This window comes from Conger conger, chromosome 18 (assembly GCF_963514075.1).
Source record: "Conger conger chromosome 18, fConCon1.1, whole genome shotgun sequence".
In the NCBI taxonomy this organism is placed as follows: Eukaryota; Metazoa; Chordata; class Actinopteri; order Anguilliformes; family Congridae; genus Conger; species Conger conger.
In genome coordinates, this window is record NC_083777.1 from 7,746,309 (window position 1) to 7,888,506 (window position 142,198).

The window sequence follows — 142,198 nt, forward strand, 5'->3', positions numbered from 1 at the left end:
TATTGCTAGATTTTGTCAGTATAACCATACAACATAAATTCAACATCAGCGTGTCACATGGTAGCACTGATAGTGTACATGTGGTAACACTTTATTTTAAAGCCTGTTTATTACCTAGCATTTACTCGGTAAGTACACAGCTACTTGTGTAATTATTAGGCAACTACTTGGATTTCAGAGGTAAGTACAATGAAACAAAGTCAGTTAATACCATATGTACTATAAGTACTATGTAAATACATTTACAACCTGTTTCATAGTACTTACCTCTGAAATCAAAATAGTTACCTAATACATACCTGGTATTTACCCAGTAAATGAAAGTGTTACCGTACATGTGTACAGAATATATTTTGATCCCTTTGAGCGTCTATAAGCTCTGTCAGAGTTAACAATTAACATCTAACATTTCACTGTGGAATATTGAAACATCCAGACCAGATTCACAGACTAGTGTCACTTCCAAGAAGCGATGGGGAGAAGTCTGCGGTCCCGAGAAACTGCTGATCATCGGCTCATTGAGGGAGAGCAGGGTGGGTAGGCTAATGGCTAGAATGGCCTCTCATTGAGGGAGAGCAGGGTGGATAGGCTAATGGACCGAATGTCCTCACATTGAAGGACAGCAGGGTGGCTAGGCTAATATCCTGCACTCACTGAGGCAGGGCAGATTGGCTTGGCTAACAGTCTGACCACCAAATTTCCCACAAATACTGGACAATTTGAGAATGCATTGAATACATCCTTAAGACCTGGGGCAGAATTGTTATGAACAATCAAAAGTGTACATAGACCTCTACACCTCTATGCAGGGTGTACATTTTTGGTTAAGTTTAATTTCATACTGTGTGTGAATTGATCATGAATGGAGTGAGCGTCTGTCAGGGCATCGCTTTATAGTCGGCATATCTCTTTGTTCCTGACAGGATTCTTCTCACGAGTCTGAAGAAAAGTACAGCTCATTCTGCACTATATGAGTGTGTGTGTATGTGTGTGTCTGTGTGAGAGAGTGAGAGAGAAAATGAGAGATCAATCCAATTTCAAGTCAGTGATGATTTATTGGTCACAGTATTGCCAGAGCAATGACTTTATAGAATATTAAATATAAATGAATATGACTGTATTGAACTGCTATGTTATGTGTGGGGTGTTCAGATACCTTCTGTTCTATATGTAGATATTATGTACGCACACACAGTGAGCACTTTATTAGGTAGACCCGTACACCATGCAGTTGAGGGGTTCAGCTGTTTTTCAGACCAAATGTCAGAATGGGACCTAAATGTGTGTCAGAAATGTGATCTAAGTGGCTTTGACAGTGGAATGATTATCGGTGCCAGAAAGGGTGATATATGTATCTCAGAAGCTGCTGATCTCCTGGGATTTTCATGCACAACAATATCTAGAGTTTGCAGAGAATGGTGCAAAAAAACAAGAAACATCCAGTGAGCTTTTTTTTTTTGCGGGCAAAAACACATTGTTAATGAGGGAGGTCAAAGAAGAATGGCCAGACAGGTCAAAGCTGACAGGAAGGTGGCAGCAATGCAAATAACCACACATTACAACAGTTGTATGCAGAAGAGCATCTCAGAATACACAACGTGTAAAACTCCTAAGTGGATAGGCTACAGCAGCAGAAGACTAATAAGTAAAAAAAAACTTGTTTTGCCCCAATTTTTGGCTGAGATTCTCATCTGCAAAGGAATTCTTTGAAAGAAGCAGATAAATCTTAAAGATTTATTTTATAGCTTTTTTTTTTTGAAGGAACAGCCTCATATTTCAGCGTTGTACTTTGCACCGCGCATGTAAAAGATGAATATGCCCTCGTGTTCTGAGTGATGGGTGGACCACAAGAATCAATAGACAATGAGCGGGGTCAGCCATGTTCGTCAGTCATCCCAGTGGTCAAAATACGCACAATAACCCGCCCTGTAATTTCAGCCAGTCGTGATAAATATCCTCAGGCATTTCCCCTTGAATTCTGGGATGTTTTCCCATCTTCTCACATTAAATTTGAGCCTGTGCTGGTTCCTCAGACTCATAAATAGTGTTTCTTCACATTTCAGCGGGTTCCCAGACAGAAGGGAAACGTGACGCCAGGTGTGTTATGAAAGGAGAGCTGATGGAATGAGGTGTTTCTGCGGGGGCACAGTCATGAGACAGTCTATTATACAACAGGTTCTGTTCAATGGTTTACAAACCGCCAGGTACGTCACTCCCGGGTGGAATATGTATGCAACTAACATTTTGTGGGTAGCAAGCACTCCAAGTCAGGGTTCATCCACTGAAAGGAATGAGCTTAACTTTACTTCAACTTAAAATTTACTCGGAAAAAGTGTTAAAAGTGTTTAAGTGTTAAAAAAAAGTGTAAAAATTTGCACAGGACTTTTTTGAGTAAATTTTACATGCTTATCTTATGTGTAAACCTTAACATTCTCTGAGCCAATAAGGAAACTTTACTTAATTATTTTCTGTTTAGTTGGACCACAAACTAGAACACATTACTTCATGGTTGAAGACTAAAATCAAAATACAAAAAATAAAAAAAAATACACATTACAAAGGAATCAAAAACAGAAAAACAAAACATGGCGCAAAACCACTCACTGAAACTATAGAACACAGTCACAGCAGGACTTAAAAAGACACCTTCAGTTTTTCTTTTCAAAAGTCTCCTTTTTTTTTAACTGCAGAAACTTCCACCCTTTTATTCCTTTTCTGCAGTTGAACACAATGACCAATCAATTAATCAATTAATCGGCTACACCTGTAGGAGCCAGCCCCGTGCATGCAGGGGGAAGGAGCAGTATGTCGTGAGCAATACGTATACAATAGAATTACGTAAAGCCAATTTATTTTTTGAAAAACCATTTTAAAATACTCAATATAAGTATTTTTTACATCATCTGATGTGGGCTCACATTCTATCCTTTCTAATTACAGTTTGGGATGTGCATCTGATTTCTTTGACTCGATGCTGCTTCACACATGCTGTTTTAAGATTGAGAAAGATGTTTTCAATAAGCACAATGCAGGGGGAGTTATATCCTCACATAACAAACTCCTCCATGGTGCTAATTCACACTCAGCTGAACAGCTATCTACGCAAAGGCTATTGCTAAACACAATGCACTGCTGTAACACATGAAACTGTTAGGCGTAAATAAATATTTATTTCTTCTCACTCTTGCTGTGCCGTGCAGCACTTTGAGAAAGTGGGCAGTGCTAACTCTGGAACAGCGGCATCAGTATTACGGATCAAATGCACTTATTGATTTTAAGACAGATAGCCCTCAACAAAATAAGAAGTGACTCATTAAATGGAGGGTCACATACAACATGTCAGTAAAATCAGGGAAATAACATTTTCCTGTATAAGTGACCAAAAATGGTCTTAGATTTACAGGGCCAAATAATATTTTTTTCAAGTGTGCCTGGAACTTGCGTTCTTCAATTCTGGCGGTAGGATGTATTTTACATAAACTCTACAGAACCTTGATTTATGCGCAGGACATCAGCCAGCTTTGTCACGTTAACCTTGTGTTTACCCCCATTCTAGATGTCAGCCCCTGTCATCAGAGACGCCTAGAGGGTGTTTTTGCACATCATATTAATTAACCTTCTCAAGCGCTGCCCTGGGGCCTGACCTCATGACTGGCACAGAGTGAGTTTCCCCCCTCTGCTGACTACCAATGCGCTTAAACTGACAACCAGCCCACAGCAGCTGTCCAGTCAGATGCTCCGAGAACCAGCCTGGCCACTCTGCCGGTCGATTGGCTTATATCAGCATCGGGCTGGACTAGATTATTACTTCGGCAAAAGTGATAAGATGTATGCCCTCAATCATATTAGTCAGTAGACATGCTGTGAATTTCTAATACCCAATGATTGAAGCAGGCGGTATACTCCCAGCAAACTAGAACATGCATAAGCATGTGTTTAACAATGGGAGTTCTTCCGATCTTGTCATTTAAAAATAAATCAACAAAGGGTGATACATTATTATGTATTGGTGTTATGAACATCACGGGGGGTGGAGAGCTTGACAAAAGAGCACAAGTTGGATTCCTTCTCCAGGAGCTGGTTCAATAATCGCCTGACTGCACGGCTATGCTTCTTAGACTGGGGGTCACCACACTTTACTGGCAGACACCCCCTCCAGAACTGGGGGCGAGGAGGCTACTGAAATGAAAAACCTACCAATTTAAAAGAAACATACACATTGTATTGGATTCAACCCCTCAAAAGTGACAGACTTTGAAAGGAACCCAACACGGAGGCTAAAAGGCATGTGAAAAACATGGCCTTTTAGAGAACATATACCTGTTTGCGTATTAAAATGAATGCTGTAGAATTCTGTAAGATATTTTTTAACATTTCTGCAAATGAAGACGAAGCAGAAGATTTAGGGTGGATTTTGCTGAAATATTGAACGCAGCGTATTCTAGGACATGCATCTCTGAATGAGGTGTTTGCTGTTTACACAAAGACGCCGTCACACCTGTGGACTGAACCTTGCTGGGACGTCCACAAAGAGCAAATAGACAGACTCAGACTCCATAGTAGGTAGAAACTAGCATCACTGCTAATGTTCCACACCTTTCCTTACCCACGGTTGAGCACGGCATGGCTTTCACAGGTGGGAACAGAAGAACAAAGCTGAACAGAGGCAGTGAATTCTGAGGTACTGCTCCTTCGTGGAAACTGTCTCGAGAAAGATGCATCTCTGCAGATGAATCCAGAGTCAATGTTTGTTCCTCTTGTAAAAAAAAATGAGTTCCTTTTTACCTGATGGATTGCTTTGCTCTGGAGTAGTATCTGGTGTTGATAAATTAAGGGTGATCATTATGCACTCTTCTGAGAAATGCTTCCAGCAATTTCTACTGGAGACAGCACAGCACATTTGGAAACTGTTTGGATCAGAAGAGCATTTCTCTAAAATTACTTCGATTTTTTTTTTTTTGTGTGGGGGTTTTTTCTTTTTTTTTTTCAATTTAAAAGGATGCTGCCTGTAATTTATCAGTACAAGATTGTCAATGCAAAATGAAATGGCTTAATCTTGCTTCTTTTTCCAATGCAGACTGATTTACTTTTTCTTTCTCTGTAAATTGTTTGATAGAGAAGAAAATGCTCTTTTGCATATAGCCAAACCATATTTCCCACTGAAAAATGTAAAATGTGTGTGCATGTGTATGTGCGCATCATTGTGTCTGTTTGTCTTAAATATGTATTTATATACTGTACATTCATATAGTATACTGCTGCTTTTTCAGCTCAGTTTTTTTTACTTGCCACTCATGTGGGCTCTCTGTCCTTTACAGACTCACAGGGACATCATTTCCACTCCTGAAGTGGGAGCGGAGACGTTTCACAAACACGCTGCTCAGTGTGGAACAGTGCAGGTCAGCACAGCAGTCAGCCAGCTTTCCCCAAGAGAGGGGAGATTCTGCCCCCAGAACACATCCATGGGCCTCATCCCATCAGTTTTCCCCCAGAGAGGGGAGATTCTGCCAGCAGAGCACATCTATGTTCCTCTTCCAATCAGCTTTCCCCAAGAGAGAGGACACTCTGCCATAGCGCATCCATGGGCCTCATCCTACCAGCTTTCCCCAAGAGAGCGGAGATTCTACATTATTGGCATTTGGCAGACGCTCTTATCCAGAGCGACGTACAGTTGATTAGACTTAGCAGGAGACAATCCTTGCTCCAGGGCCCAACGGCTGTGTGGATCTTATTGTGGCTACACCGGGATTAGAACCACCGACCTTGCGTGTCCCAGTCATTCACCTTAACCACTACACTACAGGCGCCCCCATAGCACATAAATGGGCCTCATCCAACCAGCTTTCCCCAAGAGAGAGGAGATTCTGCCCCCAGAGCGCATCCATGGGCCTCATCCAATCAGCTTTCCCCAAGAAAGGTGAGATTCTGCACCCAGCCAGGGCACCAGGGATTAACATTTCCCCAGAAGTTTGCAACGTCCAGTGGTAACAAGAGGTATTGCAGCATATTAAGCCTTTGGTGCCAAAAATACAATTTTCCCATTGATGTCCATTCAAAACCACGACTATACCCTGACAAATTAATGCTATTTTGGACGGTATGTTTACATTCAAAAACATTTCTTCACACTGAACTCAATTTGTTTTCTGAGCCGCACAGAAGAAGATTTTAGGTTTTTGTTTAGGTACCCAGTGCGCATGCTAGGCAGCCAAGGTGCCAAAAATAGCAGCAGTGTGCATGCTCTGGTGCCAAAACGCCCCACAGCCAAACATGGCAGTCTCTATGAATTCTATTCCCACAAAGGGAGATTCTGCCCCCAGCACACACTCATGGGCGTCGTCCAATCATCTTTCTCTGAGAGACGGGAGATTCTGCCCCCAGCATACACCCATGGGCGTTATCCAATCAGCTTTCTCTGAAAGAGGGGAGATTCTGCCCCCAGCACACACCCATGGGTGTCATCCAATCAGCTTTCTCTGAGAGAGGGGATATTCTGCCCCCAGCACACACCCATGAGCATCATCCAATCATCTTTCTCTGAGAGAGGGGATATTCTGCCCCCAGCACACACCTATGAGCTTCATCCACCCTGGAGAAGAGCTGTTATCACAGCTACACACATGACCCCTGACCTGTGGAGGAAGTCCTGCATTCTCCCTCAGAGTACACTGCATGCGTGATCCTGATCCCAGAGGCGCGCAGTCCGGTATCTTCCACACCATCAATACATTTTAATTAAGGTTGTAATTAAACCCAGAAACGCTCCAGTGGAGATAGAACATCCCCCTAGACTCTAGGAACAGGAATACCCGCTCCCCCCTGGATTCTTGATGACAAGAGCTACTTGCAACGAACCGTCCATTTTGAGAGATGATTTTTTTACACATTAAAATCATAAGGCATACGAGCTGTCTCATAATACTTAAGACCACAATGTGAAATTAAATTGCAAACCATTCAAATCCTTAAGAAAAGCACTGACACAAAAGTGCCATCTACTGGCAGAAATTCCAAAGTGGCCTTGGAGTAGAAAATAAATTAAATTATAAATAGAATAGCACCTTATCAGGACAATCTACTCTGATGAGAATCAAACTTATGAACCGTAAAATATTGCATATTACTCTGATAGGGTAGATGTGATCCCTATTAGACCAACATCAACTCTGTTAGAGGTGAATAAACACTGACATTATTGCAGTGTATGTGTGTATCCAATGCTGCATATTCACCTCATGTGAAGTAATGTATTTAATGCATGCATTCATATGAAGTGGAAGCTGTCGTAGCACAACATAGAGATTATACTCATAGGATATGTGATATTCACAAATCAAGCCAGTGGCTGTATGAAAACAGATTGCATCTACCTATTTATTCCTGATGAGATGTGCAGATGCTGTTGGACTGTTTGCACACTGGCTCCTCCTGGGGGAGGCAAAATTAAAATGCACAAAGCCAATTAAACAGCCGCTATTCACAGCGCCTGAAAATGCCATTAAACGGGCTATAAAGCCTGTCTCTTTGTGATTAATAAGCAATATGTAAGTACCTTAAGTAGCTTAAGCAGGCATTCCACCTTAACTTTGGCATGCAAAAAAAGGAACACGAGAAGGTAGTTTGATCTCAATTTTCAATCCTGTCCAAATGAAATATACCTTTGAAACACCATTCAGTCAAAACATTATGACCACTCACAGATGAAGCGAATAACGATTCACTATCTTCTAACAATGGCGCATGTCAAGGTCTGTGGTATATTAGATGATAGGCGAAAAGTTGGCTCCCGTAGATGTGTTGGATGTGGGAGAAATGGGCGTAAAGACCTGAGCGACATTGACAAGGGCCAAATAGTTATATTACATTACATTACATTACATTATTGGCATTTGGCAGACGCTCTTATCCAGAGCGACGTACAGTTGATTAGATTAAGCAGGAGACAATCCTCCCCTGGAGCAATGCAGGGTTAACGGCTGTGCGGATCTTATTGTGGCTACACTGGGATTAGAACCACTGATCTTGTGTGTCCCAGTTACCTTAACCACTACGCTACAGGCCGCCCCATTATGGCCCGACAGGGTCGGAGCATCGCCAAAATGACATGGCTTGTAGGGTGATCCTTCTCAGGAGTGGTGACTACCTACCGACAGTGATCTGAGGAGGGACAGGGTTTGGGTGTCCACTGCTCATTGATGCATGAGAGCAACAAAGGCTATCCTGTCTGGTCTGAAGGACAGAATTTGTGCTGGAACAACAAGTCCGATCCATGGCAGCTCAACCTCGCAACTTATAGGACTTACAAGGATCTGCTGTTAACATCTTGGTGCCAGATAGCTGAGATGTGCTGTAGCTGAGATGTGCTGTAGCTGAGATGTGCTGTAGTTGTAGCGTTGGTGTAGTTGTAGATGTGCTGTAGTTGAGATGTGCTGTAGTTGTGGTGTTGCTGTAGTTGTAGCGTTGGTGTAGTTGTAGATGTGCTGTAGTTGAGATGTGCTGTAGTTGTGGTGTTTCTGTAGTTGTAGTGTTGGTGTAGTTGTAGATGTGCTGTAGTTGAGATGTGCTGTAGTTGTGGTGTTGCTGTAGTTGTAGCATTGGTGTAGTTGTAGATGTGCTGTAGTTCAGACGTGCTGTAGTTGTAGCGTTGGTGTAGTTGTAGATGTGCTGTAGTTCAGATGTGCTGTAGTTGTAGATGTGCTGTAGTTCAGTTGTGCTGTAGTTGTAGTGTTGCTGTAGTTGATGTGCTGTTCTTGTATCATTGCTGTAGGTCAGATGTGCTGTAGTTGTAGTGTTGCTGTTGTTGTAGCATTGCTGTAGTTGATGTGCTGTTCTTGTATCATTGCTGTAGGTGAGATGTAGATGTAGGTGAGATGTGCTGTAGTTGTAGTGTTGCTGCAGTTGTAGCTGTGCTGTACTTGTAGCAGTGCTGTAGTTGTACTCTGTGGTGTCAGTGTGGAAAAACACTGCGGTTTAATGTCCCTGCTCTTCACACGTCTGCATTCCCTGCGCTCTTTCTGCCTCGCACAGCGGCCTGCATCCGGCTCAGTGACATCATGCCGCTCCACCCACACATTCCAAACACGGGTCTCTGATCCTGCATGCTGCCACTTCCCCCGCTGTCCGGACGTAGAGCAGCGGAAAGGACAAATCTGAATCCGAGAGCCACAGGAAGCAAATGTGTTGTTCTGCTCATAAAATAACTACTTCTATTCAGGAACATACCCTTCCACATACTCACTGACAGTGCTTTATTGCAGCGCAATTTAATGTTTAACTTACACCAGTGTAATAGTTATGGGCACCAAGGCAATTACTATGTAATAACACATTGCATATGCAGGAACAGAATGTGCTTTGTGTTATTACACCGCTTATAAAAATAACCTTCCGTAACAATTGTTCCTTTGAATTTTACCACTATTCAATCAATCCAGACTTCACTTAAACTGTGCAAACCACACCCCAAACCAAACTAAAACCACAAATTAGCACTGACCTTTCAGCTTGTGTAATAAATATAACACTGTAACAAATGTAAACTGTGAATGGCAATTATGTAATGCTTACATATTTATTGTGGTTTAAAATAAGCTGTCTGTTAAATATTTGTGCCTAATAAAGTTTAACACTTAATTAGGCAAGTTCCCCATTTACTGCCAATGTTCTCATTTAAATAGTTCTTCACCAAGGGTTTTTATGTCCTTTAAAACTAGCCATTGTACAAAGTCTCATGAATCATAACTGTCTACTGAGAACAACTGTTGTTGAAGGACAAATTAAATGCTTTTTACCCTTAAACCAAACTGCTACGTTTAATTTTAAAATGTAAACATGACAAGGTTAGTGATAGAAACCTGGGTACACTGTATAGTTATGCCCCCATTAATAGTTAAATTATTTAGAAGGTTTACAAATACCTGCCAAACCACACACAGCAGCAATATAATCTATTCATATCACTTCTGTCTCACAGGCAAACATCCAAACACCTGGCATCTCATTCCACAGCATGCCATTCCTGACCGTCTGACAAATCCAACTCCAACACACACACACACACACACACACACACACACACATTATATACACACACACATGCGCGCACACACAAACACATTATGCACACAAACCAAAACGCAACACAATCTCAGCAGATAATTAAAGTGAACACAGTAAAAATGACAGTCATTCACTTTAAGCGCCCCTAGCAGCTGTCATAGCAACTCTTTTTTGTTTCTTCTCGTTTCAATACCAATATTTTTTTGTAAATGAAGTTCCAACTAAACTCCTCTTCACCCAGCCAGGATCCCAAAACCAGCTGCTGAATATTTGTATAAAGTAAAAAAGGTTTAGAGCTAATTACTTTTTTTAATAAAAAGCTGCGTTGCAGTACACATTAATTTCTCTCCATTCATTCATTTTGCACAAGTGGCTTTAAATTCATGTCACATGAAAAGCTATGTGTAGTCATGGCACAGGCTGGATTGCTTGCTGTATTAAATAGTCTCTGGAAGCTTCTGATATTGACTCTGGGCACCATCAATCACGCAATACTTATTATCCCCAAGTAACCCCTCAGAAAAAAATACGATTGGACGGCCGTTTACGATAACGAGTATATTTGATGTCTGATACACTGGAAAGTACAAATAAATTGTGGATATATTTTACAACGTACCTAAATCATTCATAAAGTCTGACACACACATGCCGGAAGACTTGACTTTCACTTTGGGTCTTTATTTCAAAAGTCACTTCTCCAAACCACAATCAGAATGGCATTAAAGCAAAAACTAAAGCCTTGCGTGTACTACAGAAGCATTTGGTAAAATCTGTAATCAAAGTCAGCTATGAAGCCTACGTGTTCCGGTTTGAGGTAATTACAAAAATTAAATGTAACTTTAAGGTTTTGTTTTTCCAGAACATTCTGTGCAACTTGTAAAATACACATCTGTGTCACTGTAACCTCAGATTAAGTGACTTTACGTGTCACTGAGTCACTAATTAGGGCTTCTTCCAACTGTTTATTCTGCTAAAACTCTGATTTACTGCACGTTCAAACAGCGCTTTTATTTTAATCGTTTTTTCGAAGAATTGAGTGTAATTCTACAGTTCTTTTAGACTGAGCTATATGATCAAGACAAGCTATATGATCCTGTTCCACAGATAGAACAAAAAGAGAATAAAATATATATAATATATAGGACTGAGGTGACATTGAACAGCAATGGTTAGTGCACCATACACTAAGTATATATCTCTACATAATGTTTAAACTGTCACGCTGGTCATTTGCACATTAAAGTCTGAAAATGAAGCAGATCTGGGCCAATATTCAAAAAGCATCTCATTGTAAGATTACTGATCTAGGATCAGGTTTCCATGTCCACATACTAAGACCTAAAAGGCGAAACTGCAAAACTGATCCTAGATCAGCAGTAAAACTATGAGACCTTTGATGGAATACAGGTCCTGATCTGAAAAGGAGTAGGCACTGGGTGATGTCAGAGGTCGCGCTGGGGTCAGAGGTCGCGCTGGGCTCAGAGGTCGCTCTCGCCATACAGGGCGGTGGAGAAGGAGGTGTAGTCCAGGGCACCCTCTACCGCGTCTGGCCCGGTGTACGGGGGCATCCTGGAGATGCAGTACTCAGCCTGCTCTGCAGGAAGCTCCCTCTGCAGCTCCTCTACCAGGATATATGGCTGTAAGGGAGAGAAGCACCCATCAGTAGGCCTCTGTGAGCCCCAATGCTAACTCACTAAGCACATATCAGTAGGCCTCTGTTAGCCCCAATGCTAACTCACTAAGCACATATCAGCAGGTCTCTGTTAGCCCCAATGCTAACTCACTAAGCACATATCAGCAGGGCTCCATTAGCCCCAATGCTAACTCACTAAGCACATATCAGCAGGCCTCTGTTAGCCCCAATGCTAACTCACTAAGTACATATCAGTAGGCCTCTGTGAGCCCCAATGCTAACTCACTTAGCACATATGAGAAGGCCTCTGTTAGCCCCAATTCTAAATCACTAACTACATATCAGCAGGCCCCTGTTAGCCTCACACCCAAGTACCAAGCACCCGTTTCCATTCTGCAGCGAGCACTGCAACTCATAACACACATAGCATGCGCTACAGAACCTCAGATTAGCGCAGAACAGCGCCCCCCCGGCTGCACCACCCACCTTATCAGTCGCCAGGATCCTGAAGGAGGCCACCACCTGCTCGGCGGTGTCCGTGTCGGCGGTCTCGCGGGTCATGAAGTCGATGAAGGACTGGAACGACACCACGCCGGTGCCGCTGGCGTCCACCAGCAGCATGATGCGTGCAAACTCCGCCTCGCCCTGGAGCGCGGAACACCCCGAAACACCAGGGGAAAAATAAACAGGAATAGCGTTATCAACCATTGAGCACCATTCTTCCAGAGCTCTTGGTTATTCCTTTCTTTAATCGGTTAAGTTTATCAGGAACATGTTTTTTTTTTTTTTATATACATCCGCACCAAAATAGCTAAGGAGTGTAGGATAAGCTAAGGATATGCTATTATCTGTTGGTTTTGAATGGAAAACCCATTATGACTATCACGTTAGCAGTAAAACGCTTTTTATCTTTGTCAATTCAACATTCTGCTGAACAGAAAGCTACTTTACATTGCTGCACTGAACAAAATATCAGCCCTGAATCTATAAACGACATGTTATGCTCATTTATGTGTGAAGGTGTCAGCAAGCACGCATAAGGTCTGGATGGTAATTGGACTTATCTGGGCAGCGTCTTAATACAGTCTTCATACCGGCTGACAGATGGACACATGGTAAGAGAGAAGAGTGCTATATTCTCTGTGAATGCAGAAACCAGCCCTGTGTGAATCCTGCCAGCTCTGCCAGATTATAATTAATGTTGCTTTAGTCTTTTATGTGCTGTGTAGGTTCTCCATCTGCATGAGATAACCCATTTTCACACTCAAAAGACTATCTCCATTGTCAGCGTTGAAAAAAAAATTCCAAGTCTTGCGTCTTCTTGCCTTGATCTCGATTTTGTGTGAAATTTTGCTAAATTTAATTCATGTCTGTGTCCTACCAAATCGTAACCCATGGAGATGAGGCAGGCCCTGAAGTCGTCCGCCTCCATCGCTCCATTCTTCTTCTGCACAGTGGAGGGAGGGGGGAGAGCGGGCGGGTCGACGGCCAGGGGGAGAGAGAGGGGCGAGGAGGAGAGGATGTCCAGAGTTGGAGCGGTCATTGTGTTTTGGACATTCAGAGTCACATCAGAAATCAGGCAGACACTCGATCACACACACGCAAACACGCACACAGGCGAAACGTGATGTGAGGCCAAGAAACAACCGCACGTCGACCACACTAGCGCTGCGGAACACTGTACCCGGTCGAAGTGGTTGAAGGAGGACCGGAACTCGTTCATTTGCTCCTGGCTGATGCCCTTGGCGTCGCGCGTCAGAATCTGGGTCTCGATCTCGTTGATGGTTCTGGCGATGGTGGTGAGGAGCAGCTCCCAGCCCACGCGGATGTGCTGTGGGGGTTGAGGGAGGCCACAGAGGGGTCAACACTACTACAAATAAACACGGTACAAACACCCCCAGGAAAGGTGCAAAACCCCTTGTCATTTAATGACAAGGAGCCACATTGATAAAGTGGTTTTGAGATCCAATAGGTCCTCTTCACACTTGTACTTGTGTTTGATCTGCACTTCGTCGTATGTCGCTCTGCATAAGAGCGTCTGCTAAATGCCTTGTAATGTAATGTAATGAGATAGTAATGAAAGCATGTTACACTTTGGAGCTTGGGTTAATTCCCTTCATGCCACAATTGGCTGATTAGATAATTGCATTAATAAGTAGGTGTAATAAAGCAAAACTGTCCCTAATAAAGTGCTTGTGAGTGTATACTGTAGTATTTCTTACCTCCATGGTGTAGTTGGTGTACTTGTACATAGTATTTCTTACCTCCATGGTGTAGTTGGTGTGTTGGACATAGTATTTCTTACCTCCATGGTGTAGTTGGTGTGCTTGTATATAGTATTTCTCACCTCCATGGTGTAGTTGGTGTGCTTGTATATAGTATTTCTTACCTCCGTGGTGTAGTTGGTGTGCTTGTATATAGTATTTCTTACCTCCATGGTGTAGTTGGTGTGCTTGTTGTCGAAGATGAGCGACTCCTGGATGAGCTGGTGGTCTCCCTCCAGGGTGTCGATGTTGGGCTTGTAGTTGACGATGACGTGCTCCAGCTGCTTCAGCTGCGTCATCTGGTCCTCCAGGGTCTCGCTCACCTCCATGGTGGAATGGCCGATTTCCTGCGAACACAACCGAAGAGCTGCCTCAGTTCCTGGAATGGGGGATGGGAAGCTATGGACAACAATACCCAAAGTCGTCTTACGTGAATGTCAGGAAGAACACTTGCAGTAACAGTCTTTCAGTGTTAATCAGGTTTGCACTCTGTAAAATGCTCTCAAATTAACACATTTCTTGTTTGCATAAAATGTAATGAAAACATGGCTCAATATTGTGAGTGATCATAATTTAAAGGACATTTAATGCGATTGATGAGCCACCGTGTGGGCTGAAAGCAAAGCTAAGAAAGATGTCTGTGGAGTGTTGTTCAGACTAAAATGCACGGTGAAAGAGCAGCTGTGGACAGGCTCATCCCTGAGGCAGCAGCGTGCAGGGCAGGTTCACCTCCATGCGGGTCTGGATCCAGGGCCCGATCAGGTTGGCCTGGGCAGCGAACTGCCTCCTGAGCCGTTCGTGAGACTGCTGCAGGGCCAGCTCCTCCTGCAGGGAGCTGTCTCTCTGAGGAACCAGCTGCTTCACCTGGGGACAGTGCACCTGGGTCACTGCTGTACACACACCTGATCTGTACGTACAGCAATATCACACACACACACACATACTCTGCTCCTGCAGGGAGCTGTCTCTCTGAGGAACCAGCTGCTTCACCTGGGGACAGTGCACCTGGGTCACTGCTGTACACACACCTGACCTGTACAAACAGCAATATCCCACACACACACACACCTCACCTGTACATACAGCAATATCACACACACACACCTCACCTGTACATACAAGAATATCACACACACACACCTCACCTGTACATACATCAATATCACACACACACACTCACACACACACACACATACACACACACACACAGACACACCTCACCTGTACATACAGCAATATCACACACACACACACACACACTCTCTCTCTCTCTCTGTAGGATATGAAAGGGCACCTGGTCCCACTTGGCGCTGAGCTGGTCAGTGCTGATGGTGCTGTAAGGGTTGTTCAGGTCGGGGCTGATGCCGTAGCTCTGGGCGATTTTCTGCACCTCGGCCTGGATGCCCAGGATGGCCTGCCTCTCGCTGTCTGCTTCAGGCAGGGTGGCTTTGAACTGCTCGTGGGCTAAGACCAGGCTCTGCATCAACAGAGGGATGATATTACTGCACACATAAATAAATACACACACACCTACACACACACTTAAACACACGCACTCGCACACCCAAACACACAAGGACACACACCCACACACACCCACATACACACACATAAACACACACAAGCACACGCACACACACACTCAAACACACAAGGACAAACACCCACATACACACACATTCACACACATGCGGACACACATACACATAAACACGCACATGCACCCACACACACTTGCACACACACACATGCACAAGCACACACACACACACACACACATACACAGGCGCACACCCAAACACACAAGGATACTCACACACATAAACACGCACACACGCGGACACACACCCACACTCACACATAAACACACACACACACAAACATAGCCATTCTGATGACTGCACGTCCCCATGCACTCAGTAGCACGCACAGGTGCATCTGCTGCTGTGTGTGCACATGAAGGCTGTGCAATGAATTATAGGATGTAACAGATGTGCTCTTCAGGGGACCCCAGCTGGATCCAGTGCAGTTGAAAGCAGCAGACCCAGGGGACTGAGCCTAGGGAAGAGAGCATCTACCTGGACCTCCTCCACCGTGTGCACGATGAACATGTCCTGCAGATCCTCCATGGCGCCCTCCATCCAGTTATTAAAGGGCGCCGCCCTCTTGGCGAACTCCAGGAACAGCTGATCAATGGTCTCCAGGAGCTTCTCAGTCCTCTGGAAGCCAGGGAAAGACTGACTGGCTCAGTATCCATATCTCACAGAGATTGTGTTTATTATTATCCCTGAGTTACGGTCAAAATATAATACTTTCCAAAAAACATAATAAATACACATTTGGGTTGTTAGGGGATTGGTTTTGGGTGACACTGGGAGTAGGTTTGGGGTGGGTTGTTGGGTTTGGGGTGGGTTGGGAACCTCATCCCTCCTGGTCTCTCCTACCTCCAGGGCGTCCCTCCTCTTCTGCGTGAGCGTTCCCAGCTGGTCCCACAGGTCGCAGATCTTCTGGCACCTCTCGTTCACCGTCGCGGCATCATGGAAGTCCAGCTCGCTGCACAGAGAGGGGTGATTATGGAGAGACGCCCATTGGCTGCCATCCGCCATTTCATCTCAGAGAAGAGGCTTTTTTACTGGCAAGGCAAGTCAGTGCAATTTATGGGCCTGTTTCTGACACTCGGACTCCAGCCACAAAAATCCTCTGTGTGCCGCACAGCGAATATTTCTGACACCCTCCCTCCAAGTTTCAGCCGGAAGACTTATACTAAAGATTACAGATGAGTCATTCAATCCCCCTTAAACCAGTAACCAGGCCAAACATATCCCTGAACAACATCAAAAACTTTATTACACCTCATATTTTTAAGTTATTGGAGGGACTCGTTCTGTAAATGAGCTGCACTGGCCTGAGCAGGAGACACATGAGCATCGGCAGAATGCCATTGGTCATTAGCGAGCCAATCAAATCCTCTGCAATGGTTCCATGGCAACAAGAGCAAATCAAGAACAACTGTAAAGTTCCCTAATTGGGCCCTGCTATATAATCATTGTAGATGAAATATGATTATAATAACATCTTTCCATGCTTCTGAGGTCTCATATTTAAGGACCACCATGGTGTAAAATACTGTGCATACCCAATACAATGTTCAACTGACTTTGACATAAACTATTCTCAGTCGGCAGAGAGGATGAGACCGGCTATCTTAAGGTGATGACGAGGGAGATTAATCCCATTCCCAAAGTTTTATCTTCTCCAGAAGAACACTATCAAATCACATGCACATTACATGCAGGCCACCTGCCCCCTCATGTTACATGTATGTGATATGTGTTTCTGCTCACTGAAGGCCACACGCATAGCGAGTGAGGGAGGTGTGCGTCTAAATAAAATAAACCACACCTCCCTTTCCCAACCACCGCTGCTTTAAATCAGCCAGACGTCCCTGTTAGGGACTGATGGATGGCCAGAAGACAGACGGACAGACAACATGTCTCCAGAACATAACTGAGTCCAGATGACATGAACACTGAATCACTGGGAGACCGTCATATTCAGCTGCGACATTTTCACAATGTTATGACAGGAATGTTGTACTAATTTTACAGCTCTGAGTGTTTTTATTGTTCTGTTAAACCTTCTGTAGTCTGACTGTGCATACCTACAGTACATTGCTGGATACTGGGTTGTTTTTAAAACTAATGAAGGTCTCCACATTCTTATAGGGCATTACTGTGGTCTCTCTCTTGCACTAGTGCTATGCTACTTACTGTACTGTATGACTGCATGGAAACATTCAAGTACACATGGGCACACAGGACCTTACTGTTGTAACCACATCAAGAGCTAATATTAGCACCCCAGGGCATCTCTTTTGAAAAAGATATCATTGGAGTGCCCCTAAATCACCACTCCCATTTTGTACCGCAGAATTATCATTTAACATGTACCTCTTCAAATTTTTTTTTTTGTCTTATTATGGTCTTATCGTAAGTAGTATGAGAGTCATATGGTTTATTGCCCCGCATGTATTGTTCATGAGTAGGATGTCTCATTTTAATGACTAATACAAACAATAAATGAGGAAACGAAAGTAGATACACTCAAGCAGAGTTCTGACACAGCCAGCAGCCCGGTAATGAATGATTCTGGCCTTCACAGATGGCTGCCTCATGCCCGTTTGAAACTAACGGTGCTGGCCTCCACAGACAGCAGTGTCACAGACACACGGAGGAGAGTAATGGAGGATTAGGGGTGACAAGGAGCCGGACGGGCGTTTAATCCGAAGGTGACAGGGGCAGCAGTTTGACGCGGAGGGCTTTTGAGTGAGAGATGGGCCGGCCGTCCCTAGCCGAGGCCCCTCTGGAAATAGACAGACGGAGAGGAGGAGGGAGCAGGGGAAGCGGGATCAGGCTCCAGGCCCTCTGGCGTGGCTGTGGGCTGGAGAGCACGCTCTGAGGCGGGGTATATTTAGAGCTCTGACACACGGCCCGGCTCTCAGTTTACTCACACAATCGCACCGTCTCTGCCCACCTGCGCGGGGCCGGGGGGGTTACACTGACAATCATGACCAGACAGAACCGCCAGGACCCTGCCCTTTTCACCTTTCAGCATTCAGCTCATTTTTAAAAAGGGGGAAACATTAGTATGATATAAAAACAAATATGCTAAAAACATACATGTACAAATACAGAAACGGTTGAGTAAGAGTACTATTTTTGTTTCAAAATAATAACATACCGTATGTCTGCAATAGTTGCAAACTAAACAACACGGACCAGGTCCAAATTACACACTCATGTACAATTATCCACATTCTCCTATATAAGTCTGTATTGTTGTTGATAAGGCTTTCAATAGTATATGCATATGCAGTTGCCTATTGTTAGATGCAGAAAGCACCCTCACTTTACGAGTTCTATTATTAGACTTGTTCTCCCAAGCTAATCATCTAAAACTCCACATAAATGGATCCATGTGGCACAATTGGCCTCATCACAGGGAAATCGAATATATGCGTTTTGCTCAAATCTATTTTCCTCTTAATAAATAAGTCAATAGGAATGGTCTCTCATGAATCTCTGACCATGAGGGAAGGTAACAGGTTTTGAACACCAGGCATATTTTTACCCTTAACAGCAGGGCAGTTAATCTAAGACTGGCACCATCCAGAGCCGCAGCAGTCTGTGATGGTCCCAGGAGCCCCATTAACATTCTCAGTGTCTTCCCTTAAAAACCCTCTGAAAGATGCATTTTCATACGCTCGCACTTCACAGTGAGTAACCTTTGTCTACGATTGCTCCGTTATCGCTGGTGCTCAGCCTTTTACTTTTGCGTTTTATTGCCTTTTCATTGTTCCCCGTGTTCTGTTCGGTACTGTATTTATGCCTTTACAACGTGTATTCCATTCTGGCTGGGATTCAAGCAACATTTCTTTTCATCTTCCGAGCTTTTAAAAGTAAGCTTGTGTTGAATTACAAGTCAAACTTAAGGACGGATGTTGATTGAACACGGGCCGTTATCTTTTAGCGTGCTTTATGTTGTTCTCGGCGGATCGTACTTGAGCTCCTGGGCGATGGCGGCGATCTGCTCCACTCTGTCCTGGTGGGCGGCCAGGTCGCTCTCGAAGGCCTCGTGCTTCCTCAGGAGGGCTCGCACCTCGAACAGTGAGGCCGACTCAAAGTCCTTCAGAGACAGGAGCTCGTCCTTGCCTGGGTCACGTGCACACAAACACCACTGGAGCCTGTTAGCATCACGTGCACACAAACACCACTGGAGCCTGTTAGCATCACGTGCACACAAACACCACTGGAGCCTGTTAGCATCACGTGCACACAAACACCACTGGAGCCTGTTAGCATCACGTGCACACAAACACCACTGGAGCCTGTTAGCATCACGTGCACACAAACACCACTGGAGCCTGTTAGCATCACGTGCACACAAACACCACTGGAGCCTGTTAGCATCACGTGCACACAAACACCACTGGAGCCTGTTAGCATCACGTGGACACAAACACCACTGGAACCTGCTAGCATCATGTGCACACAAACACCACTGGAACCTGCTAGCATCACGTGCACACAAACACTACTGGAACCTGTTAGCATCATGTGCACACAAACACTACTGGAACCTCTTTGGTTTGGTCAGTTCTGCCTTGAGTTAATGGTTTCAAAGTGCATTGTATCAATGATATCAAATGACTGCTTATGAATGGGTATTATAACTGCTTTCCATTGTTCTCTTTCATCTCCTGTCCCAGGTTATAGAGTAATTCACCACAGGCTTAGATCACAGTGGAGCCATAGCAGGAGTTTTAGGGTTAAAATTCACAGTGGAGGCTCACTACGGTAAAGACACACATAGAAGACTCAGGTAGAGTTTTATAGCAATGTTTGTGGTTTATCCACAGAGGACACTCGCCAAAGGAAACACTTGGGAAACTCTGGGGAGTTTGAGTTTTTGAATTGGTAGGGAGTTTGAGAATTTTATATCAGTAGGGAGATTCAGACATTTGAATCAGTAGGGAGTTGGAGGCTTTTGAGTCAGTTGGGAGTTTGAGACTTTTGGATCTGTAGGGAGTTTAAGGTTTTAGAATCAGTAGGGAGTTTAAGGCTTTTGAATCACTAGAGGGTTTATGGAATTTCAATCAGTAGGAAGTTTGAGGTTTTAGAATCACTTGGGAGTTCATGGAATTTGAATCAGTAGAGAGTTTAAGGCTTGTGAATGAGTAGGGAGTTTGAGGCATGAGCGTTTGGGGCTCACCTGCAGTCCAGGTCTCGTGGGCGGAGGCTTTCTGGCGGAACTTCTCGGCCAGATGGTCCAGACGCTGCAGCCTCCGGATCTCAGTGAGGAGCCACTCCTCGTAGCCCTTCTCAGCCTGTTCCAGACCCTTCCAGGCGCTCGCAATATCCTGACAACAACAGCAGCAGTCAGCAGTCAGGCGTGACCAGCTGAACCCTGCGTCAGGGCCCACCACACAGCAGGTAAACACACCACACAAAAATGCTATTAATATGTCAATCACAGCAGGCAGTTTAGACCTGTTTTTTGCTAAATAAGACAAAATGTAGTGTGACAGTTTGTCTGAATTCAAGATTAGCCAATTGGCTAAGAAAGCTTCACTTGTCAAGCAAACGGAAACTTATAAAAGCTAATATCTGCTACTTAAGAGAAAATTATAAGACTTCACTTGTTAAGACAGACTTTTTTGCAGTGTCAATATTATGTTTTTTGAGTGTTTCATTTTTATTACTGTACACTGCTAAAAATTGTATCCCTCACCATTTACCATCTCCATGTACTCACTAGCCAAATGCTGCTACAATTTTCAAATCTTGGAAGAGCAGAAATGAAAGTGACAGACAGGTCATAGGCTGACGGAATGACCCCGTCACAGCGACGTTAGAGGCTGAGATACTCACCGACACCATCTTCCCCTCGGAGGGCATGAAGTTGGGCCTGTTGCTGATGCGCAGCTTGGTCTGCAGGGTGTTGAAGTTGATCTCCAGCTGGCACTTCTCCTGCACCTTAGGCGGCTTGTGCTGCCGGCGGTAATCGCGGAAGTCCTCTAGCTTCTGCTGCATCTCGGAGATGGTCTTCTCCGGAGCGCGGTTCTCCAGCCACGGGGTGGTGCGCCGGATCCACTCCAGTAACTACGGTCGTTTACACAGGCTTTATGCAACCTAAGCAGTCATGGACCTAAGACTAAACATCTCCCAGTTTCTCAAAAGCACTATATTAATTACAAATGTATCTCAGATGAATGACCTGTTCTCATCTTTATGTGTGCTTTCTTTGAAACGATATCATTAAGAAGTATTGCACTTTTACAAGGTTCATAATGTTGTAGAGCCATAGTGATTATTCATCACCCAGCAGTTTTGAATGGGTGTTCAGCAGAAGGAGGAACGTTCAGCAGAATGAGGAGTGTTCAGTAGAAGGAGGAGCGTTCAGTACCTCACTGGCCAGTTTCTCATATTCCTCCATCATCTTCTCGTTCTCCTGGTTCACCCCCAGAACCTTACAGATCCTGTTGGCCGCTGTCTCGGCCTGCAGATGAGGGAGAGGGAAAGTGAGACAAAGCAGGACGGCGCACGCTCACGTTTGTGTGCAACCATACGCATCTCTTCATCTTCTCCTCTGCCGTTCACACATCATATGGCTTATTTTTAAGAACTAGACCATTTAAATGCTTTGGCATCATCTTTGCATTCAGTATAAGCAATGCACCAAACCTATATACAAATATACAAATATAAATGGCTTTTTGCAGAGCTGGCTCAGCGGCCTGTTTGGATCAGCACCTGCTCTGCTCCAGCGAAAGCGTGGTAGAAGCAGGACACATAGGTCATGATGGCTCTTTCGTCAGGCTTGGGGGTGTTGACAATGTCTAGAGAGGTGAGAAAAGGACACAGCTGAGGAGAGGGTGATGGGGAGAGAGACAGAGCTAATAACAGGCCTGCAAAGGGACAGCCAGGTTCCACAGGGGGCGCTAGAGTGAGAAGAACATGTGGGGAAAAGAAACTGAAGATAGGAATCTCTTCAACAGAAGACCACAAAATAAGAGCATTCTGGAGTCAAACTCAAGCAGGAAGCAAAGTACACAAATAAAGATAAACAGCAATTTTCTGGTCTGCCAGAGATGGGCAGAGAGCAAAACCAGACCTGTGAATTCTGTCTCTATCCCATCCACCAGGGAACGTGAACCTTTCACTTTTATTATGAGAATCCTATCTCTTCTTTCAGATTCAGAGTTCAGTTGAAAAAGTAAATGAAATGGTGTTAGGCTGAAAACCAGGAGGGGGTTGGTCTAAAACTGATAAGGAAGCAGAGGGGGAAGAGGGTTTTTTTGGGGGGATGAAACAGGGTGTCATCAAGACCTCACCTTGTGAACCCCATTAACGTGCAACAGTAACGGGATACACAGGTCATAACAGGCCTTTCAGCAGGCCTGTCCATGTTTACATTACATTATATTACATGTCATTTGGTTGACGTTTTTATCCAAAGTGACTCATTGTGGCTACACTGGGGATCAAACCACCAACCTTGCGGGTCCTGGTCATGTACCTTAAGCACTACGCTAGAGGCCACCGTGCAGGGAGAGAAGTGGCTCCAGCGTTCAGTCACTCAACACTGACAGTGTCTAACACTGTTGTATCTTTTGACACCATCCTTGGAACTGAACTATGTGACCGCTTAAATTAAACACAGCCATTACATTACTCAAGCAGGTCAATCACGTGAGGAGCGTGCTTCAGCAAGTCCAGCCATACGCAACTCTCACAGATTCCATAAACCAAATTCAAGTTTATACATTCACTGTTTTGGTTAAGCAGAAAGCTAATATTTTATATGTTACATGTTAACACCAATATTCTATATGTTAACAACATATAAAATATTCCATAAACCCCCTAGTCGTTGACATAACTGCTGTACAATTTCAATTGAGTTTGCTATCATTAGCAGACTGGTGTCCTGCAGCACTGAAATATCCCATAATTACTCTACCTGCCCAGTCTAAAATCCTTTAATCCTGTCATATTTACAGGCTGAGCCTCACCTCCCATATTAACACAGAATAATGTGTTACATTGGGCCATTTATCCCCCTGGCCCCAAGATATTCAGTATTTCCAACTGAACAAACTGATTAATAATTGATTAATAATTAAGAATGCACTCACCTTCAGCGTCCAACATTTTGGGGATGTCCAGGTGCTTCTCTGCAATATCTAAGGCAAGGTTCAGGTTACCAAGAGGATCATCCTAAAAAAAACATTTAAAAAAGTCAGTTTTGAGGAATTAAAGGAATGAGAGTTTAATTGAATAGGGCTTATGCCTTCAGTATATGCCTCTGATTTGCTGACTTAATAATTAAAACAGCTCTATAATTTCGCAAAAACTTGGGAGGGGAACAATAAGATGAAATTTCAATGGCATACAGTGCATCCGGAAAGTATTCACAGCGCTTCACTTTTCCCAAATTTTGTTATGTTACAGCCTTATTCCAAAATGGAATAAATTCATTTTTTTCCTCAAAATTCTACACACAACACCCCATAATGACAACATGAAAGAAGATTTCTTAGTTTTTTATTTTTAATAAATTAGCAAAAATCTCAAAATGGGGGATTGTGTGTAGAATTTGGAGGAAAAAAATCTATTTAATCAATTTTGGAATAAGGCTGTAACATAACAAAATGTGGAAAAAGTGAAGCGCTGTGAATACTTTCCGGATGCACTGTATATACGGACTGTAAAGACGGCAGAATAACATTTTAATTACTTTTTCATTATTTCATAATAATTCTAATGATGTTTATAACTGATACTGATATACACATATATATATATATATATATATATATATATTATTTTTTATTTATGTATATATTCATATTCAGTGAAATATAGTATAATAACTAAATACCATCATCTTGGGACAAAGTGGAACATGACACTAGGGGGCACTAGTGATAACCTGGCTGTCAGTGAGGGTTAGCAGGTGACAGGCTAGGGTGGGAGGCAGCATGCTAAAGCCACAACACACAGTTACATCTACATCCACATTTCCAGTGGTCTGCCTTCGCTGGAGGTCCTGAGCTGTTTCCTCTGAATACTGGCTCCTGACTGATGACAGGCCAGCCAACACCACATCCAGCAGTCCGAGCCAAGCGTTTGTGTGAGTGTGTGTGTGTTTGCATCCTGTGTGAGATAGCATAGCCAGAAATAAAATAGCACGGCCCTTTTTGAATCCTCCTCCTGGGGAATCAATGTGCTTAGCGACTGCACAAACTTGGCAAAAGATCCCACTCATGTATTTACAAGCAATGAACAGCCAGGGGTCAGCGACACAGGAAAAGTTCAACTCTAAAGATGTTCTAGGGTCGCTAGCCTTGTAGAAATGTGAACCAGACCTGGGCTTGCTAATTAGCCTGTCAGACAGCTGACAATTTTAAAGGAACAGAACAAGATTTTTCTGTCATATGATTGTACATCTCAACTCAGCTGCCCGTATCATCACCAGAACTCCTTCCATTGATCACATCACTCCAGTTCTCCAGCAACTTCATTGGCTCCCAGTTAAATCCCGTATTGATTTTAAGATCTTGCTACTCACATTCAAAGCCCTTCATAACATGGCACCTTCATATCTCTCTGAACTCCTCCATAGCCACATTCCCTCACGTACTCTCAGATCCTCCTCTGCCTCCTTACTTGCCACACCATCTGCCCCCCGCCTGACCACCATGGGATCTAGAGCCTTTAGTCGTTCTGCCCCCCGCCTCTGGAACTCTCTGCCACAAGACATTCGCAACATTGACACTCTCCTCACTTTTAAATCTAGACTCAAGACACACCTTTTCACACTGGCATATTTAACCTGACCCTGATTGATGAGTTTTATGTTGATAATTTTATATGTCTTGTTGTATATAACATGTCGGTGCTATTGATTGATTAGTTTTTGTATGATGTTTTTACTGTGTCTTGTAAGGTGTCCTTGAGTGCTCTGAAAGGCGCCCACAAATAAAATCTATTATTATTATTATTATTACATGTTTGGTTTCGCAACAGTGTTTTTGCAGAAAAGCTGTGCGCAATTACATTCAGACATACCGGCATCTACACGCCTAAGCATTTCCAATACGCATTTGACCCAGTCTCCTTGAAGCCAGGCTATTGGCCCATTTTATTTTTCCGGCTGAGGCAGACCATAGAACACAGGGTTAATGTGTCACACAGCATTAAGTCCGTTTGTTTGACTGTCCTCTTTTCCAAAACAAAAGTGCAGGTATGTGAAAGCATTTGGCTACGGAGGCCTTGTTCGATCGTTCTCTCAGATGGGGTGTTAAATTAAACAAACAGAACACAGTGAACTTCGCTGTGCTGTGAGTCACATAATTACCCCCCCACCCCACCCCCCCGGGGGGGAGGACTGGCACAGCTGCAGGATTCTTTGGGCTCTGCAGCCTCAAGCCGCCAACGCTCCACAGAGACGTCTCATTTTGGGCAACAGGAGTCAGGGGCTTAGTTCTGTCTCCAGGAGAGGGGTGGGCGTGAGAGGGAGCAGGCTCCACCAACCCCCACCCCCACCCCCTCCAGCACCGCCATCCCTGCCCCAGACAGCTCTCTGCTCCTCTGCCCACAAACTCAACGTCAGGTCTGTGAGATCTTCTCAAACTGAAGAGGCCTCTAGAGACTCAAAAGTCACAGAGGTGTAATAGCCGCTTTTCACTGGCATAGTCCAGGTCTCCCCTGGGGTACGGCTCACATTTCACAATCTATTCCAGTATGCCAACAAACCTTTTCACACAAACATGCGATGATTGACAGGAAATGGAGAGGAGGACATTGTTAAAAACACTGGATTAGTACTACTGAATTAGCACAGTGTCTATACTGCTTAGCAGTGTTAGCACAGTGTCTGCGCTGATGAGCTGTGTTAGCACAGTGTCTGTGCTGATGAGCTGGGTAATAACGGTGTCACTCCCGTGCAGTGCTGGGGCAGCGTGCTGTTGGCGCGGGTCGTTGACCTTGTTCAGCTTGGCATAGTCGATCAGGTCTGGCCGGTGCCTGTGTATCAGCGCACAGAACGCCAGGCCGTCCTTCCAGCTTCACATCCGAGGGAGAGAACGCAGTCAGAATACCGTTCAAAGCACAACGTGTCCGTTTACCTTCAACCGAGCCCTTTAACGGTCCCCCAAGTGGGACCCATTTTCACCACAAACTTGCTATGAACGCCTGTGGTAAGGCTAATGGAGAATGACAAACATGTGTCCACTAGGCAATGATAGGGACTCAAAGATACCGGTTAAATGGATACCCCTGTTAAACAGATACTTGCTAGCCTTAGCAGAGCCTGTGTTTTGCTCTGCAGGGCCTAAACAGGACATTTTAACACCTGCACCTCGCTTTGTGTGAGACAGAGGGAGGGAACAGGCCCTGTAAAGCAGACATGACATAGCGGAACACATATCCACTGACACATACTGAACCTGCAAAACTCATATTGAGCTCCAGCTTCCACTCGGTGGCGCTAAAGGGTTGAAAAATGCTTAAGTGAATGAGAATCCCTGATTTATACCTCTTTCTCAACATAATCTACATTTGAGGACAGTCACAGTCCTGATCTCATCTAATTATACACTTGTCTGTAATATCTGTATAACCACAAGTGAGAGGTGCTAGACTGAGGTGGCACAATAAGAGCCAATCTGTTTCAAGGTTTTCCACATATTATTGCAGTTGGTTAGAAATCCAAGACAAGTAGAACTGATTAGAGCAGGCTACTGCCTGCCTCCATCTACTCCAGTCCAGGTAAGTATCTTTAATGGTTTTTACTGCTTTGTGCAAGCTGTGCATTATGTATACACAATGAGTGCAGGTCTGCTGTGGGGTTCAACTAGCCTCTCCGCACAGCATGAGATATGATTAACCAAATAAGCCACAGACCAAGGTCTCCTGCTAAGAGCTCTAATCACACTCTTATTGCTTCTCCTTAGCGGAATATTTAATATGCTAACTCACACCTCAAAGACAGACAATCAACAGCCACAACCGCCAGTTAAATCAACAAACGGGGAAAAAAAATCTTTCATATGATACTGCCAGGGATGTTATTTTGGGTTTCACATTTACAAATGCACTTTATCAAAGAGAGGTAGCTAGGGATAGTCTATATTATTATTATTATTATTATTATTATTATTGGCATTTGGCAGACGCTCTTATCCAGAGCGACGTACAGTTGATTAGACTAAGCAGGAGACAATCCTCCCCTGGAGCAATGCAGGGTTAAGGGCCTTGCTCAAGGGCCCACGGCTGTGCGGATCTTATCGCGGCTACGCTGGGATTCGAATCCCCAACCTTGCCTGTCCCAGTCATTTACCTTAACCACTACGCTACAGGCCGCCTATATAATATAACTACTGTTGCTTTGTGCCATAAACTGCTTTAAATGCTACAAATGTGTATATCCCACACCATGTTTATTTCATGATAGATCACCACTACCTCGTTTCAGCTGATCTTTATATGTGTTCTGTGTTTATTTGTCCTTTACCTGCAGAATGTAACATTATGCAATAGCTCCAGGGAGGTGTCCACTCTGGTTTTCACGGATGGCTGCCAGTCAAAAACTCACGGGCAGTAGGCAGAGACATGTTGTCAGAGCGTGAAACGTATTGAGTGAGGCGTCAGGTGATGCAGAATCTGAGACCTTTGTAGGATGAGGGGGATATTGAGTTATACCTTGAGGCCTGATCTTTGAAATGCCCGCTGAGATTTCTCATAGTTATGTCGGTTACATGTCAAGCATTGGCCTGGCCTTTTTCAAAGACCGGGGTTGTCTGTACCCGCTAGGCTGTTGAGGGAGAGCTTTTCTCATTGCAGCTTTTGAGATTAAACTGTTTGAAATCACAGTTACCTGGAGATTATACACTTGCCTGTCTCTTCCTGTGTTTGCTGTTAGCAGTAAATGTACACCGATGGCCAGGATTCCATTACATGGGACAAATATATATACTGTATTATACATTATATATATTATATATATTATATTTCCAAAAACATATATATAGAAGTAACAACAACAATGCAAATACGGTTTATGTTAAAAATATAATAATAAATATACAATCCAAGCCAAAAGCACCCTTTCTGTACTAGGTGGCTATGTTGTCGAGTTGAGCACGTTATCTCCATACTTATCAGTCAAAATGTTGCAGTACATATGAACTCCTTTATAGTTTGTACATTGAAATACAGTGAAGTAAACAAACATTTGGTAGAGGGGGGTTCAGTTCCTCTAAGTGTGTTTTGGAATAGTGAAAAATAACGCAGAGCTAGCTAAGTAATGTATCGCTCAGTAAATGACAACACTGGGCTACAGCAGTAACCATAAGCTCTGTAGACTCACCTGAGATGGAAGTTCTGCACATTGACATTCCTGTAGGGGGCAGTCTTTCTTTGGCACCACAAGAGAAGGCCTTCCTTTGCAGATGTTTCTACAGGAGAACTGATGTTATTTACACAGCATTGACATCAATGCTGTTGCCTGAGCATCTGGCTATAGCCAGGTGAAATGCAAATGTTGATTTAATTTGAGCTTATTACTTACTAATTTCAGGGATAGCAGTGAAGGATTCTGCGCCTAACATGCTAAATAATAACCACAACCAATATAGAGCATGGTTCCACCAGTTCCAGTTCATTTCCTTACTCTACGTACATTCTCAGTGTGTATGAGATGCAATTAATTTAATTTCAATCAGTCAGTTCAGGAAGTGAACTGAAATGCAATTCCTTAATTCCAGGATTTTCTTTGACCATGAAACAAATTTCCATGAATTTCCTGAATGGACTGAACGTGGAACAGAATCTTCCTCAGTACTGGCTAAACTTAGTCCAGGTGTGGGGTTCCCCTCTTACCTTCAACTGAAATATCCTGAATAGCGAAGCGGAGTATTATGGTCCAAATCATCCCGAGAGTCATTTTAACGTTCCCATCCACAATTTCTAAAAAGACAAAGACAGCAGGATTACTGATTTCTCCGCCTGAATATAGCTTTCACACCTCAATGCTACGATCATCTACTTTAACCTGGTTGGGTATCCCTCAGTAGATACCAGCTGTTTCTCCAAGGTTAAGTCCATTGCAAAGTGAGCACTGGTCAATCTCCCACACACTAGACAGCAATGATTTAACAAGTAATACATTCGAACATTAGAAACCATACCTTCAGCACCAATAGAAACAAGTTTGACTCCTTTGCTCGTGATGAAATCCAAAGCTTTGTTGACGTTCGCAATTTTGTGAAATCGCATCTTTCCTCTATCAGGCTTGGGCAGTCTTTCACCTTAATGAGGGTGAGAGAGGATAAGAATAGACTATGATTACACAAAATACAACAAGCTACTCTGCAAGGCATGTTGTCCCAAAACCGCACTAAACATAGCTGTAGCTATCTCTCTCTTTATTAGCTCCTGTCCAGATGGTTTCATAGGGAAAAGCTTTGTCATTTGCATGCATGACGAACAACAAGCCATTTCACTAGTTGAGTTCTGTCAGCAAAACAAGGCAGCATTGGTGAAAATGAACACAATGAGATAAAAACCACAATCTTGCTATAAACGCTTGTGGTAAGGTTAATGAAGGAAGACAAACAGTTCTCCACTAGGCAATGATAGGGATTTATTAATGGTAAATGGTTGGCATTTATATAGCGCCTTTATCCAAAGCGCAGTGCAATTGATGCTTCTCATTCACCCATTCATACACACACTCACACACCAATGGCGATTGGCTGCCATGCAAGGCGCCGACCAGCTCGTCAGGAGCATTTTGGGGTTAGGTGTCCTGCTCAGGGACACTTCGACACAGCCCAGGCAGGGGATAAAACCAGCAATCCTCCGACTGCCAGAAGACTGCTCTAACTGCCTAAGCCATGTCGCCCCCAGAATATATATCCCTGTTCAATGGATATCCCTGTTAAACAGATACTTGGCAGCCTTAGCAGAGCCTGTGTTTTGCTCTGCAGGGCCTAAACTGGACATTTTAACACCAGCACCTCCTACAGCTCACAGCTTCGTGTGGGACGCAAGAAGGGGATCGGGGGATCAGAAGTATACATGTACAGTATGGAGCAGTGTTTCCTACATGTACAGTATGGAGCAGCTTGCCAGGTCATACAGTGGAGGCAGAGGCAGTCAGAGTGCTCAAGTCCAGGTATGGTGCAGCCCTCATGTGCTAGCTGGTAGGTTAATGATGGACGGTATGGCCTGTTCTCCTCTTTATCTTGGCGGTAAGAGCAGTCGTCCTGCGGTCGGAGGGTTGCCGGTTTGATCCCACCCTGGGTGTGTCGAAGTGTCCCTGAGCAAGACACCTAACCCCTAAATGCTCCTGACGAGCTGGTTGGTGCCTTGCATGGCAGCCATTTGCCATTGGTGTGTGAATGGGTGAATGAGAAACATTAATTTCATGAATCATTTATCTATTCTTCTGTTCTTACAATACCTGAAATGACTTCCAGCAGGAGCATGAGTTTAAGGCCATTTCTGAAGTCATCTTCGATGTTCTCGATCTGTGTCCCCGCTTTCCTCAGGTGAGAGTTACACCAGGCTGTGAATGTCTGCAAAGTAAGAGCCATACGCCAGTGACATCATTTAGCCAACTTTAGCTTTAGCCTGTCGTTAGGTTTGTCAGTTTCATTATCAGTTTGTCAGAAGCCCAGGTTCATCATGTTAGCATGAGCGGAGTTTTCTTGGTGACACATTTCATGAAAAACAATCAAAAGTTTGTGCTCTGGCTTGTGAGCGTGTACTTGCTGTGTGCATGTGTGCGAGTTTGTGCATGGCTTAGAATTGCGTGTCCTGTGTGTGTGCGTGCGTGCATGTGGGCGTACGTGTCTGTGTGTGTGTATGTGTCTGCGTGTCTGCATGTATGTGTATGTGCGTGTGCACGTGTGTGTGCGTGTGTGTGTTTGTGTGGGCAGGGTGAGAGACTTTCTGTGGTTGCCTCAGGGCTAGGTGCCTGCAGTGACCAATTTAACCAACTCAGTGCTTGAACTGTAAACACAACTTAAGAGATGACAGGTTAACAGCCTTTAATAGAGATCAAATTAAAGTTGGTATCATATCCATGTCAACATTTAGACACATGTTAAATTCCAAAACACCAAGGAAGGCTAACCTTACTGGTGACAGCAAATACGTCGGAGGGGAAAAACACATAAGATACCCCTTTAACAGGGCATATACTTTATTGTATTTATGTATTTATTAGGTATTTAGGTATTTATTATTATTTTTTTGACTTATTAAGTCTTCTGCTACTGTAGTTTATTCACTCAGAGATTTGACGCGTTGTGCATTCAGAGGTTCTGCATACCACTGCTGTAATGTGTGGTTATTTGCGTTACTGTCACCTTCCTGTCAGCTTCGACCAGTCTGGCCCTTCTCCTCTGACCTCTCTCATTAACAACACGTTTTTGCCCGTAGAACTGCTGCTCACTGGTTGTTCTTTTGTTTTTTGCACCATTCTGATTAAACTCGAGAAACTGTTGAGTATGAAAATCCCAGGAGATCAGCAGTTAAAGAAATACTGAAATCAGCCTGTTTGGCGCCAACAATTATGCCACGGTCAAAATCTAATTTTTCCCCATTCTGATGGTTGATGTGAACATTAACTGAAGCTCCTCACCTGTATCTACATGAATGTATGCATTGCTGCCACACAATAGGCTGATTAGATAATCCCATGAATAAGTAGGTATAGTGTTGTTCCTAATAAAATGCTTGGTGAGTATATATTTTTATGAACAAACAAAAATGAAAACTGCATATATACAATTAAGAAAACATGTAAACATGGTCATGGGGCAAAGAACAGAAGAGAAAACCAAAGGGGTGAGCTTTTACATCCTCACACGTATCGGATGAGTATCATTTTATATCCATTTTTACTTTGCTAATTCTGCTTAGCATCCCTTCCCAACTCAACAATGGCAGAAATGTCATTATCCTTCAATATTAACATGCATGTATCCTTTACATGATCTACTGGCATTTCCAAGTAAAAATATGGTATACTTAATGTCAATTAAAAGACGGTATGTGAATACGATGTGAAACAGCTACAGTGATATAGACCAAATAACCTGCATCATCGTAAAACCATAGCTACATTGTACAGTTCACATTATCTGTGTTTCGTGATTATTTAGGAAGGGCGACTGTTAACTGAATTACTGGTCTGGTCTTGCTCATCAGCACTTATGACCCAGTTCTGGTAATATTACAGAGATAATGGCTTTCTGCTGGCCACGGCATACATTCCAATTGATATAAGGGCTTAAATATAGCCTAGTCTGGCTGACTTCAACAGAAAACCCCGGCGGCCATTTTACTTTAGAGATAATCACTGACGTTCATGCATTCATTCACCTGCTTTCCATTCCACTGCAAATTGACATCACATGAAGCCACACATTGTTTAGTTATGAATTACGAGTTAATTTACCAATATTATATAATGTCAGGCTTCATTCAAGATACTGACTTGGCCTGACAATGTTGTCAAACTTGTGAATGGTTTTTTTGATTTTGTTTGCATTTTCAAGTATTTCTACACTATTTATGGCATCATGCTCCTCTTCTATACCAAGAAACAATATGGTGTGAGATCATAGTGTAGAATAATGATTTATGAAGAATTTTACTCAGCACATGAAAGTAAAATGAGTGACAGACACACAACCTAAGGGATGGGTTCAGTAAGCGAATAGGAATGAAACTGATGCGCTAACTGGGATTACTCAGATAGTACTCGATCATGGCTGTAAATTTCCACTCCTGGCTCTTCTCTATATATACTGCTCTGAGTCTCTGAAGCACATGAGTCTTTATTCTGACTGATATATTACTACACTGAATGTATGGCTCCACCCTGTATCTTGCTTGGCAAAAAATAGAAACGAGTACATTATGTGAGCTGAGAATGATAAGGTTCCAACAGACATTTTTTTACATAAATGAGTTAGTGTTATCAATATAATTACGTTGTTTAAAGGGCACGTGTTAAGTTTTATACAAAAATACTGTTTAAAAGTATGAAATGCTAAATTTAATAGGTTGTGTCTACTTGGAGCACATTCACTTCTTTGAAGCTAAATATCTCAAAACTACCCGAACGCAGATAGAACCTTCTAATTCTCAGCCCCCGATAACATAAAATACCATTGTAAACAAAACAGAACCATCATTTCATATGTGCTGTACATTTTAAAAACTGTTTGGGACAAATGCATGCATGAATGAGCTAACAAACATACTGGTGTTCAGTACCGAGGAGCCTTTCTGTTACCACAGATTTCCAAATGAATATTACATTTCCGTTTCTTTCTACAGAACTGGGGTATTTTATGATACCATCTCCTCAGATAAAATACTGTCAGAACTGTTCCTACCACATATTAATAATGCATGTATGAGGGGGAAAATACGTTATGAATGATAAAGTATATATTAATAATTGATCAGAAATGTGATAGATGGTATTATTTTGAACCTAAACTTTTTTTTCTTGTTCTTTTGTTTTGTGACAAAACTTTTGTGTCGGTCAGTGCACTGTCGCAAACATACTTTGTTTATATCAGAATTCAGGAAGTAAACACAAATTATGCTTAACCACATAATATGACTCAACATAAAAGTATTTTTCCTTTTCAAGTTTTGACAGTTCCTCCATTTTCTGCATAATCTAGTCCTACACAATCGCCATAGCAACCACAGATTGGCAGCCCCGAGCAGTTGCCGTAATTGGGTTCCGTTTCACTTCCACACTAATTGATGACACCTCGCACAATTTCTGCTAGTCTGGGACATGGTCTCCACTGGCAGGCTACAGAAGTGAACAGAGAGGCACGGGGCTTATGGAGGTATGCAAACGGCCCGGAATACAGGGGGGGGGGTGTGACAGTACGGTTCTGGAGTTCTTACGGCCTGAGGCAGTGGAGTTAGTGCTGTCCTCCAGGCCCTGCTGACAGGGGGTCGGGCTAATTCGGGAACGTGGGTGCGGAATGGGGCCGGCCTGCCAGCTGACAGGAGAAGCGCAGGTGACATTGAGCGGCCGGCCTTCAGAACAGAGCTCAGCCTCCTCTCCTTTTCTGTTTTTTTCCCTCCTTTTTTTGGGAGGGGTCCATCCCTCACCTGCCAATATCCGTTCGGGAGAGCGCACACGAGCACGTGCTGTCCTCCAGAAATGCCCGCCGTCAAGCCGCTGCTTCTTCTCACCCGATTGTCCGACCTCTGACCTCACGCACGTGAGACAGAGGCGACACTTCATGTGCCAATGGAACCTGATCCGCCAATAGGAATAAAGGGGTGAGGCACGAGCCAGCTGCATGTCATGCCATCCTGAAAGTGGCGTTAAAACTATGACAACTCCAAGCAGCCATGACTCGTACATAGTAGCTATGCCACAACATTGTGACTGGTTGGGGTTAATTCTACAAATATGAGCCAATTCTAAATGTCTACGCTCAAATTCAGTTTCAATCGCTTCAAAGTTCCTGAAAAGCCGATTCGTGATCGTGGCATTTGAGCTGGAATATTGAGCGAGTTTCAGTTTGAATTGATACGGCGGTGGGTGAATTTCAGTTTGGATTTGAAAAGAGGCATGAGTTTCAGTTTTTTTTAAAGATATTTTTTAGGCCTTTTCAGCTTTATTGGACTGTATAGTATAGAGAGACAGGAAGAATGGGAGCGAGAGAGAGGGGAAGACATATTCTTACTCCGGCACACAGCATCAGAACCCAAATTCCTAGAAGAAGGCGATTTTTGCACATTGTCATAGTTGCTATGTAAAATAAATAAACAGCGTTAATGAGCATGATCTGATCTATTGATAGTCGTGTGACTTCATTCCATTGGTCTGTGAATTAACAAGTCGAGTTCAAGAGCAGTGGGAGAAACAAATCCATCACCAGCTCGCATTTCTCTACAGGGTACAGCCTACAGAGCAGCGCGCCTGGCTGAAGAAACCAATCTGATCATCCGCTCCGTTTTCCTTCGTTACTTATAGAACAGAGAGAACGAGGTACACCAGTTTACCGTAGGTCTCCATTCGTTCCTGCGGTTTCTCCAAACAAAAGAAATTCCAGACCAAGGACATTGGATTAGACGGCAATAATGCCCTTCGGTCTGTAGTTAAAATTAGATATAGCATCCATTCTAATCCTAAGGACGTCATCATGTGTTACAACCATCTGTTGACAGCTCTCATACCACGCGTATCAATGGAATGCCAAAAGTCTCTAGAGCTGCGCACCGGTTGCGCTATTCTTGGCCGGTACCCACTGCATCTTGTCAATTCATACCGTTCAGAGCGTTTTACTGGTTTCTAAGATCTGCGAGAACAATGATATTAGCCTCCATATATTATCGAGCGAAATACGCACAAAAGCATGTTCTATACCATGTAGGCCAAGGATGGATATATATATATCTTTTTTTTTTTTTTAAGTTGTTCGCACTTGTGATACATAAAAAAGCTGTCATCTTCACTTCGGTGAACAAATGTAATGTCACATTTTCAAAATACGTATTTCCAAATAAAAAGCAATGGCTTCTCTATAAACCGCTCATACAGTGGCATAACTCTACCTTCTTCTTACCTTCCTCTGCTGTTTCTCCCAAGCCGGGTCTAATAACAGGTCCCTATCCCATTCGTCCTCCTGGAGCATATACTCGTCTTCTTCATAGCCATTGCTGTATTCCACCGTTGTCTCTATTTGGGTCATGGTTCTGTGGATTTGCGCAACAATTCACTGGTCGGTTCGGCTAATTGGCTGAGGAGAATCTAATTAGTTTATTCTGGTAACTGTTAACAATGTTGTCTCGACTATTGAGCACTGGTTGTGTAGGCTGACAAATTTGAGAAGAGCTAAAATTATTTCTTTTTCTAACTTTCTTGTTCTTTCTCTCACTCTATGATCTTTAACACCCCTACTTCGTCCCCTGCTGCCTGGCCGCAGTCAGTCACCGGAACAGGACAACCGCAGCTATCAATTAATATTGGGATGCCACGTGACACCCAACAGGCGGCTGTAGCACACACCCACACACGCACACGGCAGGCATGAGTTTTACAGCGTCACAAAGCACACGGATTTACTCACTTCTGTTCCTATTATTTTTACAATTAAGCCTAATTTACTAAATAAAAGTAGATAATAATGTGATAGCTCGTATGTCATGTCAGTTAGAAGGGGATATTTCAATAAAAAATAAATTAGTTTTCCTTTATTTATTTACTATTCTTCTTCTTCTTCTTCTTCTTCTTCTTCTTCTTCTTCTTCTTCTTCTTCTTCTTCTTCTTCTTCTTCTTCTTATTATTATTATTATTAGTAGTAGTAGTAGTAGTAGTAGTAGTAGTAGTAGTAGTAGTAGTAGCATTGTATATGTCCATTGTATTAAATATACTCCACAATCAAATACACTTCATATTTTATTTATTTTACTGAGAAAACGGGCTGATCCCAAAAAGGATCCTGTTACGATCTACTTACAAATGTTTTTAAGTGTTAAATGTGCTGTCAGTCTATATCAGTTTAGCCAGCTGCAGCGTTTCTGGAAACAGCTGGACCAGGAGTGGTTTTCTCGTCACATCATATGGTTTACACATCATATGAAACGCTGTGTGCGCCACCTAGTGGTAGATTTATAGAGCATCAGCACCGAACTGGTTTCCACGCGTTAGAGCAGGGGATCAAATTCCTGCAGGAAAACTGCAGAGCGATGCGATTCCTTGACTCAAAATGAACATTAATTTGTGAAATTGTGTGCATTAATGATTCAAAGGGAAAGGGAAAAAAATAACTGAACTTAAATACTACTTTCCTACCAAATGCAGCATGGCCACGTTTCTTAATCGAAAATACTTTGTCAGACATAATTAAGTGTGTAAAGTCAATCTTTGGTAGTGCGTCTCAATCTGTATTAATAGTTATTGTACATTTAATCAGACAGATAAATTATATTTGGTGAATGAATTTGACATTTTAGAAAATAAATGCCTTTAAACAGACATAGGTTGAAACAACTTAGGCTTATTCTAAAAAATAATACTGGTTTTAGCTATATATAGACAATATATAAACATTTAAAACCACTAATATGTAACGCCTGTAGGGTTGTGCTGGTAGTCGTAGGCTGTGGTAGTAATAACTTGTGCATATGTTTGTGTGATTTTTTATGGTGTTTGGTCTGCATCCAGGTTGAAATACAATGTATTTCCCTGCCAGCTTTCCTGCCAGGTCTCTTTTGAAAAATGCGATTTGCTTATAGAGATCCCCTGATTAAATACACACATGTGACAGTGAACGGGGCTCAGGCAGTTCCTGTGTGCGGGAAACTTCCGCGGCCGCATCAACCCATGCAGTTCCCTAATATTCCACTAGGGGGCTCACCTGTCCTGCCGTGACCCTGAAGCGTCCTCCTCGCAGGCAGCCAAGGAGAGCTGGAGATCAGCTGCTGGAGTGTAACTTTCACTGCCTACAGGAGCTCAGTGACATCACAGCGACTTAATCACACCGTTTACCGGAACACCCCTCCCTCCCCCCAGGGAATCTCTTTTACCGTCTGCTGTAGCCACACCCTACTGAGGCTCAACCCATGCCAGTTACTGAGGAAAAGCAAAGCCCAGGTGTACCAAAATAAATGGGACTTTCACTGTGTGTGAGTTCATAATTAGCTACATTCATAGTCAACTAAATCACCAACTATGTAAATGAGTACATAGTCAGTAAATTACATTGCAATCTCAGAAATAAAGTGACCGTGGAGGTACATTTTTGTTTCCCAAATCTACCCTGAAACTACAGTAATGTTCTCTTTGGGTACAAATGAGTATGTTTTCCAAGCAAAAATGTACAAATAAATTGCATATTGCAGCATATTATGGGGCGGCCTGTAGCGTAGTGGTTAAGGTAAATGACTGGGACACGCAAGGTCAGTGGTCCTAATCCCGATGTAGACACAATAAGATCTGCACAGCCTTTGGGCCCTTGAGCAAGGCCCTTAACCCTGCAATGCTCCAGGGGAGGATTGTCTCCTGCTTAGTCTAATCAACTGTATGTTGCTCTGGATAAGAGCGTCTGCCAAATGCCATTAATGTAATACTATGCAACTTTATGTACCTAAAGGGTACCACCCCACCGAGAAGCATTCGTACCTTTTCAGCCACTTTTCATATCTTTATTGCTTTATTGTGAATGTGGCAGTGTTTGGCTCCTCCGTAAGCCTGTGCATTTCCATTTTCCTATTTACCATGGTGTACTGTCGGTTACATTATTTGTCTTACTCTTTTGAGATGCTGTGATTGAGGATAAGTTACAATGCAAATAATAAGAATGAAAACTACAGCAGAGGTAAGCAATGAAGGTCGTATCAGTTTCTGAATTCAATGCATCAGACATTTGCTCTTAATTATTTAAATACCCCAATCTTATGTATGATCTGATATTTTAGCTACATTTCTTAATGTAAGTTCCTGAGTGACAGCCAGAGACTGTTCCTGTGTCCCTGAACGAAACTGGCCAGGCCTAACCTTCGAGTGAGCTGGCTTTGGTGTATCAGTGCGCCAAACGAGGCAGGGGAAACGGCCAAAAGCTGCACACAAACCGGCTCTACAGGAATAAAATCAGCCCTCGCCCGGACTAAAGAATCGAACGTGATTTCAAATTCACACTCGTATGACATATTTTTTTATCAATAATACAACATTTATTTGTCACAAAAAATAATTTCACACCTGTGCATCATCATCCAAACACATTTTACAGCACAAACGAACTGGTTCCCAGGGGACATAAATAGCACGGATCACGCAGAGAGAAACCCTAAAAGCGTTCGGGGGTGGTCGGAGCAGCGGAGATGAGCTGCAGCGGGCAGAAGCAGCATGGGGACCCTTTTGCTTTTGCATGTACCCTTCCCAGGTCATCCACTTTAACAAGAAGATAAGCAGAAAAGAGAGTCACGCCCTCGTACCATACCAGCCAATATGGACATCAGCAAACATTCGCTTCACTGCAGAGACAACAGCCTGCTTTCAAGAGACTATGACTCAGAAATAAAAAATAAGTCAAATTTCACCTGTTTTTGGTTTAGGCATTTTTGTCTTGAAGTCTTACATCCACAAGATAGTTCAAGTCCCAAGCACACCGTGTGAAGTAAACTGAAACCTGCACTGAATGCAAGCCTACTGTACGTGCACTGAATAGGAAAATTGGCTTTTAAGAAGGCGCAACATGGAATGTTAAAAATTCAGTCAAATAGGAGAGTAAGCAGGTATAGCAAACGCATACTGCTGGCGGTGCGCAAAAATGTTTATCAGCAAAAATGAAAACCTGTACATTATTCCCATTTACCAACATAAAATCATGGTGCACTCTCCTTTTAAAAGTTTCCCTATATTTTACTAATTTTATCATAATAACAGAAATGTACAAAATTGCCCTGTCTCATCTCAAATCTGTACAACTTTATTATTAAATACGTCATCTAATATTAAATACGTCATTTATTATTATTTAGATGTCGTCATCTAAAACCATAAGACGATCAAAAAGAACAATATTTACCATTTGTGTCTGAAGCAGTTGAAATTGTACTTCCCTCTAGGGTCTTTCAGCGAACTTATCCCTGGTTATGGGTATGCACTTTGTTGTACGTCGCTCTGGATAAGAGCGTCTGCCAAATGCCAATAATGTAATGTAATGTAATGAAGCGATACTGCAGGTTCGGGCAAGATTTTGTTGGTGTAGAAACAAAGAAACCGCTTAAATTTAAAAATATATATTGGAGCTGTAGAATATGGTGTAAGCCATATTTTCCATCTCCAGCACATAAAATGGCAGGCTCTGCTGAGGAGCTCTTGTTCAGCACAGGGACTCATCTGAAGTTCACACTGAACCTTCTCCACACCCGAGAGCCTCACCAGGGAGTCGTAGCGCTACACAGAGAGACCTCATCCCTTATTAGCACATTAGCTATGGTGGCTCAGCTGGCAGATCTGTATTGGTAACGGTAACTTTAATGCTAATGGTCGGGTGTGTGTGCGCACAGTGGGAGTGTGTGTGTAGGTCTGGGAGTGTGTGAATGGTGGAGGTCTGTAGCACAACTGGAGTGAGTGCACGTTGGGAAGGGGGCAGACAGAGGCAGTGTGTTTTTGAGTGGCATTACAACTGGAGTGTGTGAGAGCACTGGACTGTGTGCTCACTGCCCACTATCACTGTATTTGAGCCCAAATTCTTCTGGCACTGAGAGCAGTTACGGCTGGGAGCATCATTGGACAGGTACGACATAGACACTTAAGACCTCTCGCAGATAAAGACCGTTCGCGGACTGCAGGCTTAAGGGTAAAACGGATCCTGGTGTGGGAGGGGAACGCAGGCGGGGATGAGAGAGGCGACTGAGGGGGGTCAGAGTTCCCGGCCAGAGGCCGTCTGTGGGGCTGAGGAGTCCTGGGTGGGGTGTAGTTTGGGCCGGAGGATGGAGCGGGCAGTAGGTGCCCACCCCCCCCTTCACCGGTCCTCCTCCCTCAGGGTGCACGGCCTCCTGAACTCCTGGCCTCGCTCGTGGATCCACTTATTGGACACTGAGGAGAGGGAGAGGGGGAGAGGCTCATTAATTACACAAAGTGCTGAGTAACACAGCCAGCAGGCCCTGCCAAGGCCCGCTGTTACAGACAATGTGTCCGGAACAATGGGCGTTTACCACGGCTTTGGAGATTCAGGCTGAGTGTGCAGTGAGTCTCTATAGAGACTCTCGCCCCCTAGGGAGAAAGGCTGCTGAGAAACTCACCCCATTTGTTTCCCACCAGCACTGGGCAGGCAGCATGCCGTGTGCTGTAATCTCCTTCACCGCTAGGGAACAGGTTATACCAGAACACAGCCGTGCCCTGGAACACACACACACACACACACACACACACACATAAAATCCACATGTTTGAGAAGTGATACCACTCTGCACACACAAATGCATAGAGTATGCGTGAAAAGTCAACATGAGCAACTTGAATAAATTAAATCAAACACACAAGCACACACACACACACACCTCTATCTCTCACTCTGACACACACACACACACACACAGCAGTGTTCATAGCTTCACCTTCTTAGGCCACACTACTGCACCCACGTCTGGGAATACTGTGGCGCCCCCTGCTGCCACATCGCTCATCTGCAGCAGAGAGGAGCAGACATAAACACAGTGTAACGTGCGCTTCACATGCACGACACCCCTTTCTCTTGAGCATGGATAAATGAGCGAGAACAAAAGGAAGGAAACATAAATAAGATAAGAGGAGGAGGAGGAGGAGGAGGAAGAGGAGGAGGGCCACTCACGTAGAAGAGCCAGGTGGCGATCCTGTTCCCCGTGCCCAGCTCTTTAAAGGCATCCGGCTCGTCTTTCTGTGCACAACACATTGAGACATCATTCAGCCACACTGTGAGACATCATTCAGCCACACAGTGAGACATCATTCAGCCACACAGTGAGACATCATTCAGCCACACAGTGAGACATCATTCAGCCACACTGTGAGACATCATTCAGCCACACTGTGAGACATCATTCAGCCACACTGTGAGACATCATTCAGCCACACAGTGAGACATCATTCAGCCACACAGTGAGACATCATTCAGCCACACAGTGAGACATCATTCAGCCACACAGTGAGACATCATTCAGCCACACAGTGAGACATCATTCAGCCACACAGTGAGACATCATTCAGCCACACAGTGAGACGTCATTCAGCCACACAGTGAGACGTCATTCAGCCACACTTAAACTGCAGTCAGGACCCAGCCTGGATTTACCATGAACAGCACGAATACACACGCACCCACATGCACAAACAAACACAATCATACACAAAACTACACACGCATAAGTCACACCCACATGAACACACACACATACAAGCACATAATCCCGCCCACACACTAATATTCCAAAATGCATGGTCCAGTGTTATAAATGCATAAATTAATTTCTCACCCGTCCAAAATCAAAGTGTGGCTCGTACTGTCCCCCCACTCCATAATTCGCCACCTGATGAGACAGACAGACAGACAGACAGAGGAGACACAGAACGGGACACTGCATGTCAGTACAGATTCACACACAACCATGGGAGGACACAAGTGCAGTCAGAGTCCCCACTCACCTGCAGTTCCTCTGCCGTGTCCATCTCTAAGCCGGTCAGGGCCTCGATGCGCTCGTTCAGTGTCCTGATCATGGGGTGCTCGAATTCTGTCAGCCAGGCACTGGGGAAGGAGGAGACAGGGCGGTAACATGAGCAGGGGGGTGGAGACAGGGCGGTTACATCAGCAGGAGGGAGGAGACAGGGCGGTGACATCAGCAGGGGGGAGGAGACAGGGCGGTAACATCAGCAGGGAGGTGGAGACAGGGGGTGGAGACAGGGCAGTGACATCAGCAAGGGGGTGGAGACAGGGGGGTGGAGACAAGGCGGTTACATCAGCAGGGGGGAGGAGACAGGGTGGTGACATCAGCAAGGGGGTGGAGACAGGGGGTGGAGACAAGGCGGTTACATCAGCAGGGGGGAGGAGACAGGGTGGTTACATCAGCAGAGTGAGAGAAAGACAGGGTAAAAAACAGCAAAAGAGAGAGAGTGATGGGAAGGCAGGCAGTACAGGACACACTCAGCAGGAGTCACCAGCAGGAGGGTATTCATCATTCATATCATCCTGAGATTGTACTGGAGTACAATGTGACTTGTGTAATATAAGTCAGAATAACACAGAATAACAATAGTGCAGGAATATGCTTCTGCCAACAGCAATATGTGCATTTCTACTGTAATAGAAAAGACTAGTTTAATTTATTTTACTTAAAAGTTTATACTAATTCAGGCACTTACTCCAGTACTACCATCAGATCACTGGTATGATAGATTCAGGTGTTTTAATATTTCCAGTAATACACCACAGGCATCTCCATGCTTTGTGCTCTTGAATCCACTGGACAGACTCTGTATGTATTGTGACCATGAAGCGGAGTTGTGTATAAAATGTCCAGATACTGAGATACTCAGAGAGCGAAACTATGTTAGTGGAACTGAGGCTGTAGTTCAAGGATCATGAACTCTGGCCCTTGAATCCAAATCCAGCCCTGGTTTTCTTTTCACCCAGGTAATTAACTGAAGAGTCGCTACTAATTGACCAGACCATCTTCACACCAGGTGAAGGGGGGTGGAAAACCAGCAGTTCTCTGCCCTGGAGGACCGTGATTTGATGATTCCTGGAGTACAGCTTCTCCCCTTACAAACACAGGAAACATGCTCATCGTGCACCATTCCAGAACAAACACAATTGAGGAGGAAAGTTAGTATAAGAAAGAGGGCTTCTTCAGTCTTAAAGCAACAGTAGAAACGTTAAACGATTACTTGTTTAAGTCTTTAGTGATGGAAAGGAGGACATTTGGTTTGATGCCAAATTCTGCCGTTTCATTAAATTAGTTTGATTAGCCCAATCATTATGAAATCAGAAAATTTAGCATCAAAGCTCATGAAGACCATTCTTGAGTCCCTGTGCGAAACATTCAGATTGTACCTGGGATGATGTATGTAGCTAATTCCATTTAAGAAACAGACAACTGATCCCTGAAGAACATTAATGTGCACATCTGGCTCAGAACGAGATTCGAGGACATTTGGACATCCAACCAGCAGGCAGAACAAGGACCGATACATTTGAACACAATGAAAAAGCGCATTGCAAGAAATCCACAGCTTGCGACTTCGAATGGCATTCGGCAACATGTGGACTCCAACTCCCATCAGCCCCTTTGTGAAGCGGCATGTGGCAGCTTGCCCGTTTGAATGCATCCCAGATGCATCTGGAGGGCCTGGCTGAGCCTGCAGAACGTGCGAGAGGTCACGTCTGCACGCTCTTAGCGCCTCCCTGTCTCCCTGTGGCCAGCGGCCTATACCATCATGACAACACAGGCCCTGGCTGTTTCAACAAACATCTGGTCCATTACCGCACCGCATTCTGCCAAACCCATTCTTCCAAACCCGGCCCACATTTCCTACATCCCCCGTCACCTGATCCTGACCAGCCAATCAGCAGCCGGACAATGCTTTTGTTCCCCCCCCCCGGATGAAAGGTCCAGCACCGACACTTTCAAGTCATCCTTATCGCCTCACTCACATGTTTGTTTTGACTGGTCGATCTTTGGCTCTCTCATTTTCCCCACCTGTATTTGTTGGCTACATTTCCCCAATGTTCAGCATTGCTCTGAAAGCCACGTTCTCCGGCGATTCAGCTCGCAACGTGAGATCGGGTCTCGTGTCTGATCTCCTGCCAAAAGGAGCGTTCTGGGTTGGGCAGAAGCGCGTTACGAGATCTAATTTTATTCGGGAGGGCCCGGAACGACCCGTGTTTACGTTTGGAGGGAGAGGCTAAACCATAGCTGCACACATCTGCTGTTCTTAACGCCCCACCCCTCCCTGTTCTCCAAGGAAGCTCAGGAATTTACAACTCATTTTAGCAGGAAAGCGGTCTTCTCTTTAATTTAACCACGTAAAAAAATCTAATCAGCTCAAACAGATGGTGCGCACACAAGCACAAACACAAACATTTGTTTTTCTCCAACAAATAAGATTAAACCATTAGAAACACCACACACGGCTCACTTCAACACCCCATCCAAGAACACAGCATCTGGACACTGGCAGGCAGCCAGACACAGACAGACAGACAGAGAGACAGAGAGACAGAGAGACAGAGAGACAGAGAGACAGAGAGACAGAGAGACAGAGAGAGAGAGAGAGAGAGAGACTAGCTGAAGCTGAGCCAGGAGAGGAAACCCACAGAAATGTAAGGAATAATGGGAGCTATTTCTACAGCTTCAAATTTGCTAAGAGGTCAGTGGTGAGGGTTTGGCTGCTGTTTCATAGTATATTTAGGTACAGATCTTCCTATAAATAGCTCTAGTATTGCACCAAATTAGACCCCATGGTCTGCATCAGATCACTATGGAAACTACAGGAAATTACCACTTTTACCCCTTAATTTACCATTTAACTGTTACCAAATAAAACTGGACTGTCATATGTGTGGTTTATGCTAAACTGTACTATTAATTCACATTCTATGGTTTCACAAACCCTGTGAAAACCTTGTAAAAAACCTATTCTCTACAGAAAGATGACAGTCCCATTTAAAAGTTAAAGTTAAATCATGCAAGAAAGCCGTTTCATATTCAAGGAAGACTGGCACACTTAAAAGTTAAAGTTAAATCATGTGAAACCAATTTTCCAGTATTTTCCTTGCTTAGTCACATTACGTTGGGGGAGCAGCCAGTGCGCTTCGGATGTGTGTGTGTGTGTGTGTGTGTGTGTGTGTGTGTGTGTGTGTGTGTGTTTTTTTTTCCACCAGAGGGCGCTCATTCCCCATTCCAGCAGAACACACAGTCACGGCTGGTGGAGAGTGTAATCTGAGCTGTGACCTCACTCGGGTTGCCATGGCTCCATTCGGAACACGGAAGCGTCGCTGGCCGGGAATCCCAGCTCGGAACAGCCAATCCGAACCACCACAACCTTCTTCACTGTTGAAGGATGAGTCCCGTTCATCCTGACTATCCATATTCCTCCATCCCTGGGAAACTCTATGGTCATTACGAGCTGCCTGCCGCAGTGGGCACTGGCACAGTCCACATTCCACACCAGACTGTGAGACTCTCGACCTTTGACCGCTTACCTCTTGGAGACTCTGTATTGGGCGGTGGTGAGTTTCCCCGTTTTTGGGTCGTGCACGGTGGCGCGCTTTAGCTAGTTCCCGGGAACCAAAACAGACACAGAAAGAGAGACACAGAGAGAAACGAGATAGATGGACAAAGAGAGAGAAAGACAGAGAGAGAGAGCAGGTCACATACTAGCTTTAATGGCAACACTAACGATGGTCAAGTGGTTACCACGGGGACAGGCTTTCAGACCACCACACCCATCACACCACAGGACTCTAAAATGGCCTCTTAGTGGTTCCATGGACAACACAGTCACCATATCAAACCGCCTGTTCCGAATACCACCAAGGTCACGGAGAGTGAAGTCCAGCTGCCCCTGTCACACCAAGGCAGGCAACCACCATATTACTTCTGGAAATTTCCATGGAGAAAAGGAAAACGATGCAGTTTTCCCTCCCCCAGTTTAACCGTGAGACGTGCCTTTACTCCTGAGCAAGAACAGAGTGAGGAGCATGTAGCCACTGAACCGATTACCGCAACTGCCCTTTCTACACTCCAGAACCTTTCTACACTCCAGAACCTTTCCACATTCCAGAACCTTCCTATGCTCCAGAACCCTCCAAGGAACATACACGGGCGAAACTCAGAGAAGGGTCTTCTGACGCTTGTTATGTTAATGGTGAGTTTTGGCACAAGCGTGCAGAATGAGAGACAGGTGGGGAAGGGTGTTTTTTGGGGGGGGGGGTTAATGGGAAGGGGAGCAAGGCCTACACAGCCTTGCCCCCAAAAGCCCCCTCCATACCTACGGCCTTACCTCTTGCTGATACGGTAATGTGCGGTCTCCAGCACACCGGTGACGGGGTTAGAGATGGTGGCCCTGCGTAGCTGTGGAGCCAACCGGGCAGAGGGGGTTACAGAGCACTGACACAAACCCGCTGTGCACCTGAACACACCTGGACACACCTACTGAACACCTGGACACACCTGCGGTATACTGCTCACCTACTGAACACCTGGACACACCTGCTGTATACTGCTCACCAACTGAACAACTGTGGCACAGGTCACTACTACGTCGCTACAACTCAACCCCGACCTGAGACGCAACCATTCCTCTTTAGTCATTACCTGAGCCAAATGGCTCTGTAATTGTGGGAAATTGAGTTTCAAAGCAGGATTCAGCAGCTGCCACCATAACTGACCTATTTTAAATATGAGTGAATATGAGGGAGCACCAGAACAGCACTTAAAGCATTCAACTTTTGCCGAACAAATTCCACCGTGATGATCGAGATTGACAAAAACGTTTGTCATGTCTTTCCTCATGGAGCTTTGGGCACCCTGTGAACTGCTCCATTCTGCTTTGGAATTCAGTCTAATGAGGAAACACAAAAAAGCCTTGACGTTTTCTAAATGTGGTTTTGCACCACTTTAAAGCATAATTAGCATACATAAATGTATTTAATAGATAACTGTGAGCAGCTGCAAAAACGTTTCTCTGCACGGTAGAAACACTTCCTTACTTGCACTACGGAAGTGTTGGTAGCAGTGTTCACTACAGTAACTTCTGCTTGCTGTAGTTAAAAGAGTAGTTTGTCAACTGAGTCACTAAATGCCCGGTAATGGAATGATGAAAAATGACATAAATGAATGTCCCCTTCAGGCTATGCAGCTATTATTTTCAGGGGGGTCATTTTACGGGCATTTCAAGGCTGGTTTGCACGGCCCCATAAGACTGAAATACACAGCAGAGGGGAGTGATTTTCGGGTGACCACAGGTCCACAAAGAGAGATGTGACAACATTACGCCTCACGCAGCGTATTAAACAGATGGCCAGCTCCTGCACTCAAACTCATAGAGACAACCTTGGGAATCAAATTTGTTATGGGGGACTGTGCAGCCAATTAGACGCCGGGGGGGAGAGGGGGGTGATTAAACAGCCAGATGTTGATACCAAATTTTCTAATCAGAGCAAGACACCAGGAGCTGCTACCATCACACGACTTAAAAAGTACAGGGGCAAGAATAGAGATCTTACTTTTACATTACATGAATGCCATTTTGGCAGACGCTCTCATCCAGAGTGCAATACACTTCATGAGACTAAGCAGGAGACAATCCTCCCCTGGAGATCAATGCAGGGTTAAGGGCCTTGCTCAAGGGCCCAATGGCTGTGCGGAACTTATTGTGGCTACATCAGGGATCGAACCACCAACCTCGTGGGTCCCAGTCATGTACCTTAACCACTGGTGCTACACCAGAAGGCCCTTATATACCTGTGTTTAGATGTTAGACTCCTTCCACTTATCTACAGAAAGGAAGTAGCAGTTTGACAGCACATGCTAACTCCATTACCCGCTAGTGCTAGCTCGCTAAACCTCTGCAGCTCCAACCTCATCTCCCCAGCCTCTCTCTCCTCTGGCTTCTTCCACCCTCCCCAGCCTGCCCTTAGCCCAGGGACCCCTGTCCTCCTGCGAGACGCACTCACCCTGGGCTTGGCCAGCTCCTTGACCTTCTCGATCTCACGGTGGGAAATGATGTCGTGGTAACGCACGATGTAGGGCCGGTCCCACTCGTCCTCCTGCTTCTTCGGCCCCACCAGGAAGAAGGGGTGGTTGTTGTGAAAGTATCGGCAGAAAAGCCGGCTCCTTCTTCGGTTGGTCTGCCATTTCGGGAGAGATGTACACACTTACACTAAACACTCGTGTAAATGTGCGCGCATAAGTCCCCATTCCACTCCCCACTCCATTCCTCACACACTCCTCACACACTCCTCACACACTCCTCACACACTCCTCACACACTCCTCACACACTCCTCACACACTCCTCACACACTCCACACACACTCCACACACACTCCACACACACTCCACACACACTCCACACACTAGACATCCGCTGTATGATTAAATATGCCGCAGTGAATAAACAGAAGTAGCATGGGCCCGCTGAGCCTTTGGGCAGCGGGCAGCAGGTTGTTGGAATGCTGGCCAGGGAATGCCTGGGAATGCCAGGGAATTCCAGGCTCCCAGCCAACCCTCCCTGGCAGCAACACTCCGCAGTCTGTCCGTAAGAGGCTCGGAGCGGATGGGCCTTACAGAGAGAAACGCTCCTCTCCCAGTGTATGTGTATCTGTGAGTGTGTGTGTGTGCCTGTATGATTGTGTGTGTGTGCGTGTGTGTGTGTGTGTGTGTATGTGTGTGCCTGTATGATTGTGTGTGCGTGCGTGTGTGTGTGTGTGTGTGTGTGTGTGTGAGCGTGTATGATTGTGTGTTTGTGTGTGTGTGTGTGTGTGTGTGAGAGCATCTATGATTGTGTGTGTGTATCTGTGTCTGTGTGTGTGTGTATCTGTGTCTGTGTGTGTGTGTGTGTCTGCCTGTATGATTGTGTGTTTGTGTGTGTGTGTGGGAGCGTGTATGATTGTGTGTGTGTGTGTGTGTGTGTGTGTGTGAGCATGTACGATTGTGTGTGGGTGTGTGTGCGCATATATGATTGTTTGGATGCGTGTGTATAATTGTGCATGTGTATGTGCGTGCATGCGTGGTCCTCACCATTTTGACTCCTTCTCCTCGACAAAGCTGTTCATACTTCTTCCTCTCTGGGACAGGGTCCATTTCATCCTTCTTGGCTTCTGCCTCATCCTTTTGCATTGTTCCTTCTTCAATCTGCCTCTGTTTTTCCAGCTGCACCTCAAAGTATTGCACGTTACCCTTGGCACGCTGGTGATCAGGATCTACACAGAGGGGGCACAAGAGAGTCACCGACACTTCAAATGTGGTCAGAGCAAAACACTCTCATCATGCTCTGTAGAGCAGCTAGGTCCTCAAAAACAAAAAAAGACAAAGCCCCTTCTGTCCCATCAAAACACCAACCTAGAAAAACAAATACCACAGATCACCAATCAGGAAACAAAACCTGGATGGCTGACAGTTCTTCATCCAATGATAATTCAATTCACATTTATGTCACACCCCATCACTAGGTCAAGCCAATCAGAGTATGGTGCCGGGTATCAACATTCTTCATCAAGGAAACGAACTACCTGCAAAGAGCAGTAGTAGTGAGGTGGTCTCCCGGTTAAATGTTTTGTCTCAGGTTGCCAAAAGAAGCCTTTATCTTTGATCTGAGACTTGCCTGCTAAAATATGTGGTGAGAGCACAAGCAGACAATGGCCTGTGTGTTTTCCTGAGCTCAGTACAGACTGCTGTCCCAGGCCCACTGAAACTCTCCATTAACCACGCAGTCAGATTAGAACGTTTTCCACTAAGCAGTACCTTTTACCGCGAATGCATAAATAGGGATTCTGGATTTAATATGATGAAAATAATATAAAAATAAGTACAAAAACAGGACCTGGCCTTCTGATTGATGGCACCAGCTTTGTTAGAGCGCTGAACAAGCACTATGCCGTATTGTGTGCTCCTCTTTCCAAGAATGAGATTAAAATCGAAGCTCTCTCTGGTTCAGGTTTCGATAATGAGAGGAGCAAGTTAGCGGAACAGAAACCTCCACTGCAAATTCTAGTGCTGAACTACACAGTGCTGTCCGCTGCCCTCTCTGTGGCAGTGAGCAAGGGAACAGAACGACAAGAGATTCAACTCCATTGGAAAGGAAGACATTTTGCAAGCCTCCATCAATCCCACAACTCGGCAGTTCAGCAGTTCAGCCATTCCCTCAGGAAACAGGAGGGTTGTCATTACGGTAAAAGATCAACCGTCAGCTATCCTACTCAATGCAAACCGACCACACCCCTGTGTCAATCACATAAATCATTTTCATTTAACTGGCACCTAACAATTTAGCTACTTTCATGTCAGTCGAAAGACTGGCATGTCACGTTGCTCACACTTTCCCTACTTTTTGAACCCAGCACATCGCTTACATTTCACGAGTCACTTCATTTCTGCAGCAAATTGCTTGTCAGCTGCTCATAAAAAAACAAAAAAAACAAAAGTACGTATCCGCACGTAGGAGATGAAACGTGCCGCGGCCTGAGACGGCAGTGGCCATTAAAAGCGAACGGGGCTTTCGGTAAGTTAAGACGGTTAAATCGACGAGACTCACCGAGCTGGAGCAGCAGCTTGGTGTAATCGAGGGCCTTCTGAACTGTGCCCTGCTGGTAGAGGGAGTAGCTGAGGTAGTCGAGGATGGTGACTTTGTCGACGGAAGACTCCTCGCCCTGCTCCAGTTGCCGGAGAGCCTGAGACATCCACAGCTGGGTGTGGTAGTAATCCGCATCCGTGTACGCCACCTTCCCCAGCTCGAAACAGTCGTCCACCGTCATGGGGTTCTTGTATCGGACACCTAACGGAGGGTCGATGAGAACACGCCCGGGCACAGACAGACACCGAGACGCAGACACAGACCTTTGTGTTAAAATGTTATTATTTGGTCCACTTACAGTACAGTACAGAAACAGCCAGTGTACAGTTCCTGTCTAGATGGTGAGTGTGGTTCTGCATAAATGCAGGTGTGTTTTTCGTCTCCCAGCAGGTACAGGGTGTAACGTGTATGCTGAATTACACTAAACAGTCACCCTGCTCTCTGGTTGAAGGTGTGTTAATTAGTGAAATCTGGTATAGTGATAGGTTAGAATGAAAACCTGATGACTGGGCACCCCTGGTGTAGATGTATAAACGTGTGTAAATGTGTGTGTCCTCACCAGGTAGGTCCCCAGTAGAGATGGTGTTTGAGATGCAGTGTGTGTAAAACTGTGTGCAAATGTGTGTGTCCTCACCATGTAAGTCCCCAGTAGAGATGGTGTTTGAGATGCAGTGTGTGTAAAACTGTGTGTAAATGTGTGTGTCCTCACCAGGTAGGTACCCAGTAGAGATGGTGTTTGTGATGCAGTGTGTGTAAAACTGTGTGTACATGTGTGTGTCCTCACCATGTAGGTCCCCAGTAGAGATGGTGTTTGAGATGCAGTGTGTGTAAAACAGTAAATGTGTGTGTCCTCACCAGGGAGGTTCCCGACAGAGATGGTGTTTGAGACGCAGTGTGTGTAAAACAGTAAATGTGTGTGTCCTCACCATGTAGGTCCCCAGTAGAGATGGTGTTTGAGATGCAGTGTGTGTAAAACAGTAAATGTGTGTGTCCTCACCAGGGAGGTTCCCGACAGAGATGGTGTTTGAGATGCAGTGTGTGTAAAACTGTAAATGTGTGTGTCCTCACCAGGGAGGTTCCCGACAGAGATGGTGTTGGATTCAAGTTTGTAGGTGTCCTGCAGCCTGAGCAGGGCCTTGGCTGCTCCGATCTGATCCTCGTCCCCGGGGAAGTACTGTCGCTGGACGGTCAGGTTGGAGATGAATCCTGGGAGGAGGTAAAATGGGATATTATAACAAAATAGAAACACCACTTTTCCTAAACTGAAGGAATTTAACGTAAACTCACCGTGTTCCAAACTCTAAGTTAGATCACCATGTTCCGAACAGTGCAACTTTTATGAGGAATAACTAACTAAATACTTCAAGATCAGCTTTGGTTTTTGTATCTGTGTACAGTGTAATGAACCGGGCAGGCTTATAGGGCCGCGTTTGGACCACGGTGAGCCAACACGGTCTTCCGAACACAGGTATGTTGTGCAGTAATTTGTCATTTACTCAGAGAGAGTCAATAAGCAACCGTAATCAATGAACCACATTCCTCAGGAGAAGAACCACCATTGAAGGGATGTTAACTTCTGGTGGAAGCGGCCGCTTCTGGTGTTCTGTTTGGAACACTGCGAGTTTACATAACATGAACCACTGATACTTTGAGGTCAACTGCATTACAAATTACATTCCTGCATTCCTGTGTGTGTGCGTATGTGCATTGTATTTTCTCTCACCATTTGAAGTGTCCTTCAGGACCAGGCTCTCCACGTTGCCCCACTCCGTGTTGAGCCTCTTCATCAGCTTGAAGGCGTTGACAGGGTGGCCCAGAAAGCCCTCTGGGTCCTGCGTGGCTGTGGTGGTGAGAGAGTCCAGCATTTCCGCCCACCTGGAGGATGGACACACAGACACACGGTGGTCAGGGAGTAGAGTAGGAACACAGGAGCTGACCAGGCCTGTGTGCATTAAAGCAGGGCCTGAACAGCAGGTGACGCTGGCTGGCAGGGCTCTGGGAGAGGGCACGGTCGCTCACCTTTTCACCTGTTCCAGCTTGCTCTCCTCTGCCTGGATGTAGTCCTTCAGAGAGGTGACCAGGTCCTTCTCTGTGTACAGTAGGTCAGTCATCTGACCTGCAGCATGCAAGCACACACATATACACACGCACACACACACAAGTATACATACATGCGTACATACACAAACACACAAACAGCCCAAACACACATGCACACACACAGGCAATGGGGACAGATGAAATTAATATTAGTGCAGTGGATTTACAAGGTGGAAATCCTGCCACTGACTGTGACTTCTCCCCAGCAGAAGCAATGAGAGTGTGATTGGTTTCCTGGTCTTTCTCCCACAGAGGTAATCACTGTAGTGAAGCACTAATATCCTGAATGAGGCTTCCAGCACAGCCCCGGGTAAAGCCAGTTACATTAGAGCCCGTGGCTTCATTTCAGCTTCACATTAACCCAAAGTCCCACACAGGTCAGTGCACCAGAGTGGATTAAACAGTGCTTTCGGGCAGATTATATTTAGGGTTTCGTTTATTTAAATCGTGGCTAAAATAATGAAAATGGGGGTTAATTCTAAAAGGTGATGCCTAGAAGCAGAGAGTAGAGGAGCATGAAGATTCTCTGAGCAGATGAGAGGCTGAGAGTCCAATGCAGATTGGAGGGCTCTGCTCAGCTGGCTTATGTTCTGTACAACAGAAATATGATTAGCAGGGCTGTGGAGTGGCTCATCCTGTTAAGTTAACTGTTTTGGTGCTTGGATGGCAGCTTATGGAAATGGTCACCCCAGAGATCCAATAGACCCACTGAGCTAAAGATCAAGGTGTCTAGCTAAGAGAACTAACCACACTCGTGTTGCTTCTACAGGGGTGGCGTCCAGGCGAGGATGCTAACCCACTCTACATGTGTCTGGGGGGGCTGGCCACCTTTATTAAAGCCATTAAGTGTTTTGCTGGGGACACTGAAGCCATACTGAACTGTCCAACCGTTTCATTTGTTAATGTGTAGAAAGAGCAGCAGAAAGTGATGACCTGAAAGGAGGAGGAAGAGGAGGAGGGAAGAAGCTCACCAATGGAGGTAAAGAAGTCTCCGTAGGCTGAGGCAGGCCGGAGCTGAAAGAGCATCAGCACAAAACAGCACACAGAGCAGCCCTGCATCCTGAGCCTGCGGAGGAAGAGAGGGAGACATCAGCAACACACACACACATATATACACACCACACACACACATATATACACACACACACACACACACACACACACATATACATATATACACACACACACACACACACACACATATACACACACCACACACATATACACACACACACATATACACACACACACACATATATACACACACACACACATATATACACACATATACACACACCACACACACACATACATACACACACACACACATATATATACACACACACACACACCACACACATACACACACACACACGCACACACACACGCACACACACACATACACACACACACACACAAAAATACTCACACATGCGCACACATACACACACACACACACAACTGGTGAAGCTAACAGCAGCTAGCAACAGTCAACAGTGATGGCTTGCACTGGGTGATGCTTGCAGCTGTGTGCTGGGCATAGGCCCAGCTAACCCTGACCCTGACCCACGGCTTAAATGGGCACAGGACGGCATTGTGCTAACCAAGGAGATTACCCTTTTAATTCTCTCAGAATGCGAAGTCACCTCGTTTCACATGGACTGAACATTAACAGTGTATCTGTTAATCAGTTCAAATGCAGCCCGCAACAACAGCAACAATTTTTTATGAATAATCTCAAAATTCTCATTTAAGAGACATCATAAATGAGACAAAATAAGGTGCAAGGATATAAATATGCATCTGAAGTGAAGGGGTGCCATTTCAGTGAACAGAAAAAATAATAATGGAGATAATAATACCAAAGAAAGATATGATACGCAAATAAACTTTGACCAGCAGACTAGTGATGTGGGTGAAGGATGGAGGCAGTGGACAGGACAGGAACACCTGTTGTCTGCTCCTTGAGCCAGCGAGACAGAAAACACAAGAAGGACAGGTGCCCATTACATGACCATGGTATGCTCAAAACCAGCGACCCTGAGCAGGGGAAGGACATTTCCAGAACTCCCCTGAGACACATCAACCCAGGGCCGGCACTCTCCCATAGAAAACAACTACTCATCTACTACATTGATGGAGATAGCATCTGTGCTCTCCGGGTTGAAACGGGTACTTAAGGACCACTTCAAAGACTGTGGCTCGGAATCCCCTAATCTCAGTGCATCCTTTGTGTCAGCGACCAGGTGTCCTGCATTCACACACAAGGAATACGAGCACTTGCTTCCGATTTCAGATCTTCTATGGTCACCTAGGTCATTAAGGACTGAGGTCTCAGGCACCTGCCAGAAGACAAAAGCGCCTGCCTAAATTTAAAGGTATACTATGCAGGATTTTCACCTTGAAACATGCTCAGTCATTACTATGATACACTGGCAACCTGCGTCTGTTCACTTATGCCCAATACATTTCTGGTCTACCTATATTTGGTAGTCTAGTGAGTTGTTACAGCTATGTCTTGGCATGTTATGGTAATTTCTAAGAAAACCATAATTCACAATACTAAGAAAACCATAAATCATACTCTGATGGCTTCCTACATCAGCGCCACTTCGTGTGTATACAGACTTGAAATACTAGTAAATATCCGGGTACAAAAACAGGCACAAACAAAATTAAGTCAAATAGATCATTTATTAAAAAATATATAAACCAAAGTTGGGTCTCGCCAGAAAATAACCAAAAAGTCCAAGTCCAATGTTCAATCAAGTAGATAGAGAGTAAGGCAGAAAGTTTCCAATTAATATGAAATGTTATGTTCTTCAAAATGCATAATAGGCCTACATGTGTCCAATGAATTGAGTTGATACTGTAATGCGTGTGTGTGTTGAGATTGGTTGATCAGTTGAAAAATATTGGTTCTAAACCCTAAACGATTGCACTTATCTAGCTATCAACTAAATACAAACACGAGTAACATCAAATAGTTTCTACATAAGTCATTTGGCTACCCAAGTGACTACTAAATTAATCAGATGTTTTATGAATCATATTAGAGTGTGGTTCTTAGCTCATTGCTATCACAACTATCACTTCGTAGTCTGCAACATGGCATTACAAAGTTACCAACAGCTAGCCAGAATATAATATCTAGCTGTTAGGGGGGTGAGGTTTGCCACCTTGGTGGCGTTGACATTTTTTGATTGTCAACAAAAGAGGGAAGCAAGAAAATAAATATAGTACGCCTTTGAGTCTTTGGTACAAGGATATTCAAAAAGCAAATCAATTGTTATATTAATTAATTGTCATCACTCCATTTGGGAGACTTTGTGGGCGCTACTCTTCAATGCCCCCTTAGGATCTTCCCCACACTTATTTTCTCAGCCATATGATACTTTAGAGGTAAAAAAAGGACAACACAGGAAAGACAACTCACACAACAGGATTATCAGAGCTAACAATCAGAGCCTGGATGTCAAAGATAGAAGTTAGAACACGTACAAACAGGTAGCCATTCGCCTTTCTGCAAGCATCGCAGTGAAAATTTAAATAAATTTAAATAAATGTGTTACGTGACGTTGCAGCTCACCTCCCCCAACAAGATCTCTGTTACCACATATCTTAAAACATGACTTCAGCCAAATGGTAAACCAAACTGCCAGTTTCCTCATGTAGCTGCAAGTATTTTAGCCCCAGGTTAAAAGGCCGACTGGCCCTTGTGTCAAAGGCAAGCCCAGAGACGTATTCTTAATGCTTGAAATATGTAACAAACTACGAAGAACGGTGATACACATTTGTGACTAAGGGAACCGAAATTTGCCGTATAAGCACTTTCTGGACACAGAAAGGCAAGTGCAGAACATTTCTGACCTCAGATGACCTGACTTTATTAACCAAAACCGATTTAGCATGTGTATACCCTCTTAGTTTTAAGTACCTCATACAGCAAGCACACAGACTAAAGCTAATGTAAACCATGCATTTTCACATTTTATAGATAAAATTAACCAAGATCTCCTACAAGATCACAAGTAGGAATCATCCTACGCCAGAAAATGTAACAAGTAAGAGCCAACACAAGAGTTACTTCATTCATCCGGACGCAGTGTGGAGACTGCCACGTCTCCGCCCCTCCCCCTAGAGCTACTCCGGGAGCAGAGCGCACAAATCTAATCTACCGCCAGGAAAATGAAAGTTGAGGCATTTTCATTGATGCACATAATGCGAAGAAGTATGAACCGTGGTATATATGAAACCACCATTCGCATGCGCTGGCGTGCGTACATTTATTTATCCGTTCTGCGGTACTCCGATTGAGCCCGGTTTGATAGTTGGACCCCGATTTGAGTAAATTACAGGCGAATTGGTGATAAAATATGTACAAATGTACGTTTCCCACAGGCGACAACTTTCAATTAAATTTTTTTAAGTTGATTTGAAAAGTGTTCGGTTGTGATGAGACTTGGGTCATGTCATAATCATGCAACAATCGGTAAAAATCTATTTCTCTGTATGCGCATGGTAACACACTATAATACCAAACGTATCTGACAATGCAGTAGCTAACACATTTAATAACATAGTAAGTAAGCCCTACAAAATACGAAAAACAATAATCAAGAACTAGTTGTATCGGACAGGTGTGAAAGAGGTTTCATCAAATCCGCTATGCAAACTTTTCTTGTCGTCAGGTTCTGCCCTCCGGTTTCAAAGAAAGCCGACAAAGTAGGCTATAAAGTTGGATCACAAACGCTTTATGCGATTAATTTCATAGAAAGACAGTACACGTTGACGGGTTGTATGTGCTTCACAATTATCTATATAAATATAAGCGCTAGTACTGCGACAAGCTGCATGAATATGAGGACCCAAGCCTCCTATCAGAAATTTCCAGAAACTTTCCCCCAGCTAACTGCAGGAAACTGTTCTTGACAGGACTGGAAATAACGAGTAAAAACTATAAAGTACAAGATTACAACTTACCTTACAAGTACGGGATCTCAGTCTTTGTAAAAGTTCATACACGAATGCAGGGGACAACTTTGACAATCGATGTTCCTGTTCTCGACCTCCCTGATTAGAAGAACTAAACTGAACTGATTTGCGAACTCCTTTGTAGTTTTTGGGTCGTCCACGCCGAAACCCCCATGGTCGCCATCTGGCGGCGGAGTCCCAGAAGCGATACGTGCGAAAATGCACACACTCAAGATTTCGGGTCAGGGGAGCACAGACGCATTGAGCATGCGTTCACCAATTTACTACAGTACTCCGTGGCATGGTTCTCCCCCTCAGTTATTTTGGAAGTCCCTCCTATAAGTCGTTCTTCTTTGAAAACAGAATATCTCACGTAGCCTGTGGATACCCGGCCACGGTGTCAAGCAGGAGAAAACTAGAAAACTGGAAAATAAACTGCTTTTATTTTCATAAAAGCATTTAACAAAAGAAAGTTCACAACGATTTATTTTCAGCATAACAGTTCATAACTGTTGAAAGTAATTCTACTGAATTTCCACAAAATATATTTTCTTGTATGTTATTATTAATTTTATTTTCTTGTAAATTACTTTTCCCGCAAATGTATGTGCTTCTCACAGCAACCATGAAAATAAAACTGAGCAGCATCAAACAGTCCCAACAGGCCAACAAACAGAATGAAATAGAAACACAAAAAAACAAACATTGCACCGAGATGCAACTCCAACCCAGAGGTTCCTTTGAACACACATTCAGATGACGGTCAGTTCACTTTTAGTGTCATACCCAAGCCTTTTGGTCATAATTAATCTATGGACTGCTTAGGTCTACAACCTTTTTGCATAGTATTTTGAACGATTTCACTGATTTACTGAACAGAACAGAACCATACCTCATCAATGAGCAGTGCAAACATGGCACAAAGAAGAATCCTGAGGTTTGAGTCAAAGGGGAATTGAGAGTGGTATTCACAAATGTCAGTTTACTGTGTGGCAAGACTATTGCACCAGATCTGTGTGCCTTAACCCCAATTTAGAACATCACCGCCCACTTCACTGAAGCCTTGTCATTTAATGAATTCTGGAGCATGTGTGCTAGTCATAAATTGAATGTTATTTCCTGTACTTGAATTATAATGCTTTATTGTGCATTTGTATATGCAGCATTATGACATTCTCAATGTTTTCAATCCTCTCACATTACGCAATTATTCAGAATATGTGTTTAGCACTGGAGAAGCATCAATGCATTTACATGACTGATATAAGCAATAGAGCTGGACCTTGCAAGCAACAGTCCCAGACCAGTGAACATACGTAGAGTGCAAGCTAACTATATGCTAACCTGGGCCCAAAGTACAAATTATAAATCCATACAGATGGAATCTGTAACAAGCACAAAGGTAATAAATATTTACGTTTAAAAATCTAACCTAAAACCATAAAAATAACATAACTTGAATTAGTAAAACATTATATCATTTTATTATATATTTTATTACATATTATTACATTGTATTATATCATCTCACACTTTGGTGGTGTATTTATTGGATAAGCTATGGATATAAACTTCCCCCTTCTAATTTTGAACATTTTAACATTCTATCCTTCCAGTGCCCTACCTGTGCCATGCTTGTGTATACAGAACCCCACCCTTTCAGCATTAAATGATTTACCATTAAAAACAGACATTGGCTACACATTTGGCATACAATTGGCGGAAGCCGATTCCAGGCTTGCACACTCAACACCCCCCGCGGGTGTTTTTAACCTTGCCTTGGGTGGACAGGATCTCCGCTGTCTCTTCTATAGGATGGATGTGCATCCCTGCGCAGGGTATGCTAAATATACATTATCTTCATCGTACCTTCTCCTGTGAGTGGGCAGGGGATGAAGGGAAGAGGATGAGTGGCAGGGTTAAAGATGGAGTCTCATCCTGTTCCCAGAGAGACCCTTTCTGCTGCTTTTTAATGACCAGCTGAATTACAGCTGTGGCAGTCAGCTGACTTCCTGTCCAAACAATCGCTTCAGTTAAATAATCAAGGACTGAGGTATAATGTACAGCTGCAGATGTCAGAGTTCTCTCTGTCTTATTGTTGTGCGGGTCTCTCACACATCTCTCTCTCTCTACTGAGTCATCTGGGTGCTTAAAGAAATAGTTATTTACAAATGCTTTATTTTCTAACATGCTTAACGTAGTGCCCTTTATTAAAAATCAACTGAAGTCTTACATTTTTCAAATAAAAAAATGTATTTCCCCTAATAAGAGGTTCCACAATTATTGGCACCCCTGTTTTAATAATTCACAATCTACCTACGACCAAGACGCTTTCTAGCACAGGCAAACAGATTTTCTGCCAAGATTTCCTGGTACAGTACTTTGTTGAATTAATTGTGCCATTGATCTCAAATAGTGCCCCTGGATGTGATGGAATGTCACAATATAGTTCCTTTTGACAAAATTAAAGTAAAATCGTATTTTTATTTACAATAATTACTAGGGGTGCCAATAATTTTGGCACCTGTGGTTTTAAAATAAAATATAGATCATTATATTATTTAATACTGTACATGCAGCCTTTCCCCCATTTTTACCAGCAGCACACGACTATGATCCCTCTCCTGTGCGTCTGTGTAACGGAAGTAGCCTGTGTCACCTATATTTCACACGTTTCATCATATTTCCAAGATTTATTGCCTATGAATTAAGTCTTGAATCGTGAAATGAGATAAATTTTACTTTGATCACTGGCCTAAATGATTTCTGGTTCTTAAAAGCGATTTCAGAACCCCCCCCCCCCCGTGTGTGCTGCTCTTCATTCCAGCCTGTATTGCAACACCAGAATTTATTGTTCCGAGCAGTTACTCAATCTTAATTGCACAATTTTAATGTCTCTTAAAGGCTATTGAAGGATTTGTTGTACTGTGTGTCGTATTATATGTGAAATAGCTATGCTTGCCATGAGGAATAATGACCATGTTCATGTCCCAGGCCTGTTCATCAATCAAATTAACTAATGCTTTCACCTTCAGTAATGTGGCAAATGATTTGTTAGGTGGAAGGCTACATTTAAAAAAATACAGACAGACTGGCTGAAAATATGTGAGGTCCAAATTGTCAAGTGTTGACACCTGGTCCCTGAAAGTAAATCAGAGTCGCACGTCTATGCTGTTGAGATGGGTTTAAGGAGATGGGTTTTCTGAAAGAACACCTGTTTTAAACAACATTACAGTGATTGATCAAGAGATTGTCTGTTACAAAAGCTAGCACACGGGTCCTCCAGGGCCAGATGTTTGTTTCTGACCCATCGGTGATTTAACACACTTTTCAATCTATTACTACAGTGTGTGCCCAGTGCATATCTCTCGTTTCTGCGTCAGTGTGTGCTTGTGTGTGTGTGTGTGCGTGTGTGTGTGTGTCTGTGCAAATAAGTGTGTGCTTGTAAGTGTGAATATACAGTAGATTAGCAAACCAGTGTGGGTTTTTCCCTCTTTATGATTGATATGCAGGTTCACCAGAGATGGAGTTCGGCATGATACTACCAGAAGATAAATCCCATAACTGCTGAGATATTTCAGAATATTTTATAAAACACAAATAGAGTTTATTACAGGCGTCATTATCAAAACCATATGCAGAGCTGTCAGTGTCAATTAGTAAGAGCTGTGGTGATGTGATAAGGAGCTTGGACAAAAAACGCCTCAGTGGGGTGGTGATGAGTGTTGGGGCGGGGGTATAAATGCCACGCAAAAGTGCATCCCAGTGCATTGTGGGTCTCTCCATGGTATGCCATTGGCAGACATTTTATTCAGTCAGAGTGTAAATAAACTGTCAACTGGGTTGGACAGCAATTAAGGATTGGATCTAAGCTGCACAATATGCGAAACAACCCAGACAGGATGACCTCATTTTCATCAAAGGCAACAAAATGGGCGCAGGTAATTTTGAGTTTGAAGGGTCAGTGAACTGAAATAACACAGCAGGCGGCAGGGCCCCGGCTGATGGGATATGAGTCCTGTGCTTGAGAGCTCTCCTGATTAGTGATAATCTGTTCAGCCATTCTGTGAAATCGTATTTCATTCTGTCACATTGCATTTATATAGCCCAGGAGTCCAAATGCACGGTGCAAACTATACTGCTTTTCCTGCAGTGTGCCGTTAAATGTGAAATCATGTCACAGGTCTCATCAAAAGCCCAAACCGACAGTGGCAATGGAATGTGTGGTTTAGCATCCTCTAGGTTCACATTTTGACAATGCCTAAAATATTATTTTCCATCTATGTGTGAAGTAACTGCTCTAGCATTGAACTTTGGGTTTGGAGTCAGAAACAAACCATCTGTTACCAGTTAGGTGGAGTGTACTGTGAATTCTGAATTCAACACAATTGATGACCATTGGAGATCCCTGTTTTCAGTCTTGTCTGAAAGCATTTGGCTGCCAAGAATATAACACTAGAAACATGACAGGCAGAGCCATCCTTCTTGGTTTGACAAGAAATGTAATCAGAGACAGTCAGATGGCGGAGGCACAGAGATAATGTTACTGACTCCTCAGTGCCAGACAGAGGGAGCACATTTGCACTTTTCCAGTAGCAAAAAAATCAGAGAAATTATTAAGAGAATTTCAGTTTCATAAAGATTACAAACTTAATTTCAAAAAGGGTCCCTCTGTATAGCCCACTGGCACTGCCTAATAAGATCTATCACTTCAAAATCGAAGATTTGTCAGGATTTTAGGCTTGAGAAACATCAGTGACAGGCAAAGAGCTCTCGTAGTTCACAGGCTTGTACATGTCTGCAGTTGGTTTAAGGCTGGGATTTAAAATGCTTCAGGAAACAATTTAATGATGTTACTGAGTGTCTGTCTTCATTTCTATCTGCGCACTTGTTTTTCTCTTCCAAATGTCAGCAAAAGGCTCCAGTATTTGATGCTGTGTTTGGAATGTTGTGTTGCATTGTGGGAAATATGGCTTCAGGTTCAACAGTATTAAAGGTTGACAGCCAAAAAAAAAACTAGAACATACTGTCATCACAAGTGTATGTTAATGTTACACTTTATTCAGATCTAAGAATAATTTATTGTGAGTGTGATCCTTTGGAAACACAATTCCAAAAAAGGGTGACCAGAAGTCCAAAGACATTGCTCAGCAATGGTAACTTCTTTGTAATTTTGCAATTAAATGTTAATATTACAGATATTAAATCAGGTGTTTTTTAGTCTGCTACTTCAACATTGTGCACCTGATATATTTTTTACAGGTTAAATACGTCTTTGTTTACAGTCAGAACACAAAGTACCAGTGCACTACGGGCTCTCCAGCTTCAGTGGCAGAGAGCTGCTGAAATCAGTCAGGCCTGTCTTTCACAGACAATGAGAGGTAATTCTAAACTTTGACCATTACAAGTAAACTGAAGACTTATTGAAAGTCTGAGATTAAGTGGAATCTTTTATCTATGAAATACAAATAATAAGAAAGTGCTGCTGTTGTTATTAAGCTGAGATAATTAAATATGTTAAATTAGTGTTTCCACCCTTTTCTGATATTATTTGCAAGATAATGAAAAAGGTCTCAGTGTGGTGGTGGCTCAGATAGGGTGGGGTAGTCTACCCTGAGTAAGGGAGAACGCAGGTAGCAGGGCTGGATAATGAGAGTTATTCGCAGTGCCCTAAGCTTCCTTGTAGGGGGCGCTGTTTGTAGACTGCCAGGAGTTCTGGGGAACGCTGAAGGGTGCGACCTGACAATGTCCTACTCTGAAGGTAAGATGTCGTTTACATAGCTCCATACTACCATAAGCAGTCACAGTGCTATGTCTACAGAGTGATGCCCTCTAATACATATGAGGGAATTTGGCATACATGTTTTCCAGAGCTACTTACACTTATATCTTCACATACAAGGCCGGTTTCGCAGATAATATTTAAGCTTAGTCCTGGACTAGATTTAGTTTTGTATGGAGAATCTCCATTCATAATTGAATTTAGTTTAGGATGAGATTTACATAATCTGTGACTGACTATCTGGCCCAAAATCAATGTACACAGCTGGATACTCCTTGAAGAAATTCAGGTGAAGAACCACACTCAAGAGTTCTGTGGCAGTGCCCCCAGGCGAAGACCTGGGAATCAAACCTGCAAACTCCTTCTAGCGCAGTTCTCTAACTGGTATGTTAGACTACCACGCCATACAACTATTCTCACTCTACAAAGACACTGTCATTCACTGGCACAGTGATATACGATACCTCATTCTGTGTATTGATCAGTACAGGCTATGCAACAGTACTGCCAACAGCACACTCACCTGGACAACACACATTCGGAAGGCGCAATCTTCTCCTCACAGCAGCAATTCAGAAGAGGACGAACACACAGTTACACACACATACAGATAGACACCACATCCTTGCCTTGAACACCAGAGACCCAACAGCCTGCTGAGTGGCTCTTCTGTGTAGTCTTCCACTTTGGTGTTAGTGTCGCTCATATGGAGAACTCTATAACGGTTTTTGCTTTTTTATTATGTTGGTTAATCAGACCGAATCAGAATCAGACCCCCAAAAGGGTAAATTACTTAATGGAACAAACCTACAAAAGATGGTGCACCAAATTTCCACTGCCTTTGTACACCTGATTCTGATTAATGTATTTAAGAAGTACCATATGGCTTAGTTACAGTATGTAGACCAATACCTTCACTGAAATCTTTTGCGCAGGTGCGGCCTATAGCGTAGTGGTTAAGGTAAATGACTGTGGGACACCCAAGGTTGCGGGTTCTAATCCTGGTGTAGCCACAATAAGATCTGCACAGCCGTTGGGCCCTTGAGCAAGGCCTGCAACCCTGCATTGCTCCAGGGGAGGATTGTCTCCTGCTTAGTCTAATCAACTGTACTGGATAAGAGCGTCTGCCAAAATGCCAATAATGTAATAATGTAAGGTGTTTGAGAGATTTAGCGAGAGATAGATAGAAAAATAGACAAATATATCCAAGCAGTAGTATATGATGCTATTACTGAGTAACCCAAAGTAAAGAGACCTGGTGGCACAAGAACATTACTTCCCTAGTATTACCCCTTTTGAGTGTAATCATTAACAGGTGGCTTTTCTCTGCAATTGTACATTCCAGTGAAACTGACTCATTAATAATTTCACACCTACAGTTTAAAAGCATGCTAGAGCGAGAGAATGGCTGAAAACATAGCTGAAGAAGAAATGCAGCCTATGGAACATAAAGTCAGTTTATCTGAAGAAGATGGTCCAGGTGAGTGAATGTTTAATCATTTATGTACACTGTCAGTCTCACATTTAATAATTTTGTTCAGTTTAAAACGGAACACTATGGATGAGCTGTCAGTATCTACTATGGTGGGTATTTTAATGCAATTGCATGCCATAGATTAGTGGTTCCCTTGGTAGTGGAGGAGTTGTGACTGAGGGTCAAAGTCTATCCTGCCCCCTCCCCACACACACACACACACACACACTGCTTCAGTTTACAGCACATCTTATCCTTCAAGTGCGAAGTGAAGCAGAACCTCCGGCGGACAGACATGGCTCCACATTAAAGCAGAATGATCGAACCCAAGAGGGCTTGCAGCAGGTCGGAAACCAGACCCAGCCCTGAACGAGACCCCCTACAGAGGGCCTGAGGGCCAACCCAAACATGATGCCAAGAGAGGGGAGAACACTGGGGTGGAGACCGGACTCCCAACAGCCCTCCTTCCTCCCCCGACAGAAGACAAGTCTTCTAAACACATGGTATGTACTCTCTCCAATCAGTGCTCTTATTCATATGAATCCCTCCTAATACACACAATGCTACTGTATTGTGTTCTTGCTTTCCTCATCTGGTTTATCTACTACAGCCTGTTTCTAGGTATGTAAATGGTAAATGGTAAATGGTAAATGGTAAATGGTAAATGGTTGGAATTTAAACAGCGCATTTATCCAAAGTGCTGTACAATTGATGCTTCTTGTTCATCCATTCATACACACACTCACACACCAATGGTGATTGGCTGCCATACAACGTTTACTGTTATTCAGTCCAGGCGGCAAACATGGTTATCAATATTATTATTATAATTACTATTGTATTCTCAGAATTGTGATGTAATGGCCTGGTTATCCTTCCCACAGCCCTGGTTGGCTGAAGCTGAAGTGGCCCTCAGTGTTGAGTGTACTGTGGCCTGACTCCTGGCGATCTCTGGCCCCCCTGGCTGCACTGCTGGCTCTGGTGATCTACTCTGGGACCGGTGCGCTCTACAGCTTTCTGTCTCGCCTCTTCATCACTCAGTACCGATGTCCGTACATGGTGTCCCTCACATTTGCTCAGGTAAGATCAGTGTCAGTAAGGACAAGGCACAGCCAGGGTCTCAAATTCTAGTCCTGGAGGGCCGCAGTGTCTGCAGGTTTAACTCCAGTCCTGGAGGGGTGCTGTCCCTACATGTTTCAATGTTTTTTTTTTGGTTTTCTTTCAAGCAGCAGGCAATTTAAGCCCAAGAAAACAGATGTGGACTCTTTAACCGATCAGTAGCATACATTAAGAACTTCTGTCCTGAAACACACCAACAATATCAGATTCTACATCATGTGCAGGACTGCAGTTTCTGTGGTATGAAATGATTGGATTTTACAATAGTGTACTGCATGTGTAGAGTACAGGTTATGTAGGTATACATGTCCTGACAAGTTAAGACTAAAGAATACAAGTGGGCTCATTTCACCTGTGCTGTAGGCACACATGTGGTTCCATGCTGTCTTCTCCATCAAAGATAAACATGTAATATGATGTCACTGACTGACATAAGCACGTCTTCTGAGAAGTAAGGAACTGGGACATTTTGGGAGTAGATCTCTGTTGTTGAGGGGACTACAGCTATGTCTTTTCTTTATTTTGACATTCTTTATGATTGACATCATCATGACACTATGCCTGAACAGCAGGTCATGGCTTCATGACTCCCTGTACCAAGTCCACATTTTCCTAATCTGCATATGAGCATATACAATCTGTATACAATATGTATACAATCATATACATGCGATGAAACATACTTTTACATTTTTTGATTTAAATGTTGATGGGCCTTCAAATAGTCTAATCTTATAGTTCTTTCTTTCTTGTTATACTAAAATGGGAGAAATATTCCAATTAATTAATTGTATTTCAATGTGTTATCCAGATTGACTCACAATTACATATCTTATTTCCTGAATATACAATACTGGCAAAAGGATATGGAAGCAGTGTGCTTAAAGAAGATTAGTATCTATGACCTTTTTCATTGTTGATACATTTTCATATGTAAACTGTACCTAATTTTTTTTTCAATTGGGATAGAAAGGCTGATGTAGCTGAGCAAATGGCAAAATATTTAGAAAAGAAATGATATTGGGCGTCCTGTAGCATAGGGGTTAAGGTAAATGATTGGGACAGGCAAGGTATGGGGTTTTAATCCCAGTGTAGCCACAAAAAGATCCGCACAGCCATTGGGCCCTTGAGCAAGGCCCTTAACCCTGCATTGCTCCAGGGGAGGATTGTCTCCTGCTTAGTCTAATCAACTGTACGTCGCTCTGGATAAGAGCGTCTGCCAAATGGCAGTAATGTAATGTAATGTAATGTATTGTAATTTATTGTATTGCTAGTCATCCATCCATCCATCCATCCATCCATTATCTGAACCCGCTTATCCTGATCAGGGTCGCAGGGGGGCTGGAGCCTATCCCAGCATACATTGGGCGAAAGGCAGGAATACACCCTGGACAGGTCGCCAGTCTATCGCAGGGCACACACACCATTCACTCACACACTCATACACTCATACACTCATAGACTCATACACTCATACCTATGGGCAATTTAGACTCTCCAATCAGCCTAACGTGCATGTCTTTGGACTGTGGGAGGAAACCGGAGTACCCGGAGGAAACCCACGCAGACACGGGGAGAACATGCAAACTCTGCACAGAGAGGCCCCGGCCTACGGGGATTCGAACCCAGGACCTCCTTGCTGTGAGGCAGCAGTGCTACCCACTGCACCATCCGTGCCGCCCTGTATTGCTAGTCAGTACAATGAATATAAAGCTCTCCAGCATGGATGCCGAAAGGGTTAAGAACAGCAATACTTCTGCATTTTCTGTTAAGTAACCCATTAAAGTGGCCCATAAGATTCATCAGTTAGCTCAGTATGCTCTTATCTTTTTGGTGATAATTGGAGAAGTAAAACCTAGAGAAACCCAGAATGCTAAAGGTTTAGGACCAGATCTTCCCTGTACAAGGTCCAAAGCCTAGTGCGTACGTGCACGTGTATTTGTGTCCATGCGTGTGCTTCTATGTACATGTAATATACATGTATACATTATACTGTATGTATTTACTGTATGTGTACAGTGTATGTTTGTACATTACATGAATGCATGTGCATCTATGTCTGTATACACAAATAAATATACGTGTGTGTGTGTGTATCCGTGTGTATATGTGCTTGTATGTGTGTGTGTGTATGTGTGTGTGTGCGTGCGTGCGGCTATGTGACATGTCCCCACAGGTCCTGGTGACCTTGCTGCTTCTACAGTCTCTCCACACGTGTGGGTGTGTGACCCTGTCTCCATGCTCCCTGCAACTGGCTGAGCGTCTGCTGGTGCCCTCTATCTGTGACTCCGTTCAGTCAGTGCTGGGGCTGTGGGCTGTGGTGGGAGCCTCCTATGGGCTGTACCCCCTCCTCTGGAGCCTGCTCCCTCTGCTCTGTGTGGGCTGGAGCCACATCCTGGGCCTGCCAGTGCCATCCAGACACACCACCTTCCTGCTGTTCACCATTACGCTCATATCTGTCACCCTTACAGGTAACCACAATGCACCACTGTCCCCTTCAGAAACACCTGTACCCACAATGCACCACTGTCCACTTCAGAAACACCGGTACCCACAATGCACCACTGTCCTTTTCAGAATCACCGGTACCCATAATGCACCACTGTCCCCTTCATCATCACAGGAACCCACAATGCATTGTCCCCTTTACTGTCACAATTACCGACAATACACCACGGTCCCCCTCATCATCACAGATACCCACAATGCACCATTGTCACCTTCATCATCACATGATGTCCTGGTCTTGGGTTTGACTTGTGCCCTGAATTTTCAGCACTGCACTGAGGATGTTGTGTGACTAAGCTGGTTCTCCATTTTGTAAGTGTTCAGTTTATGAGAAAGGAGAGTTTTGGGTCAGCAGAAGAGCCGGGACATAAGCGCTGTGAGCAAGAACATTACGAGCATCTCATGCAGTAATCCTAGCTAATAAAATTAATGAAAAAGGGCCTTTTACCTTAACATATTTATTACTGGAAAAAAAACTATGAAATGAATGAGTTTGTCTTAATGGTGCCAGTAAAAAAAAAAGCAGATATATTAGCACACAATTTATTACAGTGGGGTCCGGTTGTAGAAAACACTGCAGGAATATCTGTACCTCACAGTGACGCCCTCCTGAATTCCCTCTCATTTCAGCTCCTCTGAATCTGTGCTCTGGTAAGTGCATGAATTGTCAGTCCTCTCCCTGCTAAGATTCATGAGTTCTCTCACGCCTCCTCCATTTTAGGAATGAAGGGGGTCGCCATGCCGCAGGCTCTGGGCGTGGTCTACAGCCCCCTCAGCCTGCTCCTGCAGAGCATCTCCCTCGCCTGGCTGGCGAAGGCGGGCGAGGAGGAAGAGGACACGTCCCTCCTGGACGTCTGCTTCGCCCTGACGGCCAATAAGAGCCTGGTGCTGGGGTTCCTGTGCCTGCTACACCCGGACGGGCCTCGGTTGCTGAGCGACGGGAGCTGGCACAGCGCCGTGTTCCTGGGGTACCTGCTGGGGCTGCTGCTGCTGGGCGCTCTGCAGCGCCTCCTGCTGGCGGCGGCCGTGCTGCGCCTCGCCCCGCTGGCCGCGGCTCTGCTGACGTCAGCCTACGACCTGGCCTCGCCCTTCGTTAGCCTGCTGTCGCGCTGAGAGCCAATCCGCTCTCCACCGAGCGATACGCAGGCCAGCCAAAGCGGCCATCTTGTGCCAGGGGATACCATCTTTGTCCCATAAGGCCTGGCCCAGTTAAAGGACCCTGCGGTGACCAATCATCATGAATATAAATGACATCCAAAAGGAAATTGAGCAAAGCAGGAAAAACTTTGGCCTCTGGGATATGAAATTATATGAACTTCTGAACTGAGAATCACTCCAAGCAGAGGGAATAAAATAAGTGAGGTGGTTCAGAGAAAACTTAATACCTGTTGTAAGGTATTGAAATCAGACGATGTCCTTCTGATTAGTCCCTAACACGCTGGGTACGTAGAAGGATTAATGACATTGTGAAAAGCTGTTTATAAACGTGGAACGAGACACAGGGGTTTGGGTCGGTGGCATTCTGTGCAAGCCCACGTCAGCACTTATCATAAGCAAACCGAGAAACGGTTTACCATGCCGTCGTGTTGTCCAGAGCTGCTGTTAAAGAACGTGAGATTAAACACAATTATCAACGTTCTCAATTATCAAAATGAGGGACTTCTATCACAAAATAGCTGCTTTATTAAACTTTTCATGTGCATCACGGCACAGAAGAATAAATACACTTGGTACAAAACTGCATGTTCTTTATACAACACCTTTATGAACCCATGATCATGAGTGTGTGAGGTGTGTGTGAAGTGTGTGTGAAGTGTGTGTGTGTTCAGCGGTCTGCATTAGGCGGGAGGTGGATGCCCAGGCTTTGGAGGAGGTTGGAGGCAGGTCCAGCCAGACCAGCCTGGGAGCTGAGAGACTCCAGCAGGTTGGTGACCAGATTCAGATCCACATCCAGGGGCAGGATCTCCTCTTCCTCACTGCTCCCGGGCTGAACCGGTGACTCTGCTGGACCCGGTCTGTTGCCGCCCTGCTGGAGAGAGTTTACAATGACCCACACGCACTCGGCTTCCTGTATCAGATGTTGCTCCAGTTAAAATCTTGTGAATGAAAAGAGAACACTGATGTCCCACTCACATTCTGAGTGAAGCTCTGTCCAATGTTGGTGCCCATGAGCTCCTGGTCCATCTCAGCCATGTATTTCTGGAGCTTTCCCAAAGCCTCTGCACCCTCCTCTCCAGCACGTACACCCTCAGGACCTCCACCCTCAGACTCAACCACACCTTCATCATCATCATCACCATCATCCTCATCATCATCATCATCATCATCATCAAGATCATCTGAATCCAGCTCCTGCTCTGGGCCTCCTGCAGGGTCAAAAACAGAGTGAATTTTAGGCAGACGCAAGACCAGGTAATATGATATGAATGGTTGCTATGACAGCACACAACCAGTAGAAGTGAGCTTCAGGGTGACATTACCTAGCAATCTGTCGAATGCAGCAGCCACGGAGTTTGGATCAAAACTGAAAGGTTCATTTGAAAGGGACCTGTAACCAAAAGAGGGGTTAATGCACCACACACACACACACACACACACACACACACACAAACAAACAAACGTACTTAATCTATAAAGTACTGTTTTAATTCCCCAATCTGCTGTAAAGATGAACAGAGTACCAGCTTCTATGCTGCATGAAGAGAACTTAATAAATGGCAGGCAGTGATAGCCTTACAGGTGCTTCTCAGCAGCACACAGCAAAGGAGATGGTCCTCCCAGCAGCCTCTGCTCCACTCACCAGGGCAGCTCGGCTCCCTCGTGCGAGGACACGGTGTTGATGAATTTCTTCATTCCCTGCGTCACCGCCACCAGGCTGTACCCAGACTCCTCCTGATTGGCTGTCTCTGTCCCGTCGCCTTGGTGAGGGTCTGAGCTGCACGCCCCCCGACCTGCTCTCTCCTCCAACAGACGCTCAAGGTCCTGTGGTGTCATGTCTAGCCAGCTGTCACCTGTGCACACACACACACACACACCAATTTTTAGTATTTTTTTCCCCCCGGTTACCTAGGATAAGCTTAGGGTGTGTATGTGCTGATCAGCTGGTGTGTGTTATGCATGTATATCACAAAGCCTGGTACACGGTAGCAGAGGAGAGTTTAATACCAGTCTTTTTAAAGTCTGGACACCAAGATTTGAAGCTTTGTGTGTGACTGCGGGCTCAGGAACTGAAAACTATGAATGAAAAATAAAATCAGATGGGAGCAGACCCTGAACATTCAAAATGGAAGCTTTGTGTGTATGGAGTCCCTGCAAATAAGACTCAGAGCTGGGAGAGATTCAGTTGCTCTGTACCGCCATTATTATGGCTGTAGTTTCCTGTAGGGCAAGTCATGTAGACACATGTTTTATCCATGTTTACCTACACACAGCTGTGTTTGAGTGTACAGAGCAGTAACAGAGGCTAATGGCAGACAGCTGGTACTTACTGTCCTCTGGAGGGAGGTGAGCCTCCTGTTTTCTGAGCTCCTCAAGGCTAAAGGGGCAGCTCTGTAAAACCTGCAGCACCTCCTGCCCTGGAGACCTTACACTGGAGTCACACACACACACAGGCAAATACAGAGAGTTAGTGAATGGTCCTGCTGGCTACAGTACATCAGATGCTGCTTCTAAACACTCTGAGGTTGAGTGGCCTGTGTGATGCTGACCTCTTCCTGCTATCCAGCACTCACACCAGCAGGTGGCGCTACTCACCTCTCAGGAGTGGACACTGACTGCCTGAAGAAGTTCTCTGCTGAAGTCATCAGCTCTCTGTAGCGCACAGATCCCACCATCTCCCCCTACCAGAGACACAGGAGCCATCAGCCAACAGGAAGGACGAAACAAGGAGAGGAACAGGAAGGAGGAAACAGGGAATGGAACAGGAAGGAGGAAACAGGGAATGGAACAGGAAGGAGGAAACAGGGAATGGAACAGGAAGGAGGAAACAGGGAATGGAACAGGAAGGAGGAAAAAGGGAATGGAACAGGAAGGAGGAAACAGGAAGAGGAACAAGAAGTCTCACTCTGAAATAATCGTTCTTCGTCAGACTGTCCAGGAACCCTTTCCAAAGGGGACTACAGCTAACTGGGGCATCCGGCTCAGTGGAGGGCTGGCGGCACTTTGAGCACAGGATCTCGAACCCGTGGGCCTGGAAAGATCCAGAACAGTCACAGACAGCCAGAAGGGGCGTGTGTGTGTGTGTGTGTGTGTGTGTGTGTGTGTGTGTGTGTGTGTTATAGTGGTGTGTGTGCATGTGTGTGTGTTATAGTGGTGTGTGTACATGTGCGTGTGTTATAGTGGTGTGTGTGCCTGTGTGTGTGTTATAGTGGTGTGTGTGTGTGTGTGTGTTATAGTGGTGTGTGTGTGTGTGTGTGTGTGTGTTATGGGGGCTCACCAGCTTTATGCCCAGCTCGTGGGAGTGGTGCTGTGGGTGTGTGTGTGTGTGTTATAGTGGTGTGTGTGTGCGTGTGTGTGTGTGTTATAGTGGTGTGTGTGTGTGTGTGTGTGTGTGTTATAGTGGTGTGTGTGTGTTATGGGGGCTCACCAGCTTCATGCCCAGCTCGTGGGAGTGGTGCTGTGGGTGTGTGTGTGTGTGTTATAGTGGTGTGTGTGTGCGTGTGTGTGTGTGTTATAGTGGTGTGTGTGTGTGTGTGTGTGTGTGTTATAGTGGTGTGTGTGTGTTATGGGGGCTCACCAGCTTCATGCCCAGCTCGTGAGCGCGGTGCTGTGGGTGTGTGGGGGCGGGCAGGGTGAAGCCACTACGCCGGTCAGGAGTGAAGCGCTGCTGCAGCAGCTGAGCATACAGGCACCTCGTGAACGTCACCTGCAGATACACATACACAACGCCTCTGTCACTGATCCCAGATCAACCACTGCACAGGCTCTGTCTGAATACCACCCTCAGAAGCAAGTAGAGATACCCATTTCACTGATCCCAGATCAGTGAGCGCACATGCTGCCGGAATATCACTCTCAGATTCATAGTACACTTAATCAACAGACATGTGCGTGGGAATGTCAGTGTGAGGATGGCAACGGTGGTGATTGTCAGAGTGAGGATGTTAACGTAGTAAATGTGAGTGTCAGTGTGAAGACGGTTACCATGGTGAGTGCGAGAGAGAGGGTCATTGTGAGGATGTTACCATGGTAAATATCAACATGCGATCGGTTACCATGGTGAGTGTGAAATGGACGTTACCATGGTGAGGACTCGGGTCTCCGGGGGGAAGGTTTGGAAGGTACGGCAGGCCTGCAGGTCCAGGGGGTCTCGCAGGTAAAAGGCGGACACAGCCGGGGCCAGGAGGTCTGGTCGATGGGCCAACACGCCTGCAATGCCCGCCGGTACAAAGCAGTGTGCATGGTGCAGGCCAGCTCTGATCCTCTCTGGGTACCTGGGCATACGGAACAGCCGGGTAAGGAGAGGACACACCCACTTCCCCTCCTTCTAACACAAGAGCTTTTCCAGCTTGTGGCCAGTGTACTTTTGTAGCTGCGACACATGATTTTATGGGCTCAAAACCACTCAACTCCATTTCAGTATTAGTTAGTTTCAGTGGGATATCTACTAACATGATATTTAAACCTACAACTTTTTAAATTGGGCATGGGCAACCACATATTCACAATACATCTGTTAGTCTCAGTTATGGCAGATGAAACTACCATAGCTATGCTGCTGCTGATCTTACCCTTGGAGCCGTTTTTCCACTGAGGAACGGATCTTATGAATGGCCAGGCATGCTTCTTTGTGGGTGGAGAGGAAAGCCAGGGCTTGGGTCAAACTAGGCGTGACATCTCGGGGTAGGCCAATGTCTACCCCACGCGAAGGAACGGGCAGGATGTGCAACTCGCCTTGGAAGAGAAACACCTGACACAGGACACAAAGAGCAGCGCACGGAGTTAGAGTCCAGGCCTTTCAAACACAGTTATATCATCCACCGTTTCCATTAGACAACGTTTGACCGGTTGACGGTGGACGACATTCACACGGACGCACCCTGTTTTCACTGCTCTCCGGGTTGAGCCACTTGGGGAGGTGATCGGCTGCTTCGATTAGAAGGAACTGGCCGTCGTTGTCCTCCACACTGAAAAACAACAAGCCAGAGGGATTCATCACCAACCATCATCCACAGCCTGAAACAGCAATAAGGGGTTATCCTCATGCTGTAATATTTTTGGGAGTTTAGCCTTATTCCAGGAAAAGTTATTAAAATGCCAGATATGAATTATCCTACAGTCTGAATAAAAAAAGGTTTAACTATCTGTTGTCAGTGTAAATTTCTTGACAGAGACATGACCATTTCTAGAGCACTCCTCAAATTGAATCTGCCTCAAGCAGTGAAAACTGTGAACCCTGGGTTTGGTTAAGCAGGTGCTCTGCGGCCTCACAGCATTAGCGTGGCTGTACCTGGCTGCCAGCTTGGGGAAGGTGCGTGTGATTCGCTGTAAGAGGTATACGATGAACCACTCATCCTCCACATTGTCCCCAAACTGTGTGTATCCTCCAATGTGTGCTGGAACACCACCTACAGGCAGCAAAAGAATAACAGCATTTCAAAACCTCTGCTTTCCATTTTTCCTACATTTTAAGGAGGATTTGAGCTTTACACATGCTGTGAATTGAAATGTCAGAATGTCTTGTTGGGACACACCATAAAATCAGACTCTTATAGACTTCAATCCGCCCCCATAGATTTTAGATTTTGCACTTTAATAATATTTCACATACCCTGCTTCAGAATCCTCTTGAATTGTAAAGATTTATTTTTATATTTACATTCTACTTATTTTTATATCTGTTTCTATTTTTAATATTATTCTTTATGTTGTCTGCATGCACCTACAAACCACAGCAAATTCCTTGTATGTGAAAACTACTTGGCGATTAAAGAGATTCTGATTCTGAAAATATGATTTACTGACAGAACTAGAATATAAAAGCAACAAAATTATTCTTTATGTGAACCTCCAATCGCAAGAAAAGTATGCATACAGAACTATTGCTAAGCAACAGAACACATTGTACTCCACCGATGTTGAAAGATAGCTGGGTGGAAATTCAGAATACAAAAGTTTTCAGGGTGTTGCGTTACCTTTCTCAGGGTAGTACTTTAAACTGAATGGCTGGTTTTGCCAGATATACTGAATGAGCAGCGGGGCAACCTCTGCCATGATCTCCTGTGCCATAGCCTGCAAGGTCTGTTCTCGCTTTTGCTCCTCCGATAGATCAGGTACAACCAGAAACAGCCGGTAGGTCACCGCATCCTCCATAACAGCAGGTCTTCTCAGGACATCCATAACAGCGGCGGCACGTTGTTCGTGTACCTACATCACAAATTGATTTGACATTATTTTACACAAAACGTCCAAGCAAGCAACTCACTTGGCTGGCTGCTTGACTTGATTGGTGAGTAGGATGAAATGTCAAGTTCATTTCCGAAATGGTTAAACAGAATAAACTGAGTAGACCTACTAGAAAATTACACGTTCGATATAAAATGTTGAATTCGTGTTGTTTCCGAATGTCAACTTAATTCTTCTGATTCGAAACGTCATGCCTGCGATACTGACATAAGTTAGCTAGCTAGTTAGTCAGTGTCAGGTAGTTATGCAGTACTGATCTAATTGGCTAGCAGTAGCTGCTTATACCTATTTTTACCTTGCTTGAGCTTCAATCTCACCTCTCGTGTAGGAAATGTTATATATTCGCCCGCCAGTTCAAAGTTTCTCCATAGAAGCAAAAAATCACATGGAAACGATTTGATACAGGAAATGTCCGCTCTCTATTTTTGTCCTCCAGGGGAAACACGTTCAAAATATCTCGACTCGGAAACAGATTTTCTCACTATTGGTTCCGACGAGCATTGAGAATATTAAACATAATAGAATTACTTTTATTTCGAACTAATAGAATTTGTTTATTTCAAGAAAAATAACAACTAATTAGCGACACATTTCAAATGCATGCATGCAACGACTGTTCTAGAGTTAATATAATCAATGTAACCTGATTATATTAACATAGACATGTACCTCTTAAAATTGTTATGATCCGTGTGAGTAGCTTTTTATGTCATAGTATGTATACAAAATTTAAGAAGCAGTTATATCACTGAAGGGTCAACTCAATTCCTCATTCCTTAAGCAGACAGTTGACGTAAAACTGCACAGAACGGATTCCTATGAATTAACTCCACTGGAGTTATCTCATGCACTGCATTTCCCGGCATAGCGTTGGCCAATTATTTCCAACGGAGGTTGGGATACTGAGTCCTTAACAAAGTCACCGCGACTTTTATAACCTTGACCAGGAACATATGACTGTCAAAAAAATACCTCTCCCATGAGCCATTGCGGTGACAAGTTGCGTATCCATGACAGCGTGGTTGTTGTTATTGTTGTGGCGCTAATCCTCAATGGAGCTTCATGGTTGTAAACATTTCAAATTATTTCTTTAGTTTTCTGTTTAGCAGTGAATTAAAAATAAGGACAACTTATTAATACAAAGGCATCTGCTTGTCATGTCAATGTACGTAAATCGGTGCACGTAACAGCTGTTTACTTTAGCAAGTTTAACTTGTCGGATAGGCCTCGGTCTGGCTCAGAATACATCTAGCTAGTTAGCTTCTCTAGCTAACTAGCTATCCGAAAGTTACAGTGAACGATGCTTAGCCCCTGGCACAAGAGTCATCTGGCCCGGGGATCTGAAGCAAGTCCGACGAGGGAATGCTCGAAAATAGTGATGAATCGATGAAAACAGACAGCAATTGCAAGGATGATTTCGCGATACACAAGGCGACCGGTGTCGCACAGTCTTGAGATGTGAGTATGCCTGTAACGTTATTTTACACTCATTCAGGGAGCTAACGCAAGACATTAATCTGCCCGAGCGGTAACATAACATTCCCTGGTTTCTAGCTAGTCTAGTTATTTAGATAACATCTCGTTTTGTGACATATCACCAGTATTTTACTTTCCTAGCCTAAATAGTCAGTTAGCGTCAGTAAAAACAATTGCAATCGTAGCTAAGCAAAATGATAGCCACCAGCGTTTGGTAAATTATAATTTCAGTCAGTGCGGTTACATGCATGGGTATCTATAACTAGCGAAGGAGCATAGCAAGCTGCGAATCTAATAGCCAAGACTATGATGGGAAAATAAAACATCACGACCAGCCAGGCGAGCAGAATTGAATTCAGTTCCATTTTCGATTATCTATCCGGGCCACAATTCGATCAGTTCAATTCTAGTTCCACCCACATGTTCCAGTTCTGATTCAGGGCTCGGATATTCCAATTCATTTTCAATGAATAATGTTATCTTATTTTGACGTGACTATTATTTCCCGACAACTCAATTGTACATCGAAATCACATGTTATTGTAGGTGTTAATGATTCAGACAACTGCATTACATTTACTTTCTTAGTACACTGTGATGTGTATAGTCTATGCTAGATTTACGTACGAGGAAATTACTATATCTGTTGGCCCAGTGTGCTGCTAATATGAAACATACAAATAATTGGCATCACAAAAACAATTATAAAACTTTGCATCATAAAATTCACATTGCATCATAAAACACCTGGCAAGTAAATATCAACTCTTTCATGGATTCTCCAAATAATCTTAAACATAGAATTTAAATTTTAAAACCAGCTGCATGAACCTCTACAGCCTGAATACTGTGCCTGCTATGCTCGAAAGCCTCCCGGTATTATATTAACCGCCCGGTAGGTGATACAAATCGCCGTTGAGGTGTCAAGGTTTCTAACAATGTATTAAGTCTGATACGGGAAGTATCGGTATGTATGTGTTTTGAGGCAGACAGTTTAACTAGAGTTTACAGAAAAAATATCACAATTTTACTTCCCTCTGCTTATTTACAATAACTGACGGTTGTTGAATCAGGCAGAAAAGAGCTCAGACCAAAACACATTTTCTGCTTGCTCATTGCATTTTTTGAAATCCTTTGGTCTGAGAGTTGTTTCCGTTTGTTTTTGGAGTCGCGGGATCTCGCGCACCAGTCTGGACCATCACCCCCTTCCTGAGGAGGCTGACGATGAGTATCTACCTCAGCATCTCCTGCACGACCTACAGGAGGTGCTCTCCACCTGCAACAGGTGAGCCACAACACGTGCCATGTCTCCGCTTTTTACCGCTTAATAATAGGTATCATTGTTAATGTGGTATTTCAATGGCTACCACTTGGATTAGTTGTACATGTTTTATAAATGAGACAATATTTTTGCTGCACTGTTCAGAGACGCTGATGACATACAATGTTTGGTGCCATATAAAAGTATCGCGTGTTCAGTTTGCAGTTTGCATGGGTTTTACCCCTGCAAAGGCTGTTTCAGAAGGATATAATTTCATTAGGAAGGCAGATTATCCGATTAGCTTTTAAACCTTAGTGTGTTAACAGCATTAGGTAGCATTTATCTGTTCATTTCGAAGGCTATCTGAACCCTGTCTAAACCCACTGGGTATTCTCAGTGTGTAGTGTTTTTATTATTATTAAGCCAGCTAGCTATGTCTAACTGATAAATAACTTTTGCAGAGACTACCTGGGGAATAAAAGTGGGTTGAGGATGCAAGAGATTGTGTCGGGGATTGTGCCAATCGAACGTGGGGGAAGATTAGGTTGTCGGTTTTTTTGGAAAGAATGTGCCCAGGCTTTCGGTTGACGTCCCTGCTCTTTAAAGTGCAGTGTGTTTTAATGCACCCGCTGCTTCTGGAATTTGATTGGTGGGATGTGCTCCTCTTCCATCCAAAAACCGTCCACAGCTCAGAGTCGTCCGAGGCTTCTGGGAGGTCGGGCTGCCCCACCGTCACCAGCGGCGACACGGGAAGGTCGTGGTTCGGGATTAACAGCTACACCGGAACTGGGGTCTCCACAGAGAGGAGCTCTGTGTTCTCCTGGGGTTATGACGTGAGTCTGACCCACACATACAGAAAGGCTAGCAACACAAGTCTCACCTGCACACTAACAGAAAGGTTAACGGTGTGTCTCACCTGCACACAAACAGAAAGACTAACCAAGCTAGTCTCACCCGCACACACACAGAGAGGCTAATGGTGTGAGTCTCACCCGCACACACACAGAGAGGTTAATGGTGTGAGTCTCACCCGCACACACACAGAGAGGCTAATGGTGTGAGTCTCACCCGCACACACACAGAGAGGCTAACGGTGTGAGTCTCACCCGCACACACACAGAGAGGCTAACGGTGTGAGTCTCACCTGCACACACACAGAGAGGCTAACGGTGTGAGTCTCACCCGCACACACACAGAGAGGCTAACGGTGTGAGTCTCACCTGCACACACACAGAGAGGCTAATGGTGTGAGTCTCACCCGCACACACACAGAGAGGTTAATGGTGTGAGTCTCACCTGCACACAAACAGAAAGGCTAATGGTGTGAGTCTCACTCACACACACAGAAAGGCTAACATACCTATAGATAATGTGCCTGCCAGCTAAAATTATATTTGTAGGATTTAAATGATAAAACAAGAGGGAAAATGAGTGGGCTGGTTACAGTGCATACAGGTTAATCACCCACTAAAAAAGAGTGTGATAAATGCGTAAACATGAGCATTTTTGAGCAGTTGGTTAAGTAGGGCATTGAAACCATAATGGAAAAATCTAGGAAGTCAACAGTGGCATCAGTCATTCTGGTCTGGCGCTAGGAGTGGTGATTAAGTAAGACTCTAAACAGTAATGCTTCAGTGAGAAACATTCCACGCCTTTAACAGCTTCTCTGTTGGCCTATGAAAGTCGAGTTGTGACATTTCATAATTTTTCAAAACTAGCGCAGTGCTTTCTGTGTCCGTGGGGGTGTCATTTACCCAGACGCTGCGCTGTGGATTCTTTGAACTGTTGTTGTAGCGCTGTGTTTCATAGCTTCAGTCGGCGAGCATCCATCACCCCCCCAAAACAAAAATCCAACAAACACCGTCTGATGTATTTACAAATAACTGTGTCCTCGCGTTGCCTTTTAAAGCCTCACGCGCTAGGACTTGTGGGAATTGTTTATGGAACCAGCCTTCGGTGAAAAGCAGCTGCTAATTATTGATCAAAGCTTTGGAAGGCGGAGCTATGCAGAGGAATTGGTGTTTGTATGTGTGAAAGAGAGAGAGAAAGAGACAGAGAGCGATGTCAGTGGAATTGGTGTTTGTATGTGAAAGAGAGAGCGATAGAGAGAAAGAGACAGACAGAGAGCGATGTCAGTGGCAGAGACAGGAAGAAGAATGGACGGCGGGCGTGGTCAGGGGTGTATGGGTGTGGGCACGGGCGGGAGCAGGGACAGGGACAGGGACAGGGCTAAGTAATCAGGTCTCACCTCCTCCGCCCCGGCAGGAGTTCGACAAGGCGGCCTCTCGGCAGGTGCAGCAGATGTTTGAGGAGATCGAGGAGGAGCTGTATGAGGGGCGAGGAGGGGGTCCGCTTCGGGGGCTGCAGGAGGAGTGTCAGCAGTGGGCCTCCAGGTTCCCACATCTGCGGTACGTCCCCCCCCCCCCCCTCCCCGTGTTCTCACACCTGCCGCTTTTCACCAACCAGGCTTCAGAACCGCGGCTTTTCACCTGTGTGTCTCTGTGTCCCAGGATTCTGGGGTCTCAGCTGGTCTGTCCCACTGATGAGGGCTTCCAGTGGTTCGCCACCACAGGCAAAGAGACGGCCACCAGCACAGCAGTCAAGGAGAGCAAAGACAGGGCCAGCACGGAGTGAGTGTTGCTCTCTGTCTCTGCTCACACACACCCTTCATTTGCCCTTCGAACAGCCAGGCAATAACTACAGGCTTGGGTCTAACCTCGGATAAGGGGACAACGTGGCTGGAAATCAGTGTTGGCCGATTTGTAAATAATTAGTTGATGTGTGTGTGTGTGTGTGTGTGTGTGTGTGTGTGTGTGTGTGTGTGTGTGTGGGCAGGTTGAGTGTTCAGGGCCGGAGGGCCGTGATATCCACCCCTTGCTTGGAGGGCTATCAGCAGCCTGGCTCCCCCACTGGCTCCGGGTTCGAGGACACGCCCAGAGTGATAGAAGCTGAAGGACTGATGGAGGAGTACTTGGCCTTCGACTGTCGAGACCTGTGAGCCTCACCTTCTGTCATGTCCTCACTCTGTCACTGAATTTACTCATCTGCTCAGAATGTCCTCACTCTGTCACTGAATTTACTCATCTGCTCAGAATGTCCTCACTTTGTCACTGAATTTACTCATTGTGTGTGTGTGCGTGCACATGTGCGTATTTATATGTGTGTGTATGTATGTGTGTTCGCACGTGTGTTTATGCATGTATGTGTGTTTATACGTGTGTGTGTGTGTGTGTGTGTTTTTTTACGTGTGTGTGTGTTTGTGTGTGTGTGTGTTTATACGTGTGTGTGTGTTTATACGTGTGTGTGTATACGTGTGTGTGTGTGTGATTGTGTGTGTGTGTGTGTTTATACCTGTGTGTGTATGTGTGTGTGTGTGTGTGTTTATGCGTGTGTGTGTGTTTATACTTGTGTGTGTGTGTGTGTTTATACGTGTGTGTGTGTGTTTATATGTGTGTGTGTGTTTATACCTGTGTGTGTATGTGTGTGTGTGTGTGTGTGTTTATACGTGTGTGTGTGTTTATATGTGTGTGTGTGTGTGTGTGAGTGTGTGTGTGTGTGTGTGTGCGCGTGTGTCTGTGTGTGTGTGTGTTTATACGTGTGTGTGTGTGTGTGTGTGTGTGTGCGTGCGTGTGTGTGTCTGTGTGTTTATCTGTGTGTGTGCGTGTGTGTGTCTGTGTGTTTATCCGTCTGTGTGTGTGTGTGTTTATCCGTGTGTGTGTGTGTTTATACGTGTGTGTGTGTGTTGCAGGGATGAGGAGTGGGTGGGCTCCCAGGTTTGGCAGCGTCGGCGTTGTCTGCCTCCAGTCTCTCCTTACCGCTGCCGGCAGCAGGCCGTTCTGGACCTGCTGTTTGATGACGTGTGGCGCGAGCTGATTGGCTGGATGGAGGAGCTGGTGCGACGTCACTGGGAGGGCTGCGTCTCGGGTAGGCCTTCGGTCCTGCCCCAGGATGACAAGATTGCATGGCATCCAATCACAGCAGGGCCCTAAGCAGGGAAATGGGCCTGTATCCGAAATCTTGCAGGGGCGGATCCCATATGAACCCAGCCAATGGTGTTGCTAATTGAGGTTGATTGACATGAGAGCAGTAGCTGCTTCCAGTGTGTCCAGTGACCCCCCAGTTGTAAAAACTGAGGGTGGCATTTGCCAAAGTGCGTCTGCATAGCAGGGGGACTTGCATGCCCAGCATTGATTGTGATGGCTTTTCTCCCTTTAACAAGATACCATGACCTGTGTAAGTGGCTGAAATTTTAAATGTAAGATGGGTGATGTGTCCCTTCAATAGCAGTGTGGGCTATGCTGTTTATCTTGGAGTGCCACTGTTAAGCCAGAGGACAGAGCGTGATAAACTCCAATTGCAACCAGCTTTGCGGCAGGTTAAACCCGAGGAGGACAGCCCAAACCACAGAAGTGTATGACAACTGGAACAACTGGTCCGTAATCTCACAGATTAACTGGCAGCGGTTTAAACCTGAGGTCGGTCACGGCTGGGAACCCGGTCACGTGACGTGTGTTTCCTCCCTGAACAGACGAGGAGAAGAACGCGGCCGCCCTGAGTCCCGCCCACCCCCACCCGCACAACCCCTTCCTGCTGCTGTCCACCCTGCCGGCTGTCCTGCCCCGTCTGGGCCACACGAGGGCGCCACAGCTAACCTCCAGCCTGCAGCCGCAGGTCAGTGCGGGGGGCAGGGGAGGGCTGGCGGTGGGGTCTCCATGGCAATAGAGCAGCTGCCGTGTTTTCCGTCGGGACACAATAATATCATATCTCACACTCAGCGAGGCTAACGGGGCTAAGTGGGTTAGCGTCAAATGTCAGGTTTTTATCCGTAAAGATGTGAACGAGGGCTTCGGTCTGTGCAAAGCACTCACTTTTGGGGGTGTCTCCTCTTCTCTGTTATCTCTTTTGTGAAAGAGTTGGGGGGGGAATTAGTGAGATTAGTGTTTTACTTTATCATCTGTTCCCAGGGTTGGGTCCATTCCATTACAATTCAGCCATTTCAGGACATTTTGAATCATAAATGTAAAATAGTTGAGTGAATTGAAGTGGAAATGACCAGTAAATGCCCAGGGCTTTGGGTGTGCGCTGCTGCCCAAACTCACAAGAGTCCTGTTAGCGCATACAGAGCCAGGGTCAGTGCCGCTTCTGTTCACCCAGCTCTGGAAACTAACCGAAATCCAACCCAGAACATGCTCTTCGTCAGACTTTACAGGCCGTTCGAGTTAAATCTCAATGAATTTCCTGCAACAATGACATTTAAATGGAGTTGAGCCCAACCCTGATGATGCGTTCTGCTCCCGGCGAGTCCGTCAGTTTGATTGGACGTCAGGCCTGGGTTGACGTGGCGGTGACGTAGCCGCGGTGCGACGCTTGCTAACGGCTAACGGCTAACAGTCTCCTCTGCTTTCTGCCCTGTCACTGCTCCTGTGTTCTCTCTGCTTCTCCAGGCTGCAAGGCTCATTAACTTCTGTCTTTCTCCTCTTTTCCTTCTCTTCCTTCTCCATTCTGCTCCTCTCCCGCCATTCCACTTTCCTTATATCTGTCCTCCTCTCCCTCGCTCCTTGTCTTTTTTTTTTCCCAAAGAGCGCAAAGTCGTGGGGCTCAAAGCACAAGTCCAGGCGGAAATCCAAAAAACAGAGAAAGCCGTCCACTGTATGTAAATCTGAGCGGCTAGTGGGGATGCCTTGCCAGCATGTTGTCCTAGCGTCATCATGCTAGCCTGTGTACAGAGCCATTAATACAGAGTGTCTCTTATCAACAGGAATGCTTTTCTCACACACTATCTCTCTGTTCCAACCGAAAGAAAAAAACAGAATGTTAAAAATGTTCTGCTGTACTTAATGTAAGATGAGGGATTGGGGTTATTTCACCTACTGGTTTTAAGGGCGTAACTTTTGGAAATATTTCCGAATCAGATTAAAATCTGATGCAAGTTTGAGTTCCTTCAGGATATTTGCCTTGCGACAAGGACATCAGAGATGAGGTCCTCTAAAATGGTCCACTAAAATGATCTATCAACACATTCCCGCAGTTGATTAAGATGTAAAATCAGTGCCATCATGATGTATAATATTGCATTGGATTGGGACAGCTGAACTGATATCTCTCTCTCTCCCTCTCTCTCTCAATGATGTCACAGTCCAGTCGGGTCCCAGTGGGAGGGGCTGCAATGCATCACAACCTCAATGACCTCATTGTGATCCACGGCATCCCCCTTCAACAGAGGAACCTGGGAGTGCTTGACAAAACACAGTATGAGCCTGTTAATGAAGCATTATTACATAGCAGCTTGTCAAAACACAGTATGAGCCTGTTAATGAAGCATTATTACATATCAGCTGGACAAAACACAGTATGAGCCTGTTAATGAAGCATTATTACATATCAGCTTGACAAAACACCGTATGAGCCTGTTAATGAAGCATTATTACATATCAGCTTGACAAAACACCGTATGAGCCTGTTAATGAAGCATTATTACATATCAGCTGGACAAAACACAGTATGAGCCTGTTAATGAAGCATTATTACATATCAGCTTGACAAAACACAGTATGAGCGTGGTAATGAAGCATTATTACATAGCAGCTTGTCAAAACACAGTATGAGCCTGTTAATGAAGCATTATTACATATCAGCTGGACAAAACACAGTATGAGCCTGTTAATGAAGCATTATTACATATCAGCTTGACAAAACACCGTATGAGCCTGTTAATGAAGCATTATTACATATCAGCTTGACAAAACACCGTATGAGCCTGTTAATGAAGCATTATTACATATCAGCTGGACAAAACACAGTATGAGCCTGTTAATGAAGCATTATTACATATCAGCTTGACAAAACACAGTATGAGCGTGGTAATGAAGCATTATTACATATCAGCGTGTCAAAACACAGTATGAGCCTGTTAATGAAGCATTATTACATATCAGCTGGACAAAACACAGTATGAGCCTGTTAATGAAGCATTATTACATATCAGCTTGACAAAACACAGTATGAGCCTGTTAATGAAGCATTATTACATATCAGCTTGACAAAACACAGTATGAGCCTGTTAATGAAGCATTATTACATATCAGCTTGACAAAACACAGTATGAGCCTGTTAATGAAGCAGTATTACATATCAGCTTGACAAAACACAGTATGAGCCTGTTAATGAAGCATTATTACATATCAGCTTGACAAAACACAGTATGAGCGTGGTAATGAAGCATTATTACATATCAGCTACCAAAACACAGTATGAATGTATTTTTAAGGCATTATTACATATCAGCTGGACAAAGCACAGTATTAGCTTGTTAATAAAGCATTATTACACATCAGCTGGACAAAACACAGTATTAGCTTGTTAATAAAGCATTATTAGTTAACAACTGCTCCCAAAACACAGTATTAATGTTTTAATTAAGCATTATTACATATCAGCTACCAAAACACAGTATGAACTTGTCAATAAGGCATTATGACATATCAGCTGGACAATATGTTAATACAACATGTTAATACAGTATTGTTACACAACCACTGCCAAAACAATGTGTTAAGCTTGCAGGGTGCGTTGTGGTGACTGTCTGTGGTCAGACTCCAGCAAGGAAGTGATGTTTTGGGGGAACCCCTCTCTGTGTTTCCCCCCCCCCCTCCTGTAAGGGACGCTGAGGACCGGGGATCCCATCGGCCGGGGTCCAGCATGGCCCCCTCCAGCAGGCCCCGCCCCCGCCGCGCCCTGGAGCTCAGCTCCTCCTCCCTGTCCCGCCCCCCGCAGTCGGCCCGCCGCAGGAACCCGCCCCCCCGCACCCTCCTCCCGCTGGTGCCCAGCCCCGCCCAGTCCAGCACGGCCGGGTCCATGGACGAGGTCATTCGCGGGACTCGTCTGTGAGCTATCCCGCTATCCCCGCGTTTGGGGCTTCTGGAAGGTTCTCTAAAATGTTTAGCCGGGGGGGGGGCGTAGATTGATGCAACGCAGGAAAAAATTGCATGTCATTGATTTGAATTCATGCCTCAGGGTGATCAGATATGAAGTGAGCTGAATTTGGAAGAATGAAAATAGACTGAAAGAAGCCAAGGCGGCTACATCTCTATGAACCTTGCTGTGAACTGGTGCTGAGAACTGCACTAAAGTAAGGCTCAGTCTAATGTAGTATGCTAGCGTAGGACAGGGCGTAAAGTAGGACACTAGCGTAGGGCAGGGCGTGAAGCAGTACACTAAGGTGGAGTAACTAACTGTCTTGGTGTGTGTGGTCATGTTTGTAACACTGTTGGATGAGTTTTATGTGTGGGATGAGTGGTCAGAAGCGTTCTGGCAGTGCAGAGCTATGCGCAGCGCCCCCTGTGGGTCTGACTGTATGTGGCGCCCCCCTCAGGCCGACTGCGAGTGACCGGCTGGCGTCTCCCCTCGTGCCCCTCAGCCGAAACACCCTGCTGCCCCCCATCGGTGCGGGGGACATGGAGCCCCCCCACACAGGACTGCACCCGCGCCCTGCACAGGTAACTTTGTGTGTGTGTCACTGGTAGCTGTACTGTGTTTTTGGGGTGTCCTGTTTTTGTGACTGCTGTTTTTGTGACTGTGCTGTTTTTGTGAATGTGCTGTTGTTGTGACTGAGCTGTTTTTGTGAATGTGCTGTTTTTGTGACTTTGCTGTTTTTGTGACTGTGCTGTTTTTGTGAATGTGCTGTTTTTGTGACTGTGCTGTTTTTGTGACTGTGCTGTTTTTGTGACTGTGCTGTTTTTGTGACTGCTGTTTTTGTCACTGTGCTGTTTTGTGACTGTGCTGTTTTTGTGACTGTGCTGTTTTGTGACTGTGCTGTGTTTGTGACTGTGCTGTTTTTGTGACTGTGCTGTTTTTGTGACTGTGCTGTTTTGTGACTGCAGTTTTTGTGAATGTGCTGTTTTTGTGACGCAGAGGCAGAGGGGACCCTCCAGTCGGGCTCACAGTGCGGTGACGGACGAGGCGGCCAGCCTGCTTCCCCGGGACAGACTACACCTGCTGGACGTCTTCTCCCGACCCAACACCACCCACACCTTCAGAGTAAGACGCTACACCAACACCACCCACACCTTCAGAGTAAGACCCCACACCATACCCCTACCCCAAGACCATCCACACCTTCAGAGTAAGACCCCACACCACACCCCTACCCCAACCAGCTGTGTTGAAGACCGCTGTTCTTTCTGGCTGTGTTGAAGAGTGTTGTTTTCTCTGGCTGTGTTGAAGACCGTTGTTCTCTCTGGCTGTGTTGAAGAGCGTTGTTCTCTGGCTGTGTTGAAGAGCGTTGTTCTTTCTGGCTGTGTTGAAGAGCGTTGTTCTCTGGCTGTGTTGAAGAGCGTTGTTCTCTCTGGCTGTGTTGAAGAGTGTTGTTCTCTGGCTGTGTTGAAGAGCGTTGTTCTCTCTGGCTGTGTTGAAGAGCGTTGTTCTCTCTGGCTGTGTTGAAGAGCGTTGTTCTCTGGCTGTGTTGAAGAGTGTTGTTCTCTGGCTGTGTTGAAGAGTGTTGTTCTCTGGCTGTGTTGAAGAGTGTTGTTCTCTGGCTGTGTTAAAGAGCGTTGTGTTCTCTGGCTGTGTTGAAGAGCGTTGTTTTCTCTGGCTGTGTTGAAGACCGTTGTGTTCTCTGGCTGTGTTGAAGACCGTTGTTCTCTCTGGCTGTGTTGAAGAGCGTTGTTCTCTGGCTGTGTTGAAGAGCGTTGTTCTCTGGCTGTGTTGAAGAGCGTTGTTCTCTGGCTGTGTTGAAGAGCGTTGTTCTCTGGCTGTGTTGAAGAGCGTTGTTCTCTGGCTCTGTTGAAGAGTGTTGTTCTTTCTGGCTGTGTTGAAGAGTGTTGTTCTCTGGCTGTGTTGAAGAGCGTTGTTCTCTCTGGCTGTGTTGAAGAGCGTTGTTCTCTGGCTGTGTTGAAGAGTGTTGTTCTCTGGCTGTGTTGAAGAGTGTTGTTCTCTGGCTGTGTTGAAGAGTGTTGTTCTCTGGCTGTGTTAAAGAGCGTTGTGTTCTCTGGCTGTGTTGAAGAGCGTTGTTTTCTCTGGCTGTGTTGAAGACCGTTGTGTTCTCTCTGGCTGTGTTGAAGAGCGTTGTGTTCTCTGGCTGTGTTGAAGACCGTTGTTCTCTCTGGCTGTGTTGAAGAGCGTTGTTCTCTGGCTGTGTTGAAGAGTGTTGTTCTCTGGCTGTGTTGAAGAGCGTTGTTCTCTGGCTGTGTTGAAGAGTGTTGTTCTTTCTGGCTGTGTTGAAGAGTGTTGTTCTCTGGCTGTGTTGAAGAGTGTTGTTATCTGACTGTGTTGAAGAGTGTTGTTCTTTCTGGCTGTGTTGAAGAGTGTTGTTCTCTGGCTGTGTTGAAGAGCGTTGTTCTCTCTGGCTGTGTTGAAGAGCGTTGTTCTCTCTGGCTGTGTTGAAGAGCGTTGTTCTCTGGCTGTGTTGAAGAGTGTTGTTCTCTGGCTGTGTTGAAGAGTGTTGTTCTCTGGCTGTGTTGAAGAGTGTTGTTCTCTGGCTGTGTTAAAGAGCGTTGTGTTCTCTGGCTGTGTTGAAGAGTGTTGTTATCTGACTGTGTTGAAGAGTGTTGTTATCTGGCTGTGTTGAAGAGCGTTGTTTTCTCTGGCTGTGTTGAAGACTGTTGTGTTCTCTCTGGCTGTGTTGAAGAGCGTTGTGTTCTCTGGCTGTGTTGAAGACCGTTGTTCTCTCTGGCTGTGTTGAAGAGCGTTGTTCTCTGGCTGTGTTTAAGAGCGTTGTTCTCTGGCTGTGTTGAAGAGCGTTGTTCTCTGGCTGTGTTGAAGAGTGTTGTTCTTTCTGGCTGTGTTGAAGAGTGTTGTTCTCTGGCTGTGTTGAAGAGTGTTGTTATCTGACTGTGTTGAAGAGTGTTGTTCTTTCTGGCTGTGTTGAAGAGTGTTGTTCTCTGGCTGTGTTGAAGAGCGTTGTTCTCTCTGGCTGTGTTGAAGAGCGTTGTTCTCTCTGGCTGTGTTGAAGAGCGTTGTTCTCTGGCTGTGTTGAAGAGTGTTGTTCTCTGGCTGTGTTGAAGAGTGTTGTTCTCTGGCTGTGTTGAAGAGTGTTGTTCTCTGGCTGTGTTAAAGAGCGTTGTGTTCTCTGGCTGTGTTGAAGAGCGTTGTTTTCTCTGGCTGTGTTGAAGACCGTTGTGTTCTCTCTGGCTGTGTTGAAGAGCGTTGTGTTCTCTGGCTGTGTTGAAGACCGTTGTTCTCTCTGGCTGTGTTGAAGAGTGTTGTTCTCTCTGGCTGTGTTGAAGAGCGTTGTTCTCTGGCTGTGTTGAAGAGCGTTGTTCTTTCTGGCTGTGTTGAAGAGCGTTGTTCTCTGGCTGTGTTGTAGAGGGTTGTTCTCTGGCTGTGTTGAAGAGCGTTGTTCTCTGGCTGTGTTGAAGAGCATTGTTCTCTGGCTGTGTTGAAGAGTGTTGTTCTTTCTGGCTGTGTTGAAGAGTGTTGTTCTCTGGCTGTGTTGAAGAGCGTTGTGTTCTCTGGCTGTGTTGAAGAGCGTTGTGTTCTCTGGCTGTGTTGAAGAGCGTTGTGTTCTCTGGCTGTGTTGAAGAGCGTTGTGTTCTCTGGCTGTGTTGAAGAGCGTTGTTTTCTCTGGCTGTGTTGAAGAGCGTTGTTCTCTGGCTGTGTTGAAGAGTGTTGTTTTCTCTGGCTGTGTTGAAGAGCGTTGTGTTCTCTGGCTGTGTTGAAGAGCGTTGTGTTCTCTGGCTGTGTTGAAGAGCGTTGTGTTCTCTGGCTGTGTTGAAGAGCGTTGTTCTCTCTGGCTGTGTTGAAGAGTGTTGTTCTCTCTGGCTGTGTTGAAGAGCGTTGTTCTCTCTGGCTGTGTTGAAGAGCGTTGTTCTCTGGCTGTGTTGAAGAGCGTTGTGTTCTCTGGCTGTGTTGAAGAGTGTTGTTCTCTGGCTGTGTTGTAGAGTGTTGTTCTCTGGCTGTGTTGAAGAGTGTTGTTCTCTGACTGTGTTGAAGAGTGTTGTTTTCTCGTTGCAGTCTGACACGCCGTACCGGCGCTCGTTCACCGTGCTGGACTCCATGGCGCAGGGACGTCCAGGGCGAGCCTCGGTGGGCACAGGTGGGCTCTCTCTCACCTGCTGTGTGTTCATTCTGTTTAACGTGCTTAAGCCTTAAGGCAGGGATACTCTGGCCCTCACATCCAAATCTGGCCCTCATTTTCTTTCCTCCCATGTAGTTATTTAAACAATTAGTGCCCCTGGTAAATGGTAAATGGTATATAGCGCCTTTATCCAAAGGCAATTGATGCTTCTCACTCACCTATTCATACACACTCACACATCAACGGCGATTGGCTGCCATTTAAGGTACCAACCAGCTCGTCAGGAGCATTTGGGGGTTAGGTGTCTTGCTCAGGGACACTCCAACACACCCAGGGTGGAATCGAACTGCTCTTTTCGCCTGAGCCAATGTTACCCCTGTGCTACTAATTGGCCAGACTGTTTTCACACCTGACTGGTAAACGGATGGTGGAAAACCAGTAGTTCTCAGCTCTCAAGGACCGTGATTTGAAGAACAGGGCTATAAGGTTACAGGGTTTTAAACTTTCTGAGAGCAGCCATTTTGGGCATGGAAACAATGACGAAATGGCAAAACAGTGACAAAACAGTGCAGGAACACACAAAGCCCAGTGTAGCGTATGCGCTGAACACGGCGTCTCTTCCCCGGCAGAAGCTCTGGGCATCGGGGTGACGGGCATCAGCCTGGGCATCTGCAGCTCGTCCTTCCTGGACTCGTTCACTCACCACACGCTCGGCCACTCGCCCATCGAGGACGAGGAGGAGCCAGACGCGCAGGCCCCGCCCCCAGGTGAGCAAGATCACCCCCCATTGGACGAGACATTGTTCATTAAAAAATTCTCTCAGGTCCAGACTCAATTATTTGCTCGTCGGGAGAAAATCAACTTGCCTCGGGATGCAGACGGGGAAGTGATTATATTTAATAAGGCGCTCATATTTAATGAGGGTTTCATGCATATGTATAGCCTCAGAAAGTAATTTCCCCGTTGTTTGTTGTGTCTCCTCCCCCCTGCAGCCCTCCTGGTGCCTCTGTCTGTTCCCTCCCGGTCCCACAGCCGGGGAGGACTCACCTCCCGAAGCAGCCGACCGGGGCTATAGCGCCCCCCGCCCGCACCCCGCCACACTGCAGCGCGCCCGAGCCAAGCCATGAGTGTGGGGTCCCCACACACCACACACCTCGTCCTGCAGCTCTTTTGTACTCCCACCGTTTGGCCAGCCCTTCATTTTGTTTTGTTTTGTTTTTTTTCCCAGAGACCTATTTTTGTATGTCGAGTTTCATCTTGAGTGGCTGCCAAAGACAGTGTGCTGTCTGATACTTCCATATACGCCCCGCCTCTCCCCATTAGCCTGGGACCGCCTCTCCCTTTTACCCTGAGACCACCCCCTTACCCTGGGACCGCCTCTCCCCATTACCCTGGGACCGCCTCTCCCTGTTACCCTGAGACCACCCCCTTACCCTGGGACCACCCCCTCCCTGTTACCCTGGGACCACCCCCTTACCCTGGGACCACCCCCTCCCTGTTACCCTGGGACCACCCCCTTACCCTGGGACCGCCCCCCTCCCTGTTACCCTGGGACCACCCCCTTACCCTGGGACCGCCCCCCTCCCTGTTACCCTGGGACCGCCCCCTTACCCTGGGACAGCCCCCCTCCCTGTTACCCTGGGACCGCCCCCTTACCCTGGGACCGCCCCCTCCCTGTTACACTCAGACGGAAGCCCTGCTGGGCAGCCATCTTGGTGAAGGGTCACCCAGCCAAGCAGGGCGTTAAAAAAGAGCCATTGTTTCCACACCCACAACAGCAGGACGCGCTGACCTCCGACCCTGTTTCCTGGTAACGATAAGCACACACTGTAGCATTTGCACAAGAGTAGCACATCTTAACGGAGCCTCGGGCCAGCAGAGAGGACCTGGGTTCTGTTGAAGAAATGCCTTTTACGACGGAATCCGGGCCCCTACACACGTGCAGGAGCACTGCCACTGTGTTGGGCTGGATTAATTCACACCGCTGCACTTTGTCAGTGCTCTTGACCTTTTAATCAATCAACAGTAAGAAATTAGTATTCTCGTCTCAATAAAGTATCAACATAAATACTTGATTTGTTATAAACTTGCAGTTGACTTAATGCCCTTCCTTTATGTATTTTGTAAAAACAAATAAACGTGTACAAACATTACTGGAGTAAATCCTGTTATTTTTATTTAAAGGATTCGAGCTGGCAGGTGGCAAAACAAATCTGGCAGCACACTGGACATGAGACGCAAATGTCTGCTTTTGCGTATTTAAGGGAACAAGGTGGTTTTAACTATACAAAATTAAAACAAGTACACTAAAATGTCCGCACTAAGTGCTTTACAAATGCTAAAAATATGTTTATTTTAAATGCAATAAAAGTAGCTCTCCAGGACCAGGGTTCTGGAGTATTTATGGAAAACAGTCCTCAAGAACGACTGTGTGGGGTCTATACTCAGTCCTACACATTTTACTTTTCAGTTACCTCAAAAAAAAAAAAGTTTATTTCCCAAAAGAAAATGAGTGTAAGATGTCAAACAGCTTATTATGCAAAGAGCCCTGAGCAGAAAAAAAAACAACCTCATAAGTGCTCATTTCAACCCTGCAGTAGCACCCGAACACAACACAGCTAGTGAGCAACACTTTACCTGCATTGCAACACGTGAAAAAAAATAAGCTACTTTCACATTTACAATACCCCTGTCTGAAGTGTGCAACTGTCTCGGGATGACTCGCGGCTGAATGAACATTTAATGCTGATAAATATTTAACCGTTCGATCCAGAACGTTCCGTCAGCAGATTGCTGCCGAGGGGTGATGTGAGAGGTCTCTCTGTGTGACGCTGGTGCATTATTCACAAAATGAAGCCTTTCTTCTTCACTTCTGCCCTCTCCTTCCCACGCTGGCCTTCCCTCCTTTTCCGGAGTTTTCCGCCTCCGGGTTTAACAGGAATACGTAAGTATTATATTAAGTGCTAAAAGTCCACCCCTGCCGATACGAAATGTCCATTTCCCACCTTGAGTGTCTGCACCAAGCTGTCTGTTGCGTTCACCCCGACCTCCGGCATGTCCTTGGCCTCCCGCCGTTCCCCGTTGGCCTGGTGACGCAAGCAGCGCGCGTGAGGCGCTTTCATTCTGTAAAACCTGAGCAAGCTGCAGATGCCGAGGTCAGTCACCACTCGAGTGTATTTCCGACCAAAACGTATAATGTTATGAGAGAAAGCTGCCATTTTGTTGCCTTTGCATGCCATCTCCTGCTCTCTGTCCTGTTTAGAAAATTTGGACCACACTATGAACAGAGATTCATTTTACACTTGCCAGCAAACTTCAGGAAGTTTAATGGTATGGAAAGGGTTCGAAACAGTTTCAAATAATCGTTTCAATAGAAATGCTCAATGCACTTCTTCAATATTTACACCAACAGGTGACTTCAGAGAGCATCACAGATGATGTGTGCGAGAATAAGCCTGTTAGGAGATTGGGGTTAAGTACCCGCCTATCAGGGTTCAGTTTGGGGCTAAGCACCTTCCTATTGGGGGCGAGCTTGGGGTTTGGTACCTGCCTATTAGGGTTGAGTTTGGGGCTAAGCACCTGCCTATTAGGGTTGTGTTTGGGGCTAAGCACCTGCCTATTAGGGTTGAATTTGCGGTTGGGTACCTGCCTATTAGGGTTGAATTTGGGGTTTGGTACCTGCCTATTAGGGTTGAATTTGGTGTTTGGTACCTGTCTATTAGGGTTGAGATTGGCTAAGCACCTGCCCATCAGGGCTGAGCGCCCTAAGGTGGTGCCCATGTGTAGCATGGTTAGCTCAGCTAGTTCGCTAGCATGGTGAAGTGCAGTGAAAGCGAAGGCTGGTAGCAGGTTATCGCGCGACAACACTCCCTAATGACGTAACCCTCAAATTCAAAAGAACGTTGTTGCCCTTGTCTAGAGGCGAGTTCGTCTTTAGCTGACTGGTAACGCGTTCGTTCCACAAATAATTTGGACAAGTGAGAGGCCGGGGTTCAAATCCCAACTCGGACTCAGGCAACTTCTCACCTGTTACACATGTCCCTGTGGTGCTGCAGGTAGCGCTGGCTCTGGGCCTGCGGCTCCTCTTCACTGCCCTTGTACTTCTAAATCCCAAGTTGTCCGTCAGAGTGATCTCAGACCCACGACACAGAGCACCACACACCAGAATGTCCACAGCCACTGGCTGCACAGTCGCTGCCAGCATCACCGCCTTTTCCTGCTTCAGTGGGTTTGTGGCTGTGAGGACTCTAATGCCCACAGGGCTTCAGGAAACACCATTTCAGAGACATGTCAGCACTGAAGGGCTGTGGTCAGGGGTTTCCGAATCGCTCCGTTCAGATGTGAACGGCGATTATGAATGTTTTGAAATCCACCCCTGCTTTGTAAACCGACCGTGAACAGTCGATGTGCCCCAGACAGGGACAGCACAGATAATTTTGCATTTTTGGAGGTCAGTTTAGAACCCCACCCCCACGGTCCTGGGCCAGGGGGTCCCCTGCTGATCATACACGGACCCCTGCTCTGCATTGGTTAGCATGGAGTAGGCTACACCATTCCCAACTGTTTAGCCTTTGTGTAGTCTTAACATTCTGAATACTCGCCTCGTCCTAGGGATAAAAATGACCCGCCTTCACTAAACCCCTAAAATAAAGCAGCTTAATTGAATTCTGAACCCCAAATCTATTTTGCATGAAGAAACAACCTGTCACTCCTCACAAACCTTGTCATCAAATTTCAAGTTGAAGAAAGATAATTTAGGGGGTTTTCTCTGGTGCTAAACATAGTGGCGGGTAATTTTTGACCCTTAAGACAACACAGGGTTAAAGCCTCTGCAGTCTTATTCATGATGCGTCTGAGTGGTTTTACGATGCGTTCTGATATGACTTCATCCGAATGCTAGTACTGTTCAGGCTTTAATTAAAGATGCCCCTCCGGGTAGTATTTTCTCATGCACCCAATCTGAATAATGATACTGAAATTGTGCTCTGGGGGAAATAAATACATTATTTTTTTAAATATATAATTATATATGTATAACGTAAAAAAGAAGACAAGTCTAATCAAACTGTAAAGCGATATACAATATTGTTAGTCTACGTTAGCTTGCATTTCGATGAGAAAATGTTTGCGTTCGTCGCAGTGCACATTTACTTATTTTTGCTGGGATATGCTACCTGAACAAGCTGCACACCAACACTGTCTCTCCCAAGGCATGCTGTAAGTGTCAGTCAATTTGGGGCTTTCATGTCAGAACAGCACACAGTATTTTTAAGCAGGTTTAAAAATTAGTTTTAATACGTGCATTTCAATAACAGGATATACGTTTACGCTCATACTTATTTTCTCGGTATTTCTCGGTAGAGTTCTTATCTTTCTGGGCTCTGTCTGGGTGGACCTGCAGAGACAATTTACAATACCCGTGACAATTCTCGGCGGAGGACACCTCCCACGTGACGCCCAGCACATCGTACAGGTTGGATGTCTTGAACAGGTCTTGGCATTGTTCTTGCAAACCCATTGCACACGATCTATAATGTTAAAATCGAATATAATCCGTCGGGCAACTGAGATGCTAACAACCCAAACCACCAACTTTAGGTAACTTGTGTCACTGTTGTTAGTTTAACTGCAACCGTAGATCATGGTAAAATACGTTTTTTAAAAATACGATCATACTATAAGTTTATTTTGCAACCAAAACATGAAACCTGAAATAGCAATATAAGGCTGTTATCGTCTCAAACCAAGTGACTGTTGGAGCAAGTGTCTGTAATCAAGTTTAATTGTGAAAGATGACAAAATGGAGTTTGCTAGTAAGAGGCGAGCTTTAAGAAAATATAATCAATGGATTTTACATGTCATGTCCTTGTGCTCCTTACAGATCAGCTTCTAGTTACTTATAACTGATTTCTTTTTTAAGGGGATGTAGTATAATTAAATGCACATGGTAAAGACACTTAACAATAATAAAACAACCATAGTTTTCTTTTAACTATTTATATTTAATAGTAAGGACCAAAGGGCTTTACAGACACACAGACACAACCTGTGCGATTAAATGGCACAACATACAGGTAAATAGGCATATCTGAATAAAGCCATAATAAAATGCTAAAACTACAAAAATAACTATAATGTAAGTGGACATTACAACAATAATTACTTTTCTTAAAATAAGAAAATAGCACATGAAAATATCCTAGTACAGATGTTGGGACATCTACTGAACAAGTTAACATAATAACAGTATCATGCATTGAACTGATGTTTTATATTTTCCCATTGTTGTTTGACTTTCAAAATGTGAGATGTATTACAGTTTCCTAACATACAAATGTACTTAATATAACATACACGTGTTTCTCGTTATGTAACACTTTATTATAGTCTACAGTATATTTACAAAGTTTTTTTGACATTGTAATGAGATTAAAACAAAGAAAATGTCATTAATGAAGAGCAATTTCGCGTATTTGTCAGTAAATGTTGGGATCGACTTTATAGAAAAGCTTGATTGTGGTTTGCGCGATTTGTTGGAATGTATATGATCTGTTTTATCGGTGTACTAAAGTGTAACGCGGCAATCTGCGGCAGTAAAGCGGACGACTGTCTCCTCTGCTCTCCCACACGCTAAATCAGAACAGAGAACACGTGCTGACTCGCTGCCGGGGTCATAACTCTGCGTCAGTCTCACTGCGTACCGCGACCTTGGTTCATCCATGATGCGTGTGGTCATAAAACCGTGCCCGGTATCTGCAGTGATTTCGCCTCCCCTGTATCAGCCCTCTGCTGCCTCCTCGCAGGTGGAGAATGTGCTTTAGCATGTGTGGCTAACTTAATCTGAGCTAAACTCAAGCTTTGTTGGTTGGTTGGCTTCAAGCACGATATAAAGAAGGGTTCAGACAGCTGGTATGTGGAAATCAAAAATCTGCGACAATAGCACACCAATAACAACAAAAAAAAGTCAACAGTCCACTGTCAGGGTGGCTGCTGCTGTGGCTCTCTGCCCCTTCCGATGGGGGTCAGTGTCTCTGAGGAGGAAACTGGGTAAGAAAAAAGAAATCAAAAACAGATACGAGAAGTTTCCACCCTCCCGTGGCTTTGATTCGCTTGTTGAGTTTGTCGTTTGCTGAGACTGCGGTAGGAGATGCTCAGCAGTCCTTCCTTGTGCGCACTGTTTTGCTGCGGTACTTGATGGGGATCCCCCAGCGTCTCATTAGATACACGTCGAACACGTAGGCCGCCCCGGGCTCCAGGCCTGCGATGGTGGCCGTGGTGACGGCTCGTCGAGGGTTCAGCTCCTGGAAGTACTTGCAGAGGACCTTCTCGGCGTCGCTGCGAGACTCCGGCCCCAGGCACCTGTCTTCGCTGGCTCTCTCCCCCTCCGCCTCGGCCAGCCTGCGACGGTAAACGCAGTACAGACTCCTCTCCTCCGTGCCCAGCCAGGCCAGAGTCACTGACCTGCAGCCCCGCAGCCTGTTGAAGGACTTGATCTGCAGGGTGGCTGGGAGGGAAGGCGGGGCCTGCCGGTGGTAGGCGGAGGAGACCTGCAGCTTGACGGCGGGGCCGGGAGAAGCCAAGCTCCACGGGGCGGGGGTCCCTCCCTCCAGGTGTATCAGGTACGAGGGCTTTCCCTGGAGCCAGACCTGCGCCACCTCCTGGCCCACGGACTGGGAGGCCAGGATGTGGCCCTTGTTGGAGACGGTGAGCTGGACGCCCTGGGCCCCGCAGCTCTGCAGGGTGAGCAGGGCGCTCCGCTGCCAGCCCTGGGGGTGGAAGCTGAAGAGAGTACCGCTCTGTCGCCCCTCCCCCTGGAGCGGCACCCACCGCCGCTCGCCCTCCCTCAGCTGGGCCACCGCTGGCCGCGCCTCCTCGTGCGTGCGGGCGAAGGTGCCCGTGTACGCCGAGCTGGTGCCGTTCCGCGCGTCTATGGCGAACACGTCAAAGTAGTACTGGGTGTCCGGGGTGAGCTCGGACACGGTGCACACGTTCTCCGCTCCCTCGCACACGCACTGCGGCCCTGCAGGGGTGTCCAGCGCGGGGGCGCCCTCCTCCCCTTCCTCGAAGGAGTCCCACTGCTGCCACCACCACTCCTTGAGAATGGGCCACGGCGTTGCCTTCTTCTTCCCGCCCCTCCGCTCCTTGGCGGCCTCCTGGGCGGCGCACAGGCTCTTGTAGTTGTGCTTGCGGTTGACGAGCACGCAGTAGCGGTAGCCGCTGCCGCCCGGCGGGAGCCTCAGGACCGAGTTGCTGGGCGACCAGCTGAGGGTGACGCTGGTCATGCCCACCCCCACCGTGTGGACGCGGGGGTCCGGGGGAAGCTCCGGGAAGGCCCCCAGGGGCTCGGGACCTTCCTGCAGGTACACGGACGCCCTGGTGTCCTGCTCCCGGGATTTGAGCCTGAGGATGTATATGGACGCTGGGCCGTAGGCCGGACCTCTGAACGTATCCACCTCGTTGCCGGTGTAGCTGTGCATCTTCACCTCCATCCCGGGCCCCCTCCACCACACCTCCGGCATGCTCTTCTTGGAGCTCCCTGCGGGGAGGGAGCAGTGTTTACTCACGGTACATTCTCAAAAAGCCTCCCTTGAATAATCCTCGCAAGGATTATACGAGGCGCTCAGACTCCGATTTCGCTTCACACGCACGCAGGATTGCTCTCTTTTGCAATGATAATTTTGTCACAGTTTTTTTACGAAATGAAAGGACCAAACGTTACGCAATCAAAGTGAATTGCTGATACTGGTAATGGGGACACTGTGCACCCTGAAAGATTTATGTCATCATAAGGCAGTTTCCTTCTGAAGAGTTTATCCCCCTCAAAATGTATTTGGAATAAAAGTGTGACTTGGCTTATAATGAGATATTTATGCAGATTAATCCGTTGTGCGATAAAGCGCTTTGTGGGAATGTTTCTCCCTGCTTTCTAATTACCGCTCAGATGGTTAAGCAGGTGAATCGCATTCCAAGTCATCCCATCGCAAAACCGGCGCTCTTGCGGTAAGCCGACCTGTTCCCCTGCGACCTGCCGACCTTGGCATCTCTCGCAACTCACGTCTCTAGCTCGACAGCGGCCTACGGTTTTCAGTGCAACGGGACTGGAAGGCTTTCCTCACGTGGGCTTACGTTGTACAACACATACATCATCTCGAAGTGTTAACATTAAAACTCAAATTAGACCTCACATAAATGCAGGGAAGCGGAGTTAATCAGATGGATTCTTCAAAATGGTCCTGAGACCATTGAGACAGTGTCTCTCATTATGTTGAAAACATTCCGGTGAGACCGTGACATTTAGAAATCTCTAAGTCTAACTCTGAGGCTGGAGACTAAGGAATACTTTGTTATAGCAGAGGTTCCACGTGCCAAACAACTGCAGTGGAAGTCTTTAGTCACTAATCCAGAGAGTTAAAGTGGAGTTGTTGTGTTGAGTGGCAGGTAATTCTAGGACTTTATAATACCTTTGGCAACTCCTTCTGGACTGGAGGAAATCCAGATATAAAAGTGTGGTGAATGTGGTGAACCTGTGATGGAGAATCTTTAGTGCTCTCCGTGTCATGACCACCGTCTCCACTCACAGTGCAGGTTCTTCAAGGGCTTGTCCTTTAGCGTCCTGGCGCTCAGAGTCCACTCGATGGGCACGTCGCAGGGGCTGACGGTGACCGACATCATGGGGATCTTCTTCTTCAGGGTGAAGTACAGCCTGTGTGGGGGAGACGCAAACCAGAGCAGGGCGGCTGGCTTCAGTGTGAGGTTAGTGTGAGCTTTGCCAGCACTGATGGCTGTGGCTTCACTCGATTCACTGCAATCTATGCTGAGACGCCCAGGGAGGCCTTTGGCTGATCCCTCGTAAGACAGGTCAATCTTTTCAGCTGATTAAATCCCAGTGGACTTAGATCATGTCTGGATCAACAATAAGGAGGTCGCCTTGTCTCCGCTGGTGGGGTTGCGTTACTCTCATAAACACTCTAACGCTATCGAATTGCCCTCCTCCATGAGCTATCTCATTTCCTCACCCAGTTTCAGTTCTTCACTTCCACATGCAGCAGGATTGGGGTCAATTCATTTCACCCAATGCAGAAAATTAATTATTTTTACAATTCAGGAACTGAACTGCATTTCTGTCTCTTAGAGAGATAAAGGAACAGGCTCCCAAGAGAGGCTTATTCTCTGTTTGTTCAGTTCTGGCTTGCTCAATTTTCCTCTTTACCCCTCAGCCTATATTTTCCATGTTATTCATTTCCGTGAAGAAATGGAATTTCGGATTGATTTTTCTTTTATCAGTGTTTATTTTTTTTAGGTTGGAACTGACAGGGTATTATATAATTATTCAGGTAAACAACCTCACTGGGGGATACCTGTGCCTATCCTGTCTAGTCCAATTCAGTCCAGTCCAGACTAATTTGGTCTGGTCCAGTCCATTGGCCCTTATTGGCCCTTATTGGCCCAGCCATTCCATACTCGTGTCCCCTTACCTCCTGGTCCGGTCCTTGGGTAGATGGATGGATGTTACCTGGGAGTCAAGTAACCAGGAAGTGGCCCTGAGCGGCACCTCGTTTTCGGGGGCCAGAGCAGAGGAGGGGCCACAGAGGAGGGCAGTGACCAGGCAGAGGCACCAGGACAGAGCCATCCCTGTTACCTGCCAGAGAGAAACGGACAGGTGAGTCAACAGCCTTGTCAACAAGACAAGCCTTAGTTCAGAGCTCACACAACATCTCAGTCCCAACACATCGCCTCCATTTAACCCCAACACATCACCTTCAGCTCAATCCCAGCACATCTCCTCCATCCCCATCCAAACACATCACCTCCATTTTAGTCCCTACACATCATCTTCGACTCAATCCCAGTACATCACCTCCATTTAACCCCAACACATCACCTTCTGCTCAATCTCAGCACATCACCTCCATCCCAATCCCAACACATCACCTCCATCTGAATCCCAACACATCAACTTCATCTCAATCCCAACACATTACATTCAGCTCAATCCCCACACATCAACTTCAACTCAATCCCAACACATCACCTCCACTCCAATCCCAACACATCACCTCCATCTGAATCCCAACACATCAACTTCATCTCTGTCCCAACACATCACATCCAACTCAATCCCAACACATCACCTCATGTCTGGAAACTTGTCTCTGACTGATGATTCACTCATACAAGGAAATGCTTATTTTTACTCAGAGAGAATTATTCATGCCGAGAATAAATTGCTATATTTCTCTGGGATCCTCATAACATAGTTTGACAGTTGGAGAGACTCACAGACAACTTTCAAAGAGAGCCAAGCGGGTGAGATATCACTCAGGAGTAAATTCCTTTGAAAATAAATCTATTTACAGCACTGGAAGTTCAACAGGATTTGTACTCTGAATACAAGTTTCTTTCCCCACTGCATTCAAGTCAGCAATTCTCCTTATCAGAGCAAAGTACACTCTTTATTTATTTGAATATGCTGGGTTTAATACAAGCAGAATTTTACTAACTTGGTTTCCAGAGGTAAAAGAAAAATCCTGTGCGGTTTACTTTCAAAAGACCGTGGCAGATTGGGATACATATTTCCATAGAGGACATGGGGTCAAAGCCACAGGCATTAAATCACCACTACACCCCCCCACCCCCACACCCAAGCCACTGCACCCATGTGCTCACAGGTTCAACAAATTGTCCCGGTGCACTAACAGTGATATCGGCGTAGCTTCATTGCCTCAAGTTCAAGTCTGAGTTCACAGCTCGCAGCAGCAGCTGTGATTACGAGTTATAGAGCATGTCATTATCCTTGAAAGGATGATGCCCGAGGAAGAGAAAGAAGAGAGGAGAGAGGGAGGGGATAGTGAGAGAGGAGAAAGAGAGAGAGCGACTGTGTGAGTAAAGAAAGGTAGGAAAACAAACAAACACAGCTGATTAGTATTTATCTCCTCACCGAAGTGAATGGGTCCTTAAAAAGCACACACGCGTGTTGCCAAAGCAATGAGAGACGGCCGCTTATTTACCCTCGGTGAAGAGAATCCGCCGCGATTCTGAGTCACGTTTGTTTTGTTTTTTATCGAAAACGCGCCTTGCATTAAATATGCACAAGGCTCCTCGGTAATTACAGCCGATTTAATTTTCATAAGCCGAAGACCCAGCTGTAGGCTTGCTTAACTTAAACAAGTCTATAAATAACCTCCTCTGCCGAGCGTGGGTGTCACCGGGTCTCTTCCATTAGAGAGCATCGCTTCATCGGCGCGTACGTAGCTTGTCGATATTTTCTTTAGATATGACCATACGGGGAAGCGGGGAGGGGGTGTCAAGTTGCGCTCAGTCCTCAAAGGGATCCCATCCCCCCCCCCCCCCCTCCCCATGAGTGCTGTGGAGAGATTAAATGCTATGAAGAAAGCCCCGTCCCAGCGGGATTTAGCTCAACCTTATCGCACTTCACCGCTACCTTCTCCAGAACTTCAGAGAGCGGCGGGGACACAGAGAGCCGGGTGCCGTTGAGTCTTTACGGGATTTGGCACGCCTGATTTACTCCCGTTTTTCCCATGTCCCTCTCTCTCTCTCTCCTTCCTTCGCTCTCTTTTTCCCCCTACCTATTCACTCACTTTCCGCCTCGCACTTTAGTCCACGGTACGGCAAGGACAGAGAGAGAAAGAGACGGGGGGAGAGGGTGAAAGAGAGAGCAGAGAAGAGGCAAAGAGATGACATGGGAAAAGAAGATAGGTGGAAGAAAATGTGCAGTTTGGAAGGGAGAAGGGCATAGACCATGTCATCAAAAACAACAAAACACTCTTTCTTTTCCTAAGATTTTACACACAAAGTATCTATGCACATAGCCATCTCTGCAAAATCAAAGCACAAACGCACAAACGCACACACAAATACACATGCACGCACATGTGCACAGACACACACACACACACACACACATTCACATGCACACATACACGCTGACACACACACACGCACACTCACGGGAAACTGGAAACAAGTTAAGATAGAGACATCAGAGAAGTAAGGAGATGTTGGTCTGTAACGCAACTTTAGAGCAGGAGTCCTGGCTCCCTTACCTGATGGGACGCTTGTCTGCCGCAGAGCAGAAAGATTTGGGGCTCTTCTCCAGTCCTATGGGCCAGTCCCCCTTCCCCCGGGGTGCGCCACGGAGTCCCGCGGAGCCGGAATCGGCTGTGTGTACACAAGTGTGCGGAGGCTGTCCCAACCCCCCGATCCTGAAGAGGCTGAACTGACTGAGGACGCTGTGCTAACAGCCTGTCCGGTGCGCGCGCGTGTGTGTGTGAGTGTGTGTGTGTGTGTGTGTGTGAGAGAGATAGCTGTGACAGCCTGTCCAGCACGTGCGTGCGTGCGCACGAGCGTGTGTGTGTGTGTGTGTGTGTGTGAGAGAGAGAGTACTGACAGACTGTCTGGCCTTCCGTTCGGATCAGATCCGTCTGTAGAGTGAGCGGGAGAAATCAAACAGAGAGAGGCGTGTGTGTGTGTGTGTGTGTGTGTGTGTGTGACTGAGAGAGAGAGGGAGAGAGAGAGTGAGCGAGTCAGTGACTGGCTGATTGGCTGACTGAGTGAGTGAATGAGTGAGTGAGTGAGTGAGTTTCAGGAGCTTGGAAATAGTAATATGAGGAGGGACGGGGCCGCAGTCAGAAGTGGTGACAGTGGAAGGGGAGGGGGGTGCTGGTGTGCTGAACCTGCTTGCTCGCCACGCTCTTGGGGGCCTGGACAGGGCAGGAACTAGGACCCTGGGGCATAGGGGTGGGGCGTTCTTCCCTGATGCACTTGCCATTGGCTGTGAATGTTCCACATACATCCATCTGGCGCCCTGTCACTCAGTGGGGGCTGATATATGAGAGAGATGAGAGGAGACAGGGTAGGGCTGTGCCTATGTCTGTGACACACCTGAACGAGGCCGCCCTCTCGCCCTGCGTTCGCGCCATGCTGATTAATTTGAGGAGCGCGTGGAGCGCCGGGGGCAATCGATATCCTTCCCAGCAGCCCCGCAATCTCACCTCGAGCAGCAGGAAGGCTGGAGCCGTGGTCAACCTGAGTGACCGTGTTCATTCATCACCACGTACTTCTACATTCCCACCGCTGCGAAGGACTCAGTCCACAGCCGAATAACATTACTAAATAATAATTCAGACTTCATTTGAACCCGACTGATGATTTTCATTCTGTAGTTCAAAAAAAAGATTTCTTTCTTTATTTTATTTTATTATTTCTTTTATTTTTGTTTATTTTTTGACAGAAACAATGGGGCCCAATATTTGTATATCTTTGTAATGTACCTGATTTATTGTCATTACATTCATCTGTCCTGGGAACTGTCTGAGTGCTTGAAAGTTATCCCACATTTTTCGGTCTTTGTTTTGGTGAAACTCTGTGTCCGCAGGCAAAGTCTTTGGCAGCTCGCCGAACAGGATCCACTCAAACTACCGAATTGGACCCGGAGTTTGTTTGAAATGTTTCAGCTCTGTCCAACTTTGCAACATCTGCAAAGTTTGCAAGAGGCTATCAAGCTGTCCCATGATGATGCTGATATTCCTGAGTGCGTGTCTCTTTAGTTTCCCTTTTCTTGTGGTCATCCAGGTATTATCACCAATAAAATACATTTCCCACATGCCCCCTGGCCTCCGGGAGTCCCGGACATTGACAGCTCCTCTCTTATGCTGTTCTTTCTGTGACATCAGCGATGGCCTGGATCTGTCTTTTGATCAGGCTGCATCTCCTCTCGTGTGCTCTCGTTAATAATTGATAAGCCAGCGGTTACTGGACGCCGCCAACCTCCGAGGAAAAAATTTAATTTAAATAATTGCATGAAAGAAACTCAAAAATTACCCGTTTATTCATAATTTATGGCGTGTTACACCGCATGCATAATGCAGAGGTCTTCTTTATTATGATCATGTTTTAAATATCGTGTTTTTCAGGCGAGGTCTCGTGCGAATGCAGGCGGTTTTTCAGTTTTCTTTCTCGGATTGGTGTGCTGCCATGGCACGACGGTCACTTTAGCGCGGGGCAGAGAGAGAGAGAGAGAGATAGTGAGAGAGGGCGATAGAGAGAGAGAGAGAGGGAAGACGAGCGCTCCGCGATTCTCCCCGGCCCACAACGGGTTAACAAGAAATCTTTATTTTTAACAGCATATCATCAGCGCCAGCCCATCTGCTCCTGAACTGCCTGCTTGTCTCCCGGGACACCGCATAGCACAATATCTCACCATCTCAGAGCAGGGGGCAGGGTGTGCGTGTGTGTGTGTGTGTGTATGTGTTTGAGGAGGGGGTCGGTGGCTGGTGGCTGGGGGCTGAAACGATCCTGCTGGGGATTGAGGTATTGGGGGAATTGGGGGCGGGGGGTGGGGTTGGGGTGTCCCAGGGAACTGAATGCGAATGTGTTAACGTCGTAGAGTCGTCAGGGGTGACCTCTGAGGGAGACCGCTCCCCCCCCCCCAGTCCTGAGGAGGCTTAATATTCCGAGCCCTTTCCAACAGACACCGCGCTCACACAGACTGTGCAAACAGCTTGCTCCGCTAGTCGCTCATTAGCTGAACACCACGTCCCCGCTGTGCACCATCTCAACCCCCCCCCCCCCCCCCCGTAACCCTCCACCCCGACCCGCCAGGCCGCGTCTCTATCAGCCTCCTGACTCCGAGCGGGAGCAACAGGACAGGGGGGGAACAGTGCAAGTCCGAACAGACGCTCCCCGGATCCTCGCGGCCTCCCCGCGGTCTGTCCGCGGTCTCCGCCATGTCTCTGAGCCAGCATCACGCTGCATATCCACGCTCTTTAATGCTCTGCTCCTGGCACGGTCAACGGCAGGGCTAATGAGACGGCTTTACAAACATCACCCAGCCTCCTCGTCCCGCCACGTCTGCTGTTAGTGTTACACACAGTGAAGTCAAGAAATATTTGGGGTGGGGAGCGGCATACTGAGGATAAGGAATCAAATTGTTTGTGTCTTCTCCACCAGCTGTAGTTAAAGTGATCTTACATAGTACCCACACGCTACTATTTGTCACAAAGACCGATTGGAACCACTCGAAGACACAGGGATGTAATAAATGGCAGGCTTTAATCATGGTTCCACAGAAGCAGGTCAGTGCACGGCAAGCAGGGCAATACAGGTAAGGCAGTTTCGTAATGGAGTCCGAGCAAGCAGTGTACAGTAGAGCAGGCAGGGCGAAGTCATAGAGGTCAATCAGAGGAGGACAACAGGCAGGAGAGCTGAAGGGGTTTGGAAGACAGGAGGGCTGGAGCAGGGCTAGGATGGAGACAGGACTCAGGAACAGGAACTAGGAAAGCAGGTAAGGAGCAGGAAAGACTAAATGCTGAGTATGAGGACACAAGCACAAAAGCAGGGCACAAGACCATCTGGCAACGAACAAGGAAACAGGTAGGATTATTTACACGACTAAAACAAGACAGCGAGAAACAGGTGAGATGATTACACGTGACGCAAAAGGGGAAACATGAAACGGAACATAAACACAGAGAATACTATAGGGCAGAAACACTGGACGAAAAACTGTCACCCTCTCCCCCAGCAGTGAAGATGTTACTGTGCATGTCACTGAAGAGCTGTGTAGAGGTGTGTTTCTTATGGTACCATCTTCTTTATCATTGGTACTTTGTAATAACTTTGGATGTGTGTACTGTGCTCTCTCTGTCATTGGTTCTTTGCAGCAATTTTGGATGCGTGACGTGTTCTCTTAACATTGGTACGTTGTAATCATGTTGGATGTGTGTACTGTGTTCTCTTTGCCATTAGTACTGTGAAATCCTTTTGGATGTGTGTAGTGTGCTTTCTGTAATACCTTTGTAATCGTATTGGATGCGTGTAGTGTGCTTTCTGTAATACTTTTTAAACATATTGGATGCGTGTAGTGTGCTTTCTGTAATACTTTGTAATCGTATTGGATGTGTACAGTACACACACTCAGTTTGTCGTGAGTGAGGGGTTCTCTCTCCACATCGCTGCTCTACACCTGTACTTACTGCTCGCGTGCGCTTCATCTCCCCTCAATCTTTCATGAGTTACTCTGCACTGCCCTCCCCCCTCGCTCACACTCATTTAGAGTGCATTCCCGTGTCCTCCCACTGTCCCAGCATGCTGTCGCTCTCTCTCTCCGTCTCCCTCCTTCCATTCGCTGCCCCTCGCACGCCCCTCTCTCCCGCAGCACTCTCTCCGTCCCCCTTTGGCAGTAGTGTTCGTGGGGCTCTCGCTGTGCTACTGCAATGCAACGACGCAATAGGGGCTGCAGGCTCAAGTCCTTGGTGGGAGACCGCAGTTGTAATTTGCTTATTCACTGAAATAAGCTCGCAGTATAAATATGTAACACTAAAGTGAGGTAGGCTTCCCTGAATAAGAGCCTCTGCTGTGTAAATTAATCATGTATCTACAGCGAGTCCCTCTAAGTGTCCCTCCCATCCGACACACTTTCGCTTAATCTCAGCAGTTTGCTCCTGCTTTCAGTGCACCCTGTGAAACACAGACACTGACCGTGAGCCACAGGAAGTAGGCCAGGCGATTTATTAGAAAAATAACAGTACCATGAATGGCAAAATGTTGTCAACAAGCAGTAATGTCATATTTTACATATCCAGCAGCAGCTTGCAGTGTGTACTTGTGAGACCGTCGACGGTCTTGTGAGCGACGGCAGAAAGGAGTGGCGAGCAGGTGTTCTTCACCGGTGGTTAAAGGCGAGGTATGGAGACAGGACAGAGCTTATGGGACCCCATCTTGACTGCTGAGAAAAAAAAGAGGCAGATTTATCGGTGAACGCTGGCTGACATGCAGGCGGAAATACATCGGTAATGATGTATGTCTAATATTTCATAGAAGATTAAAACGGCCAATGAAATTTGATTGCGGTTGCGGTCGGCGATGTGTGAATGGCGTACGGAGGGAGGGAGAAGCCTGCACTCACACATGAAGTCCTGGAACCATCTCTCTGAGCGGTCCACCAGACAGCCGGTCCATTCCTGCAGGGTCACCTTCCTGTTCCTGTCAGAGTCGCAAGACCTGAACACAAACACACACATGTACACATACACACACACACACACACACATACACACACCCATGTGCAAACACACACACACACACCCACACACATACACATATACACATACATACACACAGACACACCCATGTATACGCATACACACACAAACACACACATGTACACACACACACCCATGTACACACACACACCCATGCACAATAATGAACCCACCTGGAAAAAACAACAACATTCAATTCCATTCTAACATAATTATAGAATATTTTGGCAGGACTGTGTGCAGCTGTGTTGGTTGTGTTCTCGCTCCGCTGGAATTAAGGATTCCGTGTGGCTGAAAGCGGGGCGCTGCGAGACGACAGGTGATAAATAAGGGCATCATTAAGCAGGACGTGACATCGTGACTTTCAGGCTCGTGCAGACGTGGGGCTCGGCGCGGCACGCTTGTAACTGTGGAGACGGCGCTTTACGACTGAGGCGGGGGGGCGCTGGGGGGTCGTGCCGGCCGGGGGAGGGGGGCGTTGGGGGGGTGTTGGGGGTACGGCGGGGGGGCTCACCGGAGGAACCTGCGAGCGCAACGCTCCAGGGGCATCTGCTTGTAGCGCAGCTTCCTCAGGTCCCGGCGGCTGAGCTTCCCGTCGCCGTTCCGATCCAACTGAGCGAACCATCGCTGGGGGGCGGGAGGCGGGGGGGGGAGACAGGGTGAGAAGGGCGCTTAATGGAGCCGTGTGACCGGCGGGGGGAGGGAGGGACGAGCCGGGCGGAAACACGGCCGCTCACCCTCACCACCCCAGCGGGAGAGACGGAGCCACACTACAGGTGCTATTTCTGTCGCCCGCGAGAGCAGCCATGTCGCCATGGAGAACTGCGCATTAGTGGGTGTGTGGAGACACATTCGACACCACCGCCCCCCCCCATACCTGGGCCAGAGCTGTGCGTTGGGCGTGGCTCAGGCAGCTCTGTGGTGGGGGGGCCGAGGCGTGGGACCCCCCCATGCGGCTCAGGAGCAGGAACCAGTCCAGCAGTCTGTAGGGGAACTGCCCCAGCTCTATGTCTGTGCACACCTCCCGGGGCACTGAGAGCACAGACAACAGCACAGCCGTAAGCACCGAGACATGACACAGAGAATGAGCACCAGTCTGCTACCAGGAGGGACAGTGCCGTCGAACCCTTCAGTAGCAAATCCCCAACTGTTTCAGGTTTGAATGGATGAGAGTAATTAGCAGTAGCAGTAATTTCAAATATTAATGACAAGGCTAAGAAAGGGTGGCCAGAAGTCTCCACTAAAGGATCGCTTGTAGCTTTTTATCTTTAGCCGTCAGAAGCAACTCTAACAAAGTATTTAACCATTTTCCACACTTGAGACAATGCCAGGGTGGCATTTTCTGGAACCCCAGGCAAAGAAAATGTACAATTAAAAGGCCCGGTTTCTGTTTCACATGCAAACAGGGATCTTAAATATCTGAGGAAGGTGAACTGATTTGAACTGAACTGAATTTGAGTGAGTTCCTATGCGTCGCAGTCTGAAGATCATCTGTAGGGCAATATTGTGCAGGGAGGGGAGTCCGTACCAACGCAGGGACCCGTGTGAGCTATCCCAGTGCGACGCCTCTTTCGACAGGACTCTTTGCGCAGTAGGCATTCGCTGGCGTAGGTCTTCCCCAGTGCACTGCACACTGGCGCCCCCCGGCTGCAGACAGGTGAACAACCATTCCTACACATGAGTATTAACGCCCCATGCATGCACATGAATTGTTGACATTTATCCTTTGTGTTTAAACCAGAGATATTATTTCATGCTTAAGCAGTGCACAATGTGCTAATTTATCTTTATGGACACAAAATAAACACGGCTCAATATTCCGGAGCATTGAAGTGTGAAATTATGACATTATTAATAGATGTAATGCTTTTATAGTTTTCTGCAACATAAACATGTCTTGCCAATATATCAGTTTAATATTTTGCTGTTGTAATATCTTTCAAATTATGCACTGTGTGAGAGATTATGGATCTGTTTATTTTGGAATTTGCAATGGCCTATTTATATTTATCCTTTGTTAAAATATGCAAAGCCTTAATTATTCTCTTTCACTGAATTAATTTTTGAATAGCATAAAAAATGATATTTCTCTCTGTTTATATGCAGTGTATTTCCATAATCTCGCATGCAGTCCTGCTGGTAAAACACATTCACGTTAAAGTTTGCGTGTGGCCACTGATTTTTTTTAGTTAGATGTGTTCCAGTGTGATACCGTCATCGCTATAGTGCTCAGTCTGTCTGATAAAAGCATGACGATCCTCTTTAAATATTGATATATGATTTGATATTCTGGTTGTTTTGCTGGAATGCTTGTTGTCCCTGCCTTTCGTCATCACTGATCCTGTGTCTTGGAGGACAGACAGGCCTACACACTGTGTGTTTGTGTGTATCGGGGCAATTTCACAATATCTCTGAGGTGACGATGATTCATCATCACTGGAAAACAAAACCCTAAAAAACATTTGCTCAATCTCTAAGACCTGAAACCTCATATCTATGAAAGGAGATACTTTTCCTATACTGGACACTTGGATGACACACGGTCATATAAAACACGCTGTATGTTCCTGTGAAGGATGCGGGAGCAGGGCGGGGTTCCTTCTGCAGGAACGGAAGGAGGAACGGGGGTCTCACCGAGGACATGTCTGGGGACATACACACTTGGGGACCAGGGCTCCGCTGCCGTCCGTGACCACCTGACACCAGGAGCCAATGGGACTGTGACACGTCATGACATCACACAGGTCCTCTGAGAGAGAGAGAGAGAGAGAGAGAGAGAGGAGAGGGGGAGAGGGAGAGAGAGAGGGGGGGAGTGATAGGGAGAGAGACTTTTAAGCACAAGCTAAAATATGTCAAAAATATTTCAAAAAAGCTTAGCTGGAGAAATGACACATTTAGCTGACTCTATGAAAAGTGATGGAACTTTTCACAGCACAAAAATTCTGCATGCATGACTGCAAGAGAGCCAAGCATTCTATAGCCTATACTTAGCCTATTCATTTATTGTCTTACATTCCATGAAAAGTTCACAATTGCTTCTGGCTAGTTGGGCTTGTTTAAGCCTCTGTAAATGCATGAATAATAAAGTAATATACATCACCAAAAGGACCTGTGTGTAGAGCAAATTAAGTAAGTAAGTGGTATAGTTGAACACATTTAAACTATAGGAGATTATTCATTTGAATTTGATATGCAAGAGAGCACTTGGCAGGATTGCCAGAAAACCAAATAATTGTGCAAAGACTGCAGAATTATTGTACTGCGGTGCCCCCAGAACTGCTCCCTCCTCATAATTTTGATTGGTATTTATTTATTTTACAACCAGACATTGTCTAAAAGAGTAGGGGTAGGGGGGACGGGGACGTGATTGGATCATTTATCACTGATCCAGGGTCAGTTTTCCCAAACACATTATTGACATTGAAAACATAAGATGAATAATCAAGCTGGATCCAAATCAGCTCCATTTCACTATTATGAAAAAAACTGAAATTATGGCATGTCAAAATGATCGTACATTTAGGGTTTTTCAGAATTATTGATCGTACATCGTACAAAGGGCCAAACTACCGTAGAGATACGATAATTATCTTACATCTGGCAATGCTGGTGCTTGGCCACAATGCAGACACTGTGTGGGCGCCCCCTTGTGTGCATGTGTGAGGACTGCAGTTTGAATGATCAGTGATGTAGGCGGCTACTAAAATAGCACATCTTCCCGGCAAAGTTTAATTCTGCCCATTTTAATCAGGTGATTCATCGGGCCATTGAAACAGGAAGACAAAAACAATCCTGGCACTCCACAGAGGAGAGGACAAAGTATGAGACAGAAATACACTTCTTTCTGCACTGCAATAAATAGGGAAACTGGCAGGGAATTATTTGACAAAATAATAACAATATTTTGTTTTGAGAGGGAAAGAGAGACAGAGACCGAGAGAGAGAGAGAGAGAGAGAGAGAGAGAGAGAGAGAGAGAGAGAGAGAGAGAGAGAGAATCCCAGTGCAAAACATCAAGTAATTTTTAGGGGTGTTTTAGATTTATGAAAAGCAGATGTGAATCGTTCATGCACCACATATGTTTGGAATAGAAAAGTTCAACAGTAGAATTCCTAGAACACAAACACCATCCTCCAATCAGCAAATACAGTGGTGTCCGCTCACAGAACAAGACATTGTTGAGTGGCACATACAGCCAATATACAGTAAACCCAGTAGCCAGTTCTTTAACTCCCAGCACTGAATGCAGACAAGAACGAGGCCAATTACAGTAATCAATGAGCATACAAACGAGGGCCACTGAAATTATGGATTGACCTAAAAAAATCTGACCCCTAAATTTCATCACCAGCATTGGCAGCGAAATCCCAAGAGTTAAGCCAGGAAATGAGGTCAATCTTCCAAATGTCATGTGATCGCTGATACAAGCCAGCTTACGGAGAGCTCCATTTCAGCACAGAGAGGCCAATAAACTATTTCATACAGGAAGGAAAACAACGCGACATCATCTAATGGGCGACATGCCCAGCAGCACAAAATAAACACGAGGAAACTCATATTAAACTGCGGCAGGCTGCGGCTTCTGCTCTAACAATAAAAACAACATATTTAACATTTAACATACTAAATATGACTATAGGTTGCTCTGAATAAGAGCATCGCCTAAATGCTTAAATGTAATCTCAATGTCACATCTGTGGTCAGAATGACATTAAAGACAAACAGACACAGACCAGATAGACAGAGTTTTACTTCACCACAAAAAGTCAGACAAACCTGCTTCCTAAAAACATAAATCACAAAAATTCTCCCACTATCCCCTGCTCACAGATAATTTTCTCCTAATACTCAGGGTCTATGGTGTTGGCAGCCTAACGTATTGTTCCTAGATAACACATGGGGAATGATGGGTGACAGACCCACAAAACAAAGCAAAAGCAATCCAAACTTTAAGGATTTCAGGACTCAAATAATTGATATAAATATATATTAAAGCTTTTCAGTTCAGTTTTCCTCATTATGAATGATGAATAATTAGTAATGAAGAAATCAGCTTTAACATACATGACATACCTGCACACCCCACCCACCTCCACCCTGTTAATATTCAAGTGCCACTCACAAAGCCATTATTGCTTCATGTAAGCTGCATTGGAACACATGAATATGCGATGTATTCATATCAGTCGGTCTGTGTGCATGAATGCTAACGTCACTCAGTCAGTGACATCAGAGCTCACCTGGACTGACCCGACCCAGGTATGGTCGCAGCCTCTCTTCAGCCAATCGCTGCTTTCGCTGGGCTCGGCCTCCCTGAGATACACAGTCAGGATATGACACACATGTTCATACACATATACATACACATACACACATAGACACACACAGACAGATGTACACAGAGAAACTGATGCACAGATGCTCACACATACACAGACGTACAAACAGAAACCCACACACACACAAACATACAAGCACACATGCACACCTTCTCTTGCAACCACACACATACACACACACACACACCCCCAAACAGATGTACAAACAGAAACTCACACATGCTCAGACACACACACACACATTTGTGCGCAAATACACACATGCTCCCTCTCTCTTACACCTGCTCATATACGCACACATACACTCACACACACACGCAGACAGATGTACACACAGAAGTTGACACACACATGCTCACACGCATACACATGTGCGCACATACAGTGGTGTGAAAAAGTGTTTGCCCCCTTCCTGATTTCTTATTTTTTGCATGTTTGTCACACTTAAATGTTTCAGATCATCAAACAAATTTAAATATTAGTCAAAGACAACACAAGTAAACACAAAATGCAGTTTTTAAATTAAGGTTTTTATTATTAAGGGAGAAAAAAAATCCAAACCTATATGACCCTGTGTGAAAAAGTGATTGCCCCCTAAACCTAATAACTGGTTGGGCCACCCGTAGCAGCAACAACTGCAATCAAGCGTTTGCGATAACATGCAATGAGTCTCTTACAGCGCTGTGGAGGAATTTTGGCCCACTCATCTTTGCAGAATTGTTTTAATTCAGCCACATTGGAGGGTTTTCCAGCATGAACCGCCTTTTTAAGGTCATGCCACAGCATCTCAATAGGATTCAGGTCAGGACTTTGACTAGGCCACTCCAAAGTCTTCATTTTGTTTTTCTTCAGCCATTCAGAGGTGGACTTGCTGGTGTGTTTTGGATCATTGTCCTGCTGCAGAACCCAAGTTCGTTTCAGCTTGAGGTCACGAACAGATGGCCGGAGATTCTCCTTCAGGATTTTTTGGTAGACAGCAGAATTCATGGTTCCATTTATCACAGCAAGTCTTCCAGGTCCTGAAGCAGCAAAACAGCCCCAGACCATCACACTACCACCACCATATTTTACTGTTGGTATGATGTTCTTTTTCTGAAATGCGGTGTTACTTTTACGCCAGATGTAATGGGACACACACCTTCCAAAAAGTTCAACTTTTGTCTCGTCAGACCACAGAGTATTTTCCCAAAAGTCTTGGGGATCATCAAGATGTTTTCTGGCAAAATTGAGATGAGCCTTAATGTTCTTTTTGCTCAGCAGTGGTTCTCTGCCATGCAGGCCATTTTTGCCCAGTCTCTTTCTTATGGTGGAGTCATTGAACACTGACCTTAACTGAGGCAAGTGAGGCCTGCAGTTCTTTGGATGTTGTTGTGGGGTCTTTTGTGACCTCTTGGATGAGTCGTCGCTGCGCTCTTGGGGTAATTTTGGTCGGCCGGCCACTCCTGGGAAGGTTCACCACTGTTCCATGTTTTCGCCATTTGTGAATAATGGCTCTCACTGTGGTTCGCTGGAGTCCCAAAGCTTTAGAAATGGCTTTATAACCTTTTCCAGACTGATAGATCTCAATTACTTTCTTTCTCATTTGTTACTGAATTTCTTTAGATCTCGGCATGATGTCTAGTTTTTGAGGATCATTTGGTCTACTTCACTTTGTCAGGCAGGTCCTATTTAAGTGATTTCTTGATTGAGAACAGGTGTGGCAGTAATCAGGCCTGGGTGTGGCTAGAGAAATTGGACTCAGGTTTGATAAACCACAGTTAAGTTATGTTTTAACAGGGGGGGGGCAATCACTTTTTCACACAGGGCCATGTAGGTTTGGATTTTTTTTCTCCCTTAATAATAAAAACCTTCATTTAAAAACTGCATTTTGTGTTTACTTGTGTTGTCTTTGACTAATATTTAAATTTGTTTGATGAGCTGAAACATTTAAGTGTGACAAACATGCAAAAAAATAAGAAATCAGGAAGGGGGCAAACACTTTTTCACACCACTGTACATGCTCCTTCTCTCTTACACTCGCACATATATGCACACATACACACACACACACACACACACAGACAGATGTCCACAGAGAAATTCACGCACACATGCTCACACATACACATACACATGTATAAACAGAGACATACACGTGCGCATACAATAATGGGCTACTGTACACAGAAACCATGTACATTTAGCCCTCTTGGACTCATAAAAACTCCACTAGAGTCCCTTGGTGTGTTGTGTTATTTATTTCTCCGCACACCAGTTTCTAACATGCTTCTATTTGCGCTTGGCCTAATTTCTGTTCTTGGGTCTATCCTGCTGTGCTGGACCTCCACTGCAATGGTTGCGCTCTTCTTTGTAGTGTTTGCCAGGCATCTGTCTTGGGCCAGCTTTACACTGATGAGAAACAGACCCTGACCTGTTTTGAGGGTAACTGTAAGCACTGCTTCATATAGCCTTTACTGCCACTACACATCTCATTTCAGTAACCGTTGGGGCATACAGGGCTTGTTTAAAAAAGCTTAAATCACATTTAATATGAGGCTTAGGCATACGCACATACAGGGACAGTGAGAACCCCGTGGGTGTTCAGTGCCCTCCCAGCCAGTTTTCACTGTTAGATGGACTGCAGTTTGTTGACTGTTCCCGAGTGTTTGCACCTGTCTGCTCACCGGGGCTATTAAATATCATAGCAGGTTTTACACAGCACTGCTGCCGCGGCGATCACGCCTGGCGGGGGCCACTATGCTGACATGTTGCCAGGACGACGCCTGGGTCTTCCATCTGTAGCGCCGGCCACTGCCCAGGGCATGCTAGGAAGGGATGCGACCTCCTTCTGCTTCTCCTAGCTCACAGTGTGAGTCCAAGAGGCGTGAGACAACGACAGAGGTGACATCTCCACCTGTCTTTAGCAGGATAGATAGGGGTGACCTTTACGGCTATTCACAGCTGTGGTCAACAGCCACAAATTGCGTTTAAAAGACAGGCGCAGTTGCGGCTGAAATATGAGTGCAGCTGTGTTTCAAATATGGGCGGGGTTCCGTTAAAAAGGTGGGTGTGCTTCTGCCTAAAATATGGGTTGGGTTCTGTTTAAAAGGTGGATGTGCTTCTGCCTAAAATATGGGTTGGGTTGTGCTTAAAAGGTGGATGTGGTTATAGTTCAACTATGGGCACGGTTCTCTTTAAAATGGGCGTGCTTGTGCTTGAAATAGGGACAGAGATTTGTTCACACGATGGGTGTGCTTGTGCTTAAAATCTGGGGGGGTCCTCACCATGCCCGTCTCAGGGCGCAGTGCCAATGTCACTAGGATCACCAGGCGCATGATACAGCGCATCTCTCAGGACAACCCCAGATCTCCAGACAAACCTGCAGAGGGAATACAGGACTGTGTACAAAGCACCTGGGAATCCCTAATTACACTGTTTCATCATCCTCATCACCATCATCCTTATCATCTTCATCATCATCTTTACAATCATCATCAACATTATGATCATGATCTTCATCATCATAATTTTCATCACCATCATCCTTGCCATGAACATCAGCACTACCATTATTATCATTATCTTCATCATCATCATCATAACTACCACCATCGTCTTCATCACCACCACCACCATCAGCATGATCATCATCATCATCATCTTCATCACCATCAACATCAGCACTACCATCATCATCATCATCTTCATCATTGTCATCATCATCTTCACCACCACCATCATAATCATCATCACTAACATCATCATTGCTGTCATCAACATCATCATCATCATCATCATAATCATCCTCATCACCACCATCATCATCAGCATGATCATCAATAACATCATCATCACCAGCACAACACCGCCACCATCATCATCTTCTTCATCATCATCCCACCCAGTCATTCTAGTTACTCAACTTTTGGAAGCCCATAATTTTATGTTGTTGTTTATTTTTTATTTAATTTGCAACCAAAGGTTTGAAGAAATTAATTACATTAATCCAGTCCATTTAAAACAGCATATTTAAAAGTCAGGGGGAAACATTTGATTTGCTTGTAAACATTTTAGGGAGTGATCCAAAAAATGTTTTAATGTACATAATATCATCTTCTACTCTGATGCATTTATGGAATCAGGAATAATACACATATATTCATGTCTTCATGCGACAATGTAACAAAAATAATCACTCAGTATGGAAGTCAGGAGGCAATTGCATTAGTTGGGATTGGACTGGTCAAGTAAATGATCCCAGTGGGGACACTTACCCGGACTTTCTCTTACTTTTCCGTCTGTTTCTTTCTCTCTATTTTCTTTTCCTTCTTTCCTTTTTATTCCAAATGCACCGTCCCCTCTCCTCGTATTGCTCCCTCTTGTGTTTGATTGACAACTCTTTGCCGTCTCTTGATTTGTTTTTTTATTATTGTTTTTTTTCATTACATTCCTTCCATGTCCTCAGGTCTCTTCTCCCGGTCTGTTCATTCCGCGTTACGCAGTGCTGATTTATTCCTCTACCTCTCCCCCCATCCTCCTCAAACACAGAGGGAGCCAGGAAAACTCAAACTGACACAAACACAACGCAGATAAAACGGCACGTAGTCTAAAAGTGGAAACGCATAGTAAAGATGAAGTACAGACCGGCACCTCTGTGTTGTGACTGTGTTTTTCCGGCAGGGAGGAGGGAATTGGGAATTGTTTTGCCGAGCTCATGTGCTCTTCTTGGCCAGCTAGTCTGTGCCTGTGGAGTGAGGCCAACCTCAATGTGAAGCAGCTCCTCTTCTGTCCAAGAAAGAAAGGAAGAAGATGGTCTGCTGTGCGGAGGTGCTCACCTGACTTTTTTTAGCTTTGCTGGAGCTCACCTGGAGCCTGTGGCATGAAGCAGGATAGCTGAGCTAGTCGGCTAACTGTAAATCACAAAGCAGAACTTTTACTCAGTTGTTTACTTACAGTCATCCTGCTTCCTGATATAAGCCCCTGATGTTTCAGCTCTTCTCTCCAGAGGTATGAGAGGGCCTACTTGAGCGTTCACACTCATATGTGTCAGTCGTATGCATAACCTGATAACAATAGTGCTATATAGCAGAGATTGCAAAGCCAGCACCTCAAATCACTGAAGTATACTAATGATAAGCAGGGGAAAATATTTTAAAATAAGGAAAATAAGTTTTGTGGGTTAAGATTTTGATAGTTATATACTATATATCTGGATGTAGCATTGATAAAAGAGGAAATGTGTAGTTCCCCTCACTGTAATATTTGCTTTGTGTTCACAGTGCTTCTCTGGAAATGGACCACGCAGACAAAAATAGGGTATGCGCTACATAAAAACAACATCACACAAACTTAGAGCTGGAAATAATTAAACACTGCCATCTTGTGGTCTTGAAAATGGTAACACATTACATGATGGTTGCACATTACATGAGAGAAGCACAATATGAAAGTTAGATCCAATTAACATTTTCTTCTTGCTTCTTTCAATTCTCTTAAGTACATATATGATCCATAAAAACCCCATCACTTAAAAAATAATATCTTCTCTCTCATTTGAATAAGATTCTCTGTCTTCCTCAGTCTGATTTTCCCTCAACAGATACGAAAGCTCTCAAATTTCTCTCATGATTAAAATTTCATGCCCTCCTGTCAGAGTATCTCCCAGACCAGAGCAGAACAGTGCACATGAGACTGGAAACGCTCTCTCTTTCTCTCACTCCCCCCCCCCCTTGCACCCCTTATCGTTTTCTCACTCTGTCTCCCTCTCCCCGCCCCCCCCCACTACTATTACTACTACTACTGCTACTACTACTACCACTAATACTGCTGCTGCTACTGCTACTACTGCTACTACTGCTACTACTACTCTACTACTACTACTGCTACTACTACTACTAGTACTACTGCTACTACTACTACCACTAATACTGCTGCTGCTACTGCTACTACGACTGCTACTACTACTACTACTACTAGTACTACTGCTACTCCTACTGCTGCTACTACTACTACTACTACTACTTCTATGCAGATCAGCTTCAGTAAGCTACAAGAGAGTCAGACATGCAAATCCGTCAGAACCAAACAGCCAGATAAGGTCATCTGCACGATTTACCGCACATTCTGTTTGGATGTTTGAGTGAGTAATGTGGTTCAAATACCATCAGTGTGATCTCCTGATATTACAATCCAGCTGGCTGTGTGACTCAGATGCCCCCTGGCCCTTAAAGACAGCCCGAGCACTGAGAATAAAAATAAAGAAATAAATAAAGAAATAAAAGATGGCTGAATTAAATCTAAATAAGATACATTGGGAAGCTACCAAAGGGTATATGATTATATAAGGCTCCCATTGTTTTGCCTTTTATGTGACTGCAGTTCCCATCTATCCAGTCCTGATGTACTTTCCCTGCATCAATAAACCAAAATGAAAAGCAAGCAATTTAAAAGCCTTGCTTTGTATTAAAGCTATTGCCTCCCAAACCAACGGGTCCTTCTCATGTGTGCATGAACTCAGAGAAAAAAGAAGAACAAAGTATCAGGTTTTTCACATTTACTTGTTGCTTTTTGAATGCATTCGATTTTATTGAAAATATGGAGGGATATATCCAGATGTGCATCTATACATTGCTATCTATATATGTTTTAATAACCAGCTAATGGACAGAAGTGGTACTGTCACGAATTGAAATGTCTCATTTATAAACATTCAATAAATGAATGATCAATTCCTTACTATATGTAATTACGTGCGCGTAAGCGTGAGTCCGGTGGACGCGCGCGTGCCAGCGAGCGGAAACATGCAGTGACGTCGCCGTCAGCTGTGGTTGTGTGTGAATGAGGGGTGTGAGCCTGTGGCCGTTGGATGTACCGGTACAAGGTGGAGGAAAAATTGTCAACAGTTATTTACCTTGAAGCTTGTGGTTACTGTGAAGGTTATGATTGGCAAAAGCGGAAGACAGGTGTGACATTTCAGAGAGCAACGCCATAAAACAACGGACCAAAGTAGCTATCTAGCTAGTTGTACCGTACAGAAATGAAGAGGCTGAAATGCAGGTGATGCTGACTGTTCCGCCCTGCGATGAGGTTAGCTAGCTCTAGCAGCTAATGCTATTGACGGAGAGGAAGAGGACGCTGGAACTGGGCAGATCCTGCTCTATCGCTGAATGACCTCATTATTTGGACGTTATACGTTTATTCCCTCTGAAGAACAAAGCAAGAAAATTGAATATGTGGCGCTGCTTTCACAAGTATCCTGTCCATAGCTAAAGGTCTTATAGAAGTGGTTGTGTAGCTAATACTGCGAGTGTGTGCCAACGTTAGATTTTTTAGAGTTAACGGCAATGGTAGTGAGAAAGTTCGCTGTTAGAGGCTGTTTTCCGCTTTTTGAAGATAGATAGCCGAACAAGGTTGAGTTGTGGACAACAATCTGTGGCCTGCGAGGATGAGCTGCATTTTCCTAACTTGTTCGTTAGCTGGGTCGGCTATCTTGCTGAACTGAAGAAGCTGAACATACTGTACTGTAACGTAGCTGGACAGCTAAGCGCCAGCCCCTGTGCAAGGAAGGAACCACTGCAGCTGTCCTCTTGGGTTCGGGGATGTGATGAGCACGATTATCTGCAAATAATTTATTGAGGTAAGCCGCTGTATTTCTTATATTCGAGAGATATCTGCAGACGCTCATGTGTGATATCATACTTTTTCTAGCGATAACTAGCAAATACAAAATGCAAGCGAGCAAAAACACTTTGAGCTATTACTCTGTGATTCTGTACAATAACTTTTGCAGGCCTTTACGATGTTTGCTGTATCATGCATTGCACAGTTTTGTGGCTTGATAGCGTAATCATAGGTTCTAAGCTCTAGGAAACCCTTGCCACAAAACCGCACATTTACGGAAGTTGGCTGCTGGCTATCTAATTGAGATAACTATGGGTATTCATCATCAGATACTGTTTGATGTACGATACAGCTATGTGCCATTATTTCACATTTAAGTTACACTGTGACTGGATCTAAAATAAAAGCAAACAAACAACACTTTATGGTGCCATTATTACAGTGCATCTTTCACTGCTCACTGTATGGCCAAGCCGCTTTATGTGCTGAGTTGAATCCAGTATGTCGGGGGGTTGTCCTGTTTCTTTTGTATTGACCCACTGTTGCGTTTCTGTCACATTAGAGCGGTTTTAATATGGGCATACTGATGGAGTGCGTATTGTGCACTGTTTGCTGTTGTAAAAACGTTCAATAACTGCTCTTTTAATACATATTCTTTCTTTGCGCTTGGAAAGGCTAGGCTACGGTACTTACTTATAGCCTGTGGGTACGTGATTCAGAGTCTGGAAATAATTGGTGCCTAGGCCAATGTTTATTCTCTGTGATTTAAGCCTATATGCACTATAAATAAAAGCCATAATATTATGTAACCATAATGTTTTCTTCTGAATTAAACGCTCTTTGTCATTTAGACGTTCTCTAATACAATGCAAATTCCTGTCCAAAGAAAACGGTATGGTTTGCATAAACGGGAGACCTGGCTCAAAATGATGTCGGTAAATTTCAGAATGTTCACCCATTTTGTCTGCACAGGCAGTCCTTTCTGGCCTTATCAGGGTTCACTCTGTCCTCAACTTTTTGAGTTCACTAGTATAGGTAAAGTATCCCTTTGTAATAAAAGCGTTGCATTTTATGTTCTGTCTCCATGCTCTCGCAATGCAGTGTGCGTTTTTACAGGCTTAGGGAACACGTTGGTGTCATTTGTTATCTTCAAATTCAACAAGAGACATGATTACCTTGAAGTCTCCCTGCCATGTGAGCTGATCTCACCCTTAATGCTCATAAAGGCAGGGGTGACACTCCATCCCGTAAAGCAAAGATAGGCTACTCAATCTTTCCCAGAAAGGGCCGGTGTGGGTGCAGGCTTTTGTTCCAACCAAGCAGCTACACACCTGATTCAACTAATCAAGGTCCTTAGCAAAGACTCTAATGGCTGATTAGTAGAATCAGATTAGTAGCTATGATCCCTGCAGTAAAGAACTTTCATTTTCTAATTGGCACCACTGAACTCTGCCTGGTTTGAGGGGTGCTTCCGCCTTGTTGGCGATCTTGGCCTTGGCAGTGTACCCTTTAAAAGCTGCTGACTCACCCTTCCTTGGTGGTTCCAGGTGATGGCTGTTCACACATCCCTCTTCAGGGTGTTGGCCTGCACCAAAGTGCACTGCACCTGCAGGCCTGTATGGCTGCCTGGTGCCAGGGGGTTAACACTGGTACAGTGTCTGGGCATGTGTGTGCTGGGCTGGGCTGGGTGTGTGAGAGCTGGGCTGGGCTGGGTGTGTGTGAGAGCTGGGCTGGGCTGGGTGTGTGTGAGCTGGGCTGGGTGTGTGAGAGCTGTGCAGGGCTGGGTGTGTGTGAGCTGGGCTGGGCTGGGTGTGTGTGAGAGCTGGGCTGGGCTGGGTGTGTGTGAGAGCTGGGCTGGGTGTGTGAAAGCCAGGCTGGCTTGAGAGGGCCTTCCCTGCTGACATGGCAATCGCTAATTTATAGCTTTAAACTCACAGAAGCTGAGAGCTTTTGCTGCAGTGGTCCCAGCTGTGTGGGTCTGTAGGGTTTGTGTCTCAGTGCGTCAGCTCTCTCTTTCTCCCTTCCTCTCTCTCTGTCTCTTTCTTCCCCTCTCTGTATTGCCCTCTCACACTGTCACTGACACACACACACACACATACGCACACACACACACACACACACACACATAGCAGCAGTTGCAGTGGCAGAGAGAAGCCCACGTGTGTAATTATGCAGCTGTGCGCTGTGGGAAGCTGCCGGTTTCAGCACAGTTTGACACTCGCTATGCAGGATGTCCAGAACATCGCCGTGATTACTGGGAACACACACACACACACACACACACACACACACACACATATCGCAGCTGTCAAACTGCCTACCTGCTTCGCCCACGCTGCACAGCGGTGGTAACGGCTGAGGAAGCTGAACTTACGGCCCAGTCGCTAGGCCAATCTACTACTAGCGTGTACTGACTAGTTCGTTAGCTACACTAACAATGCTAGCGCTACTTAGCCAGGTAGGCTACTAAAGACCCACACTGTGCCCCAGTTTATCACAGTTTATTCCTTCAAGTTCTACCTTAAAAAGTGACAAGAGGACTTTTTAACGATGGGAAGCATCGCATATCAGCGACGTTAACTGGTGCGGATTGTGTTGCTGTGCTGATAGTCACAGGGGCAGATTGTGGTGTTGTGATGTTAACAGGGGCAGTGTGCGGAGCTGTGCTGATAGTCACTGGGGCAGATTGTGGTGTAGTGATGTGGACTGGGGAGGTTTTTTGGGGAAGTAATAGTCACAGAGGAAGTTTTAAGGGTAGTAGCCTATTACTGGTAATGAGCCGCCTGAGAAATCACCTGTGTGGAAATGGTAGTAGCCTTATGAGGGACGGACAGATTAGCTTCCCCAGTTTGGCTTTAAATCAGTGGGGAAAAGTGATTAGCTGTCTCACCACGTCTCTTAATACGATTGATTATTAGCTGCAGCTTAAGTGTCACTTTTGCCACTGATCCTGTTGCGGCGCTTTGTGACAAAGGGTTTCTGTCTGCAGTCTCCTGTATTACTGGAAGAATCGATGGGGGCTGCTGTATGTAGGTTGTGTCATTGAGAGGTGGAATGATGACGGTATTGGCCAATCAGAGTTGAAAGGCGTGACTCACTGGTACATTAAATTAAACTGCCTGTGACCCCTGGTAGGGAGATGGAAATCATATTTAAATTTCATCATCTGCTTTGCAGGCTCACGCAGCCTCAGCAGGGCTCTGCATTGCTCCCGTTATTGCTTCTTACATTGTGTGCTCACTGGAAAGAATAATAAAGGAGCGCATCAACCCAGTGGGATGCATTAATGCGCTCCTAAAGTTTTCAACTTAGGACACAATAGAGCCCAGCTCAGGATTTTCAGGGTAGGTTCAGCGCTCAGCTCTGGGACCAAGTGTCCACTCTGACTAGGAGTGCTCTGGGACCAAGTATCCGCTACGACTGGGAGTGTTCTGGGGCACTGTAACCGAGAGTCCAGTTTACCACTGCATTCACTTCTCCCAGTGACATGCCCAGTGCTGGCACAATCCCAGTTAGAACCACAACTCTCTTCTAGTCAGCTTTGATGATAACAGCTTGTGGGGGAGGGGGGTGAAAAGGAGGAAACAGGGTGTGGCGTTTGGTGTTACTGATGTGGTATTCCCTTCCCTGGAGGCTCTGGTAGGAAAATACAATAGCCGGAATCAAAGCCAGTTAAAAGGCAGCCATTTCAAACCATCTGAGGACTTTGGGTTAACCTTTAGCCTTTAGCCTTCTTTTGCCAGCTTATCTGCCACGTGATCCTCGGTGCGCTGGCTTCACCCACTGAGTGATAAGGGAGGAATCCACACTGGCAGAAGGGTTGGCTGCCTGTCCTAGCCAACGGTTGACAAGGCAAACATTTGTGTGTCAACAGGGAAAGACTGCACATCTTTAGACAAATAGAACTTGATAGTACTTGATGCGCTCCTTAAAGACGCGTTAAACATTGACATTGATTATGGAAAGCCAAGTATAGTTCATGCACATCACAATCAGGAGAATATGGCAGAATGTATCAAGATGCTCTGGAAGCTTCCATTAAAGGCCACATCACAATCTCATGAATACGGTTGAACGTATCGACATGCTGGGAATAGTGGAAATGTTGTAGCGTGACCAGTGCCTTGAGGCCATATGCCGATATGCGAATCTGCACACAGTTCCCGCATTGCTATTGACAGAGGTTATTTTATGCACATTTTTTAAAGATGTTTCGGCAACATTGGCTCTCCATAGTCTGGAGGTGTGTCCAGACCCCACACCATTGCGTGAAAGGATTTCTGGTAAAATTGGTCAGTACTGTCTCCTGTGAAGCCATCCTGTCTCTATCCGTAATGGTCTGTGGTATTTATTATTCAGAAAAAAAACAACACGTTTGGGTTTTTGGCCATCTGAACATGAGCCACAAATGCATGCAGAGAGATTGACGGAAGGGGGAAGTCAATCTCACACAGCTGCTAAAATTGCAGTATTGACTTTATGGATCTGCTGGTGCATCTTATAGGACCCAGGCAGCTGTGTTCCATACTGCATTCATAGCTCAGTGGTTCCCTCTGCACACAGATAGCAGCAGAATGTCTCTTCTTTCTTGTAATATTTGCATGATATTTGCATGCAGATATTGGCAACTTTGACTAAAGCATGAAGTGAGAACTGAGGAAAACTTGCCACATATTGTTTATGAAGCCTATTAACACACTGCAAACACCTTTATTGGAACACTGGCTTGTAAATACAGTATAAGCTGAGAGGGGTTGCCAAGCAGCCAAAACACATCTAAGGTAAACACGATATACAGTCTATACATTGTGTCCCACACAAGTGGAAAGCTTGAGAATTATGCAGAAGAGTAGACAGAGAAACAGAAGAGGAAGACATCTGTTAGGTAAGGTAAATGGTAAATGGCTACATAACTACTGCTATTGCTGTCTTTCAATAAAACTGTAATGGAAATGTAAATTATGAATTAGATGGTATCGGGTTCAGAGTATTATCATTTGTTTATTGTGTTTATTACTTTATTGAAAGTAAATGTTCTAGTGTTTACTGTATATGCCATTATGAAATATCCATTTACGTAAATTCAGCAACTATTTAAAATGCGTTCAAGCCAGGTTTTGCAGTAACAAGCCAGGAAATCTGGATTCATGTGGTTATTTCTTTTTGTCAAATTGGTACGTTGTGTTTATCAGAACATACTGTTTTATGATACATTTTGACCCTGATTAAATGAACAGTTGCCCTTGACTCACAATAAAATTGATTAGCTTGATTAGCTATTCAAGTTCATTGATTCGCATTTGCCCGTGCCAGTTTGTTCCAACGATCAGGTATCGCCACAGTTATCTTGCCAGACTGTGTTTGTGATGAAGAATACTGAAGATGGAATTTTATTCTCAGTAAAAGTTCTGTTGAAATGTTAATTGAATCCAGGCAATTGTATCTGCGTCTGTGACCTGGATATATCGTGATAGCTCAGTGCAGTAGTAGAGTGCAGTCCTGATGTGTGTCATTATTTTTGTCTGGGCCAGTCTTTGCAGTGAGGGGGGGGGGGGGGGGGATTTTCGGGGCAGAGAGATTTGACTCATTTCTCACCTTTCTTTGACTCATTTCTCACCTTGGACTGTGAACTCTGTCTGACCTTTGACTGCAGCGTGGGACTTGGCTGGTGTGTGATGTAGAATGACAGAAGGACATACGGACATACGGACATACGGACATACGGACAGAAGGACAGAAGGACAGAAGGACATAAGTACTGTTATTGATGTGTGCACCACCCCCGCTGCTGAGAGGCTACAGAACGATATTGGGGGGGGGGGGGGGGTCTCTGTAGTAGACTGGAACATTACTCAGCCGTCACAATACATAGACATAGGCTAAATATCACAACTGTACAGCTACGTATCTCACTACATATCACCGCTGCACACAAAGCTATCACAATACACATAACAACTACAGACCCACCCCGCGGTAAAAGGTCAGACAGAGTACACTGTTCAAAGCAGGAATCGGAGAGAAATGAGCAACTGGTCCTGGATCTGGCTACTCATCTCTCTCTCTGCCCCCAAAATACCCGTCCCCCACCCCTCACTGCAAGGAGGCCCAGACAGTGATCAGGGGGGCCCTTTCAGTGTCTCGTGGAGGCAGCGACAGACACAGACAAGATGTTTATTTCAGCATGGGAGGACGCTAAGGTAACGCTAACGCTTCTCTGTGCTGAACGCCTCCTGGCTTTACCCAGTTTGTGTAATTCGGCTAAAGGGCATTTCCAGTCCCCCGCAGGTGTTGAGAGAGGAAGCTCAAAGCCCCGGTGCCGGCCAGCCCGTTTGTTTCTCCCTTCCTGTTCTGATTTAATTAGCCTCGGCTAACGGGCTAAACGGGCTCCTATAACAGGAGGCAGTTTCAGGCAGCGTGGCTCTCCTCTGGGAGGGTTCCTCCTCTGTGAGACCCCTTCTCCAGTACGTGTGTCAGTAGGCTGGGAGCTGTAGGGATTGATGTTAACGTCTCTAAGGGATGGAGAGAGCAGGAAGCTAACTACGCTTTACAGGGGAGGGCTGCTAATCCGGTTAGCACGAGCGAGCAGCAGGATGCTAACTACACTGTGCAACCTAAGCCCTTTACAGAGAGAGGGTGCCCCATATGCTGCCCTGGGCATCATGGGCTGGGACTGGAAGTCCTGGAAAAGGACTGATTTCCAGTTGACAGTAGTCACAGCAACTCTGAACAGGATGGGGAACGAAGTGCTTCTAGTATGTAGGCCTTGTGCACATCTTCTCCAACAGTTGAGGATCTGATATGGAGCTGGTGACTGGAAGCGGTGGGTATGGTGTGAGGTTGAGGAGGTGCGGAGAGCCAGGTGCGACTAAGGGGGTGACCCCTTGTAAGCGGACCCACAAACGAGCCCGCCACTAAGACCCCGGGGGGGTAGAGGAGACAGCACTGTACACGGAGACAACTCCGCACAAATAAAAGAAAGAGCCCCAAATAACGGCTCAGGAAATAAAAACTACCCTCCAAAACCAGGGCGAAAATCACAAACGAAAAATGAGTGCGTAAAGGCTAGCACTACTGCCCGGACCGGGGAAAACCCAAAATAAAAGTACAACCCAGTATAAAAGACTGGGCTAACGAAAATAAAGACTCAGGAGTCGCAGCTCCGAAAAAACACACAAACCAAAATACAAAATACCGGGGACAACGTCCCTCACCCACGGACTCACACGAGCCGAAAACAAAACGAAACAAAGAACCAAAGAACCTTTAGGAAGGCGTCTGCTTGTGCACACTGCACTAACGAGCTGAGCGCCTTCCTTACCTTTTTCTTTCAATAGAGAAACGAAACCACACCAGCACGATACCTGACTCATTTGGTTACCGAGTCTACCGTGTGCTTTACCAGCTTTGAGCCAGAGCGAACAGTGGACACCAAAGCGGAGACTGAGGGGAAATGAGGGCTTTAAATACCTTCAGGAGGTAGACATCAAGTAGGCACTAACGACCACCAGGTGAAAGTAATAAGCCCCCCTGGTGGCCACCATCAGTACTACCTCCAACCCTGACAGGACCCCCCTTCTAAGGAGCGGCCCCAGACGCTCCTTCAGCCCCCCGCCTGCGGAACTCATGGATGAGTTCTGGATCCAGAATGTTCCTAGTGGGAACCCAACAGCGCTCCTCAGGACCATAGCCCTCCCAGTCCACAAGGTACTGTCTACCCCTGCCCACGCGACGCTCAGCCAGGATGCGGCGCACCGTGTAGGCCGTACCCCCGTCAACTAACCGTGGAGGCGGTGGAGGAACCTCCGCCGGGGCCAGCACGCTGGTGAGCACCGGTTTAAGGCGTGAGATGTGGAAGGTGGGGTGGATCCTCATGGACCGGGGCAGTTGGAGTCTCATAGTAACTGGGTTGATCCTTTTAACAATACGGAATGGACCCACGTAGCGGGGGGCGAGCTTCCGCGACTCCACTCGCAATGGCAGATCGCGAGTGGACAGCCACACCCTCTGCCCTACCCTGTAGGCAGGGACCGACCGGCGATGTCTGTCGGCCAGTCGCTTCTGGGTAGCAGTAGCCCGTAGGAGTGCCGCCCGTACTTTTATCCAGGTGCCTCGGCACCGCCGAACAAAAGCCTCCGCGGAGGGCACCTCGGCCCCCTTCTCCAGTTCCGGGAACAATGGCGGCACGTACCCAAATTGAGCCTCGAAGGGTGAGAACCCGGTGGAGGCGTTGCGCAGAGTGTTGTGTGCGTACTCGGCCCACGCGAGCTGACGACTCCAGGACGTGGGGTTGGCCGCGGCTAAGCATCGCAGTGTGTTCTCAAGCGTCTGGTTAGTGCGCTCCGTCTGCCCGTTGGTCTCAGGATGAAAGCCCGAGGACAGACTTACTGAGGCCCCTAACAAGGCGCAGAACACACGCCAAAACCTAGATGCGAACTGGGGTCCGCGGTCGGACACCACGTCCTGGGGCAGACCATGTAGTCTGAAGACGTGGTCGACTACTAACCTTGCGGTCCCCGCCGCCGACGGTAGTTTCGGTAGTGCCACAAAATGAGCCGCCTTAGAAAATCGGTCAACCACTACCAAGATCACCTTATTGCCATCAGATGACGGCAACCCCGTAATAAAGTCAAGGGCCACGTGACTCCACGGACGTCTCGGGACCGGTAAGGGACGTAATAGCCCTGAGGGAGGTTGGTGCGATCCCTTACTACGGGCACAGACTGGACACGCGGCCACAAACTCCCGAACGTCCTTTTCCATCCCGGGCCACCAGAACCGCCTTGACAAGAAGTCCTTAGTGCGGTGAACCCCGGGATGCCCTGCCAGCCGTGAGGCATGTCCCCACTGCAGTACCTGAGACCGAACCCCCGCGGGCACGAAAAGGCAATGAGGTGGACCCCCTCCTGGATCCGGCTCGAGGCGCAACGCTCCTCGCACCGCCGCCTCCACCCCCCAAACCACTGGCGCCGCTATTTGCTCCCCAGGGATGATAGGTTGAGGAGTGTGCTCCCTGTCAGTGTTATCAAACACCCTGGAGAGGGCGTCGGGTTTTGTGTTTTTGGAACCGGGACGGTAGGTCAGGGTAAATGAAAAGCGTGCAAAAAATAGGGCCCAGCGGGCCTGCCGCGAGTTCCGTGTCTTGGCCGTCTGTATGTACTCTAAATTTTTGTGGTCAGTCCATACAGTGAACGGGTGTTCCGCCCCCTCCAGCCAGTGACGCCACTCCTCCAGAGCTAACTTGACCGCCAGCAGTTCCCTGTCTCCCACGTCGTAATTTCTCTCGGTCTGGGACAAGGACCGAGAAAAAAACGCACAGGGATGCACTTTTTGGTCTAGGGGAGACCGTTGGGAAAGAACGGCGCCCACCCCCAGCTCGGAGGCATCCACCTCCACAATAAATGGGCGCGAAGGATCTGGGGTTATTAAGATGGGTTCCGTGCAAAACCTCTCTTTTAACTCCGCGAACGCCGCTTCCGCACGAGAGTTCCACACAAAGCGCGCTGGCACCGTCTTCTTGGTAAGCGCAGTGATGGGCGCAACCACCGTGCTAAAACCTCTGATAAAACGGCGATAAAAATTTGCAAACCCTAAAAACCTTTGAACCTGCTTTATTGACGCAGGAGTAGGCCAGTTCTTAACAGCCGCTACCTTAGTTTGGTCCATTTCGATTCTCCCCTCAGACACAATAAACCCAAGAAAAGACACGGTATTCGCGTGAAAAATGCATTTCTCCGCCTTGACAAATAGGCGAGCCTCCAAAAGACGTGTGAGGACCTGGGTCACGTGCTGAATGTGTTCGGTGAGATTGTTGGAGAATATTAAAATATCGTCCAGGTAGACGAACACAAATTTCTCCAACATCTCCCTGAGCACATCATTCACCAGCGCCTGAAATACTGCGGGGGCGTTAGTGAGACCGAACGGCATGACTAGATATTCGTAATGCCCTGTGTGGGTATTAAACGCCGTTTTCCACTCATCGCCCTCGCGTATGCGTACAAGATTGTACGCATTACGGAGGTCGAGTTTAGTAAAGACCGATGCAGATTGCAGGCGCTCAAACGCGGAGTTCATTAGCGGTAGGGGATACCTATTTTTACGGGTTATCGTATTCAACCCTCTATAATCTATGCAGGGTCTCAGGCTCCCGTCCTTTTTCTTCACAAAAAAGAACCCGGCCCCCGCTGGTGACGTAGATGGTCTAATAAACCCGTTAGCTAATGCCTCGCGAATGTATTCGTTCATAGCTTTGCTCTCCGGTGCCGACAACGAATACAACGACCCCCTAGGTGGAGATGTTCCAGGGAATAACTCAATGGCACAGTCATAGGGTCGGTGCGGTGGTAACGTAGTGGCTCGCTGTTTGCTAAACACCTCCGCTACCTCCCTATATTCCCTGGGAACGTTCTGCGGGCGAGGAAACGCAATCGCCCCTATCATCCGCCCCTCATCTCCACTGTCAGAGCCCTGCACGGATCTCTCAGAGTCCCAGTCGGTGACGTCACTGACCTCCCCCTCGTCCACGGGGGGACTCCAGTCACAGACGGAGTCCCATTCCAGACTCTCCGCCTGCTCATCCGATACCTGAGGACTAGCCTGAACGCTGGGGAACTCCCTAGCCTCCCCCTCGTCCCCCTCGGAGTCTATATCGGTCTCTACGGGTGGAGCTGCGGGAGTGTGCGTCTGCTCAGAGTGATTAGCGCACTGCGGGCCCCACCGGGACACCGGATTGCTCCGGTCTCCCCAGTTTATTTGGGGTTGATGTTTTATTAACCACACGTGACCTAGTACAATCGGGTACGCCGGAGACTCCACCAAAAAAAAATAAATGCGCTCCCGGTGCCCCAGAAACGGAATCCGCATTACCACCCGCTCAGTCATCTGACGCACAACCCCGGACCCCAACGGACGACCGTCCAGCGCCGTGATGGATTGGGGCTGTGGCAACGACCGAACCGGCAGTCTGTGGTGTTTCGCCCACTGTCGGTCGATAAAATTGTCAACTGCCCCGGAATCAATAAAGGCGTCTGCCCTAACTCCACCCCCCTTCCACGTCAAGTTGATGGGGAGAAACGTGCGAAAGCTGATACCTCTCACCAGTCCCACTAGTGCCTTTCGCTCCACTAGTGGGACTGCGCTTTTCCCTTCAGGTCGGGGCAGTTTCTAACTAGGTGCCCAGGCCGCCTACAAAAGAAACACAATCCCTCTTTCCAGGGACGTTTCTTAGGGCGCACCAGATTAGCGCTGTCCACCTGCATAGGTTCCTCCCCCGTGTGTGTGTCTTGTCCCCCCACCGTACTGACAGCCTTGCCTGGAGAGGACGGAATAGGCCAGTTGAACTGACCTCCCTTGCCCGCTCTCTCCCTCGCCCGTTCACGAACCCGGTTGTCAATGCGGATAGCCGCGGATATTAGCGCGCCTAAACTCCCCGGTGGCTCCATGGTGGCCAGGGCATCCCGGACTGGGTCAGATAACGCGCTAGTGAACAAGGTTATGAGCGGGTCGTCTGCCCACCCCGTCTCACCTGCCAGAGCCTGAAACTCAACGGAAAACTCGGCAACACTCCGGGCACCCTGCTTTATCCATGTTAACCGAGATGCCGCCTCTCTACCCGTGATGTCGTGGTCAAAGACACGCGTCATCTCCTGCATTAGGAGCTGGGAGTCATTCATGAGGGGAGCCTGACCACGAATCAGCGGGTCTGCCCAGGCCAGAGCCGTCCCCGTCAACAGCGATAGAATGAACGCTACCCGAGCATCCTCCGTGGTAAAACGTGAGGGTTGAGATTTAAAAAAAATGAGGCACTGGGAGAGGAACCCCCTACATTTCCCTGCCTCGCCACCATACCGTAAAGGGAGCTGGAGCTTGGGCTCCCTAACCACCGGTGTAATGGGTTGGTAAGTAGGAGTGGTTACTTGGGGGGGAAGGGACGATTGGGAGGTGTCAGAGATGGGTGCGGGTGTTGGAGAAGACCGAAACTCGCTGGCTAATTGCCGGAACGTCTCGGCGAGTCCGAACAATACCTCCTGCTGTTGGTCTAACCTAGTTAATATCTCATCCTGCCGTTGAAATACCCTGGTTTGCTGCTCGGCAGTGGCAGTTTGTTGTGCACGCAACATCAATAATTCCTGCTCCTGCCTAACCAGAGCAGCCTGCTGGGCGGCTACAACCGCCTCCAGAGGAGAATCCCCTCCCACACTAGTCGCTGGCCTCTCCATGGTGGCTTTGGTGTTCTGTGAGGTTGAGGAGGTGCGGAGAGCCAGGTGCGACTAAGGGGGTGACCCCTTGTAAGCGGACCCACAAACGAGCCCGCCACTAAGACCCCGGGGGGGTAGAGGAGACAGCACTGTACACGGAGACAACTCCGCACAAATAAAAGAAAGAGCCCCAAATAACGGCTCAGGAAATAAAAACTACCCTCCAAAACCAGGGCGAAAATCACAAACGAAAAATGAGTGCGTAAAGGCTAGCACTACTGCCCGGACCGGGGAAAACCCAAAATAAAAGTACAACCCAGTATAAAAGACTGGGCTAACGAAAATAAAGACTCAGGAGTCGCAGCTCCGAAAAAACACACAAACCAAAATACAAAATACCGGGGACAACGTCCCTCACCCACGGACTCACACGAGCCGAAAACAAAACGAAACAAAGAACCAAAGAACCTTTAGGAAGGCGTCTGCTTGTGCACACTGCACTAACGAGCTGAGCGCCTTCCTTACCTTTTTCTTTCAATAGAGAAACGAAACCACACCAGCACGATACCTGACTCATTTGGTTACCGAGTCTACCGTGTGCTTTACCAGCTTTGAGCCAGAGCGAACAGTGGACACCAAAGCGGAGACTGAGGGGAAATGAGGGCTTTAAATACCTTCAGGAGGTAGACATCAAGTAGGCACTAACGACCACCAGGTGAAAGTAATAAGCCCCCCTGGTGGCCACCATCAGTACTACCTCCAACCCTGACATATGGTGGTGAATGGTTTGTTGGGGAGAATTTCTGGGGCTACAGGTTACAAGGGGTGACCATGGCTTTACAAGGGGTGGGTGTATGTGTGGTACTCAGAGACAGACTGTTATGTACCCAGACCATGCCTGCCTTGATTCATTGCAAATAGTATTATTCTCTGTGTGAGTGTGGGTGTGGGTGTAGTCCTGACTGTATAATAGCCTTTTGGGAAATGTTGCATTATCTTGAATATATTACAGACTGTAGACCCTGTGGAGTACAGAGCAAGTGGAATGAAAGGGAATTATGCATAATCATCCGTCAGAAGAACAATAACATGCTTTTATGAATGCACAATAGACCACGCTACTTTCTGCTCAACAGCACCAGCTGCTGTTCGACAGGTTATTTCAAATATATCACTCAAATATCAGCTTTATACTGGATCAGGAAAAACAGAGGTTAATGTGATTCTTGAATGTATTAATATTATGTATACCTTGCCAATGTTCTTATAAATAATTAATACATTTTTCATATAACACTTTTCTTACAATGATTCCTGATGTAGGCAACTAATACTGTATACTTGTGTATGAATTCATGAATGGATAATGTAGCCATGTTTTCCCTGAGGTTTTTCTGTTGAAAGATCACCTAGCTATGCTCCGGTGAGTGGCATATTTAATGCATTGAATGTGTTCCCTATAAGGTTGCAGGGGCCAGTATTATGATCTGAGGTTTTATTTATTTATTTTATTACTTTGTCCTGGAAGCTGCAGCGCACGTGTGCTGAATTATGACCATTTGATTTTCAGGAAAACAACAGGAAACAGAATGGCTCTAACAGAAGAGGGCTGTGTTATTAGAAATGGGGTCAGTGCTCTGGGTCTTAGCTGGGCGGGGTTCGTGGCCAGGAAAGCATGTTTGGTGGTGCATGTATCATGTGACAGGCAGCGATAAACTGGCAAAAAAACTGTGTATGCACGTTTCTGTTTCTGTTTCTGTTTCTGTTTTTATTTCTGTGTCTGTGTCTGTTTCTGTGTCTGTTTCTGTGTCTGTGTGGTTTTCTCTCTCTTGTCTGTGTGTGTGTGTGTGTGTGTGTGTGTGCGTGTGTGTGTGTGTGTGTGAGAGAGAGTATGTGTGAGTGTGTGTGTCTGTGTCTGTGTGTGTGTCTGTCTGTCTGTCTGTGTCTGTGTCTGTGTCTGTGTGAGTGAGTATGTGATTGTGAGTGAGTGAGTGTGAGTGAGTATGTGTGAGTGTGAGAGTCTGTGTGTGTGAGTGTGTCTGAATGTGAGTGAGTGTGTCTGTGCGGGTGAGTGTCTGTGAGTGTGTCTGTGTGTGAGTGTGTGAGTGTGTGTGAGTGTGAGTGACTATGTGTGAGTGTGAGAGTCTGTGTGTGTGTGAGTGTGTCTGAATGTGAGTGAGTGTGTCTGTGCGGGTGTGAGTGTCTGTGTGTGTGTGAGTGTGTCTGTGTGTGAGTGTGTGTGAGTGTGTGAGAGTGTGTGTGAGTGCTCTCGAGGTGAAATACAGAGTCTTGTTGCGCTCGTATTGTGTATTGTGCTCATGATAGTGCTCAGTATCAAAGAGACCGGTAATCAACAAGCCGTGTTATAGCGTTGTCTGGAGGGGATGCTGTTAGGTAGCCAAAATAAAGTTCATGTGCAGGTCAAGCTATTCACAGGAAATTCCCCTTCCAGCTGACATCACCCACCAAACCTCGCCCATATGTACACAACATTGGTATGGTCAGGGTGTGTATTCTCACATATAGGTAATAAAAACTGAGTTGCACCGGACACTGACGCTGTCGACTGCCGTTCCTCGCCAATAATATGTAGGCATTGGCTGTACACAGGAGATAGGACAGTTCAGTGTGTGTCTGTTTCCCTAGTACAGCTCCTCTTTGTCGAAGTATTAATATGCAGTGAGGTATTTTTGATATTTGAGCACACATACCCATCTCATGTGAGGAGGTGGATGTGGAATCGGAGGTTGTAATTTATCCTCTCTTACTCACCTGCATGCCACAGGTTTGGAATGTTCCCGCTGAGCCAAACGGGCTGGGGAACAGGAGAAACGATCCCTTGCTCCAGGAAAAGGCAGATGTGGGAGTTCCTGGAAAAGTGAATAGAATAAAAACAAAAACAGTCGAACATTGGTGAGAGGAGGGAGGGAGGAGAGGCGGACGGATCCACACATCTGGAGCCGGTTTGGTGTGCCAGCATTCTCGCGGATGCTTCTGGAAGCCTGTTGGGTGTCACGAGGCTCTCCTGGGCACTATGAGGCCTACCTGTGGTCTCAGCTCTCTCCTGTGCCTGCCGGAACATTCTCTGAGCCTGGGCGGGCCCACACTGGGGGGGGGGGAGGGGCTATTGTGGCATATTCACCATCACTTTTCAGAATGCCACGCTGACTGGTGGCGTCCAGTAAACATGATTAGACCAATATTTCCTCCACAAAATGTCCGTCTTCTCAGGGAGTAATGGATGGCTACCGCTGGAGAAGAGACTAATTACCTGCATTTTGCAGCCTGTGGCAGTCAGCCATGATCTCCGCTGTCTACTGTGAGATTTACTGGAGCTCTGCACATCTCTCTGTCTCTGGGTCTGTGTAGAGAGCCATTGTGGGAAGGGATGGGAGGTACAGTTTCGTTTTTTTGGGGGAACCGAAAGCAGGCATTGCCTAAATTTCATTGAATGTTGTTAGTCTTCAATAACACTCAGATCAGCTATTATTTCACTAATTTCTGTCTGACTGATTTATGCCATGTTTTGGTGCAGGAGATCAGTCATAGACAGGATGATATTTAAGTCAATTAATTTGCTTTAGGAGTTGCATTAGTGGAGCATATATTTTAGTATTAGTATTAGTATTTTAGTATTAGTATTTAGTATTTAGTATTTTCTTTGTTGTACTGATGATTGGTAGATGACTAATTGTGTTCAGGGAGCTGATGACCGGTGAATGTCTGTGTGTTCAGGGAGCTGATGATCGGTGAATGTCTGTGTGTTCAGGGAGCTGATGATCGGTGAATGAGTGTGTTCAGGGAGCTGATGATCAGTGAATGGCTGAGTGTGTTCAGGGAGCTGATGATTAGTGAATGACTGTGTGTTCAGGGAGCTGATGATTCATGTCTGTGTGTGTTCAGGGAGCTGATTGGTGAATGTCTGTGTGTGTTCAGGGAGCTGATTGGTGAATGTCTGTGTGTTCAGGGAGCTGATTGGTGAATGTCTGTGTGTTCAGGGAGCTGATTGGTGAATGTCTGAGTGTGTTCAGGGAGCTGATTGGTGAATGTCTGTGTGTTCAGGGAGCTGATTGGTGTCTGAGTGTGTTCAGGGAGCTGATTGGTGAATGTCTGTGTTCAGGGAGCTGATTGGTGAATGTCTGTGTGTGTTCAGGGAGCTGATTGGTGAATGTCTGTGTGTGTTCAGGGAGCTGATTGGTGAATGTCTGTGTGTTCAGGGAGCTGATTGGTGAATGTCTGTGTTCAGGGAGCTGATTGGTGAATGTCTGTGTGTGTTCAGAGAGCTGATTGGTGAATGTCTGTGTGTGTTCAGGGAGCTGATTGGTGAATGTCTGTGTGTGTTCAGGGAGCTGATTGGTGAATGTCTGTGTGTTCAGGGAGCTGATTGGTGAATGTCTGTGTGTTCAGGGAGCTGATTGGTGAATGTCTGAGTGTGTTCAGGGAGCTGATTGGTGAATGTCTGTGTGTTCAGGGAGCTGATTGGTGTCTGAGTGTGTTCAGGGAGCTGATTGGTGAATGTCTGTGTTCAGGGAGCTGATTGGTGAATGTCTGTGTGTGTTCAGGGAGCTGATTGGTGAATGTCTGTGTGTGTTCAGGGAGCTGATTGGTGAATGTCTGTGTGTTCAGGGAGCTGATTGGTGAATGTCTGTGTTCAGGGAGCTGATTGGTGAATGTCTGTGTGTGTTCAGAGAGCTGATTGGTGAATGTCTGTGTGTGTTCAGGGAGCTGATTGGTGAATGTCTGTGTGTTCAGGGAGCTGATTGGTGAATGTCTGTGTGTTCAGGGAGCTGATTGGTGAATGTCTGTGTTCAGGGAGCTGATTGGTGAATGTCTGTGTGTTCAGGGAGCTGATTGGTGAATGTCTGTGTGTTCAGGGAGCTGATTGGTGAATGTCTGTGTGTTCAGGGAGCTCTCCTCCGCTCGCAGTGGCAGCAGGAGTGTGGGGATTAAAGCGGGTGACCTGGTTAGGCTGGAGGAGGATCAGAGGAGGGCTCGGGGGGAGCGTGTCCCAGGCCTCTCCCCGGCTCTGGGGCAAGGGACGCCCCGGCTGAATGTGGGTCAGCCCGGCACACAGATGGCGGGCCCCAGCTGTGTGTACACCAGGGGCCGAGCTGTGGGTAAAAACACAGCAAGGGTCCTCACCAGTCTCCTACCACCACCTATTACATTACATTACATTAATGGCCTTTGGCAGACACTCTTATCCAGAGTACAACAGAGTGCAAAGTGCATACCCATAACCAGGGATAAGTGTGCTGAAAGGAGAGGAGCGGTGCTGTGCACTCTGACCGTAAGAAGTGAGAATAAATACTGTACACAGAAAAATGCTTACTGTAAAATCCACTGGGATTGAGCACTAGGATGTACTAGTTTGCAAACACCGTCAGCGTTGAATTGAATCATTACTGTTTAAGCACGTTTTTGAGTGCACTGACTCAGAAATGTTACAGAAAATGCTGAAAATCAGTGTTCCTGACACGTTAATCATGGAGTCTGCAGGGAATGTCTTTGTCCACTCAAGCGAGAGTGATGGAGAGAGAGAGAGGGAGAAGGCGGGAGAGCGGGTGGGGGAGAGTTTTGTGGTACCTTCACAGAGAGGGATGATTTCACAGCTGAAATTAGGCAGGGGAGGATTGCTTGTTTAATCAAAATAATTTTCAGTAGTAAGTTTGTGTTTGTGTTTTAGCTGGCTGTGTGATGGACATCTATGAGGGAGAGAAAGGACCAGGGAACGAAGGGGCGGCTTGCTGACTGGCCTGTTTGCACTGCAGTCCCACAATGCACTGCTCTACATAGATGGAAAAAGAAATCCTCCCATTTAGCATCGACCGTTCCACCGCTTTCAGCAGAAACGGGCTTTATGAATCTGCTGCTCCGTGAAGCTGAGCGATCGCTGTGATTCTGCCAGGTTTGGGCTTAACTAAGAAGCTGGACCGGCCCCAAACTCTTTCATTTACTGTCACCAGCCCCTAACAAAGGCTTTCTGCTTCCCTGTGCAGCTGGAACTTCAGAGATAATGCATTTCTGGAGTTTTTCATTTTCATTGAATATGAACCTATACCCCACGGTTTTTCCAATAACAGAAATAGTCTGCAGATGCTTTCATGCAGAGCGACTTCAAAAAGCATGCTGCGATTCCATCCGTGGAAAGTTGGAGAGGTTTTTTTTTTTGTGTGCTGTTGGAAGCGTTTGAGATTATAGAGTGTCCTGGGGCTGACTCCAGTTCAGACTGCATGGCCTTTTTACCTCCGGTCTCTGAACGCGAAATAACTCCACTCCAACTCAGTCCCCTGGTCATGCTGGTCACTGTAGGGTGGATGTGGGGTTTCTGTAGCACATGTGGGGATTGTCTGGTGCGATCCCTGCTCTTTTCTCCCCGTTTCCAAACCAAACGATGCAGTATTGCGTGTTTCCAAACTCTGGTGGCTTCCATCACATTCTTAACTGCCTACATCCGGGACCCTTGACATGATCTCTACATTCATGTGGTCTCTAAAATACTTCTGCTGTGCTCGAACGAGTTGCGTGATGTTCAGCTTGCGGTTGCCATTTTGTCCCGTGACATTGAACATGAACTTCAAACTGCTGTATTTGTTTCCTTGAACAATTCAGTAAGGGCTTTGGAATGAAATTTAGGGGTGGGTGTAGCATGTTTCTGGTTTTTAACAGTTACTGTGTCCAAACAATCACGCTTCCTTGGGTTTTCCCCTTCTGAGATGACACGTAGCAGATGCCATTTGGTCAAAGGGGGAGAGCAAATGTTTGAAGAGGGCGAGACAGCGCCCACAGGAAGCCGTTTTGTGAATGCACGGAGTTGATTGAGTGACATCATCTCGTTATTTGCTCTTGGCTCTGGTGCGTGTGGTAGTTAGCGGTGTGGCTAGCCGCAGGGCTGCCGCTGGCTCATCTGTGCCGTGGTCGGTCTGTGATTCTCAGACTGTCTCCAGGCTGCTCTGAGATTGATAGTCACTGCAGGGGCAGGGGTCTTCAAACCCTGGGCCTCCGAGAGCCACTCGACCTACCTTACAATCAGCTCACAGTTCAGACTGGTGAGGCAAGTTAACAGCTTCAATTGGTCATTTGAGAATCGGTAAATACTGGTTGGTGTTGGGTTTTGAGGGGGAGAGGAGCGTATAATTGGCCGATCTGTTAAAGCTCTCTCTCCCCTCTCTGTAGTAGAGCTTGTGATTGGCTGGTTTGTAACATGCCCTCTCTGGAGTAGAGCTTGTGATTGGCTGGTCTGTATGTAACACACCCTCTCTCCTCTATCTGTAGCTCCAGCTCTGAGCCCACCCATGACCCCACTGGACGCTCATGGATGAGAAGGCCTTCCCCAAGCCCACCATGGTCTCCAGGCTGCCCAAATTCGGGGCCCGCCCCCAGGGCGTAGTCGTCCCCGTGGCTAACGGGCCGGTCCAGCCTGCGCCGGAGGGAAAGGGCGCCCCCCAGGGGGGACAGAACGGGGTGGCCCGCCTGCCCTCCTTCTCCATGCGGTGGAGGAAAGAGAACGGGACTCTCGCTGCCCCA

General features: G+C 45.9%; 7 protein-coding genes across 25 annotated transcripts in view; 2 read left to right on the top strand and 5 right to left on the bottom strand.

The window, feature by feature from the left end:
• Positions 1-11,535: 11,535 nt before the first annotated feature.
• Positions 11,536-36,292, bottom strand: LOC133118022 (alpha-actinin-2-like). 9 transcript variants are annotated; one of them, XM_061227624.1, is made up of 21 exons: positions 36,149-36,292; positions 30,991-31,105; positions 29,714-29,833; positions 29,406-29,492; positions 28,894-28,981; positions 26,510-26,588; positions 23,657-23,738; positions 22,272-22,357; positions 21,925-22,017; positions 21,390-21,620; positions 20,731-20,878; positions 19,520-19,670; positions 16,404-16,512; positions 16,038-16,178; positions 15,254-15,436; positions 14,689-14,823; positions 14,127-14,306; positions 13,380-13,526; positions 13,077-13,142; positions 12,182-12,340; positions 11,536-11,699 (listed from the first exon to the last, which is right to left on the bottom strand). In XM_061227624.1, exons 1-21 carry the CDS (start codon positions 36,272-36,274, stop codon positions 11,541-11,543), a joined length of 2,685 nt encoding a protein of 894 aa, XP_061083608.1. In that variant the 5' UTR covers positions 36,275-36,292; the 3' UTR covers positions 11,536-11,540. The 9 variants fall into 9 exon arrangements, with proteins under 9 accessions (XP_061083608.1, XP_061083602.1, XP_061083603.1 ...); XM_061227618.1 differs by having other exon boundaries at positions 12,182-12,354; positions 13,076-13,142; positions 36,149-36,274; XM_061227619.1 differs by having other exon boundaries at positions 12,182-12,344; positions 13,066-13,142; positions 36,149-36,274.
• Positions 36,293-39,234: 2,942 nt separating this feature from the next.
• Positions 39,235-59,388, bottom strand: LOC133118106 (prolyl 4-hydroxylase subunit alpha-1-like). Of its 5 annotated transcripts, XM_061227844.1 has the most exons (17): positions 59,329-59,388; positions 54,434-54,528; positions 53,382-53,478; positions 53,086-53,237; positions 52,431-52,568; positions 51,324-51,563; positions 49,811-49,992; positions 48,746-48,919; positions 47,071-47,141; position 46,873; positions 46,271-46,335; positions 42,715-42,814; positions 42,546-42,599; positions 41,885-41,950; positions 41,652-41,720; positions 41,337-41,433; positions 39,235-41,130 (listed from the first exon to the last, which is right to left on the bottom strand). In XM_061227844.1, the coding sequence occupies exons 1-17, from the start codon at positions 59,331-59,333 to the stop codon at positions 41,057-41,059; spliced, it is 1,680 nt and encodes a 559-aa protein (XP_061083828.1). In that variant the 5' UTR covers positions 59,334-59,388; the 3' UTR covers positions 39,235-41,056. The 5 variants fall into 5 exon arrangements, with proteins under 5 accessions (XP_061083828.1, XP_061083827.1, XP_061083825.1 ...); XM_061227843.1 differs by lacking the exons at positions 46,271-46,335; position 46,873 and adding an exon at positions 58,446-58,859 and having other exon boundaries at positions 59,329-59,358; XM_061227841.1 differs by lacking the exons at position 46,873; positions 47,071-47,141 and having other exon boundaries at positions 46,271-46,341.
• Positions 59,389-70,985: 11,597 nt separating this feature from the next.
• Positions 70,986-77,555, bottom strand: ecd (ecdysoneless homolog (Drosophila)). Of its 4 annotated transcripts, XM_061228912.1 has the most exons (15): positions 77,393-77,555; positions 77,041-77,086; positions 76,453-76,684; positions 75,768-75,885; positions 75,357-75,444; positions 75,049-75,227; positions 74,559-74,751; positions 74,055-74,183; positions 73,383-73,508; positions 73,073-73,158; positions 72,808-72,908; positions 72,120-72,330; positions 71,800-71,867; positions 71,453-71,685; positions 70,986-71,345 (listed from the first exon to the last, which is right to left on the bottom strand). In XM_061228912.1, the coding sequence occupies exons 3-15, from the start codon at positions 76,655-76,657 to the stop codon at positions 71,145-71,147; spliced, it is 1,938 nt and encodes a 645-aa protein (XP_061084896.1). In that variant the 5' UTR covers positions 76,658-76,684; positions 77,041-77,086; positions 77,393-77,555; the 3' UTR covers positions 70,986-71,144. The 4 variants fall into 4 exon arrangements, with proteins under 4 accessions (XP_061084896.1, XP_061084897.1, XP_061084895.1 ...); XM_061228913.1 differs by lacking the exon at positions 77,041-77,086; XM_061228911.1 differs by lacking the exon at positions 77,393-77,555 and having other exon boundaries at positions 77,041-77,177.
• Positions 77,556-77,561: 6 nt separating this feature from the next.
• On the top strand, positions 77,562-93,065 carry fam149b1 (family with sequence similarity 149 member B1). Of its 3 annotated transcripts, none has more exons than XM_061228908.1 (15): positions 77,562-78,181; positions 79,368-79,484; positions 80,149-80,293; positions 81,726-81,868; positions 81,971-82,090; positions 82,296-82,454; positions 83,209-83,384; positions 83,989-84,131; positions 85,597-85,709; positions 87,119-87,343; positions 87,832-87,955; positions 88,371-88,496; positions 91,410-91,491; positions 92,103-92,240; positions 92,466-93,065. In XM_061228908.1, the coding sequence occupies exons 1-15, from the start codon at positions 78,135-78,137 to the stop codon at positions 92,546-92,548; spliced, it is 1,941 nt and encodes a 646-aa protein (XP_061084892.1). In that variant the 5' UTR covers positions 77,562-78,134; the 3' UTR covers positions 92,549-93,065. The 3 variants fall into 3 exon arrangements, 2 of the variants coding, with proteins under 2 accessions (XP_061084892.1, XP_061084893.1); XM_061228909.1 differs by having other exon boundaries at positions 92,106-92,240; XR_009706421.1 differs by lacking the exon at positions 92,466-93,065 and having other exon boundaries at positions 88,371-88,581; positions 92,103-92,160.
• Positions 93,066-97,499: 4,434 nt separating this feature from the next.
• On the bottom strand, positions 97,500-104,635 carry ndnfl (neuron-derived neurotrophic factor, like). Its single transcript, XM_061228897.1, has 4 exons — positions 104,538-104,635; positions 101,949-102,112; positions 101,052-101,176; positions 97,500-100,009 (listed from the first exon to the last, which is right to left on the bottom strand). The coding sequence occupies exons 2-4, from the start codon at positions 102,101-102,103 to the stop codon at positions 98,625-98,627; spliced, it is 1,665 nt and encodes a 554-aa protein (XP_061084881.1). The 5' UTR covers positions 102,104-102,112; positions 104,538-104,635; the 3' UTR covers positions 97,500-98,624.
• Positions 104,636-108,979: 4,344 nt separating this feature from the next.
• On the bottom strand, positions 108,980-119,749 carry sparcl2 (SPARC-like 2). Of its 2 annotated transcripts, none has more exons than XM_061228850.1 (9): positions 119,126-119,749; positions 118,136-118,230; positions 114,774-114,846; positions 112,170-112,284; positions 111,064-111,182; positions 110,413-110,567; positions 110,050-110,162; positions 109,400-109,494; positions 108,980-109,216 (listed from the first exon to the last, which is right to left on the bottom strand). In XM_061228850.1, the coding sequence occupies exons 2-9, from the start codon at positions 118,196-118,198 to the stop codon at positions 109,167-109,169; spliced, it is 783 nt and encodes a 260-aa protein (XP_061084834.1). In that variant the 5' UTR covers positions 118,199-118,230; positions 119,126-119,749; the 3' UTR covers positions 108,980-109,166. The 2 variants fall into 2 exon arrangements, with proteins under 2 accessions (XP_061084834.1, XP_061084833.1); XM_061228849.1 differs by having other exon boundaries at positions 108,980-109,219.
• A 1,952-nt stretch (positions 119,750-121,701) lies between these two features.
• The window catches only part of ccser2a (coiled-coil serine-rich protein 2a), a 62,842-nt gene continuing 42,345 nt past the window's right edge, over positions 121,702-142,198 (top strand). Inside the window, exons 1-2 of the mRNA XM_061228702.1 lie at positions 121,702-122,487; positions 141,947-142,198. The exon at positions 141,947-142,198 is cut by the window's right edge and continues 278 nt beyond it. Coding sequence (XP_061084686.1) covers positions 141,986-142,198 — 213 coding nt within the window. The 5' untranslated portion in view covers positions 121,702-122,487; positions 141,947-141,985. The remainder of the gene's footprint in view (positions 122,488-141,946) is intronic.

What these genes read in the sequence shown, in the direction of transcription:
- LOC133118022 (XM_061227616.1), bottom strand. Translation starts at nt 36,274, where the DNA reads ATGACCCAAATAGAGACAACGGTGGAATACAGCAATGGCTATGAAGAA. An exon ending in GCCATCGCCCAGGAGCTCAA is followed by an intron (nt 16,513 to 19,519) that starts GTACGATCCGCC and finishes CTCTCTGTGCAG; the next exon opens with CGAGCTGGACTTCCATGATG. An exon ending in CCTTCAACCACTTCGACCGG is followed by an intron (nt 13,143 to 13,379) that starts GTACAGTGTTCC and finishes TCCACTGTGCAG; the next exon opens with AAGAAGAATGGAGCGATGGA.
- LOC133118106 (XM_061227844.1), bottom strand. An exon ending in AAGCTGGAACAGGTGAAAAG is followed by an intron (nt 53,238 to 53,381) that starts GTGAGCGACCGT and finishes TCCATCCTCCAG; the next exon opens with GTGGGCGGAAATGCTGGACT. An exon ending in GCTGGTGGGAAACAAATGGG is followed by an intron (nt 41,131 to 41,336) that starts GTGAGTTTCTCA and finishes CCCTCTCCTCAG; the next exon opens with TGTCCAATAAGTGGATCCAC.
- ecd (XM_061228913.1), bottom strand. Translation starts at nt 76,657, where the DNA reads ATGGATGTCCTGAGAAGACCTGCTGTTATGGAGGATGCGGTGACCTAC. An exon ending in AAAGTACTACCCTGAGAAAG is followed by an intron (nt 75,886 to 76,452) that starts GTAACGCAACAC and finishes TGCTGCCTGTAG; the next exon opens with GTGGTGTTCCAGCACACATT. An exon ending in TCAGTGTCCACTCCTGAGAG is followed by an intron (nt 72,909 to 73,072) that starts GTGAGTAGCGCC and finishes GTGTGACTCCAG; the next exon opens with TGTAAGGTCTCCAGGGCAGG.
- fam149b1 (XM_061228908.1), top strand. Translation starts at nt 78,135, where the DNA reads ATGATTTCGCGATACACAAGGCGACCGGTGTCGCACAGTCTTGAGAT. An exon ending in CTGGGAGGGCTGCGTCTCGG is followed by an intron (nt 83,385 to 83,988) that starts GTAGGCCTTCGG and finishes CTCCCTGAACAG; the next exon opens with ACGAGGAGAAGAACGCGGCC. An exon ending in TGCACCCGCGCCCTGCACAG is followed by an intron (nt 87,956 to 88,370) that starts GTAACTTTGTGT and finishes TTTGTGACGCAG; the next exon opens with AGGCAGAGGGGACCCTCCAG.
- ndnfl (XM_061228897.1), bottom strand. Translation starts at nt 102,103, where the DNA reads ATGGCTCTGTCCTGGTGCCTCTGCCTGGTCACTGCCCTCCTCTGTGGC. An exon ending in CCCAAGGACCGGACCAGGAG is followed by an intron (nt 101,177 to 101,948) that starts GTAAGGGGACAC and finishes TCCCCCACACAG; the next exon opens with GCTGTACTTCACCCTGAAGA. An exon ending in GCCCTTGAAGAACCTGCACT is followed by an intron (nt 100,010 to 101,051) that starts GTGAGTGGAGAC and finishes CCCTCCCCGCAG; the next exon opens with GGAGCTCCAAGAAGAGCATG.
- sparcl2 (XM_061228849.1), bottom strand. Translation starts at nt 118,198, where the DNA reads ATGCGCTGTATCATGCGCCTGGTGATCCTAGTGACATTGGCACTGCGC. An exon ending in TGCGCTCGCAGGTTCCTCCG is followed by an intron (nt 109,495 to 110,049) that starts GTGAGCCCCCCC and finishes GTTTGTGTTCAG; the next exon opens with GTCTTGCGACTCTGACAGGA. An exon ending in ATGGTTCCAGGACTTCATGT is followed by an intron (nt 109,220 to 109,399) that starts GTGAGTGCAGGC and finishes TTTTTTTCTCAG; the next exon opens with CAGTCAAGATGGGGTCCCAT.